Source organism: Gymnodraco acuticeps, unplaced genomic scaffold, assembly GCF_902827175.1.
Source record: "Gymnodraco acuticeps unplaced genomic scaffold, fGymAcu1.1, whole genome shotgun sequence".
In the NCBI taxonomy this organism is placed as follows: domain Eukaryota; kingdom Metazoa; phylum Chordata; class Actinopteri; order Perciformes; family Bathydraconidae; genus Gymnodraco; species Gymnodraco acuticeps.
Window position 1 is genome coordinate 2,434 of NW_022990722.1, and position 121,386 is coordinate 123,819.

The 121,386-nt window shown below is 40.7% G+C and overlaps 9 protein-coding genes and 4 non-coding genes across 18 annotated transcripts; 9 read left to right on the forward strand and 4 right to left on the reverse strand.

The window, feature by feature from the left end:
- Window positions 1–834: 834 nt before the first annotated feature.
- On the reverse strand, window positions 835–24,784 carry stac (SH3 and cysteine rich domain; the record flags this gene model as incomplete). Of its 2 annotated transcripts, XM_034231693.1 has the most annotated exon segments (7): window positions 835–904; window positions 1,839–1,945; window positions 6,677–6,758; window positions 14,535–14,668; window positions 21,168–21,495; window positions 23,032–23,064; window positions 24,327–24,784. In XM_034231693.1, coding segments are annotated over 7 exon segments (868 nt in total), but the record flags the coding sequence as incomplete, so codon positions are not given.
- A 13,900-nt stretch (window positions 24,785–38,684) lies between these two features.
- mtfr1l (mitochondrial fission regulator 1-like) lies at window positions 38,685–45,470 on the reverse strand. 3 transcript variants are annotated; one of them, XM_034231769.1, is made up of 8 exons: window positions 45,353–45,470; window positions 44,122–44,256; window positions 43,878–43,985; window positions 43,642–43,751; window positions 42,341–42,552; window positions 41,235–41,607; window positions 40,639–40,800; window positions 38,685–40,466 (listed from the first exon to the last, which is right to left on the reverse strand). In XM_034231769.1, the coding sequence occupies exons 2-7, from the start codon at window positions 44,134–44,136 to the stop codon at window positions 40,683–40,685; spliced, it is 936 nt and encodes a 311-aa protein (XP_034087660.1). In that variant the 5' UTR covers window positions 44,137–44,256; window positions 45,353–45,470; the 3' UTR covers window positions 38,685–40,466; window positions 40,639–40,682. The 3 variants fall into 3 exon arrangements, with proteins under 3 accessions (XP_034087660.1, XP_034087659.1, XP_034087661.1); XM_034231768.1 differs by having other exon boundaries at window positions 45,335–45,461; XM_034231770.1 differs by having other exon boundaries at window positions 44,122–44,230; window positions 45,335–45,456.
- A 549-nt stretch (window positions 45,471–46,019) lies between these two features.
- si:ch211-15d5.11 (nuclear receptor coactivator 7) lies at window positions 46,020–58,636 on the forward strand. Of its 2 annotated transcripts, none has more exons than XM_034231721.1 (16): window positions 46,020–46,171; window positions 46,806–47,064; window positions 48,341–48,537; window positions 48,781–48,860; window positions 50,073–50,204; window positions 50,654–50,827; window positions 51,916–52,047; window positions 52,137–52,321; window positions 52,412–52,782; window positions 54,138–54,288; window positions 55,249–55,435; window positions 55,639–55,755; window positions 56,650–56,802; window positions 56,911–57,006; window positions 57,188–57,261; window positions 57,367–58,636. In XM_034231721.1, the coding sequence occupies exons 2-16, from the start codon at window positions 46,964–46,966 to the stop codon at window positions 57,500–57,502; spliced, it is 2,286 nt and encodes a 761-aa protein (XP_034087612.1). In that variant the 5' UTR covers window positions 46,020–46,171; window positions 46,806–46,963; the 3' UTR covers window positions 57,503–58,636. The 2 variants fall into 2 exon arrangements, with proteins under 2 accessions (XP_034087612.1, XP_034087613.1); XM_034231722.1 differs by having other exon boundaries at window positions 50,657–50,827.
- On the reverse strand, window positions 58,431–65,082 carry selenon (selenoprotein N). Of its 2 annotated transcripts, XM_034231725.1 has the most exons (13): window positions 64,627–65,082; window positions 63,746–63,863; window positions 63,518–63,648; window positions 62,984–63,196; window positions 62,775–62,899; window positions 62,184–62,321; window positions 62,030–62,111; window positions 61,304–61,492; window positions 61,102–61,207; window positions 60,388–60,500; window positions 60,193–60,294; window positions 59,741–59,899; window positions 58,431–59,707 (listed from the first exon to the last, which is right to left on the reverse strand). In XM_034231725.1, the coding sequence occupies exons 1-13, from the start codon at window positions 64,813–64,815 to the stop codon at window positions 59,666–59,668; spliced, it is 1,707 nt and encodes a 568-aa protein (XP_034087616.1). In that variant the 5' UTR covers window positions 64,816–65,082; the 3' UTR covers window positions 58,431–59,665. The 2 variants fall into 2 exon arrangements, with proteins under 2 accessions (XP_034087616.1, XP_034087617.1); XM_034231726.1 differs by having other exon boundaries at window positions 58,431–59,899; window positions 64,627–65,081.
- A 1,132-nt stretch (window positions 65,083–66,214) lies between these two features.
- On the reverse strand, window positions 66,215–69,287 carry znf593 (zinc finger protein 593). Its single transcript, XM_034231728.1, has 4 exons — window positions 69,171–69,287; window positions 68,780–68,987; window positions 66,720–66,782; window positions 66,215–66,599 (listed from the first exon to the last, which is right to left on the reverse strand). The coding sequence occupies exons 2-4, from the start codon at window positions 68,977–68,979 to the stop codon at window positions 66,473–66,475; spliced, it is 390 nt and encodes a 129-aa protein (XP_034087619.1). The 5' UTR covers window positions 68,980–68,987; window positions 69,171–69,287; the 3' UTR covers window positions 66,215–66,472.
- rlf (RLF zinc finger) lies at window positions 68,960–84,241 on the forward strand. Its single transcript, XM_034231720.1, has 9 exons — window positions 68,960–69,072; window positions 70,298–70,560; window positions 72,543–72,697; window positions 74,773–74,854; window positions 75,677–75,812; window positions 75,929–76,131; window positions 77,096–77,232; window positions 77,407–77,548; window positions 78,957–84,241. The coding sequence occupies exons 2-9, from the start codon at window positions 70,384–70,386 to the stop codon at window positions 83,721–83,723; spliced, it is 5,799 nt and encodes a 1,932-aa protein (XP_034087611.1). The 5' UTR covers window positions 68,960–69,072; window positions 70,298–70,383; the 3' UTR covers window positions 83,724–84,241.
- A 1,538-nt stretch (window positions 84,242–85,779) lies between these two features.
- On the forward strand, window positions 85,780–90,541 carry zmpste24 (zinc metallopeptidase, STE24 homolog). Its single transcript, XM_034231727.1, has 9 exons — window positions 85,780–86,215; window positions 86,899–87,045; window positions 87,359–87,562; window positions 87,664–87,816; window positions 88,012–88,153; window positions 88,288–88,463; window positions 88,613–88,717; window positions 88,846–88,989; window positions 89,099–90,541. The coding sequence occupies exons 1-9, from the start codon at window positions 86,108–86,110 to the stop codon at window positions 89,321–89,323; spliced, it is 1,404 nt and encodes a 467-aa protein (XP_034087618.1). The 5' UTR covers window positions 85,780–86,107; the 3' UTR covers window positions 89,324–90,541.
- Window positions 90,542–91,285: 744 nt separating this feature from the next.
- On the forward strand, window positions 91,286–92,736 carry atp5if1b (ATP synthase inhibitory factor subunit 1b). Its single transcript, XM_034231741.1, has 3 exons — window positions 91,286–91,443; window positions 92,044–92,156; window positions 92,305–92,736. The coding sequence occupies exons 1-3, from the start codon at window positions 91,375–91,377 to the stop codon at window positions 92,444–92,446; spliced, it is 324 nt and encodes a 107-aa protein (XP_034087632.1). The 5' UTR covers window positions 91,286–91,374; the 3' UTR covers window positions 92,447–92,736.
- Window positions 92,737–95,366: 2,630 nt separating this feature from the next.
- LOC117556443 (60S ribosomal protein L13a) lies at window positions 95,367–98,550 on the forward strand. The gene is made up of 7 exons (XM_034231771.1): window positions 95,367–95,459; window positions 96,152–96,224; window positions 96,559–96,624; window positions 96,853–96,954; window positions 97,558–97,643; window positions 97,831–97,890; window positions 98,294–98,550. The coding sequence occupies exons 1-7, from the start codon at window positions 95,439–95,441 to the stop codon at window positions 98,501–98,503; spliced, it is 618 nt and encodes a 205-aa protein (XP_034087662.1). The 5' UTR covers window positions 95,367–95,438; the 3' UTR covers window positions 98,504–98,550.
- Window positions 96,409–96,490, forward strand: LOC117556448. Its single transcript, XR_004570566.1, has one exon. It is a non-coding gene; the product is annotated as a small nucleolar RNA Z195/SNORD33/SNORD32 family (small nucleolar RNA).
- Window positions 96,680–96,760, forward strand: LOC117556459. The gene has a single exon (XR_004570577.1). It is a non-coding gene; the product is annotated as a small nucleolar RNA Z195/SNORD33/SNORD32 family (small nucleolar RNA).
- Window positions 97,398–97,470, forward strand: LOC117556450. Its single transcript, XR_004570568.1, has one exon. It is a non-coding gene; the product is annotated as a small nucleolar RNA SNORD50 (small nucleolar RNA).
- LOC117556456 lies at window positions 98,038–98,110 on the forward strand. Its single transcript, XR_004570573.1, has one exon. It is a non-coding gene; the product is annotated as a small nucleolar RNA SNORD50 (small nucleolar RNA).
- Window positions 98,551–121,386: the final 22,836 nt, after the last annotated feature.

Below are 121,386 nucleotides of genomic sequence, written 5' to 3' on the forward strand. Positions count from 1 at the left end.
TGGCTGGAGGTAATGCTCATTTCCGTTCTCGATTACTGTGAAAACTGTATACAAAAATAAAGACTAAATGAAATCAAATGAATCCAAGAAGTTAGATTGAATTCTACAATAGTAGCTAGTAAAGGCTGCAATGTCTAAAAGATGATATGTTGGACACCAAAAAGACACACTAGGAATAGTTTAAAACCTTACCAGAAACATGGAAGATATTATACATTAAGTTTAATTATGAGAAATTGTGACTGTGTCTGCCTTGTGTTTTCTTCTGTGGTTCACACATTTTCAAACTATCTATTTAAAGATAGTTTATAGTTTTATTTTTCAATGAACTAAAGCACGTTCAAGAAAGCAGAGCAGTGTCATGGCCCAAAGGTGACCCTGGCTCAGAACATAAGGTATTCTTTAGTAGGGTCAGGTGGTAATCTCTAAAGGAAAGGGCCAGGTAGGTACTACCTTGGTTGGCTTGAGCATTTACCTTGTCGTCTTTTCCTTCCCTGCCTAGTGAACGCTCCAGATTGTAACGGGTCAGTGCCTTGACCTTCACTGCATAGACTATTGTGCAGCTTTTAAATAAAGAGCTACACCACAATGCATACCAAGAAAAAGAGAGGTCCTAATGTTTTTCTACAGGATACTCTATAGCCGGGTCAGAGTTAGGAAAACACAACAAAAGGAGCAAAGAAAAGCTTATTTAATGGTTCAACGGAGGACAATTGATGTCGCAACCTTCTCAGACTCTCTTGGTGGTGAGCGTGTGTTTACCCTGTGTCACTGCATGGCTGTAATTCAGATGTAATCAATGTACCGCAACAGATACTCACCATCATCGCTGTGGTTTTCTCGACAGCTCCTGCCTGCTGCTGTGAGCCACCACTTCCTCTGGAACATTATCCAAGTCATTGGTCTGCAGAAAGAAAAGATAAAACAGATTAGAGATAGGGAGATATAGTAACAGAAGACTCTGAGGAGAAAACTAGCTAAAAATGAATCCACTTTCACTGTGTAACCCGCTAACTGCGAGAAAACTGTTTCTAGTCCGCATTGTGGAAACTATTATCATAACCCCTGTGGAGATCACATTGGTCTCTGAGAGCCACACACACACACACACACACACACACACACACACACACACACACACACACACACACACACACACACACACACACACACACACACACACTACACACACACACACACACACACACACACACCACACACACACACACACACACACACACACACACACACACACACTACACACACACACACACACACACACACACACACACACACACACACACACACACACACACACACCACACACACACACACACACACACACACACACACACACACTAACAGCTGCAGTGGACAGGACAGGATGGCCAACAGCTTTCAGATGTCATCTTACGGAGGCACGTATCCAGACATGTTAGCTTACACTAAAAAGTGATAAGCAATGAAAAACAGAGTTCCTTGTGTATTACAGAGATGAGAGGAGGCTGGAGAGTGTAGCCGTACACTACAATCATCCCGGCCATCTTCAGAGCTGTAACATGAGCCTTTGCACCCACATCTCCCTTCATCAGTGCCTGGACCAGAATGCCTTTATTGGTAGTGTTTACAGCCCTGCAGGGGCAGTATCTATTCAGACAATCAGTAACAGTATGTCTGTCGCAGTGAGAAGAAAATATATAGAAAGATACATTACCTTAACTGAACTGTATGTACATTGGGTTTTAACTTAAATAAAAATGGAAGTGTTAGTGATCTGTATTGTTTGTTTGACACCGTTAAGAAAATACACTAACATGATGAATGATCCTTTTTCTTACCGAGTTTCTTTGAGGAGACTCAGAGCCACTGGGCCTCTTGGCTTTTTGTGCCAGCGACGTGCCAAACCTCAAGGCCTCGTACACAGGGTCCACTTTGTTCCCACAGGCTTTAGAAAATAATAAGACAACATTTGAGCAAATGGCAAACATATGTTAAGCTTTCTGATTAGCTATGAGGTGCACTAAAAAACTGAAACGTTGTGTATAATGTCAACAAATGTTACATTACTGTATTGAGTTAGTTGAAACCAAACATATTAAGTTAAGGTTAGTTTATTTATATAGCACATTTCAGACACAAGACGAGCCTAATATTTTATATATTATTACATTACATTACATTACATTTAGCTGACGCTTTTGTCCAAAGCGACTTACAATAAGTACATTCGACCAGGAAGACACAACCTTGAAGAAAACAGAATCATATAAGTATATCAGGTTTCATAGAGCCAAACATTTCAAGTGCTACTCAACTGGCTTTAGGTAATCCAGTCCTTTATTGGTATAAAAGTGCTTCGTTAATCGTTCTAACGCTCGAAGTGGAGTCGAAAGAGATGAGTTTTCAGTTTGCGCCGGAAGATGTGCAAGCTATCTGCCGTCCTGATGTCAATGGGGAGCTCATTCCACCATCTTGGAGCCAGGATAGCAAACCCACGTGTTTTCGCCGATGGGAACTTGGGTCCCCCTCGCAGCGAGGGCGCAACGAGTCGTTTGGCTGATGCAGAGCGTAGTGCACGCGCTGGGGTGTACGGTTTAACCATGTCCTGGATGTAGGAAGGGCCAGATCCATTCGCAGCACGGTAAGCAAGTACCAGTGTCTTGAAGTGGATTCTAGCAGTTACCGGAAGCCAGTGAAGGGAGCGGAGGAGCGGAGTGGTGTGGGAGAATTTAGGAAGGTTGAAAACCAGACGAGCCGCTGCATTCTGGATGAGCTGCAGAGGTCGGATGGCACATGCAGGTAGACCAGCCAGGAGGGAGTTGCAGTAGTCTAGGCGTGAGATGACGAGAGCCTGGACCAGAACCTGAGTCGCTTTCTGAGTCAGCTGGGGACGTATCTTCCTGATGTTGTAAAGCGTGTATCTGCAGCAGCGGGTTTGTAGCAGCGATGTTTGCAGTGAAGGACAGGTTGTTATCTAGGGTCACACCCAGATTCCTTGCAGTCTGAGTCGGGGAAACAACTGAGGTGCCGATGTTGATTGTTAGGTCAAGAGTTGGACAATCTTTTCCCGGGAGGAAGAGCAGCTCAGTCTTGTCAAGGTTGAGCTTGAGGTGGTGAGCAGACATCCACTGAGAGATGTCAGCTAGACAAGCAGAGATGCGTGCGACGACCTGGGTCTCTGAGCGGGGAAAGGACAGAATTAATTGGGTGTCGTCAGCGTAGCAGTGGTAAAAAAAACCATGCGGGCTAATGACTGATCCGAGCGAGTTTGTGTACAAGGAGAAGAGGAGGGGACCAAGAACAGAGCCCTGAGGGACCCCCGTAGTTAATTGACAAGGGTCGGACTCAGACCCTCTCCAAGTCACCCTGTAGGTACGGTCTTTCAGGTATGAGGTGAGGAGGGAAAGTGCAGAGCCAGAAACTCCAAGTTTTTGGAGAGTGCGAAGGAGGATCTGATGATTCACCGTGTCGAATGCAGCAGACAGGTCCAACAGGATGATGACAGAGGAGAGGGATGCAGTTTTGGCAGTGTGCAGTTCCTCCGTGACAGCAATGAGAGCAGTTTCTGTGGAGTGACCTGCCTTGAAACCAGACTGGTGCGGATCCAGAAGGTTGTTCTGATTGAGATAACAGGAGAGTTGTTTAAAGACAGCGCGTTCAAGTGATTTAGACAGGAACGGGAGGAGAGAGACAGGCCTGTAGTTTATAACATCAGACGGGTTGAGAGTGGGTTTCTTTAGGAGAGGGTTTACTCTTGCCTCCTTGAGACTGTTTGGAAAGTGACCAGAAGTTAGAGAAGTGTTGATGAAATGGGTGAGAAACGGTAGAATATCAGGAGCGATAGTCTGAAGGAGGTTTGAAGGGATAGGGTCCAGAGGACAGGTGGTAGGGCGGGCAGAGGTAATGAGGGTAAGAACCTCACTTGGAGAGAGAGGGGAAAAGGAGGTTAGTGTGTTGGTGGAAGGAAGGTCTGGTGACCCAGCGGTGAGTAAGGTGAGTCAGAAAAAGAAGAGCGAATATCATTAACCTTTTTTTCAAAGTGGGTAACAAAGTCGCTTGACAGAAGTGAGGAGGGGGGAGGAGCTTTTGGAGGGTCCAAGAGGGTGGAGAAGATGGAAAATAGTTTTTTTAGGATTGGAATAGGAAGATTGGATCTTATCTTGAAAGAAAGTGCTTTTTGCCTGAGAGATCGAAGCAGAGAAAGAGGAGAGGAGAGCTTGATAGGTTAGGAGGTCGTCACGGTGTTTGGATTTCCACCATTTCCGCTCTGCTGCCCTAAGGACGGTTCTATTAGCACGCAGTGCATCATTTAGCCAGGGAGCCGGAGGGGACTGACGAGCCTGCCGAGATGTCAGAGGACAGAGCGAGTCCAGAGTGGATGAGAGAGTAGAGAGGAGAGTTTCTGCAGCAGAGTTTGGAGGCAGTAGTTGGAACGAATCAGAGGAAGGGAGGGCTGAGAGCACCGACGAGGCAAAGGTAGAGGGAGAGAGGGAGCGAAGGTTACGGCGGACAAGTGTAGGATGGGAAGAGATGAGTTTGTTATGTTTGGAAAGGGATAGAGAGAATGAAATGAAGAAGTGATCGGATGTGTGGAGCGGGTTTACAGAGAGGTTAGAAGTAGCGCAGTTCCTTGAGAATATGAGATCAAGGACATTGCCAGCTTTATGAGTCGGTGGGGACGGAGAGAGTGAGAAAGCAAAGGCGGTTAACAGAGATGTTAGTTCGTCTATCTTCCCCATCTGGAGGTTGAAGTCTCCGAGAAGTACAGCGGGAGGGCCAGTTTCAGGGATGTGTGAGAGGAGATGATCTAATTCCTCCAAGAAGTCCCCCAAGGCGCCTGGTGGACGGTAGAGAAACAACAATGGTTAACTGTATAGGATGGGTTACTGTGACGGCATGGAACTCAAAGGTGGAAGGAGTAAAGTTAGGTAGCTTGAAGAGGGAAAAGCTCCATTTGGGAGAGAGCAGGAGACCAGTGCCACCTCCTCTGCCAGTGGGTCTGGGTGTATGGGAGAAGGAATATGCAGTGGAGAGAGCTGCTGGGGTGGCATGTGTTGGATGGAGTAATCCAGGTCTCAGTGAGAGCAAGGAAATCCAGAGACTGCAGGGAGGTGTAGCCAGAGATGAAGTCAGCCTTAGGAACAGCTGACTGGCAGTTCCACAGGCCACCTGAAACTAGATGATGGATCTCAGTGGAGCACGTGGGATAGACGAGAGCAGGCCGGTTATATCGATTAGGAGATACACGGGGCCAGTGATAATTGCGAGAAGACACATGAACAGGAATGGAGAAAATACACATGATTATAGCATGAGGGGCTAAACAACAAAAGTAAAAATTAAAAACGCCAACGATACTTAGCTCAATCAAAGTAGGATTTGCCTCCTCTTTGCCTCCCTCGTGACTCCCGTAGGACTCTAATGTCTTTGTCAGTCTTACTCCCGTAGGACTCTAATGTCTTTGTCAGTCTTAGCCTGTCTGCCGCTGAAGCTGCCGCTCCAGGAAAGAGCTACCCGAAATGGACGCCTGATTGCTCAGTTCTCACAGCTGAAGTTAATTAGTTAACTATCTACAGCTGATGGGTGACAATAGACTGGCCCTGCCTATGTTAATAATGCAGGCTTGAGTGCTGAGAGCTGTAAAGCAGGTTTCGCCTGAGCAGATCTGAGATTTAAAATCTCTCAAAAGCGATTTAGCCGTTTTAGCTACAGTAACAATTATACAGAGTCGAATAAATGAAACCGAGAAGTCTAATTAAACAAGAATATAACTTACAGTGGTTGCTGCGTCAATAGGTAATGTTGTCACCGGGTTCCAGATGCCACACTGAGTTCATCAGTTTCTAAATGCGGTATTTAAATGCTTTTTGAGCTAAAGGATGACTGAGTCACGCAGTTCTACTTCACGCAATCAATAGACTGGCCCTGCCTATGTTAATAATGCAGGCTTGAGTGCTGAGAGCTGTTAAAGCAGGTTTCGCCTGAGCAGATCTGAGATTTAAAATCTCTCAAAAGCGATTTAGCCGTTTTAGCTACAGTAACAATTATACAGAGTCGAATAAATGAAACCGAGAAGTCTAATTAAACAAGAATATAACTTACAGTGGTTGCTGCGTCAATAGGTAATGTTGTCACCGGGTCCAGATGCACACTGAGTTCATCAGTTTCTAAATGCGGTATTTAAATGCTTTTTGAGCTAAAGGATGACTGAGTCACGCAGTTCTACTTCACGCAATCAATAGACTGGCCCTGCCTATGTTAATAATGCAGGCTTGAGTGCTGAGAGCTGTAAAGCAGGTTTCGCCTGAGCAGATCTGAGATTTAAAATCTCTCAAAAGCGATTTAGCCGTTTTAGCTACAGTAACAATTATACAGAGTCGAATAAATGAAACCGAGAAGTCTAATTAAACAAGAATATAACTTACAGTGGTTGCTGCGTCAATAGGTAATGTTGTCACCGGGTCCAGATTATTTCAACTCACTTTCAACTACTCTAATACAGTTATGTGAAATGTGTTAACATAATACATTTAATTGATTGTTGTGATTTACAATTCTATCAAAACAAGTTAGAAAATCTTTAAAACAGCAAGTGCAAAAATGGCACCAAAAGAGTTGAGAAAAGTATTTTGGCTTTACAGCATGTGAATTTATCATGGAGATTTAAGCTGCTCACCGATGGGCATGACTTCTTTGATGCAGCCATACTGTTCCTGGATCAGTAATGGAGAGCTGTAGTAACGCCGAAAGCCTTTTGGCTGAAACACAGAAATGGAAAAAGGAGAGAGACAGGCGACAGACATTAGAGACAAATCAATATGCAGCTCCGCAGGCCGCTCAGCGGCCTGACACTGAAATACTGCACGTAACTCTGCTGTCGTTTGTGAGAAAATCTGACGGAGATAAAGCTCTGCCGCACTGAATGTCAGACGTCACTGTAGAGATGAGTCAAAGCAACTGTTTTTCACTGCAGACTGAGAAACAATCAATACCTAAAATATCTCTTTAAAGAAATACTAATATAAAATAACAATTTGATGCAAGTCATTAAATAATGCTGACTTAATCCACAGGAATGTATAATGACTAATTCATTCATAAATCCATGAATGTTTAGGATCAGTAGGTAGGTTACTGAAATAAAATATGTATTGAGTAATTTAATGTATATTTCTAAACTGTTTTCAATGATTAGAAGAGAATGTATAATTGAATAATATAATTATACAGCATTTTGAACACTTATGAACCAATTTTGATAACAAACAGACAGTCGTTTAAATGATTATTGCATTACTTTTCATATCAGTAAAAAACATTGCACCAATAGCATGGTGTCTCTAGCAGCCTGTGAACACAACTTGAGAATTACATCCATCTGCAAAACCTTGAATTTAAGTTTTTGTTACGATTATTGTGTTATGTCACGTTTTCTATGTCTTGGTTTGGGTGTGTTGCTGTTCTCCCTGTCATGTTTTCCTCTGGGTATATTGTCGGGTCCTTTTCCCTGTGTTTTTCCTCCCGTCGTTAGTTTCCCTGGTGTGTCTAGTTGTCTGATTGTTTTCACCTGTGGCCCTTGTGTTTCTCCTCCCCTGCCCGGCTGTTTCTCGTCTTGTGATTACCCCTCCCTGTATTTAGTCTTGTCTCTTCCTGTGTTCAGTGTCGGTTCGTCTTGTGTCATGACTAGTTCGTCGGTGAGTGTTCTGTTTTGTCTTTGTTTATCACCTAGCTTTGAAATAAAGGAATTTTCACTTTGATCTGCATTTGGGTCCTGCCTGCTTCACACACCGTAACATTACGAACCGACCTAACAAATGGACCCAGCAGATGATCCATGGGAGGTAGAATTACAGCATTTTACCTTCTATCTGGCTTGCTGCTTCGATTGGTGGAAGGGAGCGTCCAGTGTTCGGCAGAAGAGGGCTGCTCTGGTAGAGGCGCACCGGTTGGCAGCAGAGAAACTATGTTTTGTGGAGTTCTTACCTGACTGGATTTTGGACTTCCTTGAAACATGTGATTCCCGGCCTGCTAGCCCCAGGCATGCTAACTCCATGTCTCCCAATTCCCAACCTGGCACCATACGCCTTGGTGGGTTCCGCCTGAAGTCAACCCGTGCTTCTGCCCCAGTTCCTGCTCCTGTCCAGGAGTTGTATTCCGGAACTTGTCTGGCTTATGGAGGTCCACGGAGTATTCAGGCGGCTGCTAAGAGGAGTCGTCGCAAGGCCAGGCTAGCAGCCCGAGCAGCCATGGTTCCGGCTTCAGAACCGGACCTTACAGCCATGATTCTGGCATCAATTCCGGCTCCAGAGCCGGCCCATTCAGCCATGTTTCCGGCTCCAGAACCGGAACTTACAGCCATGTTTCCGGCTCCAGAACCGGACCTTACAGCCATGTTTCCGGCTCCAGAACCGGACCATACAGCCATGATTCTGGCTTCAATTCCGGCCCCCGCAGCCATGGTTCCAGACCCAGCTCTGGCCCCATCTCGAGTCCCCTCTCGAGTCCCCTCTCGAGTTCCCTCCTCTAGTCCCTCCTTTAGTCCCTCCTCTAGTCCCTCCTTTAGTCCCTTCTCTAGTTCTCCTCGCGAGTTCCCTCCTCTAGTCCCTCCTCTAGTCTCTCCTCGAGTCCCCTCTCGAGTCTCCTCTTGAGTCCCCTCTCGAGTTCCCCCTTGGTTCCCCTCTCGAGTCTCCTCTCGAGTCCCCTCTCAAGTCCCTACCCTATGTCCTGGTCCGTTGGAGGTTCCGCTGGGGGTCCTGCCAACTCTATGTCCTGTCCCGTTGGAGGCCCCGTCGACTATTCCTCTGCCGGGGGTCCTACCAATCGTATGTCTGTCCCGTTGGAGGTTCCGCCGTCTACTCTCCTGCCGGGGGTCCTGCCAGCTCTTTGTCCTGTCTCGTTGGAGGTCCCGCCGACTACTCTCCTGCCGGGGGTCCTGCCAACCCTTTGTCCTGTCCCGTTGGAGGTCCCGCCGTCTACTCTCCTGCCGGGGGTCCTGCCAACCCTTTGTCCTGTCCCGTTGGAGGTCCCGCCGTCTACTCTCCTGCCGGGGGTCCTGCCAACCCTTTGTCCTGTCTCGGTGGAGGTCCTGCCGTCTACTCTCCTGCCGGGGGTCCTGCCAATCCTGTGTCCTGTCCCGTTGGAGGTCCCGCCGACTGCCCTCCTGCCGGGGGTCCTGCCAATCCCGTGTCCTGGTCCTCTTCCGTGGGGGATCCTGCCGAGGTCTGTCCCACCAGCTCCGGTTCCTGTCCGGCCGACACCGGGTCCTGCCTGGCCTCCGGCACTGTCCCGTCAGCGCCTTCCTGCCCGGCCTCCGGAGCTGTCTAGTCTTCGACCTCGAGCCCGGCCCCCTGACTTTCCCGGCCACGGTCCTCGCCCTCATGCTCGGCCCCCTGAGTTCGCCCGCGGTGGCCTTCGCCCCTCCATAACCCCCACCTTGGACTCTGTCTTGCCCCCGGGCCGTCCGCCCGAGTCCCCCTTCTCGGCTTCTGCCTTGCCCCCGGGCCGTCCGCCCGAGATCCCTTCCGGATCCTCCGCGTTGCTCCTGGGTTGTCAGCCCAAACCCGTCCTCCGGTCCCCCTCCACCCACCCTGGTGGCCCTAGTTTTATGTCCCTCCTCCGGTCCCCCTCCACCCACCCTGCTGGACATTGTTTTTTTGGACGTTTATGGGACTGTTTTGGTGTTTTAGGGACGTCTGGAATCCGTCCCTTGAGGGGGGGGGTTCTGTTACGATTATTGTGTTATGTCACGTTTTCTATGTCTTGGTTTGGGTGTGTTGCTGTTCTCCCTGTCATGTTTTCCTCTGGGTATATTGTCGGGTCCTTTTCCCTGTGTTTTTCCTCCCGTCGTTAGTTTCCCTGGTGTGTCTAGTTGTCTGATTGTTTTAACCTGTGGCCCTTGTGTTTCTCGTCTTGTGATTGCCCCTCCCTGTATTTAGTCTTGTCTCTTCCTGTGGTCAGTGTCGGTTCGTCTTGTGTCATGACTAGTTCGTCGGTGAGTGTTCTGTTTTGTCTTTGTTTATCACCTAGCCTTGAAATAAAGGAATTTTCACTTTAACCTGTTAAACCCTGAGCCTGTTTTTCAGGTTTCAGGCTCGAAAATGACATTCCCAGAACAAATGACCATATCTTCCCTTCTAAAAGGGTTAAATTAATAATCTTTTTTCTCAAAGTAATGATAAACCTGTGAGTTGGATGTAGAAAAGTCAGATTCAATATAGATGTTTTTTATTTTAAAGAAAATTCAGATTGAACATGGTAAATTATAGTGTCCGTCCAAAAAATATTTTGTACTTATAGTGAAAACTAACCTTGGATGATGGGTTAGTAGACTAAAAGCTTTAGGAATCCAAAGTACAACATATAATAAGTACCCTGTATCAAGATTGATGCAAAACAAGTGATATTTGACCTTTTTAGACAGATTTAGCAAAAAAACCCTCTTCTGGGGCCATTTGGGTGGATTTTCCATATCTCTGGCCCCCCCTTGCTCGATTTTGACATGTGACATCTCTTTCTGACAGTCAGAGCCAATGGAATCGAGGGGAACTCCCACATAGTCCTTATTTGGTCATGTGTATGTGTGAGACTGCTGCATCGCCGAGACCGGAAGCAGCAGCTAGCTGTGGTGGCTACCATTAGCAGCTAGCATTTACTCTCCGATATTTACATAAAAATGGAATTATGGATTATAAATTCAATCAGTTTTTTATACATGGACGTTAAGAACCTATGGATTAACAGATTCAGCCGCGTTTTTTCTCATTTTAATGCCATTGAACACGTACTTTGATCAGATTGACAGCTACTTGTGAGACGATCTCCCTAGAAGCTTCGTAAAGGTACGTGTTGTGATGACTGTATTTGCTTCCCCTGTCGCGAGTCCGGATCACTCAGTGATGATACTATATACCTACATAATCTATGGAGTCTCAGCTTTAATCGGATATATTGTATGTGCAGCTATGATAAGTAATAAGGGTACTTTTATCTTGAGTTCTGTGCCAATGTCCGTTAGCATTTTTCGCTCAGGGGTAATTTAGATGCTTCTTGTGAGACTTGTGTTTTGTTTTGGTAAACATGGTTTGTATCGGCAGTTAGCTGAGATTATTTCCGTTAATCTGGTATAACACATTAATAGGTTCTTAAATATTAAGATCCCCTGAGACACAGTATCGTGAAAAAAAGACCCAGGGTCCCCGCCGGCGGGGACCTTCGGGCTTAACAGGTTAATCTGCATTTGGGTCCTGCCTGCTTCACACACCGTAACAGTTTTAGTTAGACAACCAGAGTTGAAAATGCAAGAGAAGACCCTGGCCCTTTCTCATCTCCTCGACTCCTCAGTCCTCCGGTAGTGACCCGGAAATGAATTTCAGCGCGCCATGTTGAAGGAAATCTAATTTCTCTAAATGCACTTCGAAGACCGAGCGTCGAGGAGGTTCTCTGGAGGAGCTATAACCGAGGATACACTGATGGGTCCTCCACGGCTCCTTCGTGGATGCATTTCCGGGAACAGATGTTTCGATAGAGGTTTCTCAATACTCAAATTTCCCCTCCTCGACTCCTATCCTCGAGACTTAGTCCCGCCCACAGGAGATGCGAGCAGAGGACTGAGGAGGGGAACCGAGGAGAGAGGAGGGGAAGCAGCAGGCGGTTAGAGAAATGAGAATTCCTCTCCTCTGAGCGGTCATTTTAAAGAGACGTCCATTAATGATGACGGGAGGCACAGCAGCCCTCTGTCTGATGGACAGATGTGTTCATGACGCCTTATATATTTACATTTAATTCATTGACAGTGCGGTATAATGAGACAATAACAGGCTACAGATGCGGACATATACACACACACATATATTTATATAAATATATCCAATTTCAGAATCAAACAAGAGCACAGAGGGCTGCTGTGCCTCCTGTCATCATTAATGGACGTCTCTTTAAAATGACCGCTCAGAGGAGAGGAGTTCTCATTTCTCTAACCGCCTGCTGCTTCCCCTCCTCTCTCCTCGGCTCCCCTCCTCGGCTCCTCCGCTCGCATCTCCTGTGGGCGGGACTAAGTCTCGAGGATAGGAGTCGAGGAGGGGAGTTAGAGAAATGATAAAGGGCCTATGTGTCATATGTCAAGTTGTCCACCGAAATTAACCTGACTAGAAAAACATATCAGAAATTCATGGTCAGCATTTATCTGCCTGTCACGTCCTCATCCAATCTCCAAAGGCACTCAAACATTTATCATTTATATATCCATTATCCATCCAGTAAATACTACCCAACGGTTTTAAATCCTTGGTAGATAAAGAAGAAAGACAATGGAAATCTTCTCGTTCCATAAGATCTGAGCACACTGGGTAATGATTCATGTATATATATTCAGGGTTTTTTTCTCTTTGTGATTTCATTTTCATCCATTTATTCTTGAGTGGATGTGAGCATTAGTGTTGGACACCTACATCTCACAGGACTGCCTTTTTTCAGTTCGTTTACATTTTATGTATTCAAGTGGCAGGCGGTAATTCATTGCTAATCATCAGTTGTCATGAATTATTCTTTTGACACTTCTGATGTGAAACACATAAAAAAGCCAGCCTTGAGCTTTAAAGCCCATCTCGAAAACTGATTCTAGGGAGATCTTGAAAAAAGTCATAGACGCCTGTCTTATTAGAAAAGAACCTGTATACACAACAATAAAAACAGGGGGAGATTATGAGTTTGACGAAGCTGAAGGTGAAGTTCAGGAAGGTTGCGTTACCAAATTGTTGACAAACAAGTGCTGTTGAATACTACATTTATTTTAAAACTACATTTGATATGAATGAATTGTGACTGTATCAGTAAGGAAATCCATGAAAGAAAAGCGACACACTGGTTTCATGGTTAATAAAGATTCAGAGCATGAGGTAACTTGACTTCTTTGCTAAACTATTCTCAAGCCAAGAGAAACAAGCATGGCTGCTGAAGTGTCCAAGTTTAGAATAAGTCGAAATTAGAGCCGTGCTCCACTGGGAAAACTTCCTTTTTTATGCTTGATCTCTCGACCTCATTTTCCACTCCTGAGAGTCGATCATATCTAAATGCCTCATCCCTTAAGCATCTAGTGGAAACAACAGGAAGGGAAAAAGACTGCCTGTACTGCGACTATTTCCTCTATATAATTTCCATATGACGTACTTTATTCTTGCTGATTGACATTTGCTTATTCCAAATCGCCTCAAATGATTCCAGTTCAATTGTAGGAGTATGAAATCACACTTAATTTGATCTGACAGTGTTACACTCCCTTTCTTCTCAGTGTGGGATGAGTGCGGATGACTAAAGAGTCCCAGTCCACTCCTCACTGCCAGTTTGCTCCACGGCAATGGAAGTGAAAGCAATGATTTTTTTTTTGGTGCTTTGGCTTATGCTGGTGTAACTGAGTACTCTCCAGTAAAAAAAAATCTCACAGACCAACGCCTGGTTCGCCTTTTAATGCAGGTTCACAGATGAGTGATCACATTAGAGCATTAAATCACTCATATAATTACATATCACTTAATTATAATAAATTATAACTATGCTGGTACGAGTGTGTGGTTTTACAGCTGTGAGGTTATTACAGTACAGGGTCAATGCCTCTGACTTGTGATGTAACAGCACTGAAAAGCTGAAAAGACGTATTGACTGTACTAACTATTAAATAAAATATTTCATGAGGCAGTTTTGCTCTAGTTCTTTATGTCAACAAGTAGGCACATTTAAATTCAACCTATAAGCTCTATCCAAACAGTTTGCCTCTGTTTTTGTTCACGTGTATTGCTCATTAACAGAGTAATTAATATCAAACAACTCAGGGAAGTAAATTGCTGGAATTATATCAGCGTAGAAGCATTTTATTAGATAACATTGCAGGAAAGGTGAATGATGTTCACCTTTTCTCTTATCAGCTTTTCAGGGACAAATCAAAGGCAGCTTTCAGTATGTTTGAAACCAATCACTGATAAATACCGCCAACTTCCACATTGTTGTGATATTGAACTAGAATCTCATTGTGTCTTATAGAAAATGTAAAGGCTCAAGTTGAATAAATGATGGGATAAATATTCCAAATATTATTTTACATATTGACTTACATATTAAAAAAGACATCAAGGCAAAGGTGAGATTGTGAAATGTGAAACATATCATAAAACTGTTACGTGTGAACTCTTCAATAGCTGTTATAAAACTGCTTTTGGGTGATTGATCCTGTTTTAATGCTCTAATGCTGACAGCAGAACTTAACGGACCTCAGCAGTTATTTTGCTTCGTTGATATTATCTAAGACTCAGAGTGATGATATAACGATGATCAGCGAAGAGGATGGACAGATGTACCAGCAAGCTCACACAAAGTGTGATTTCTGAATAAGCACATTCTGGTGGGAAAGACACACGGCCAATTATAATATGTCTGTTTTGGTTTCAGTAACTAAAAGCTCAATCTCCCAAACTGTTGACAGTAAAGTGGCAAAAGTGGTACATTGTGACCTGGTGTCTTTTACTTTTCTGTGTCATGCATCTCACCAGTTTGCCCATGCAGCGCTGCTGTCCCACTCCGTTTTCACACTTGTGGTGGAGGCTCATCTTGCAGGCTTTGCAGCGGAGGCCGTGCTTTGCTGTGTTTCCCGCCAGGAACACCACATGCTTGGCTGTTGTACCTGATACACACACAAAAGGTTTAAGAGGTTAAGACAGGATCTGTCAGGAGCTGGACTCGAATGGGGCTCCTAAGTGAACAGTAAATCCCACACAGAAAGGCAGAGGCATGGAAAATGTTGTTCAGAAGTCCTTCACATTCATTTATTCATCGTCACACTTGTTGCAAGCTTAGAATTTTTCCCGGGGTGCACTAGGGGGAAACTGGGAAGAGACATGTGGAATATTTTAACAGTGATACTTTTAGCAAACGTGATGTGCAATTTTAGCAAAACCATTTTAACAAAACAGACTGTGACTGAGCCAGTGGTATCTGCCCCATGAGAACACTTTTTAAATTGCTGCCTGTGTGCAGTTTACCCTCTCTTATTAATACCTGACTCACAGTCGCTACAATAAATGAAGATTAATCTGACTTTACTGCAAAAATATTTGTGTGTGTGCATTTGTGCAGAGGTGTGTGAATGAGTAACAAATGAATATGCAGAGAGAGAAAAATAAAGTAATACTAATGAGAAAGATAGTCTTGTTCAGAGTGGAGATTGTAGAGAAAGGTGAAGGCATAGAATAAAGTAAATCACATGTCAACATCATCAGATGGTATCAAAGTTGTCTTTAAAAGGGATCACAGGGCTGGGGCTCTGTTATTGTGTGTGTTTGTGAGAAAGACATACAACAAAAGAGAAAGAGCTGCATACAGTAGGTAGGTATGTGTAAGTTGGCATATTTGACGAGTGAAAGTGAAGTGCAATGTCATCGCAGGGAATCAAACTTTCACTGTTCATCTTACAGATTTAATTAAAATACGTTTGTCACCAGAATTAAAAGTCACGTAGCTCAAGTTTATTCTTTAAAAAGGTATTGGCAGTTTAAATGACACATGGGCTCACTAAAACATTGTGAAACTACAGTTTTGACCATGAAACATTGAAGACTATATCCCTGCTCAGGTCCATTCAAAAATAATGATGATTGGGGTTGGCTGTACAAAAAAAAGATAATCATATCATTTCATAATCCAAAGCATCCAGGTTTACGACACACATATAAAAACTGTCAAATTATACATCCCCACAAAATCATATAAGGAGAGTGGGGTTACTAAAAAAGCTAATTATCATAGACTATGTATATTTATGTTACACGATTATAGGACAAAAAATACCAGTTGTAGCAGTTTATCGTTTGATGGTCGTTGGCAGGAGAAGACAGTGTTACTACTGTACAGTACTGAGAGTCCCAGTGCAGTTATTAGTTACAGTCCGGCAGCTATGCACCTCCAGCTCTGTATTGATCAATCAATGAGCCCTGCTCTGGTATACTGTCTGCATGCGTGTATACAAAAATATGGATATAAGGATTAATTGATCTCATTCAGTGTCCGTGAGAGTGCAGGGAGAATATACGTTTCATCACTGAAAGGTTGTCAACTTTGTCCATGATGTGAGTGAATGGGTATTGAAGCAAGAAAATACTTTCTCAGTTTGACGAGCAGGGTTAAGAGGGTCATTGAGCAAGAACACTGTAAAGATGTAACCGAGCAGAAAACACAACAGACTGTCCAGGCAACCTAAGGTACAAAGCCCCTTGTGTAGTTTACTGAGCCAACACAGAGGAAAATAAATCTGTGCTGTTATGTGAACTGGTGTCACAGCTAGTATCTGGAGCTGGTTAGCAGTGACAAGAGCTCAGTAATGGGTGGAAAACTCTATCTGTATTCTCCATTTAAATCTCTGGTGTCGCCCGGGTGAGCCTCCCTGCTGCAGAGCTGCCGGAGTTAGTTAACCTGAGACAGAAACCGCGAGAAATGTGATCCCAGACTGAACCTCACATGGGTCAGCTGCATATCACCACAACAACAACAAAACAAAAACAGTACGAGCAATAAGTACAACCTGCACCAATTTTCCGGTCACACTATTAAAGGTCAACTGATGATGTTTAACGAACACTTGGAGTTTCATTCTCCCTCATGTCTGTAAAATGTTCTCTCTGGCATCTTTAGGAAACCCTGGATTGACTTCCTGTCCGTCTTTCTGGATGCTCAGGGACAGGAAGCAAATGAAGAAGCTCTTGACAAGGAGTTGTTGATTGGCTTGTTTGGGCTGAGTCGTTCCAACATGGAGGAATAATGAGACGCCTCCATGTTAACTCATAACAGCTAATAAGTTAACAAACCACAGTGTTTCACAAGTTGCTGACATTGTCCACCTTCAGTAATGGCTGGGTAATGACGTAGGTGTGTGTGTTTAGTTACGTTTTCCTCCAGGCTCAGAGAGGGTCCTTAAAGCATTGCAGCTGCAGAGAAATAGAGTCACAGCGCTGCTCTCTCTGGCATTTGCTCTTACTTGGCTACTCTGCTTTTAAAGCCCATACTTCATTTATGCTGCAGAGGTCCTGCCAGATTGTACATACATTCTCCATCTTGTTTCCATTTTTTTTCCCCCACACAGTCTTTCCCCCCCTCAATTGCCCACTCTTCCTCCCCACAGCGTCTCTCTCACTGCACACCCTCCTTACAATAGCCCAACATTGATCCATTAAGCCACTGTTGTTACTTCACGCCTCCTGATTTCCTTCATCGTGACAATAACTCCTCCACCTCCTGACCTTCATAAGCTCTGCGAAAACACTGACCGGGGCAACTTTCTTTGGTTTATTTGCAGATTTAATTAGTTTCTCAAACAGTCATTGGAAAAGCTGTCGACACTGAATAAAAACAATTTCCTCATCTTAAAACTAAATCTGTCTAGAATGTTGAATACTAGTACACACTTCTTACACAGCATAGTGTGTGTGTCTGATATGTGTTAATGCAGGGAGAAGAAGTAAAGCCTCACTTAACATCACATTCATATCTGTCTACAACCCAATCTCTGACCACTAATTTCTCTGCAGTCAAACGAACCTGTCATCTCAGGGATTTCACGTTATTCAAGTGAGATTACTGTCCTTCATGGTAGATATCAACTCGTTTTATTCATTAATCCAGGAATTTAGATGCCTTGCTTTGAGGCATTTGAAGCATCTTGTAAGTATATTACTGCCTAACCCCTTAAAGTGTATGAAGTAGGTGATTTTTTGTAATTTAAAAATATCAGAGATTTCGAAGGACAAAATGTATATGTTCAGAGTTCTGGCATTAATAGCCAATAAAAGAATTACAATAAACTGGCTTAAACCCTACCTTGGACCAATGGACACAACGACTTGTACACTGTATGGAAAATATAAAAGTGAAACTACAACTCAAGATGGAAGTGTATTTCGAGAAATGGTCACCTTTTATAAGGTATTTAGCCAAGTAAACATATTGTAAACATTTAATTGGACTCTCTGTATGTCTTTTACTTTTGTACTGATAATTACTTTTTTATGTTGTATTTCTTGATTATATAATACATTTATTTATATATAACTGTATTATATTGTAACTGTACCATGTTGTGTGAGACTCACTGTCAAGGAACTTGTTTTAATAAATGTTGAAAAATAATATCCGAAGTGTTCATCTGCGTATTACTCTCAGACAGTATGTACTTTTAGAAAGTTCACGGCACATGTATTGTTCAACCAGCTCCTTGTTTGGAATGTGTTACGACTTTATAACCTAAAATCTATAAATATATTGTTTAAGCCTTCGCAGTAAATTATTTTGACGCTCCATCAGGCACAAGTAACTATCCCGTTCCCGTTAGACATTGATTTAATAAGCATTTTTCTGCAAAGATCTGCAATCAATATCTCAGCATAAGGCTGTACTCGATCAGAGCAGTTTGATATACCAGTGGACCTAACTCATTGTGAGCCTAAAAACAAAACGCTAGCTTAGACAAAAGGCTGCACGCTGAACATAGCATTTAACCCGTGTAATGACTAGGAAAACTACATTGGATGAGACACAAAAATAGCGAGGTCACCTTGGAATAAATACAGGAAGAAGTGGTAGAGCATGCAAACCAAAGACACTTCTTTGTTACTGAAACTGCATTTTTTAAAACAAGTCTTCTCTGAGCTTGCCTAAAAACAAATCTAAAGACACAAACTATTTACCTGTGAGTTTATCTTACCATACTATATTTAGCCTTTCGACACAAGTAATCCAATATGCACTAAGTCTACATTAAGTATGATATGCTTTATTTAAAATATTTAAAATCTTTGTTGGTATTTATGAACTCAACATCATAGATGTGCAGATCAGTGCAGTGCAACAAATATCTAAAATAGTGGATATTTAGCACCATTTAACAACATTTTTGTGTTTTTCTGATTCTATAAACATGATATAAGTCTATATTTCATGTGATGGCAAAATGTAAAAGTTGTACAGTAACATACTTCTCCATATCAGATTTCTGAACAATCTTTTCAACAATTTTCTCCTAATTATATCACATTAAGGGCACATCTGGGTTTAAGTGGGCCCACCCACAAAGGTGTTTTCCATAAACCTGGCTGATTAGACTAGAAATTAAGCTAATTATAAAGATAACAGCGTGGATGTTCCGCCCCTTACAGATGTAACACATCTAACAGGAGGAAGAGAGGGAGATGTCAATCAAGCACGAGATCTATTCAAACTGAAAACACCTGTGTGATGGACTGTGGGTGTATACTGGCTGTACCTCTCTTCTTTATACTGGTTTTGAGTACATTTCTAGATACACAAAAGGGGACTCCTCTTGTGACAAAGCAGAGTCACTGACAGTGATTCTCTTCTTAATCATAACATTAAGATTATCCCTATAAATTCTTTATTTTCCTAATGTTGAATAGCAATTGTTCAACTGAACTGTATGAGCTAGTCTCTCTACAAAGGGGTTTCAAAACAAAGATGAACGCCTACCAGAAAAATGGTAATATGTTTTTGCTCTATTAAAGATTTACTAATCTAGCTTGGCTCTATTTCATCTAGTAAACCTTATAAATGAGTCAGTGAGCACTATAATATGATTCAGCCATTTCTATTATGGATGACGTGTTTAATTTGCGCAGGCTTTCATAATAAGGGATCCTCCTTCAGGAAACAAAAGGTGGGTGTTTAATGTACCAGGCTATCTTTTGCATATTACCATTATGCTATCAATCTACATATGTGGCTGTATATAGGGTGTATTATAAATATTGAAACAGTAACATTGATGAAGATTAAACCTTGAGTTAAAATAAGTGTTAATCCATTTAAGGATCAACATGTCCTTTCCATTTCCAATGATATACTATATTATTTAAGTTTAAGGTGGTGAATATGTAAGTTATTTTGTGTTTTTATCATTAAACTGACAAATTAACACATTTATATTTATTCCTATATTTATATTTAGTCTGCTGTACACTTATATCCATTGAATTACAAGAAGCATTTCACTTCGGAGAACCTTATCCACATCTATGAATCATCGATAATTATAATACACTTGTACTTCTTCAACTCCATAAGCTTTCTCATGAATTGCCATTAGGATGAATTCATCACAGTTTGCTTGTACAGTTTAAGTATCTTTTAACACAACTATGTGTCTCTCTGTCTCCTGTGAGCCGCCCTTGATTCTGGATGTCAAGAGTCGGACTATGACAGCACCATGAACACACACATGCAAGATAGTATGTTAAAATGAAAACAGGACAAATTAAGAAGAAGGCCTCATCTTCCTTCATGATTGGACCAGAGGGATCAGCACCTTTCACAGGACCTTACATCATCCTTTCACTATCATTATCCATTCAAGGCCTCAGCCACTGGAAACCCCACACAGGCAACACTCCATTAGTCTGACAAAAACTAGATTGTTTCAATTATGCAACGAAAAGCAAAGACTGTTGGCACACTGATATATATTCATTTATTTGTTTAACCTGCCCACATTGTCACTGGTCTGTCGTCCTTTATCTGCTGTGGTATCAGGGGCTAGTTGGGCAGATGGTTCGGGGAGCAGCTATCATTATCAATCAGCAGATGCCCTGAGACACAAAGTCCTAGTGGTCCCTCTGAACCGATAGTTAACAAGGAGGGGGGGCAGCCAGAGAAAACAGAACATCTGGCAGGGGGAGAACAGGTAGAGCAGCTGGCTATCTGACACCTCGGCCGACAGATGGAGGAACCTGGCTCAGCGTGCCAAAAAGAAAAGGATGGAGATACTATGGTCCCAAGTCTGTTGGTCGAGATGGATGCTCTGTATCAGGTGCCTTAATTAGTGTTTTTATGAATATGGCTTCTGTGTTCAAAATGTTTTAAGGATGATAAAAAACCAAGGTTGGCGTCCAAACCGTATGTGCATATTATTGCATATTTATAACTCTCTAATTGTTATTCTGATGTTGGAGCCTTTTTATGTATAACTTCATCAGGTTATCTGATGAAGGCCTCATTAAGAAAAGGTTATTCTCAATGCTTTGATTGCAAAGTTCATCTGATGATGTGCAGGATTTTTTTTCTCCTACGATCTTAGTTAGATACTCTGCTTCCACTAATGAAGGAGGGAGGCGGTGTAACCATACCTACGATCATGTGGTTGCAGACGTCACAGAACGTGGGCTTCTTGAAGATGTGCTCCATGAAGCAGTGTCCTGCCGAGTCTACCTGCAGCGGGTTGCGTATCTGGGACCGTGAGTTGGGGGGAGGAGCAGAGGGGATGGCTGGAGGGACGGGGGGGATGGGCAGGTGGGTGGTGTGCGGCGGGGCCATGTTGCAGAGATGTCCCGTGCTGCTGCTCACGTCTGAGAGCAGCTCCGTCTTGTTGTCGTTGCTGTTTCGGAAGAAGTTGTCCGCGCTCTTGCTGCGCATGGTCTTGGTCTTGAAGGACAAGGAGCGTTTTAGTCTCTGCAGCTGAAAAAAAGAGAAAACATGTCAATGCAAATGGAGCGAGGAAGAGAAAAAGACAGAGTATAAATGAGGAGAGAGAAGAATTCAGCAGAACTGAGTGAAGCAAATCAATTTCTATAACAACCCTAATAGATTACAAGCTGAGTCTGTAAAACCTCCAGGCACATTTCTCAGAGTCTGATGGCTGATAAAATACTATTGCGACGGGCAACTTATCACTTCTGAGTGGAAAACCTTCAATGTTTCCTACCTGGAAGGTAATGTGATATTCTGGTTAGAGCAATGCATCATATCAACACTTTTCCTCTCACACTGTGCTTTCATATCTGGCAGCAGCCTTCATTATTCTCCTTAGGGCCCTTTATGACAGTAACGCAATTCATAACACTCCACACTGACAACTCCTCATTTAACCTCCCAGTGTGATCTTCCTCCTCTGTGAAACCCATTTCATTCTGGGCTTAAAAACGCAATAAAGAATCTTTGAGCTCCTCTAATGAGATGTTATGGTTATGATTTCTGGATGGTGCGGCTGCAAGTCTCTCATTGCGGAAACATGTTATTTAAGCACATCATACCCTAGCACACAGAACAGGCCTGAATGTATAACTAAACAGATAAACAGGTGAGGTTTCTCTGCGGTGTGCAGAAGGATTAAACCGTTTGTTTTCAAGTATTAGCTTTGCACACAGACAGTTTACATCAACTGATTCTGAGCCGAGATGACTCATATTCCATCGCAGACTTTAACTGCAATACAATTAATTGAAAACTGCCATTGTTATTGCATTATTGTTGACTTACAAGCCTGAACACATTGTTTAGAGAGCTTCCCATTGCACCGTTGGTGTGGTGAAGATCAATAATTCAACGGGTCAGGAAACAATCAATTTAGAGCCTTTCTCTACCATTACCGCCCACACAGGAATGCACATCAGACATGAACATAGAGCACACACACTGTAACCTCTCTCACATGGCTTTCACACACCCTGAAAAGGAAAACTGTGGTCAGGCATAAATTAAATTGTTCATCACCTTTCCTGAGGTTGGAATTCTGCGTACATTGTAGTTTTTTAGAAAAGATGTGATGGAAAAGATCGTTCCTTACATGAAGATGTAAAAAATAAAAGATCTCTAAATCAGAAAAGTGAACATGCATCAAGGAGCTCATGCTGTGATTGATGTCCTCAAATCTATAAGAGCTGTGATTTATCAAAAAGCAGGAATGGTTAATAAGGGCTGGAATGGGTTATGAAAAATAATATAGATAGAAATGTTTTAAATAATAATAAAAACAATAACATTCCAGTTATGGCTTAAGATAATTTAAAAATAAACTCATTAACTGATGCAGCCTATAAACAAACATTGCCCTCTATGGTGAACTAATTTGTATGTGGCATTAACGTCACTAAGTGATCCTTCTTATAAAGCAGGAAAAGTTGTAACGCAAAACAACTTTTATCTTTATGTACATGCAGATATGATTGACTAAATCAGCAGATCGCTACAGTTTACACAAGAGTGGAGGCTCACCTTGCGCTTCTGATGTTCAGGCCTCACAGTATTCTTTAAGGAAGAATAAAAACACAAACAAAGCTTCACTTAAAAAGGTAGAAAACGTTGTCAGCTTATAGTGGAACTCGTTCTACTTGTACTGCATGTAAGGAAGACTCAACATTTTCCTCTCTCACTTTTGTTTGTCTTTCTGATGTTCTACTACCGTTGGATGTTAGAAGAAGTGTTATGGTTAGGCAGAGGCTTTATGTGCAATGTCAGCCAGGAAGAAGAACTCTTTTAAAATGTGACCAGCTGTGCCAAAAAAAGAGCTCACATGCACACGCTTCAAGAGAGACAATAGTCAAAGAGGAAAGCATGTCTATGATTCCGGAAAAACACCACCAAAAAACAGTTTCCGTTCACAAACTGATGGAAAATAATGAAGAGACTTATACATCTCATCTGTCCTGTGCAGGGACAGCAGAGGGGAGCTGATAGCCATCCACTAACATGATGACTAGTCCAATATTGTAATGCTAATTGTAGTAGTCTGGGCTTCATGTGACCCAAATAGATGGCAAAACGCCTGAGGCAGCTGTGGATATCTATCACACAGCCTACTTTCCTAAATCAGCCACAAGTAGAAGGAACAAACCCAAATGGCCCTTACTGTACAGTGTACACATAATACTATTGCATTGCTTCTTTTACCACAACACAATTCACCTATGTTTAGGCTGACATGGGGCTTTAAATAGCCTTACCATCATCAATTATCTAGCAACAATGAATGTTAATACCATAATCCCATTAGTTATAGGTTATAGAATCTAAACTGGGGATAAACTCTATTTATGTAAGTCATATGTGTTTATAAAGTAGTCTAATATAGATCTAAAGTTGTTTTTTTAAATGATTGTACAACATCATGATCGTATTTGAATGATGCTGTAACACCCTGAGGAGGTCTGTTTACCTCATAATGAGTCTGTGGTGACTCTTCGTGCCACTTTAAATGTGTTTGCTGTCCTATTTGTGCAGCTGCTGACTATTTTTGAAGTCATCGGTATGGTATCCTCTTTAAATTTAAACAGTTAAGGCTGTTGGATGTGTTTTAAAAGGCAGATCGGCGTGCCAGTTAGTGATCAAAAGTAACAAGCATGTTGAGGTTTGTGTTAGCTGCCTGTTGAGTCCGTGTTATTGTCCTGTTGAAAGAAGTTTGTTTGCCCTGCTCTATTAATAAGACTTGGACTGATGCTGATCCCACAGTATATCTGTCTATCCCGGGGGATGGTGGTTATAGTAAATAATAAGAGGACAGACAGTCTTACCTTGGTTTCCTGCTGGCTGGAGTCCGTTGTCGGGGCTTTTGGTGTCTCAATCTGGTCATGATCTTCCTCGTTGCCCCCACTTTCGTCCTGAATCATGTTGGCCGGTGGGATCATCCTCTCTTTTTGGGATCACTGGAAATAACTGTTGCTCTGCGGAGTTGTTTCCTTCCCAAACTGTTTACATCGTTTCCAATCCACTACAGTCACAGTGGCCCGAGGACACGAGGAGGAAAGTCATCCAGACCCAATACTGCTGCAGTTGTTAAAGGGGGATCCGAGTTTCATCCGCCGGGAGGAAAATATCAGAAAGACGTGATGAGGAGCCTGGAAATAAAGGGCTTTCCGAGACAAAAGTTAAGACTTAGTCCGGTTACGCATTGAAAGTGTCCTGTCCTTCTAACGGAGGCTCTAGCGTGTATCGTGTCGTCGTGCGTAATGCTGCCGAGACATCTCCAAGTGTGTCCACGCTGCGCGGAACACACTGCCTGTACTCAGAGGGGCGGAGAGCAAGCAGAGGGAGGGAAGGATCGGGAAGGAAGAGGGAAAGTACACAAGCACTGACTGCATCATGCCAAAATGTAGACGGAAGACACAGTCAGAGGGAAAAAGAGAAACAACCATATGGTCAAAATGAATCACTGCAAAATAAAAAAGATAAGGAACAGGGTAGCTTAATTGTTTCACGCGTTTCAAGGGGAAATCCACTTCATATGGATGTTACTGAGACAAATGATAGTTTTTTGAAAGGGCAAGGGATTTTCACTCCATCCAAGTATTAAGAATCACAATTAAGAACAAAAAAAAATTTCAACAAATTATACTGAATTGTAAAAGGAATTATATGATGATGTTGGAAGATATCAATTTTAGTAAGTAAAAAAGCTACTGGTAATTGTTTGTCATAACATATCAATCTTCTCTAACGTTGCAGAGAAAGTCAATCATTATTTTTTTTCCAAATATCTAGCTTTTCTTTTGAATTTCAAACATTTTAGTTTGTTAACAGTCTTACCTTTCCTCTCAGAACGTTACATTCCTTCATATTTTGTGTTTCTTTTTCTTGATTCTTGAACAACTATGTATCTTTGGATGACTATTTGGTAGATAGAACATGAGTAATATATCCTAGTGTGGCCTTAAAATTAAGTAAACCATGCCATTTAGGCTGCCATATGCTTTAAAAGACTTCTACACGCTTGTAAACCACCGAATGCATCCTGTGCCCTTTTTTAATATGTTTGCCTATGCCCCTCAGAAAGCCTGGTACGCCCCTGCTGGAAAGTGTCCCTTTGAAATTCACTTAAAGAGAATACATTCAAGACTCAGCCAAGAAAATAACAACACTGTTAAACTATTATCACATCAATGAGCCATTCTTTGGGAAGTAAACAACATTATGACACTTAAGCTTCTACACTGAAATATGAGGCGTCCTATAGCTGCTTCAGATGGGATAGGTGTCAAGCTCACTGTAGTGATACATCACGCTGCTTCCATCCTGGCTCCCCTGTGATGTGATGTCCTTGAAGTTATGGGACGAAAGGAGGTAGGCGCCAGACTGCAGCCTCCTCACTCTGACAGGAAAGCAAACACCAACACATCCCAGGTGCTGAGGCTTCATATCCAGCTCACTTTCTGCTGGAGTTTAGAGGGGATTCCTTCATCAAAATGTCAGCTACATCCCCTGATGATGCTCTTTTGTTTTATGAGGCTAGTTATCACGTTGTCAGATTAGTTTGCCAAAAATGTGGTTGTGTCCTTTAAAAACACTGTTCAGCCACTTGTTATTAACAAGCTCTCTACAATTTATCATCAAAAAGCACCATCTAAATGACAAGGTTTCAGGGACAGACGATGCATCTAGTGTTTTAGAGCCAGGCATCAGAGAAACTGTGCATAATGACTGTTAATACCTGGCTGGCAGAAACACCATGTAGTGGATCTTTATTGTGGATCTATTCTCCAACCTACTGAGCAGTTATGCTTACCTGTTGAAAATGTTGTCCAATTTATTTTAGCCACTTTGCGTGACTTTCAGACAGAAGGATATATTTGTTGTTTCTTCAGTGTAGTGTAGGAAGGATGGTGTTAAGATGACAACAGATTTGAGACCAGACACAAGATGAAGTGGTCTGCTTTCGCTGATAGCTCACCAACACATAACCAGGAGATTGCACAACGGTCCCCCGGTTGAGTCAGACAATCAGAAGATGAGTCAATGTTGTATTTGAGCGTGTGTGTCCATGTGGTGTCTGTGGTTTCTGTGAATCATGTCAGCACAAATAGCCAAATGCATGACCACCAGTTGCGCCAGTAAGCCAGATGGGCCAATTGTTCCGGACCATGGTAGAGGAAGGGTGGCGTGAAGAGATGGGAGGAAGACTGAGCGATAGGGGTTTAACAGGGTTTCAGCGATGAAATGTTAAGTCATGCAATTTCATTGCACTGGTTATTTAACAATTTATGAGATTTCCTGTTAAGACTAGTTATTAAAGACATCAGAGTAACTTCCTTTGTTCTGACCTTGAGGCATTTCCCTCTGTTTACCTGCTGCCACCAGAGGACAGCTTGTAAAATACACATGAAATGTTTAGTAGATTATATCAGAAAGTACATTCCATCCCAGCAGACATTTCCGCTCAGAGGATCACAGTCAAACTTTCCAAAAACTGTTTTTTAGATTTGTTTTTATAACCTGCTCTTGTAATTTTCATGCATTTCTAAAAACTGTATTCACTCTCCTCAGGGAATATGATGATTCCACATGTACGTAAACTCTGCAGGTCTGTTTTGATGTCTGGTCATTATGTCCGCCCAGTCCAAATTCAGCTCCAACAAAAGCAAAGGACAACATTCAAACAAACAGATCCCAGTTAGCTTTAATTACCTTGTGAACAGGGGCAAAATACAAAAGCAAAACAGTAGGTATAAGTGAGACTGAAGTGAGTCAAACTATAAAGCAACAGCAAAGCAAAGGCTAAAAGCTAACCGAAGCTAAAGTTAAACAAAATTACTCCAAGCAAATCCATTATACACTACAGAAAACAAAAACCATAAGCGAAAACAGCAGCAGGTGAACCTACAAAAACGGATAAAACAGGTAAAAATGAGAATAAACCATTCATTTAGATGTTGTGGTCCACTCACCACAGCAGGTCTGGGGTTTAACCAATCACTGGTATACAGTTGGAATAACATAGCAGACACTAAGGAGACCAATTTATCCATTTTAAAATAAACTGCCTACCGCTACCTGTACCACCGTCTATGACAGATAGAGCCAAACAGAACCACAAAGGCCAACAGGTGCATTTTATACCTGCCCTAATGAGGGGGGTGGTTGGGGGAGGAGTCAGGCCCTGTGCTGCATTCAAGAGCACTGCACTTTTTTGAGTATTGAGTATTACCCACTACATTTGCATACTTATGCAAAAGCTGAATTAATGATCCATCACCATACTTTTTAAATGTATATATGTAACAAATAAAGAAACCAAACCACAATGTAATTTGCGCAATAAACCGTGACTTTGTCAGAATCACACTTCAATGTGTGTATTGAAGACCCGTTGATATGTATTTTTAAATGTGCTGAATGTGTGCAATTGATTCTCCGCAGATGCTTCAAGCTGTTGGCAGGTTGATTCCACAGAGTTGTAAGTGGTTGTTGGCGTTCCTCGCTGCATATGTAATGATTTCACACATGAATGTGTTGCATTGGTTACAAAAACACGTCACTGCAGCTAAATTCTGCCTTTGGAGGATTACAAGGATCCCAAGCTGTCTGAGTTTATGCTGGTTGGACTGAAACTGGATACAGCATCTTCCATCTTCCACTGCTAGCTATTTGTTAGAGTGTATGAGCACTATGAAGGGATATTGCAAGAAACTGCAAAACATTGGCTGATTAGTACTTAACACAAAGTAAAGGTTGATGGGAATGTCGTTTGGTACGTGATCATAAAACAGTATGGGACTATTGACTGTTTACCCATATGGTGGCATTAGAATGAAAATTCAGGGGATTACCAAAGTCAGTAAAAGTCATAATTTGGAAATCTTAAATCTCTGTACAATATGTAATCATAATCAATTATAAAGTTGTTACTGTATTTCAGTCTGGACCAAATAATCAAAAACGCAGATCAATCAAAAAAACTGATCCTCATTGATTTATTGCAGATTTTATTTTTGCAGATTATCTGACTGGAACTCTTTAAGTGTCAGTGATAAGGCAGGCAGTTGGACCCAAATGGGAAGGCAGTTTAAATAACAAAAGGCGTGCTTTAATAGAGGTAAAGCTCAACTATAATGCTGTTCTATATATTATATGACACCTTATTTTTGAAAAAACAAACAAACAGGGGTGAGAAATAAAGGAAGCATGATTGTTAAATCATAGTTGGTGTCTCTGACAGCACTTGCAAGATTCAAAGCATTATTCCACGAGGTTGATGTGTGATGAAGATATCCCAGTAATTAAATCCCAACAGTTGGGTTGGAAGAGGTTACTTTTTGTTGTAAACACTGCCTGATTCATCCATGCCATATCAGCTCATCTATGTCTCATGAGGCTATGAACCCCCCCTCAAGCTTTGTCTCACTCCAAACTCCACATATTTGCCTCTTTCTGGTTTGTTCTAAACTACTCTGGGAGACTCAACATGGCAGCCAGCTATTGGTGTGAAGTTTTCTGCACACGCACATGGTGTTCGTGTCAGTTTCCAAGAAAACATGATGTGTTTGAAACAACATTATCCCAGTCATGGCAGGAGTCGAGCTAACGTATGATTGTAGTCATCATAATAATGATCATTTTTAGCCGTTAGCCCCTTTTTAGACTCATTATTTCTCTTCTTTTAGCTAAACCATACTTTAAAGTTTGCAGCAGATATAGGATAATTAATATGGATCATAAGGCATTGCAAAACATGTTTTGCAAAGGTTTATCAATAGAACAATTTCAGAGCAAATATGTGAAGCAAAATAATGTAAACTCTAATTTGATTGTATTTACTGAAAATGAATGGAGGCATATAGAGAATAAGGCCACGTTTACACGGAGACGAAACGGAGACGAAAACGAAAACGAACCTTAGTCGATATCAGAAAAGTCTTCCGTCCACACGGAATCGGCTCAAGAAATGTGTCCGTCCGCATGAGACCGCTCGACCCGCTGGAGACGCTGTAGTACATATGCCGGACCTGTAAGTGGCGCTGTACTTCCGCCACAAAATACACCAAAAGCAGCGAAGAAGACCCCCCGAGCATGGTTGCCATGGTTGCTTGGTTGCCCTTCCTGCTTGTTCTGCCACCGCGTCCCCCCCTCCCCCACCCCGTCCCCAGAACTACACATGCTGTCTATTCTGTTTCGCAACATGTTCTCTATCTATGGCACGTCTCTACTGGGAGTTGTAGTTTTAAAAGACGTTTTCGTATTTCCCATAATAAGAAGTTGCCAGTATTAAACTGTGTACATCCCTGGAGGTTTAGGGGATAGGAAACACTCACATTTAAAACATATAATTAATAAATGGGTGAAAATTGCTTGTGCCCATAATGGGCAGCATTAATATATATATACACACATGCCAGCTAAGGTCAGAAGAGCTTTATTTAACAGCTGGTCTTATGTTTGTGACCCCTGTTGTTAATTGATAACATTACATTACATTAATTGATAAGCCTGAAACATGCACTTGTCAAGGTTCAGAGGCACATTTTGCAAATATGGCAGTAGCCATCGATCAGCTTAAGATAAGATATACTTTATTGATCCCAAGTTGGAACATTTGCGTTACATCAGCATGTGTAACAGTTAAATATGCAGTGGTGTTCATTTGTAAATCATTTAGTATAATCACACAAATTCTGTGTTTTATATTCAACAATTCTGTGTTCTTTATTTATTGATTGTTCAATACCTGACAAGGCCGGAGATGAAATATCTACATACATCTTATAAGAGTATAATACATTATGTATAATATCAGTTAAAATAAGTGCTTCAACATAGTTAACATTGCTGGAGGTATGCACAAATATTGATAGATGTCTTGTAATGCACTATTGAGGAACCTGCGACCCAAGTTTTTCATTCAATGCATAACTACACCATAGTTGTGTAGGCCTATATGATATGTCAATAAACCTTAGAAAATCTTGAAAGGGATGTGCAAAATAGTCATTATATACAGTCTTTAATTAACTATTAGTAGAGAATAACGAGTAATGAATATACTTTATAGAGATCCTATTAATATCTAATAATAAAAATAATGAAATTCAATAACATGCTTTAACCACTAGGTGTCCCTTTATATCTGCTGTGCACCTTTATGGTGTAAATACAGCATATCTACCAATTGGATCAAATATAAAAGTCAGCCGAATTAGTGTTGATACTGCAACGAGACGTATTGTGTGAAAAGAAATGTAAGATGTTGTTTAACTGCTGATATATTTATGATCCACGTCACGTTTTCAGTTCCTCATGTTTGTCTAGAAGTCTTCTCATCAGGGCTCTATAAATACAGAACTACGGCAGATATGTAATATTTAATGCAGCCGAACCGTGTATTACAATGCCGTTATGTGATGACTTTCAAAGAGAAAAGCAAGCACACTCGGAATAAAGTATTATTTTTTTTATTTTTTTTAAATCGGTCTGTTTCCGGTATTTGTTAATGACGATGTGCTCTGAGATGTGAGACTGGAATTGCACAGGGGAAAATAACGTATCTTTAGATGCGGAGTTTGTTAAACTAATACGTTTGCGCTGTGGACCAACACTATACATTGACGGGGAAGGGGGTAGCAATAAAGATAACACCATTAAACAGTTACACAACATAACAGAATTCATATCGATAGCAGCGTCCCTAGCAACCACCTTGGTAACAATGAAAACTTCCTGAAGTAATCTTCGTAATAACTAGCAAACTAAAGATCATGTACATCCACTGCACACATAATCTGAAATAACAACTCATATTTCTCGCATCAAATGACATCAAAACGCATTTTAATGGCCAAACTAACTTTAAAATAGGCATTTTACACCGAGAATAAAACGAAGTTCGGCCATGTTTTTTTTTCTGCAGGGAGACATTTGAAGATCACGTGACGTCAAACAGAGCACATGGTGTAGTCCAAACAATAGCTGGGGATTCTGGGTAGTGTAGTGTCTTCTGCCATCCTTTACTCCGAAAAAATATTTGTATTCTCCGAATCGAAGGGGAAAAATACAAAAGCATTGCACACAATTTAAACCAATCAATGTTGTGTAATTAACAAGGATAATCTGGTGTTTTTTAGTCGATGAGTAGTGCAGATATCACTGTAAACTCAATCGACAGTAAGGGGAATACTTACTTCCGGGTGTACAATTCTCCGTTATCCAATGAGAATGGACGCTCACATTGCCTTTAAGGGCAGCCGACACAAACGAATGCCGTGCTTCCATGAGCGTCCATAGAAGCATATGGACATCCCGGAAAGCTGAAAATGGACGCTAAGGGCCCCCCTCTTGCGTTGAAAATGGACGCTAAGGCCCCCCCCCCTTGCGTTGGAAAAAGCCGACACAGGACTTGACATAACGTCAACATAGGCCGACCTGGGAGTGAGGATGTGTTGATTTAGAAAAGAATAACAAATTAGAAGAAAAAAAAGATTTTAAAAAATACAGATTTCAGTATCCTGAGGCTCTGAGCCCCATTTCTTTTCCTCACAGATGACAAAAAAAGTCAGACATTATATGATTTAAAATAAAAACAATAATCGTGGCTTGATATTGAGTAAGAACATGTTTTTATGAACCCCACAGCTTCCGGTCTTCCAAGACCCGAACGGACAAAAAGACATGCTGCAGGCACGAAACATACTACCAATAGAAATACATTGCTTTTAAAATCGTTCTGTGTGACACGAAAAAAAAGGGGGAAATCGTGTTGGTGAACACGATTTTCCAATCGTAATCAATAGATTAAATGTCGTGACTATAACACGAAATGCCGTGAGACTCGGTTGCAAGCAAACCTGAAAATGTTAGCAATTACCAGTGACAGAGCCTGACATTAAACACACACACACGTCCTATTCTATTCTTACAGTAATGGGCAAATTGATTCCCTAGGAACCAAAGCTAATTAGCTCATTTTATTATGAGACATCCTAGAAATAGTCTCTGCAGGGAGCACGACAAGTAATGAGAGAGTATACATATGGCTGTGTGTGTGTGTGTGTGTGTGTGTGTGTGTGTGTGTGTGTGTGTGTGTGTGTGTGTGTGTGTGTGTGTGTGTGTGTGTGTGTGTGTGTGTGCGTGCGTGCGTGCGTGCGTGCGTGCGTGCGTGCGAGAGAGAGAGAGAGAGAGAGAGAGAGAGAGAGAGAGAGAGAGAGAGAGAGAGAGAGAGAGAGAGAGAGAGAGACATATTATGGCGTATCCATTTTTTGCGTGCTCATTTGCACGGTGAGATGTAATTAAAAGCCAAAACAGCCAAAATATAATCGTGGAAAATGTTTTTTAAATGATCTGATTTTCTTTTATTCCAAAAGTTCAACAAATCCTTTAAATAAACCATTTCCACTGATGTTGCATTTGTTCGATTAACAATAGCATCACCACATTGTAAAGATTGTTCACATTGATCAACACTACCCTCGTGTTTGTCTGTGATGATCATCTCATCAAACCCTCGGAACGAACGTAGATATGAGTGGCAGGTTGATATTAACACTAAAGGCTTTTAAACAAACTTTTTCTCAGCATGTCTTTATTGATTTATTAGCACTTTAAAGGTGTGAACTGAAACGTTAAGCATTTCCCTCACATGACACTTATTAAATCGAGTGTTCAGATTGGTGGATCGTACCATCATTAGTGTATTTGCTCTGGATGCTGCAGTGCTGACCCCCCATGTGTGACTGGTCTCCAGCTGTTCACAGCAAATGAGACAGCAGAGGCTAAAAACAGCACAGCTGATCCTCCTCCTCATGAGAGCATCACATCCTCTGCAGGTTGACCTTATGTCAGAGCTACAGAGGGTTTGCCTTTCTATGTTTTATTCTTGAACATGTTTTCTATATATGTTAAAAACTGTAAATTGAGATAATTGGCAACTGTGGGCTCAACATGTTTTTCTAAAGTGCCTTCAAGAATCAAGATCAGTGAGTTATTTGGATGACACAATAGGAATTTGCTTCATGAATCATTGTCTCACGTAAGTCCTGTGTCGTTATTAGCTAACATTTTGTCTCGATGAATCAATTAGTTAACAAATCAAAAAATGTATGCCCGAGAAACAACACTGTTTATCTGTATTTCTAAAAATGTATGGCAGTCAATGTGCTTCATAACACTTTAAATCATTGCCACCATTTTAGAGGAGAGGGCTGACATAACTCTGGCTTTTTTTTATTGTTATCAAGTCCCATAAAAGGAAGACAAATAAGTTGTAAGACCGTCTTTCTGATGTGAGTTTCCTGTCTGGGGTTCTCAGCCTGTTTATTTCTGAAGATGTAAATCTGTAAGCAGTTCACAAACAGTTTTATTAAGAAAAATACTTTAAAAAATACTACACAAACAGTAGTAAATGTAATAAGGACTTGTGTCCCCATCCCATTGGCTTTAATGCTGTGGATCTGCATTGTGTAACATTGATGTGCATTAAAGCTTTTGGAACAATGGAGGTCTTTTGCACAGAGTAATAAATTACACAAGATTAGTTCTTGTTTTCGAGAATATTGGATCAAAAGCTGACTGTTGTAATTTAACTAAAGTTTGATCAATGGCTTCACACTTCATCACACATGCAATTCATGCAGAACCACCAGTCTTTTCTTCACATGGTTTGCCTGAAGTGAGATGTTTTATTTATACCACGGGTCGGTTCAGCCAAACAATCTGATTTAATGAAGACGGGATCCAACCGTGCTGTTAATCCCCATAAAACGTGGCTAGCCAGGCTGCTATGCCAACTCCTGTGGTAACAAGGGAACTAGTTAGCAGCCTGTTTCTCAGCTGCCTTTGATTCATACGTATTTACACTTTTCTGGAGATACTCATCATGTGCCTGAAGACATCTCTATTTCAGTGCTGCCAATCAGATGCAATAGGGAGGCAATACCCATAACCAGTCCTTAAATTGAAATGCGCTAATGATGACATACTGTTTTTGATATTCTGGTTTTCCCTTTAACCATATCTGTTTAATCACATATCTTGAACCAGTTGTTTGATTTCTGGTTGCTGCCTTTTAAGCACCACCTTCCATACCATAACATTTAGAAAGGCTTTTTTTTTTAAGGCAAAGAGGGCATCGGCCCTAAAGGCCTCATGATGTCTTCTAGCAATTATGTTTATTTAAATCAACAGATTTGGATGTTAATATTTAAAGCATAATAAACTGAAATGTTGTGTGTTTCACAAAAGAAGGTAATTCTTCCTTTGGGCCCTCCAGCAGGTTCATCTTTCCCTGGAGACATTTTGCTCATGGCTCTCAAGATCTTTGGTCATATTTGTGTTAATTGGCCGTAAACGTTCAAATGTTTATATAAACTATGAATTATCAGCTTGTGTAGTTGTTTATTCAATCTCCTGGGAAAGTGAAAAATACTATAAATGGCTTAATAGTGTTTCACAAATGTATGTAGAGTAGTTGGAGAGTATTTTGGCCTTTGTCATTGAATTTTCTCCAACACAAACGGCATCATTTATGAATAGCCACCACACAGGCCATAATACTAGGCTACCATCTGGACTCACAATTAGGCTCTTATCAATTTAATATCAAAAGTGAGAAGAGAAAAAGAAGAGAAAAGGAGAAAGGGAATCTTTGCTATGTGTCGCTTTCCCTGGGAACCTACGATCACTTTTCTTTCCCTCAATTTACCGTATATTAAAAAAGAAGCTGGCAGTCTGAAACAAGGCCATGACGATGACTTGCTCCAATTAACAGAATGAAATGATGGATTTTAACACAGCCCAGATACTCCGGTGCTGTTGAGTCCTAATGAAGATCCCATCAGGTTAATCTGTAATCCCTCGTCATAATTGACATCTTAATGACTTCCTTTATACAATTACTACTTCTCCTATCCTACTTGCAGAAAATACTGTATTTTGACATTTCAGAGCAAAATTGTTGGCCACTTTCACACCGATGGTTAGATGAGAAGATACCACTCTTGTGTTTCCTGCCATCAAGTGCCCTCAACACTTCCACTTATCGACGCAATTTACTTTGCATCACAAAGCAATCATGGGGAGAGGGCAACCCACTTATAGACAGAAACACTACAAAGGCCCAGAAATAGAAACAACCCGGTGGAGCTGCAGCCGCTCTTGTGTAGCTGTTCCTGTTGTGAGTCATAAGTGTTAGTTTTGTGTCTCTGTGACGCGGGAGGATGCGTGGGTGACACTGGGGGAGGGTCAGTGGAAGCAGCAGATGCATCGCTTGTCTTCCCCCAGACCCTTGTCATCCACTCCTTTAGCTAGTTGTTGCTACGATACAACATGGGAGATGACACTAAAACTCAACACGCAGACAAACACACAAAAAAGCTGTTTATACGTTCTAGAAATTGTCACGCTATTTCGGAAACAATTGATGTGTTTTGTGCTTGTGGAGAGACACAGGCCCATTTAGCTGTGAACACTAAACATATTGCAGCAGTCTACATATCTACTGTTTGGTAAACATTGTTTTTTTCTGTCGAATAAAGAGGAGGTATTTGACAGTATTTGGGTGAACGGGTAGCTCGTGGCTTTCATGAGGATAATGAGGAAGACAGACTTGTGTTTTAAAGATCATGATGCAGTGTACTCTGCCTCTGGTATTTCCACTGCTTTTTCCGAAGTTGAAGGCCATTCACTTTAAAACTGCATGCAGAACAATTTTACAACTTCATAACCACACAAAGGAAACTATTTGCTAAACTCCTGTGTTAAAAATTAACCCTGAAAGCTAAATGTGTTAGGTAAACATTGTGATACGGTCAGAGTGGATGTACATAAGGTTGAAAAATCCACATGTCACAGATTGTTGAATAAAACATATTTTTATTTTAAAATGTTTCATGCGTTTATTAATAGATATTGTCACAGTGCAATGCTGCCAAGTTTCCAGCCAAGTAAAACCATTTCAGGGATGTGTATGGACATGTTTATTTTAAATAAAGCACTCCTTCACTGGGACCCATGCTACTTGTTTGATTAATTAGCAGTAAGTCATATTTGGAAGGTAATGGCAAATATAATTCAAACAAATACAAATAAAAGTCAGATTTTCAAAGGCAAGTTAATTAGCGTAACATTCAATACATACCCACTCAAATGAAATCCCTTTTAGATGATGGGTGAATCAGCATTCATCATTGTCATTGTTATGAAACAACATTGAATCCTTAAAAGGCCTTCAAATTGTTTTCTTTCTCAGGCGTTAGGGTAAGGGTTAGAATTCTGTCTGACAATATTTCACTGGTGATTCAATTGCTTTCTGCTATCTAAAAAGTGTAATGTTGGGAAAACACATTTGTATTTCCAAGATAACACTTTGTCCATTTCCCTGCACTTCCAACATTATTAAACTGGGACTGCAGCACTTTGAAATGTTAACCGCGTGAATGAAGGCATTTCCTGTCACTCCCAGAAGGATGATCATAAATAATACCCACTGTGACAAGTTTTCTGTAACACCTGCTCTATGACTGACATATTGATCTGTGCTCCCCTATAACCCCCCCTGCTGCAGCGGTGCTCGACGGGATGGTCCGACAGATTAATCAAACCAATGTTTCTGTTGAAGGTAACATTTCAAAAACCTCTCAAGAGTGGGAAAACAAAAAGCAATTTGTCTGATTGTATTGTCCCTGAAAGTGATAAATGGGCTTGAAACCTATTCGCCTCTTGGCCACTTTGGAAAACATCAAGGATAATGGAGGGAATGTTCTGTGTCCAGAAACGGTTCTACTTATGAAGAGCTTGCAGCAACATAAGGAGACATTGATAACAAGCTCTGAGGCTCAGGGAGATGGAGGAGGACCCACGCTGACCAGTCAGTATGACTGATACTCCACCTGTTGGCGTGTTAGCTGCTTCACTGCCACTTATCACTGAGTCAGTGGGAACTTGGCTGGAGCTCTCTCCTCATGTGGTGGGTGTGAAGCTGGACAGACTACGGGAGACAAATGGAGACACACATCTGCAGGTAGGACAAAGTGGATGACTTGAAAGTCCCAAAGTTAATCTCAAATACTTGTGAGAAAAGAAATCAAGTTCAAGCATAAAGTTAGTGTTTTTAGTCCTAAATAAGCCTATTAAATTGTGTTTCCATTTGAATTGTTCACACAGAGATACAACCAGAGAAAGGATGAATGTTTGAGCAACATGCTTACATTGTAGCTCTACGGATAGTAACACAACTTTAGTCCCGATCTATTTTATATTCTATGGTCCAGACCAAAACAAAGTCATCCTTTTTTCCATGTTCACATTATTCACAGAAAACTAATAGTCATGCTGTTGTGAAAGGCAATTCTAAAGCTCCAGGGAAACTTCAGTAACTGTCCATTCACGTGTCCTACTAACCTGCTTTAAAATTGTTTTCAAAAGACATGCAGTGAGGAAAATGTGCCAATGTCACTTATAAATAAAGGCCTGTATTTATAGGAGCCTAATTCTGACTGAGCCCTATTAAATGAGCTCTCTACAGACATCTCCCTGTGTTCAAATAGGTAGAAAGTCCATTATTGAAGGTAAAGCGGGACAAAGTAGGCCAAGGACTGTAACAGAAAATAGACTGACTCGCTGAGGGGCCGGATCATCTCGGGATTGAACAGGAAGTGGAGATGGAAATGTGGGTTAACAATAATCCTCGAAATTACAGACACACAAGCGCAGGCCCCCGTGGTTTGACCAAGTGAAAATGTACTTCATGTTGTCGCTGAGGTTTCATACAGCAGTTGTTCAATTTCCAGGCACATTAACATCCATAAAAAGGATAAAAGTCAAAGGTTTAGTGATGGAAGTGCATTATCATTGTTATTCATTTAGTATTTTCATTGTGATTGTTTTTACTCTGTTTTAAATAACCTCTAGTAGTTATTTTACACATTCTGATTTTATTACATATATATATGTAATTCTCATTAATATATACATTAATTGATCCACCAGTGTTGAAATCAGCTCCATCTGTATAGAAGTGTGTGTGATACATTTCAAAAGTCTTAGGGTGTAAATCTAAAAATTGCTCAGTCATAAAACTAACAAGTCTTACTTTGTTCACATGCGCTGCCCCCATGTGGTGATACTTGACACTGCAAGACCAAGTGGACTGTTCACAGATCAAATAAAAACAGTTAGTTTCAAAACATCAGCCAATCTTTATTTACAAGTCCTAACATGACAAAAGATAAACATAAACACGTCGGTGGTGGGCTCAACCCTACATAGAGGTACAATGGTTAGAAACCCTTGACAAACAAGAGAAACAAAGTCAATAAATTCCCTTTGGAAAATCCTCATTAACTAAATTCTCTGTTAACTGATTACCAGGACAAGTGAAGCGTTTGGCAGACTAAGCTGTGTAAGGTTCAACATCTTAAGTACAGACACACGATATATTTAAACTAGCATATCTCCATTTTCTCAGCTAGATGTTCAACAGTTTGTCAAATGAGGAAATTAAAAAAGGATCAAAGATGAAGGCCAAGCAAGACAATATACTTTGACTCCATTGCATACAGCGACACACATATGGGCACATTCTTGTTTCAATCTTTACAAAGCTCAATTTTTCAAACTTCAAAGCTACACTAAAGGACTCCCAAGTAAATAGGCATAAATGTGAAAGAAAACAGAGTCGGAGTGACGTGAGGAGGTAAACAGACATAACAGCACGTCATTTCTTGTGAGGGGTTATTTTTAAACAAACATCATTCCGCATAACCACACAACTGGTATGTTTGCAATATTAAAAACACACAAGTTGGAAAGAAGAGGATGGGGAGGGGGGGGGGGCACATTCAGGAAATAGCAGGCAATGAGTGATGGGCTGAGAAAAGCAAACCCATGGCACTTTGACTAATATGGGAATAAAAGCAAGCTTCGGAAAAAAAGGCAATAGATGTGTGTTAAAGAGTCAACCAGAATATTCATCATCATGACCCACACAAGCATTTTAGCCATGGCTTTTTCCAACTGCATACAGAATTATGTAGAAGCCCTCTTACTATAGCTTGTTTGTCTTTGCCCAAACTCAGATCACCTCTTTAATGTTGCATCATTATAAGGGGTTTTAGTTAGTATACAAAAACACCGGGGGAAATGTGTCTAAAAAGTCCTGAACATGCTTGCACCTCAGTGACCGTATTTGAAACCCAAACAATGAAAGGTTCACATTTCACTGTCACTATAATTTTACACCACAAAGTTCAACCGATATGATCAGCTATCCTGTCATTTTGGGTTTTAAAATCAGTGTTGTGGGATTCAGTGACTATCAATCCAAATGTAAATCACAAACAAGAAGATACAAGGCTCAGTGGAACACACTGTTTATGCTGTGCACTGTTGTGAAAATGTGAACAGCAAAGATCTGGAGTTGTATTTTCCACACACACACACTGTGATAAGATACAGTACATATCTGCATGTACAATAGATCAGCTTGGTTTGTGCATTAAGTATTTTCAAGTATGTTAAAGGACTTCTTGACACAACTGAAATGAAACCATTTTCTTGCATTTCTTCTGTAGAAAACACAAAAGGAACCAAGGATTCTTTTTAGCGGGTTGGACCATGAGCTATAGCGTAATAAAAGCAAGAAAGAAACTAAAATCAATACAGCCTGAACACAGAGAAAGTTTCCAGGCAGCAGCCTGTTGGAAAATAAATGTAAAAGCCAATTTATTCAGAGAGAAATAAACTGGAGGCAATTATGCAGCGCAGTGCTGAAACCGATTACTACTAACAAGAGTGTTTTAGATACCCCTTACACTACGGCAGCACTGTGAGGCTCACATTTGGTTTTCAATGTCTGGGACCAAGTGTCAGTTTTGTTCTAGCTCTGGCAGACAGCTATTGCCTTGGGTCTGAGGAGAGGTTGTGGATCCATTGGTACATATTCCACAGGCAAAGGCCTACAAATAACAAGGGAGAGAAAACAAAAAACACAAACTAAGAACCCACAAGTGAGCTTAAACATTTTGCCACTGAATACATAACCAATGATAACCTCACATCACATGACTTCAAGGTCTCATTGGACAAAATATAAAAAACAAATTACTCCACAATCCTATTCTGACTTACATGGAGCAGCAGGATCGGGTATTGACGATAAACATGTGATCAGACTACTTCCGTTTCAAAGCGTTGGTATCTTCTTCTTTTAGGACAAACTTTTTCCTCAGAGCTTCTGAAATAAGAGAGGCCGAGTTCTCCTCCCTGAGGGACGTACAGCCTCTGTTGTACCTGCACACCCAACAGAATAGAAACACGTATGAGAGGTTACACTGTTATTTCACGTCATGTAGAAATATTAGCATATCAATAGGTTTAGAAGTACAGTTCAGCATTTTAGTAAATATGGCTTCCAAACAGTTAGATGGGAAAATTGATACCAGTTTAATATATGTTTGGTAAAAATGACTTAGTGTAGGTCTATTAGTCTTTCCTATGACTTATAAGACACATGAAAAATAAAAGGGTTGAACAATTAATCAATATTTTATAACAATCCCTTAATTGATTAGTACATTGTTTAAGTTACAGTGGATGCAATATTTGTTAAAGCAAGTTTGAGCTAATTGTCTTTTGTTGTCCACAGCCATGGATACATCAGATGCTCTGACAACAAAATCCCCAAAGGTGTTATCGGGGCTGGTAAGGGGTCCGTCAACTCTTACCTTTCTTTGCTCATCTTCATGCGGTTCATGTCCTTCAGGATGTCCATAACATCAGCAAAGCTGGTGGACTTTGAAAGCGACACTGTATCCTCCTCTGCCTCCCGGAAATCCATGCTCGGTCTGTCCAGGTCAAAGGTCGCTGATGCCGTCATGGAAACAGGCGGCAGAGGGTCGGGGACAAGCTCTGACACTACAGAGATCACATCTTCCTCTTCCTCATCTTCCTCTTCATCCTCCTCTGTGACATCACTGATCACAAAGGAAGCGGCAGCCGCGGCGGCCGGCTGGTAGGGCGCCGCCTCGAAAGGCGCCATGGAGAAGCTCATACTGGTGTCGTCTGGGGAGAGCAGGTCGGGGGTCAGGGGGTTGGAGCCTGTTAACAAAAGAAGAGGAAGTTTGACTATGATAAATAACAGGGCAACTTGTACCACTTTTCACTTGATTTGAATGTTGTATATAAGTATGCTAGAGTTGTTTTCAGTGGCTCTACTCCAAATTACAATCAATCAATTCCGTTCCCCAAGCAGTGTTATCATTTCTTACGAGGAAAGCGTTCATTGTTGTAACCCTTCCCCGGATGCTTCTAGTATCACTCTACCAACCTCACAGCTTAACAATATCATTGTTGGGAAACCCATGACACTTTCACTGAGCATAAAGACATGGACTATCTGAGTAAAATATTAACAGAATTAAGAAAGCTGGCTAAACAATAGTTTTTTTCAAGTACGCTTCAAATATGTGAATATGTGACACTTTCTCTTGATAACCCAGGTAAAGGGTTAAACGAGTGACACACAATAGCCACTGACCTACAAACTGATGCCAAGATATCTTAGCATCAAAGAGCTTAAGGAGACTCGGGCCAGCTGACTTGGCAACAAAGGGATCAGCGTCACATGGAGACAGTACATCAGTGACACACAAAGCAATCTGATCAGTCCCCAATGTTCTGGGCAGCGTTATAAATCCTTGTCTGTAGAAACTAAGGATTGTCAAGTGTAACCAGTTGTCTCCATCAATGTTTATATAATATTGAAATCATAAGTCCAAACTCTACACTGGTGTATATTCTGTACACTTTCATTTTGACTTTGGTAACCTACCAGAGTCACTTGACACAATCTTGGCGATCTGTGAGCGGAGTCTGCTGAGCTCGTCCTGCAGGGCGGTCGTACGGTTCATCGCCGTCACCCCAGGCTTCCTGAGCCCCTCCAACCTCTTACCCTCGCGGCGGAAGTTAGGTACGGATGAGTTCCTGTGGAGCACCAGGAGAGGCGTGGGCCGCCATTCGTGTTTCAGAGGACGAGAGTCACTCCTGAAAAGAGAAGAGTGGGCGATCATTGTTACTGGAAAGTGATATTTATTTTATTGAGTGTGCTGGATGACATCTGATGTTTCTCTGTGCCTGCCAGTTTAACCATAGGGCTGAATCAACACCTGTCGATGGGCTTAGATTTGTCTCTTGAATATTTGTGTGAACATAAAGATAATTTGTGTGTAAATATGTGATTTGTAAATGTAAAACACCATCCACAAATGCATTTAAAAGATTTCCAAACTCACAAATAAATGTGCAAATGTAAGTCACAAATAAAAAAAAAGATCTGTGAATACTATAATTAATTTACAAATAAACAAAAGGAATTTGTGAATATCTCTTTAACATTGACAACTTTCGATCAGGCAAGGTGAATCCATTTTGTATTTGTCGACCAAAAATGCGCTTGTGGATCTCAAATCTCTGCTTGTGGATCGTCTTTTTACACACACAGAGTTTTGAGACAAACTTTCCGCCGGTCTCGACCGAAATCTGCTCGTGTCACTCGGTTATACTCGGAAACCACGTGATGGCCTGCCGATGACAACATTTCCGCATTTGAATGATTTTACAACATTGAATGTAGCCTTACTGTGAAGGCTGACCTAAATACGGTGCTTTTCTACAGATTACCTTACCACTGCACTGGTAAGGTAAAACTAGGCCGATTAATAAAATGTGAAGTGCTTAGTAACTTTGACCCGCTTGAATGAATACACAACAAATATGAAGAAAGAGTTATCTCTGAGCTGCTCATGGGGCTGCTTCAACATCAATGCATACAAATGTATGTGCTCGATATAGGCTGTATTGAACAAATAAACTAACTGTATCACTATAACATGATGGTGATAAAGAATGCACCTAACGTACCGCTGTTCATTATAGTAATACAAAAACGGCGCAATAACCTGAGTGTTAAAAAAAAAGAAGCCATTATGACATTGAATCTCGTTCTTTCTTTGGGCTGCTTTTGTGCACATGATGGAAGCACAGAGAGTGCATGATAATGCAGTTATACATGAGTAGCTTGGCACAACTCCATAACCTTAGTGGTTGTCTCTTAGGGTGGGACAGGATATTTACCGCACTCTGGCATAAGTCTCTTCTTCATCTGCGGCAATCCAGGCTATGTCTGCCAAGGTAGGAACCATCGGGCCTCGAATAGGCCGAAGAGGCGGCAGACCCGGGAGTTCCTAAAGCACAAGGACATAAGCTAATGTTATATATTAAAACATTTATATTGCAATGAATAGAGGACCATACATTACATACTAAAGAGATATATAATTACATACAGAGTGAAAGGATCATATATTTACCTGGAAACATGCCCTTTGTGGAGGCCTGAGTGGAAGAGTGGAGCCTATTTTTCTCACAAAACTGCGGGCGGATCCATGAGGCTTATTCTGCCAGATAGGAATAACTTCCTGTGGAGGATATCATAGAAAAACCCTGTTATTATACTTGTCTGACTTGTTTGCACCTGTGCACAGTGATGAAAGAGAAATGCAGTGTTAAGTCCAATGGCGTTTAATAAAGAAATAAGCGAGGATGTAAACTTACTGTGTCTGTTTCCATGGTGATGGTGGTTGCACACCAATGGTTGGTGCTCGCAGTGGCCGAAGACAGAGCAGTTTAGTGGACAGATGCCATGTCAGTGTAGCCACCAACTCTTGGAATATAAATGAGGGAATACTTCTGTTAAGAGACAAGCAGAAGAACAACACTGCATTAATACTCCCACCAACACAAAGATAAAGTGGCACAAAAGTTATATAATTGTTGTGATTGATTCTCTGGACAAGAAACGTTTCCATAGCCTTTAGTCAAATGAATGAGGTGGGCACAGTTCAGACTTTTTTGTATACAATTGTAATCTGTATTATTGGGTGATTATTTAAATACTTTTTGGCACAACTAACAATGTATAATTCAATACATATGTTTTAAAGGGTAGTTTTGCTGATATCATTATGTTTAAAGCAGGAATAGGGTAGGGTATTCATACTAGAAAAATACATATGTAACGTTAAGCTACACAACAGGCAAACAAGACCAAATAAAAAAAGAATGGCAAACATTTATCTTTAAAAGGTCAGATCTCAGCTGGGGGAAAAGGTACATATCCAAACAGGGGGCATAAACACTGAACTGTTTTATTATAGTGTAGATTGTCCCCGTTCAGGCACTGTTCTCTTCAAATGGAAATAAATATTGAACTGTCAAAACATTTAAAGAAAAATCGGTTTTTATTATGGTATAATTACGTACGAACACTCCGCAATTGTCACAAACAAATAAATGATATATAAACGCATATTGAAGGGTTTGGCGGTAAAAGGCTAGATAATGCTTGTACGACTTAATAATGTTACCGTGATGACATCAACACAAGAAGGAGCAGAGTTACTATCATCAGTGCTAATATATCTAGCCGTTAGCTAACTAACAGCTGACATTTTAGACAGCTAGGCTAGGTTTGCTACACAGTGTTGATTATGTGGTTACAGTTTGCTATATCCGTCACCGTTTATGAAACACAGTGGAAGACAGAAATATTATTTTAAAGTGATTTGTAAAGCTTGGTTCAGTTCATAATTGGCCAGGGAGCAAAACCTATACATCCATGAGCAAAACAGACAGTGACCGTCAGTTAGCTTTAGCATCTCCAATAACGGCCCCCTGGTTGACCCTCAACGGTAGAGTAACACCGCCATATTTCACTATTTCTCTTTTCCTTACAAAATGCAATTAACAGAGCAAGTGCAAAACTCACGGTAGATGATGACTGTACCTCGGAAAGCGGCGCAGTTGAATTATTTACGAGCAGCAGCTTCTCCTCTTCGTCTTTCAGACCTGAGTTGTTTTCGCGTATTAGGCCGGAAACCTGTGCCTCCCTTTCCTGTAATTTGATTGGCTTGAGCACCGGGAGCTTCCTTGTAAGCTTCCTTGTACAAGAGCGCCCTCTTGAGGTGGAGGCAAGCAGTGCAGAGTACAGAGTACTACCTCAGACATCATGATAAACTTAATCAGTGAATCAATATTCTCTGATTCCAGCATAATCATTAATGAACATAATTGGTATGCAGCTTTAATATATAAGGGGACAATGTACAAGTGTGATCCTCTTGCTATGTTTTTTTATGCTAATCCTCAGCGACAATTAGCCTGTAAAATGCTTCAGAAAATATGGAAACTCTAAAGAAATGTTGGGTTCTGCATGCAGATGAATAACTTTAAATCACCATGTGCTATATAAAATATACAATTGTTTGCAGATAAAATGGGACAAGACAAACATTTAAACAATTACACAGAAAAAACGAGACAGACAATATCAGTTCTTCTTGATCCCTAAGGAGATCTGTATCTGTTTGAAAACACAAGATGAATCAGTCCCTTTACTTTCGCATTCGCTGCTCTCAGCTAATACATCCCTGCTCTCAGCCGGCGGGAGGATTACTGTCTTGACAATCGTCGCGACGGCCTGTAAGCAGTGGGCGAGGCTTGAATAATTAACTAGTCACTGTTGTCTGCAGTGATATCATAACACTGCAATGAGGGCGCGCGCTCACATGACCGCCACCCGTCCCCATCCCTGGGATAGACACAGGTCAGTAAATATACTTTTCACATGATGCTGCCATCTCTTTTGAGCTGCTGCTGTTCTCTACCATAGCAGCAGTCTCGGTCATCCTGTAATGTCGACTCCAATGCTTACTTCCTCCACAGTGGTTATTTCACGCCTAGCATTTACAGGAAGCACATTGTGATCATTGTTTTTGATCGATGACATGGCCATAGGGATCATATTAGGATGCCTTAAATAGGCTAATCTCATTGTAATGCCGACTGAGTCCCCGAATTAAGTTTTGCAGGAATGTACTAAGATGCATTCCTATGTGTTGATATTATCATTGCGTTACTCATGCCTGAATGCAGCTTTGCAGAGTAAATACTAAAATGCAGAACCTGCATCATATTGATGTTTGATCATATAATACATTACATGATTATAGAATGATTAAGATATTGTGGGAGTGCAAACTGTACCCCATCTGATTCTGATCTGACACATTGGAGCATGAAACAGACACATTGGTTGTTTACATACACACTTATATGTATGTATATTGATTCATTTGCATCCTGACTTCATTACTCCGCAAATATCTAGCTCTCTTCCTTATGGTGTCATGTTGGTGCATGTAGAAGTTTAACCGTTGCTTCTCTCTCCCTCTGCCTAGATGTTTGTAAAATCAGCCCAGATCATATGACGTCCTGTCTTGTGTAGGTGTAACTGGGGCAAATGGTAGGCAAGGGGAATAAAAGGAGGAGGAAGGATGACAGCTGATCCGCTCATCCCTCTGCTACCACTGCCAGCCTCATACTAAAGAAGAAGAAAATGGCTCAGTCTGTAAGGAGGCCTGAGACTCTGGGAACCATGGACCGCGAGCCCCAGAGGGACAAGACCAGGACCAGCTACTTTGGCAACGTCAAGACCAGGTCAGGCCTGTAAACATGTGGATTACTGGAAGGAGAAGAAAAAAAGGGAAAACACTTGAGTAGACATGTGACGTGTTTGGCTGGATTGTGCTTCTTAGATTCAAGCACATTACAATTCTGATCTTCATTATTTGAATAAGAGGGAGAATATGTCCAGATTAACACTAAGCATGTGTCATGTCAGACTACAATGCAAACAGGAATGCTTTGTTAGCAAAGAATCCACATTCCCATAAACTGGTTTCATCCACTGTCACTGAAGGAATCCACGCTCAATCAAAAACCATCATGTGGGTGAGAGCTACGACAGCAACAAGCCATCATGCAGACAACTCCCACTCCCCTTATAAATAACTCTGATCAGACTGTGAACGCTGCCCTATACAGTTATTCACACTACACATACTCTAACTGACTAATCCTTGTAGCCCTGCTGTCAAAGGGAAAATACAACTTGAAATGGAGTTAATTTTTAAGAATAAGCATTCATTCCTAATGAGCAGTTTATGCACGGAAGTAATCTCTCCAATAGTTTATCTAAGCATTTGAATGAAGACTGTGAGATGTGTTTGATATGGATTATGTTGCCTATCAAAATGTGTGCATTTTGATGTTTTTTCTCTGTTTTGATACTAAATGTTTTGGGTTTTCACTGTTTGTTAGACAAAACAAGCAATTGCTATTGTGTTAAAAAAGTTTTCACCAATAAAAAGAATGTTTTATTTTATAGACCAACCAATAATTGATGAATTGATGTAATACTCAACCAGTTCATCACTAAAATAATGTATAATAAACATCCCCTTGTGATTTTGAACCTGTAGCAAAGACTGCGGAGATGATGTAATTAATGAAGAAATCTTATTTCTCCTTTATAGATAGTGAATAAATGCGTAAATCATACCATATTACTGCCATGGGATTAAAAAGAAATCATATGGGGATTTTAATGGAATGAAATAAATGTTATGGTTCACAACTGTGCTAGAAATACATTAGTTGGTCACTAATTCAGTTCGATTTCACTACAAAATATCACCTGATGACCTCATTAACTGAGAGTGCATAAGTAAATGAGTAGAGTTTATATTTTCGTCACAAATAAATCAAGACTCACTTATGGGACTTTTAAAATATATACTGTCAAACAGAACACTCTTAGTAATGACAAGTCCTCATTGTTTTTTAGTATACATTCCAGCTGTGTGTGTGTGTAAATGCGTAACCTACCTAAATATAGCTTGATTTTATCAGTTTTTCCTCTGCTTTCTTTCAGGCTGGGTTCCAAGCTTCCTCCTGGCGTCTCTCAGCCTCCACAGTTCGCTAAGCGTCCCTGGGAGAATCAGCCTCAGGCCCGTGTGATGCAGGAGCCTGCGGCCAGCAGCCAGCGTCCGCTCCAGCCCACTGTGGGCCGGCCTCTCAACCACACCCCCCACATCAGAAACCCCAAACTGCGGCAGTACTACCTGCAAGGTGCAGAGTTTGATATGCTAGACAGGGAGCAGGCAGTTTGCATTAAGTAGATGCAAACTGTGTAGTGGGATTTACATTTTAGAATTCTCATGCTGAGTTCGTTGGCATGTTTTTGCATAGTTATTTTCATACAGAGTAGAAAGGCAGACATGTGAGTTATGGTGTAATAAACCTGTAAAGAAATGGTGTTGATAAGCATCATTTTGTAATGGAGCATGACAGAATTGTATTTTTCTCTCGCAGGGACTGCATGGGACCTTAACAATACTGCAGTGAAGCAAGAGCATATGAGCGGACCATCAGGTGACAGCACAAGCAGCAGGGTGAGTCACTTGTTTTTTACTTTTTAAACTTAATTTTAGAAACTGAGCTTTTCGGAACAAGTAAGAGAAGAAGTTGGGAAGTGAGAGAAAGATATAGGATTTATTGCTGCATCTTTTCTCTGATTAGGTATGTTAGAGCCAGCATTTTGCAGTCGGTAATTGGTTTCATAGTCATAAAAGAGTTGGATAAAGAGCGTCCAAGGTTCATATGTGAGTGTGGGAGCTGTCAGAGCTGTTCACGGACGCCATGGGGAAACAAGGTCTTTTTCAGAGCCTCTACAACAAATACAGCCAGAGGAATGTATCTTCGGATTTTTATTCAAAGGTATTTGTACGCTAGTTGTTTTTATTTTGCTGCTGACATTTTAAATATGAAAACAAGTGTTGATTTTCTTCTGTGTAAGTCTCTGTATTATCATGAATCTGGAAAGGGGGCGTCAGTACTTATTACTAAGTTATCCAGTCTGATTTGCTATGATAATGTCATGATGGTCTTTTTCTTTTCCTTTCTTTTGAAGCTTATTTTCTAGGTTTTGTTGAGATGATTTTATTGAGGTTCTTATATTTTGTGTTTAGTGCATGTTGAAATTGAGAGCAGAGCTTTTTGCTGCACATCCTGCTTTTTTAAAACTATTGAACACTCGTGTTTGTTTGTGGTCGAGGAATACATTTTTTGTAAAGGATCATTAGTACATGGAGTAACACTCACACACACAGTTTATGCCTAGAAAAGCACACACAGAGCTCCAGACACATACTGTACGCACAGCCACATAAAGACGATGTTTCTGTGGTCACATAATCTGTCATGCGAGAGTGATCTAATTTAGGTCAATGGATCCATCTGTCAGTGGATGATAGTTGTGGATCTGATGCTTCACTCCTACTGTTTAAACTCTTCAACTCTTCCACTTTTAGATATTGATTCATAAGTTCCCGTCCAAACCTTGGATGGGAGTTGATTTAGAGTGAATACACTGAGTATGATCAGCACAATAAATAGCAGTGGGTCCATAATTATATTAAAGTAGAAGTTAGAAGAGATCTTCAATGTAATGTGCTTCTGCACACCTGAAAGATGTATTACTGAGGCTACTTATTGCATGAAGATGGACGCAAAACCATCTTATGTAAGAATAAACAACTTAATTAGATTGGATGTTTGATCAGATTTTAACCCCTACTGAACACTTTATTGCTTTTGTGTTTCAGGGTCTCCCTGGGGACACGGTGTTCAGCATCTCGTCACAGTTCAACTGTAAAAAATCCTCCTCAGCAGAAGAGGGAAAAATGGACAAATCTTCAAATGTACCCTCTTCCTCTGCTACGCTCATCACTAGAGAGGTAAGAGTAAACTGTTGGCCCCTGAAGGTGTCATTTCCATCCCTCTCAATGCATAATATGAACACTTGATGAGTGTGTTGCTTGCTTCCCCATTTTTTTTTTAATGATGTTGACAATATTTGCAAAACACAATATTTCCCTTGTCTGCCTGATGACTTTAGCTGCAAGTTTGGCTTTAGACAAGAAGTGTGTTGCTCTATCTTTAACCCTTCTCAGGCTTAAATACCTCCCCACCAATACTAACCTTTAAGCAAACGGAAAATGCCAATAAAATGCCTTCAGCGCTTCACCCACAACCCTTGAGTCATGTGTGACATGGAGCTTAGATGCGACTACAAACAGACAAATATGGAAATACAGGCCTGTAGAAAGAGGAAGTAGTCACTGGGTTAGCAGGTTGTATCCATTTCAATGACAGAGCTATTCTTATCATGGCGTCCATTCTGAAGCAGCTTGTCGTACCGGCGGGAAAAAACACTTCCACCGGTCAAGGATCCTCTCAACCAGAACTGGACTCTGATCCTAAACTGAAGCGGGAGGAAGAGGCTGATCTGGTCTCTTTGGAAACACTCGCTGCTCTACCCCAGCCCCCCTCCCCAGAGGCTGAATATGACAAACTACTGGTAGGAAAAAAACTTCCTTTACTGCATGTTTTGGAATATTTTTATAATATTTAATTACACATATTTTACTGTAGGTTAAAATCTGTGTTGGAAAAGCACTAGTACATTTAACTCAAGTACTGTACATTTAAGCTAATAATGATAAGATGGACGGTTCTTTTAAATAACTGAATGACTATGGTTTAATTTAAACCTCATCCTTTGGTCCACAAGCTTTCTTTCCTTTTTTGTTACTGTTTTTGTTACTGTAACATGTGTGTTATACATTTGTTCCATGCCACAATCAAATAAACAACAGAAAGCTGGTTCAGAAGGTGTGTGCATTAAGTCGCTGAACTCATGCATGACTCACTTCAACTACATTTCAGAGGAATATATTGTAGTTTTGACTCTGCTGAATTTACTTAACAGCTGCAGTTGCTATTTATTTGTATTTAATAAAAAGAGAGTCATCAATAGCAGTGAAAACAGATTCACATTTGTAGTTAACAGATTGTATGACATTAATGGGATCATTATGTATTCTTTTCCAGTTATCATTCAGTCAGTAGCGATGACAAAGAAAAAATGAGCCGAGGAGACTTTATTATGGATAAAATAAAAAGAACATGTTACCATGGAAACAAGTAACAAAACAAAACACAGTCATGAAAACAATGCAGCGCTGAGCGAAGACTGAATTTGATTCAGAAAATTACAGCAGCGAGCAAGCTTGAAACTCTAAAACTTGAAAATGGTATGTTTAGCAATACAATTACAGAATTACAATAAAGTTGAGTTAAGCTTTAGTTTTCTATATTCTTTTAAATTAATTTATAATATGCTGCTTCACAATTTCCCAGGTTAATTTATTTAAATTTAAATTGCCGACCAACAGTCTACAACTTATATTCAGCCTATTACAATAAAAAGCAAAAAATAATTGTGAATATCTACATTTGTTAATGCTTGATCCGGTAAATATTCACAATTTCATCTTAAACATTTCTGAAATGCTTACTTAATTTCTAAATTGTTGCAGATTAATCATTCTGCCTCCATGAATTACATTTTGTTGTCGATGCTGATAACATGTGTGATGCTGACAGGATGTGGAGGCGGTGCCGATGCCTGACGGACAGCTCTGCTTATTGGCTCTGCCTCCAGAGTGTTGCCAGGCGGAGGGACCGGAGACCATGAGGTACCTCAAACTGTTCTGCCGCCACATCACAGACCGTAAGGTGGGTGTGAACAACACTTCACTCTGATCTCTGTTCTCTACACCTGTAGACATCTGTGGGCTAACATCAGCACCTTCTCTCTCTGTCAGGGTGTGGTGTCAGGTATCCTGCTGGTGACAGCTAATAAAATCTTCTTTGACCCGTGTAAGACACACGCTCTGGTGAAGGAACACGGCTGTGAGGAATACCTTCTGTCCTGCTCTGTTGACAATCTGGCATCTGTCTCCTTTTTCTCGGACATCTCTCATGTTCACTTCAGTACGTCCCAGCAGAGGTCAGCAATGATTCAGTCGTCCTACACCCACTGACTCACATTACATAAAAAAGTCAATCAAAGCATTTTTTATTTGTATTTTTTCAATAGGAGAAAAGGAAAGAAAATGTTCCAGAAATTGAAAACCACTAAAGTCCCAGCAGGCGGCTTCCCAAACCCAAAGGGGGAGTCTCTGGTGTCTTTGGCTCCATCAGATTTGTCCAGTCTGGCTCTGAGCCTGACCAAAGAGGTTTCTGGGGAGGAGGAGGCGGAGAGCAGAGACATGAAGAAGGTGGAGGGGGAGCTTGATAGCAGCCCTCCAGAGTTGCTGTGTGAGTCGTCTGATGGAGGTCTGGGAGTGTCCGTCCTGAGCAGTACTGCCACCTTCTGCTGCGGAGCTCCAGAGGCAGCCAGTAAAGTGAGGACGGGGCTGCTGCTGAACAATGAAACGGGCAAGACCTCTGTGAAGAGTCAGACTGCAGGTGGGACGTCAATCATTATCTGTCTAAAACAGGGGTGTCCAAACTTTTTTCACCGAGGGCCACATACAGAAAAATATACGAAGGACTGGGACACTCACTAGAGGTGAGGTATATTGCCTCATAAGTTAAGTTATAAGTCAGCAAAATCAATCAAATGTAGGTAAATTATGCTTAATACTTGAATAACCTTTAAGAAAAACAACAGCCTACATCACAGCTCTCAAAAGGGGTTTTAAATTACATGTTACTTGTTAGATGCTTTTATCCAAAGTGACTTACATACTCAATACTGTGGGAAATCCCCACAGGAGGAATTTGGGGTGAAGTGTCTTGCCCAGGAACACAACGACATGCTGACTGCAGTGGGGTTTGAACCTGTGCTCCCCTGATCCGAGCACCAACGCCCTATCCACTGCGCCACGTGCCTTTATTTATTTTGTTAGCAGTTCATTCCTTAAAACAGAAGCCTCAGATTGCTAATTGTTAGGGAATAATTTGCTTAGGTATTCAACCTTCGACACAGTTCATCATTTTCTCCTCTCACTGTCTCTTTTCCCATGGCATAGGTCTACGGCCTTGGGTATTGCTGCTATCTCTTTTAAGGAGGAGCAGCTTGGGCGCATTGTTGTTGCCAGTCTATGACAGAGCACAAGCCGCCATGAGGTAGTTTACTGCTCAGGGACGTAGGTTCCCTGGCGCACATTCTTTTATATGGACGAGAGCTCTAGTTAGATTCAGGGTCCATAGTTTAGTCTCACTGATGAAGAATGTTGATTATTACACTCAGAACTAGTTAAAACATCGAGCTGCAGAAAGAGTTCTTCAGAATTGGTTTGGCAACCGCTGTGTCAACTCGTGAGAGTCGTGACACACCCCCTGTCTTGTCAATTCTCCAGCCGTAACTCCAAATAAACCATCAGTGTTTGCCATCAAAGCTCCAGCTCTCCTCGTGTCTCTCTGAGTCCTGACTCTCCATTGCTACAGAAGTTTCCCCCACACTTATCATAAGAGAAAATAGGAAGGGTTTATTTCAAGCGTGTTTTGAAAATAAGTTATTACTTAGATTTGTTAGAAAATGTTTTCAACTTTAATTGACTGAATTTGTTTGAAGATTAACACATGAACACTGTGTAATATCTGTTTTCATCTATATTTAATAAGTACAATACAAGACGAGCACAAGTTTCATTTTTGGGCCATAGTCCATTATACTTTTTTAATTTGCTGAGGGCCGATTCAGAACGCGGGCTGCATTTGGCCCCCGGGCCGTTGTTTGGATACTCCTGGTCTAAAACATGTTTTTAGTTTTTTTCTCGTTTTCATTTTCTGCACCGTTGTTCTCTGTTTACTTCCAGTGCCTCAGCGGTCCTCAGCAGGGAGTCCTGGGAGCCTGATGTTCGTGCGGATGCGGGTTCAGCCGTCTGCAGGAAAGAAGAACGGCGCCGGAGGCCTTCAGCTGGGCTCGACTAAAAAAAGGGATGCTTGGCTTGCACTTTCACAAGAGAGGTACAGTAACTAACGGCAGGGAAATGTGGATGAACAGATTAAAAGGGGAACTCTATCGATTAAGAATTACAGTTGAGAGACACAGTAGAACTCACAGTACTTTACTTGACTATTCTTTATATATTCAAACTTAATACTTGATTATTTCATATTTATATTTTTTATGATACTGAATATTAGTACAACATACTATTCCACAAATGTTTTGATGGATTCAGTCAGACTTTTAAGATGAGATATTCTTTAGCAATCCCAAATTGGGAAAGTTTTCATTGTAGCAGCATGCAAAACAAGTATTGCACATTATTAGAATTAAAACAGAATAGGAACTAAATAATTGTACAAAACGTCTCAAAATAGAAGATAAAATAGTTTTAAAAGAGCGAAAATATAAAAGTTGACTGTGAAGAAATAATATTAAACTATCTGACAACACAATATAAAAGTGGGATATTATTTACATTTAGTGTGCAATGACATATTAAATTAGATAAAAATGTAGAATGTACTGTGAGAAGTTTTTATATTGGGAAATATTCCTCAATGTCATCAATTTACTAAAAAGTATGCATTTCGATAAATGAAACGCCCCACCAGTATTAAGCTATTAAAATAAGCTCCACCTTGACCAGCTACAACATTAAATGACTGCATTTATGTTGGTTCATCAATAATATTGGTAAATGTTATTGTCAATAATACTATACTTTACTAAATGCAGGACTTCTGTAATGGAGCATTTTTATTATCTTGTATTGCTATATACAGTACTGTATTTACTTAAGCTGATGAGTACAACACAATCACAACTCTACCTCAGTGGAAAGTCAATTACTCATCTGTGAATACATTCATAAAAGTACATGTAAAGCTCCTCCTCTCTTGTGTCCATGTTGATGCAGCTGTCAGGTTTGTTTGTCTTTAAACATGTCTGAGTGACGACTTTGTTTCCCCCTGCAGCTCCGACGAGCTGCGCGCATACCTGACTCACTCTCGACCAGACCTGTGCATACTGGAGGGAGGGGAGGAAGAGGCGGACCGCGACGAAGAGGAGTTTGTACTCATTGAGGACAGAGAGGAAGAAGAGGAGGAAGGGGACGAGGAAGATGTGTTCCAGAGGCACCGCAGCTCAGGGGACGACTGGGAGGTAATCAGACTCATTTCAGTCTCACAGGAGAGATCTTTTACTTAACTGGTGTAAATTATGGAAATGGACAGGTGTGTTTGTTTGTGGAAACACTTGCCTCACGGTGGGTCACTCCAGGCTCAAAGGAAGAAAAAATGCCTCTTGATGTTCTAGGACAAAATGGCTTCTTCTTTTTTCTAATGTATTTATGTTTTTTTGTGTAGATGGTGTTGATGGAGGAGAGCGGGGAAAAGCCAACCCTGGTCATGGACAAGGAGCCCGACGGACTCAATGATATTGTAGCGAGCAGCAACATTTTAGAAGCTTCACATGTCAAAGAGGTGGGCGACACACACATAGTATACTCACACTCTTCACACAGTTTGTTTCTATTTAACTACTAGCTTTTTCAATAAAGTCATTTTCTAAATCATGTTGCCCCATCAAAACCTGTGGAGTAAAAAATGTAACATTTATTTATTTTCGAAATATTTTTCACATTCAAAAGGGTTGATTACAATTGAACTTTGAGACTTCAGTTATGTGTAAATTGGTTGCTAGGAAACGTCTGTAGTGCAATCTAAATAAATCAACTATGTAAACAGGAAGTCCCTGTAATTTAATCTGGCTGTAACCATTAAGGGGGCCATATAAAAAAATATAAATGTATATATATTTTATTTTGAGGTTTCAGGAATGAATGCAGTTTAAGAAATGAAAGTAAATGCCAAATCCGTCTGAGGTGATAGTATATTGTGTTGTTTTATGATTTCCAAATTAAATATTTCCAATTTCTTTAGTATTCTAGGCATATTTAAATCAAATAATAATCTGTGGGGTTTTTTCTACACTGTTTTTATTGTAGATAAAGAGTGAAGCCTGTCCCTATGACATGACCCTTCACTTAATACATAGATCAGCAAGCTTGTTTTTTTAAGTTAGTTCAGTCAGCCATTCAGTTAACACTTAGCTACAGCTGGGAGTTAGGAGTTGTGAATATATAACAAATCATATCTGTGTGAGAGCTAGTTGGTGTGGTGCATCTTGTTTAACGTTCACAGAGATCTATAGATAAGTCTTCTTTTAGTAAATACTTGCCCCCTACAACAAAGTTAAATTCAGAACTGATTGCTGCAAAGATTTAGACGTCAGTATCTGGCCCTGTTCATGTTAAAACTCCTTCCTCCCCCTCCTTTGTTGATTAAAAACCTTCTCCCTCTTTGAATGTCTCTCAGCTGTGTCAGGAGCTCCCCCCGAGGACAGTGGGCTACAGCTGGCACCTGACTTACAGTACGTCCCGTCATGGCGCCAGCCTCAAGTCCCTCTACAGGAAACTCAGCAAACTGGACTCCCCTGTGCTGATTGTCATCAAGGATGCTCTCGATGAGGTAACACACACTATACATAACCTCTTGTATTAATTAAGGATTTTGTAATGTCCTTCAATGTTAGTAATTGTGTGTGTGTTGCTGTCTTTGGGGACTTTTCTTCATCAGATATTCGGGGCCTTCCTCTCTCACCCTCTGAGGCCGAGTGAGACGTTCTACGGCACAGGAGAAACTTTCCTTTTCATGTTGCATCCTCGCTTCAAGGTGAGCCCCCTAACAACCAATGTTTATGTCTTTAGTTCAGCCAATTTGTAAAATATCAGCTAAATATAGCAAATTATGCATTTCTGTGTAAGGTCAAAATGCTAAAAAGGGTGTTCTTTTCTGACTTTATGCTTGAGAAGTGGCACTAAAACAGTTTTGTGGTGATTGACTCTGCCTGCAGTGTTTTAGATGGACTGGAGAGAACTCCTTCTTTATTAAAGGAGACTTGGACTCCTTTGCTATTGGGGGAGGCAGGTAATGTGTTCACTCTCTTTTATCTGGAATCTATTAACAAAAACTCTATAGACATTTGAGTAATGTATTATCTTTGACTACTGTCTATCTATCTATTTCCTGCAGTGGTCACTTTGGTCTGTGGGTGGATGAGAATCTGTACCTGGGTCGCAGCAGCCCCTGCTACACTTTCAACAACTGCTGCCTCGCAGAAACCGACGACTTCCGAGTGATGGAGCTGGAGGTGTGGACGTTCAGCTGAAGAGGCCATTTCTCTTAGATTTGCCACATCTCCGCTGATCAGCATTCATCACTGAGCAAATAACCAATACAGCCGCTCATCCATTTCATGGTAGCATCCATGTAAAGAAATCTACCACAAACTGCTGGATTTATCCCTGTGAATAAGGGCTGTGGATTTTAGCGAACTTAATGAACTGAACAAATCTTGAGCAGTGCGATGGAGTGGGGGTTTCGTGGTGGACTCATTCCTGAGGGTTTGGCAGCAAAGCTGTGAACTGTAGAGCTGAACTGGATTCTCAGAGTCCTTGTTTTTGAATGGAATAGGTTACAAGTCTCAGAGACTGCACTCTGCTCTTAATGTGAATCACTTACTTTATGATATACCATAATTTGATCTTGTGAACATAATGGCTCAGCTGTATTTGAAGCTAAAGCATGTCCCTGCTTCCATATAACTGTGTTTAGTTAATGCTGGAAGTTTTCCAAACACACTTAGATTAGATTTCCTTATAAAAGACCAAACTGCACCGACAGATCATAAATCTCACAAATAAAGGCTCCCGTCATCAGACAATAATCCTTTTTATGGGTTTTTATCAATTAGAAATTGATAAATAATCAATAATATTGGAAATAATCTTCAGCAAACACTTTGCGCTCCACTTCGAGAAAAGCTTCTTGATTCTTGATTGATTCAATGGAGGACTATACACTGTGCTTTCTGTGTGTGACAGAAAAAGCTTTGAATTAATGCAATTTTGTCTAAATTCAACTGGTTACGTAAAATGCTCCCTGAATCTACTTTTCTTACATTGTACGGTATTGTAGATTAGTTAATAACATAACAGCACAATTGAACATTTAAACTCTATAAACATTTGTATGGTGTATTGTTGAACTGTGCAGTTCATGGTACTGCAGATGTTGCCAATAAGCACAAAAATCAGTTTGTAGCAAAAATGTTTTTATTATGTCAGGCTTTGAAAAATGGCCCCGGTAGTGATTTCCCCTTAAAGACTCCAATCATTCAGATGTTTCACATGGAGGGGAGCTTGTATGACCTTGAGTGCAATACTTTCACAAAGTCACATTCCAGGTTAATGTTACCACATTTATCAAATTTCACTGCAACTATATAAACTAGTGTTCTTGATCCCTGTGTTCTTTAATTGTATAGTAAAATAAGACGGACCTGAAGAGGAAAACATTTTTTTGTATGACTGAAAAATATAAGAATTATACGTATTGTAAAAACAGACTTAAGTCTTTCAACAGCCATTAGCCTAATGGTAGGTCCCAATAGTCATGTTGTTACTCTTAAACATCAATGATTTCCTCTTGTCACGCTTAAGACAAGAGCAAATACATTGCTTTTACTAGATCGTGAAAGAGGAAAACAACATAACAAGGTATCACGTGTCTGTCATTTAAACAATCAAACATAAGTCCTTTTGGTTCCATTGAGTTACATAAATATGAACTTCAACAGCTGTACATAATAAAAAAATCAATCTTCTTTAGTGTGGTCACACATTCCACAAGAACAGAAAATTGGCAAAATATTCTAAATTTGGTTTCAAACAAAAAAACAACTAAATGAACAATTGTATATACCACAGCCCAATGTTTCCTGCTGCTTCAGTCCCCTGAGTCAGAGAGGGTGTTCCCTGCAGCCGCCTCAGCAAAAACATCAGGCGCCGCCCGGCCCACAGAGGGCTTTCAGACAACATCTTCACAAACTGCTGAGACACAACTGAAGGCAACACAGGCCCCGTCTCTGGGTTCGCTCAGCAGCAGGAAATCACACTCAGTCGATTCATATTGCACCTGCGACACAGGGATATGAAAGCAGGGTGTTTCGTTGAGCTACGATGGGCCTCTGTCTATATTTATCAACTTAAATCAGCAGCTACAAGTAAAGAGCAGATGTAAATGTGTTTACATGTCTGTTACTGTATCTCATTAGAATGCAAATATACTATACTGAGAGTAACATAAGGCTTGAGAATATGTCCCTGTACTGTTTGTCACAATGTCAATATTGTGTTTAAAACTAACTAAAAAGGAGATGACTAAATAAATAGCAACAAAAAGGACAGAGGATGAAAACGTTTATCAGCTGCCACATGGATGAGAAAGCTTCTCTACATAATTGTTGGAGGCTTTTCCTTATCTCGCATCATTACCCAGAGGAATTATGATTATTTCCTCCTTTTTTGAGTTTCTCAGTCTCTATCGCACACTCTAATTACTGTGCCAGGTACTGCTTGGCTTTCTCCAACCCCTCCTTCAGGAAGCTGAGATAAGTGGCTGTGGAGGGGTCCTCGAACGCAGCAGAGAAGCTGAACATTGCTTCTTCCTCCTCTGGTTTCATAGCCGTCTGGTCCAGGAAGAAGTTGGCGTTGATGTGGTGGACCTAAAGTCATACAGGAAGAAGATAGCTTTAGGTTAGCTTTTCCATGCAAATGTTGATATAAAACATAGACAGAGAATACATTAACTTTTTTTTTATTAAAGATTAAGAACATCAATAAATATCACACTTCATAAAAGTGGGACTACAAATACACAAAAAAAACTAAGCAAGTAAATGTTCTGACTTAAAACCGATATCAAAGGAAGTTTTTCTACACGTGTTTGTTTAAAACTGAGTCCTCGATGTTTCATAAATTGAAGGCTGATAAAAAGAGAAAGGAGAAAAATATTTACAATCGTTCCATTGGGCAGTGCCACCATCATCTCCACGGGGAAGTTGTAATTCTCCAGGTGTAATTTGGCCTTTTCACTCAGCACAGGGTTCTGCTCATCAGCCTGTTTATCAGAAGAAGATTGTTAAAAGGTAACAGAGTATGAAACATTTCAAAAAAATCACTGTTTGGATTTCTTGAGGTTGCACTGCCCCACCTGCATGTTCTCCAGCTCTCTGACCAGAGACCAGCTGCTTATGAAGCTCTGGTTGAGCAGGGCCATGACGGGCGAACTTTCCAGGACGGTCTCCCGGAGAGTTCGCCCCGAACCTGCAGAGGTGAGAAGGAGAGATGGGAGAGTTGTTGAAAAAGTAAAGCCTTTACATCTCAAGTGAACTCAAAATGTATTTGACACAAGCAAAATTGAAGAAGAGTTCCAAAATGCAGCAAAGTAAGTCAGAAATGTTCATTATACAGCAACCTTTACCAAAACATTAGCTACCATTAGCCACCACAGGCTACTTGGTGTCTTCAACTAACCAAGAGGAATTGTTTATGAATTCTTAAAAAGGGATAATATGTTAAGACTACTTTTAAAAGTTATAAAGTATGGTATTTATGCTACATATTGACACAAGAAGAAGAAGAACTTATTTGAATACTATTTTTCACTCATAATAAATGTTTATAGAATTTATTTGAAATGCTGCTAAGTAAAAAGGAGATTTTTATACTGACAAAAGACAATATTAAGTATCTATTTCTCACCAGGCTACAATGCTGTGGAAATTCCTGAATGGGCAAATGCATCTCTTATATTTACCAGTTTGTATGTCATTGTTTAGATGTAGTCCATATTTAGGCCTTTGATTTAAACACTAAGTCAAATCTCAATCAGCATGCTGTGTATTCAACACATTCATGATCTCACCTCAGCAGGATTGATCGTCCAATGCTCCCCAAAGCAGAATGGAGTGCACCAGTTTATTCTCTGCTGCCGCTCGCTCAAAGGCTTCTGAGAAGGGCAGGTAGGACACCTGGGAGGAAGAACAATGGTGACAATGTAAAAGCTGTGAACCCACAACAACATTTAAGACAACAGTGGTTGAAATAAAAGATTGGTAGATGGTTACCTTCTTGAAGGGGTAGAGGGTGACCTCCAGCCGTCGAGTGGCTTCCTCCTCACTGATCTCCGAGGTCCAGTGGATGTCCTCAAAGATGAACTGGATCGGCTCGCTGTTGCCATCTTGGCTGTCGATGATGTTACCCTCCTCATCCATGATGATGGATGGAGTGGACGGGCCCGTGGCCTGCAGCTCTAACTGTGGACACGTTCACAACTTTTTATACAAGGCAGTTCCAGATTTTTTTTTAAACATGATATACTTAAATCTGTGTCATTTTCTGAGGATTTATTTTTATTTTGGGAGACACTAGTGAAATAGTGACTAGGGAAATGTTATTGGTTTTAGGCAGAAGTCCATACAGAAAGCTAACAAATGGCTCAATAAGGTTTTTTTAAATAATTAATGCCTGAAAAGCTTTAGTATATTTTAAATACATAAAGCAATTATTGAATTTAAAAAGGGAATAGGGCCAATGCTCTCTAAAAGGTTTAATAACCGACAAAAAAAGGAAATTAAATTAATTCTAGGAGCACCCAAACATTAGGACACTCAAAAACAGTGACAGGACACATTTAAAAAGACAACAATCCTGACAACCAATATGGAGATGTAATGAATGAACTTAATTGTATGACTCAATGATAGAGAACTAAATCAGGAAGAGCTGGAAAACCACACTAGTACAGAAATAGAGACATCTTATGAAGGGTCAATGCATGCGTGCAGCTCTACCTGCGGCAGGTATCCGATGTCCACCTCCATGTTGCTGCTCTCACTGGCCCCGTACAGCCACTCCATGTCCACATTCAGAGACCTGACACACGTGAAAACACTGAGTGGGGACTGCATGCACAAAGGTGACTGAAAGTGTGTTTAAAGGATTTACCTGTCATTGGGGACGTAGAGATGAAAGTGGCGGACATGAGATGCATCTTTAGAGAGCACAATGTTTCCAATGAACTTCCCCGGGGTGAACCAGAAGGGAAAGTCTGGAACATCATTCAGCTGGAATTCTGCATGAATCCTGAAGAGGTTAACAGAACAAGGAGTTGATTACGTACCGCAAGATGTGTTCTGTCAAGAAGTTACTGGAAAATGTATTGTAGCCTTTTGTTTATATAATGTTAAAAGTAGTATGGATCTGGCAGTTTCTTTCATTAAAAAAGTTGCTTTCCAAGAGCTGACTGAAATCTCACAATTGTGTTTCCACTCCAACGACATATATATTTTTCAAAACAGGTAGTAAAGAACTGGAAACTGCATTAACACGTGTTAATAACTCTCTATGGACAACAAAGTAAAACAGTCTCAGGCTCCGCATGATGATGAAACCAATGGCTGCCTGCCAGGGAGGATATTATAATGTATAGTACGTTCTGAATATTATGCAGCACTAATATAAAGTATACATAATGCTGTAGTTAATGGGCTGAGCACTGCTATGGTATTTTATGTCGCTTCCCTAATGGCTCCTTACCTGAACACAATGTCGTAATAAAAGTCGTTGCTGGCACGAATGCAGGCGACTGCGCCCTGGGGGGCAAAGCGGGATTTGATGAAGGGACGCGGGTGGAACATACTCAACAAGGAGTGGATGAGAACCTGCAGCAGGATAGGAACATATCAGTATACAGTCTATTTATCACATGCCTTTAAACATGAAATATGAATGAGTTTTAAGGATACCTCTTTGCCCTTTGGTGAGGGAGGGTGGTAGCGATTGTTGGGCAGGTATCCAGTGAAGATGTTGAGTTCGCTGGGAATCACCCACCATGTGTCTCCCACTTCATCTTTGTTCTTTGGGGGCAAGAAGGCCCTGAACTGGCTGGCAGAGAAAGAGGAGGCGGGGACTGCTGGGCCCTTCCATGAGCGCAGCCCACTCAGAGAGCTGTGAGACACCTGAGAGAGCAGGAGGTTTTTGGTTATGATTCCATTCTTGGTTGCTTTCACATTTTGATAGAACTGCATGGACAAAGTGGTGAAAAAATGTATTGCAAAGTTTATAAATAATAATTCATTAATTTCAATAATCTCCAGTATCTCTCTCTGATGTTTATTTTCTAAAAAAATTAAGTTTGTTCAAACTTTCATAAAAACTACAGTTATTGTGTGACTATCCTTAAAACCTGTTGATGTAGGCTCAACTGTTATTACTATGCAGTAGTCAAGATAAAGAGAACATTAAAACAATAAACTTCCTCTTGTTAGGTCTCGTCTTACCCCGAGGAAACCATCCTTGCTTTTTGTCATGGAGTCCATCAGCAGAGGCTGCATTTGGGCCTCCAACGTCAAAGTCTCTCCATTGGGGTCATGGGCCACATCCTCCTCAAAATCCACCGGGGGTGTAATTCCTGTGAGGAAGTTGTAGATATGAGAGTCAATGTGAGGTGAGGCGGAGGTTTTTGTTACTGAGAAAAGGCAAGATATTCAATAAAAGGGACACTGTACCTGTGAGTTTCTCTGCAATGGGTTTAAACTCCTCCGGGCTGAGATAAAGGTCATGGTCAGTATCTAAAGAGGAGAAGAGAAAAAGCCCCTCTGCACCCAGGGTTCGAATACTCTCCTCCTATTGGAGGGGCACATACAGTTACAGTCTGACCCTTATTGTCAATTCACATGCTTCAGGGATTTTAAATAAAGCATCAAAACTAGGACAGTGAGCCGCCTCATCAAACAAAACACAAATATTTGGGAAGATTAAAAAAAGCACTGTTTTAGCTGCATGTTCATACTTTAGGGAGCACTTTTACTTTTAAATATATTAATGTCTCTATAGTAATGGGTCCCTATAGCATTCACTCAGCCTTAGCAGTCCTGTCTGGATAGAGGTCAGCCCAGAGGCCACAGATTCCTTGCATGTGTTTCCCAGACAGATGCTGCTTGTACGATGCAGGGAGAGGGGGAGGGAAGTATAAGAACAAATTGGAGTCCCTGAGTAGCCAAACAAGAGGCAATATAACACATGAGGTTGAGTTTTACCAGCTGTGACACAGATTCACCTCCCCTTAAAAAAAACACCATGAGGTGGAAAAACTGCAGATGTGGTGTTTGGTGGCGACTGATGTCTGACAATGAATTACTCTGAAGACTGATCAAAGCTTTTTGTAACAGTTAACTACTATTTAAAAATGGACAGTAACCTTACAGTAATAATAAGTCCGAGAAGGTCAATGCAAACTTTCTATTAATACATAACATATAGTTAATTGGCATTTTTTTAGCATTATATGGATACATATTTGATTTTATTATAAGTTATTTTCTAAAGTGAATAAAACGGGTAAATTATGAGGCGTTTGTAACATTAGTATTACAGATGTGGATCTCACATGACGTTTGTGGAGATGGGCATCTTGGTAATACTTGATCCCGAAGGCGAGAAGAGGGACAGCACCGATTAGAAGCAGAGTCCAGATACCCCGGCAGATCCAGGACCCAGTAGCGGGACTCTGGTTCCCTTTCTGCGGCGACATTTTGCGCTCATCATCGGGGATTGTCTGATCCACGTCTGCGGCCATCCTCGACAACAACCACAGCTATTTAAACAAGGACATGGCCGTCGGATAAGGTCAACAAAAAAGTACCCATTAGTATAAACTTATCTTTCTTAAAGTGTTTGGAGCCTAGCGACGGTTTTGTTATCCTGTAGCCGGAGACCACTCGTCTTTTCCGGCCGTTACAATCCCACAACAGCTGTGGATGGAGCGTTAGCTAGCAGCACAAATTTCTTATTTCCCACATCTGAACCACAGCCATATGGATGTGGTTTGAAATGCGTCAAGGGAACACATGACAGCCACGAGGAAACCGGATGTTTGGCCTGTCTGGGTTCAAAATAAAAGCATTCGTAGCTAGCTAGTCGTGTGTACTCAGCAGTTATCTTACCCGGTATCAATATCAACCAGTAGTTGCTTGTTAATTGAAATGTATATTGTGATTTATCTTGTTTTTTTTGTCTGTGAAGATTAATACATCGTTTTCTTCCTGCTTTTAATGCCGTAATCTTCTTTGTCGTGACATTGGAAATAATACAACTGATTAAGTTGGTTTCGGCCTGGGCATGATCCTAAACGTTACACAGACAAAGGATAGATGCAATCTGCTTCAGTATGTGTAAAAAAAAAAAAAATCTCAATTTGACCATTTAGTGCTTTATTTTGAAACTGACGACCGGAAGTTTACGTTTTCTCTCACTTTACTAAAGTTAGGTGTTGGCACAGTAGCAACATTTAAAGTGGCAGTGTTGCGTTGCTCATCCCAGGAATGTCTGCTGAAACGCTTCAATTATACATTTCTTTGCCAAAGCACACTGTTATTAGTATGTTTTGAAGCTTTGTATGTACCAGTGGAAGGCTTTGTTTTTGCTGGACTAACCTTTGGAATACCAAGATGTCAACAATGGGGCCAGTGCAGTTTTCATTCTGTATAGAGGAAATGTTGGCAGAAATAAAAGGGGCTGCTATACAGTAAAGATACCCAGCTTGAGAGAGATTGCTGGCATTATCTGCCATGTGTCATACCATTACAAGAGTAATAACTAAAGCAATATCTCCGTTAATTTGATGTTGCACATACCAAGACATGAACACAAGCCTTACTTCTAGAACTCAAGTGTGATCTCTCTTTGAACATATGATCATCGTGTATAGGAGTTGTGTGCGTTCAACCAAAGAGTGTGAAATCCTTCCTAGATTATTTTATTTAAAATAGGCTAGTTCAAAACCTCTCAATCCTTGTCAACATGTACAGTTTCCTCCAAATAAATACTGATGTAGAAAGGAAATGAAAATCCCTCCACCAATATTATTTTAAACATCTTGTCCTGGGAATTGTTGTGGGTTGGTTACCCTCCGGATTTAGGAAATACTGCAATAACCACAGTGCGTGGTCTCATTCAAAACCCATATGAAAGCAATCTGCAATCTCCATCTACCTCATGTTTATTAGCATTCCACACAGTGCTAAACATACTCAATATTTGCATAGGTACATGTTGTATTACATTACCTAGTATAAAAGGTAAAGCCTTTTCTGATTCTGTTGAAGTGTGTCACAAAAAAAGCATTTAACATTGCACTCAAAATGTGTGGGTCAACAAGGAATAACCGAAGCATTATCCCTTTTGTAAATGCTTCGGTTATTGGGGTGATCAGTCCATGGCTTAAAGTGGGTGGCTCAGTCCATGTCCTCTTCCACAGTCTGTGTCTTCACTTCAACTGTTTTTGCGGGGATGTATGAGCCCATACCTGCCGCTCTCTCTGCCTCTGCCTGGGTGTAGGGCTCCTCTCTGAGCTTTTTCAGCCTGGAAGGAAAAAGAAGAAGAGGTAAGCTCTGAAAATCACAGAGATACTTGGCCGTTTCAGTTGCAGGGGAAATAAAGTAGGTCGATGTGAAAATATACTGTTGAGATATGGTGCCTTACCGTCTTTTGTGCACTTTGGTTTTGAAGTGCTCTTTCATTGATCTCATGTCCACAAAATATCTCCTGGAAGACATGAAGGAACACAGTGTTAAAGGCTAACTGCATAATACCATGTTATTATTACCTTGTCTAAGATCTCTTTTGTAAGAGAGACTTTCATAGCAAAACAAATCAAATCGATATAAAACCAATACAAAACATTATAACCAGTCACAATAGAAACTATCACATATATTTTTTTTTAAAAGAAGAAGAAGGTCCAGAGTTAAAGGTTGATGGTCATCCAGTAAGCTGAGACTCTTAGGACCTGCTTAACATTCTGTCAGTATCAGCGTACATTAGATATCTGCTGCTTGTTATAACACAGTATGTGGAATTTAACATAGTACATTTGCTGTACTTAGTCAACATTTTGGGTTGCTTGCAATTCACTTGAGTATTCACATATAAATGCTACTTTTGTACTTTTACAGCAGTATACTTCTGTGGGAAATATTGTACGCTTCACTGCAATACATTTGACAGCTTTAGATACTTAATATTTTGAAATGTGCCAATGATTAATGAACAATGTAGAATAAATCATGATGTATTATTACTAGGGCTGTCAAGTTAACGCGTTAATAACGCAAAAAAAAATGAACGCCACTAATTATTTTAACGCGATTAACGCATGTGTATTTTTTTTCCTCGGCCGCCCCGTAGTTTCAGAGCGCATCGAGTTTAAAATACCATCTACAAGCTGATGCTGACAGCCCCGCTCCTGCCGCCCGCTTGTGGCAGACCACACTTCCACGCTCACCGGCAGGCACCGACTGGCTATTGGGAGGACCGGGAGGGTGTTTGTATGTGTGGCACGAGCAAGCGAGAGAGAGACCTTACGTGCATTGTTGTTGTTAGCATCTGGTGCTAGCTAGCTGCGCTAACGGATATAAGGAGCTGTTTAAATGAAAACAGAGGAGCGACAACTGCGCCGAGCACTTGACTTTATGCAGGAAGCCAGACAGTGGGACATTGTACGAAAAGTCAGCACACTCAGCACGGATAGTGCAACATGATTGCAGCGTCCAGGCAGCTCCCGTTCGAGCATGCATTGAGTTGCACATAGCTCCAACACACACACACACACACACACACACACACACACACACACACACACACACACACACACACACACACACACACACACACACACACACACACACACACACACACACACACACCACACACACACACACACACACACACACACACACACACACACACACACACACACACACACACACACACACACACACACACACACACACACACACACACACACACACACACACACACACACACACACACACACACACACACACACACACACACACACACACACACACACACACACACACACACACACACACACACACACCATTTGTATTGTACTATTGTATGAGAGAGGTTCCAGGTTGAATTGAGGCGAATATTTGTAATGCTCAGAGGTTGTTGTGTTTAATATTCATGAGAATATTTGTCATTGTTCAAATGATAATAAACATTAGCATAAAGCATATTTGTCCACTCATATGTTGATAAGAGTATTAAAAACTTGAAAAATATTCCTCTAAGGTACATTTAGAACAGATCAAAAATGTGCGATTAATTTGCGATTAATCGCGATTAACTATTTTAATCGACTGACAGCCCTCATTATTACGCATATATTAATCTACCTATTTAAACATTAACATTAGAATGGCTTACATAGTATTGCACATCAATCCCATTGTATTCTGAATTTGCCAATCTGCATAATGAGTACTATTACTCATGGTAATTTAAGTATATTTCTATTTTGATATGTTCATTTACTTTTAAGAGTACCTTTGCACTGATATACCATATAATTCCACCATTAGCCAACTCAGCTCATCTTCAATTGGTAAACAAACTTTTTAAATGGTCACAAAAAGGACATATCCGTCATAGATAAGAATTAGTGCAATTGTTTGAATAGCAAATAACAAATGGTAAGCCTTATGAACATTGGAAATCAACAGGGGTGAACTTACGCGCAGTGTAAACAGTAGTGTTGTGCACACCCCGTCACGTCGACGTCCACCTCCTGGTTCAGCAGCTTGGCCGCTGCCTCAGTCTTCATGTCCGAGTGGATCTCGTCCATGTCTTTGGTCCTGCGCTTTGTCTTCCATGTCTTTGCAATGTGCTTCTTCGCGTCACTTTTGTGATTTCCCGTTTGTTTGGACTTTCCCATGGTTGATCCTGGTGAGCAAAAAACAGAATACAGTTATCAGCCATCGAAGCTCACAAACTAGCTATTTCACTCGACCAAATCAGATCCTGTGGAGTAAGTATGTATGTCCATTAGAAACATTCAGCTCAACGAACAGCAATGCAAGGTATTAGATCAACAAATCTTCACATATGTATCTTAGCTGTGCTTACCGTTTACACGTGTGACCGAAAGGAATGTATTTTCTTCCGGGTCAAGAAAAGCCACAAAAGAAACACCCACTAACCTGTAGGGGGCGCTAAACACCAGTATTTGGAAAATATTGAAAACCAAAGTAATACCAAACCAAAGTAACACTACAATAATGAAACTACGGATAGGACATACTAATAAAATAAAAAAAGTAAAATGTACATTAAAAACTGTTCACATTTGGATCAATTAATTGTTTACTTATGCTAATAAACAGAAAAAATACTGCAATGCTGTCACTAAGCTTTGGATGGAGTTTTTGTCAGTTCACATCATGGTTCACATGTGCATTTTTCTAAAAAATAATATGCAACTGTTAGACTGCCAGAGCAACAGCAGCAGTTTTTCATCCACTTCCTGTGCATGATTTTCAATGTTTGTGATAAACTGAAGTATGAAGTGTTCATTTTTTTATGATATATTTTTGAAATGGTTAGGTTAACCGTATCTGCAAAAAGCATTTTCTTCCCGAATCTGAAAAAATGCTGTTTGCTCAGAATCTCACTAGAAGTTGACTTTTTAAAGATACGTAGTTCCCACTGCCACAGGGTATTCAGACACATTTGATGATCTTTTGGAATTTGATTAAACACGTAGTTATGCTGATAGATTGTGCTTTCCTCTGTTTTATATCATATTTAAGTCAATATCTTTTGGTTTTTGACTGACAAAACAATTGATTTAAAATCATGTCATTGTATTCTTAGAAAACTGGGATGGACATTTCAGAGATTTTATAAAGCAAAAGATAATCAAGAAAAAAAATATTTATTTATTATCACTTATCTGACATTAAAATAAAACACCATACACTTTGTTATGCACATCAAAATAAAACATCCTGATAGGAAAAATGCAAAGCCTGTAATATGTTAACACTAATGGTTAGTTTGCTTGGTGTCCACATTAATTAACGCACCAAGGGTTGCTGAAATGAAAATAAAAAGGTTCTTTAACATTCCAGGAAATAACAACAACCAACAAATAATCATACCAATAAACCTGACGTCACATTTCTACCAGTCGCCCCCTTATATATACAGTCTATAGTCGCCCCCCTCTCCCATGATGTCTTCGGGTCCTGCAGGTGAAGTTCACCACACGTAAATATTCCGACAGCCCGTGAAGGCGGCGTCAGACTGCACTGCATACGCGCCGTGTGGAGGAGCGAAGATGGCGGAGAGTGTGGAGCCGGAGCAGGACTGGATGGACCGGGCCCTGGACACGGCTGACGACACCCTGGTTGCAATGGAAACCCTACTGGCTACACTTAGAGCATTTGAAGACGTGCTCAGGCAACAAGAACTATCCATAGCATCTTCCACGGAGTACTGCGACAACTTCTGTCAGGTAATGTGTACATGCAAACATTGATGCCAGCGTTAGCTTCACGTTAGCTCGCCCTGGGTTGTTTTTCTCGTTTCCTGCAGGCTACAGCTAACGTACCACAGCTGCTGGCCCGCTAGCTACCTGCTCAAGTTTAGGGCTGGTCCATAACAAGAGAGCTATTGCACACTCTGTATTTGTATTTATATTAACACATGCATATCATGCACGCTTAAACATTGTAGCTAATAGTATTGGCCTTGGGATGTAGGCTGTTGGCAGATGAGTGATGTACTGTGTGTTGTCTCAAGTTCTTACAGTAAGCTGACTGATGTTCTCGTTTTAGTCAAAACATACTGGCAAGGATCTAACATAATGCACTGGACATTTGCACAACATTTATTGTTTGGGGCGGGGCGGCATCGCGTTATGTTTATCCACATTTTCTCGCTAGTTGCAGCGTTAAGCCACTGGGAAATTGCATTTTGATCATTCTGAGAAGTTGTAAGAATCCAAAACTGCATTTACATAACGTTAGTGTTTGTAAAGATTGATAATGGGCTGGCCAGGTTGAGGATTTGCCACTACCATGTTATATTTTTATTTTTATTTTATTTACAATGATTATGCACTCTTATTTAAATGACCCTTATTCTCAAACTCATAGTGTGTAAGTACAAATGCAAAAACAAATATTATTAATTGTATTTTGGTAAAAATGTTTCAACTTTGCCAGTAAGGGAACCTGATACATGAAAAATGTATTTTATTTTCACTGCTTGGTGAAAATGGTTAGAATATAATATCATATACAGTAGCATATACAATAATTATCATTACTGTCCACCAGAAGAACAACAACATAAAACACAGACAGCCTTTAGGTAAACAACCACAATAACACAGTGATATATCACATTAAACAGTTCAAGTCTCTTTAAAGTGTGTTTGCTGAACTGCATTGGAAAGATACCAACACAAACTAGGAAAATGAAACAGAAAAGTAGACAACATTTGAAGATAGCAAAAGGATTTGTGTCAAGTCTCTTTTGGTCTGATGATATTTCCTTATATCAAAAGATGGCATATGTTCTCATGTTGAATAACTGTTTGGTAATTCCCTGAGCATTTAAGTTTTCACACTTTGTAAATGCAATGTTTTTGGGTTGATTTCAAACAAAAAGTGTGTGTTTATTGTGTATTTATTTTCTGTTGAAGTCGGAAGTAGTCTGGGTTTAATTAGTACACTGCTAAGGGTCTCCAGGGTTGAGCCCTTATGTGTGGCTTCCTTTGAGATGGCACTATATATTTAGACTGATGGGAATTAATTTAGTGCCTCTCTGTGGACACAAGCAGCAACCAGCTAGGGTCCTACTGTCTGGCAAATGGGACTCCTGGGATCTTGATAGTGATGATGATTTAATGTGTGAACATATAGGTGACACTGGTTTACACACACAGATGTGACTGAGGACAGTTAAGACAATATTGACTGCAAACAATAATGTGCCCTCTGGTAAAGGTAAAGAGTCAATAAGAGAACATAACCATTTTATTTTACTTTATCACTTCTTGTTAACTTAATTTGAATAGTTTTCATATCCATATAATACAGTTGTGTTGACCAAAGGAAGGAAATCACTATTGCATTCATTACAAAACACATCCAGGTAGCTGTAAAATGTTATAAGTAAAAGCTTGAAAAATATGGTAATTAACATGTCCCCCTCATCTGTAAGTTGTTGTTTTTTAGCATGTCAACTCACTAGGGGTTCAGGTTTGTCATATGCTGTACAGTGAAATCCCATCAGGCCTAATCAGAAGTGTCTCACACATCAGACAGTGTCAGCTGGGATCAACTGGTATCTCCCCCAGGTGGAAACCCACTGTTTATCAGACAAATGTCTCCTCTATGATGTCTTTTTATCACTGTTTTTGAAAGTATTTTAGTTCTCTGTTTATCTCCATTTTTGACACTTTATGATGTTTTTGTGTTTTGTTTATAGGCACTCATGCACTATGCTGGGAGCAGGAACTCTATGGAGCATGGTCTGCCTCTTCTGGAGGTCTACTGTCTGTCCATTAGCTGTTTCGCTGCAGCCCGATCCCACCTCACTCCAGACTCCGACAGAGTGGCCCTTGTTTTGAAGAGACTTGCTTTGTGAGTATTGAAAAAGGTCCAAGGCGTATTTTGCTCCCGTCACATTTTACCCACTGGCATCATTTTTCATAGTACATAAATATTGCACCGTTACAGTACAATCACAAAGGAGTGATTCTTCAAAAATGGTGGCTTCAACTAATATATTTTCCTCTACTCTGCCTGCATTTTACAGAATTTAAACCTAAATGAAACTTGTAGAATAAACAGATTTAGATTAAATGTCACTATTTTAGATTTGTTTGGTAATCCAGTGTTTCCCACAGATCTGAAATATACTTGGGGGGGTGGTGGTAGCGGGGGGGGGGGGGTTGAGGTGACGTGCAACAACATTAACATTGACCTTTCTGTTGGTCGCTTGTTAGCAGACCCTTCACGCGATGGCAGAGCGAACAGGTACAGGCAGGGCCTATAATGATAGCCCTATAGTTTAAATCTACTACCCACACATGAACATATGGAAATGGATTACTATTTAAAAAAATAAATGTATTTATAAATGTATTTAGGAACCTATCCATGTGATTTTTAGTGGGGGTCGACCTCAAATCCTCTAGGGGGGTCCAGGGGCATGCCCCCCCGGTAAGATTTTATTTTGGAGTTAAATGCATCAATCTGGTGCATTTTGAGGGGAAAATAAAGAGACTAGATCTATGGAAACACCTATATTAAACAGAACTGTATACATTTCAATAATCATAAAATCATGGCCATAACCAATAACATACCATTTCCAATATGAAAAAAACGCTGAAACTTGTTTATTAATTAATTTTTGGTTCATTTATAGTTGTGAGTGTGTCTGTGCTCCTGAATCAGCCTCTCCTGTCTCCCTCCTCTCCCCCTGCTCCTCTTTGAGGCAGCAGCAAAGACTAGTTTTCTCTCAACAAGTTTTAAAAGTGTATCTTACCTTTTTTTACCTAGTTAACTTTTTATTTATTTATTCATGCATATTTTACTAATCACATTACATTTCATTTAGCTGACACTTTTATCCAAAGCGACCTATAATGACCGATTACAGGGACATTCTCCCTGGAGTAACTAAGGGCTAAGTGCCTTACTCAAGGGCACACTAGTGGTGGTGTTCCTGGCGGGATTTGAACTCACAGCCTTCCGATCTTCAGCCCACCTCACTATCCATTAGACCAATCACTACCCTCTTAAATGGAAATATGTGGTGACCACACCGTTTGAGAACCACTGAGAACTTAGACTAAGTTAACTATCTAAACACTCAGAGAGTCCTTTACCTCACCTGAGCTGAGGTTATCCCGAGCTTGAATGACACACAGACCAATCAAGGGCTTTGATTTATGATCTGTATGACAGTGGCCATGTCGGCAGGCCACATCATGTGGACAGCCAGTCACCCTGTGTGAGGCAGGCCACTTAACAGGCCAGAAGGAGGCGAGATCAGAGCAAGGGAGCGAGGGATCATTGTCCACAAGTTAATCGATCACAGATGGCGTCGTGGTCACGGACGAATAAAAAAAAAATATATATTATATTAAAAAAAAAAAACTAAATGCTAAATGGGTCGCGAAATATACTTGGGCGGCCGTTAATATACCTGGGCGGCCCGCTCAAGTATAGTCTATGTGTGGGAAACCCTGTAATCTTTCCAGACTGAAGAATAAATCTCATACAATTTGAGAATCTGGCACAAATTTCTGTTTTTACAGTTTCTGATGATGACAAATATTGTAATTTTGCAATCTTTTAAAGAGGATATGCCTTTTCAAGCCTATTTTGCTACTAAGAGGCTGCTTTGATTGGCAACATTTCTTGCATTGGGGATAGAGGTTGTTTCATTGCTTTGAGCTCAATTCAAAGTCTTGCATGAAGGATCTTATATTGGTAACCTTGTAATAACCTTGTGTATGTGAAGCCACCTCAAAACATGTCAGCACTGTTCATTCCATTTTCAAATGATCCTTTTTGACATGTTTAATGTATGGATATGAAGAAAGCTTTTTCTTGACGTTTGTATTATGACAGACTGTATTTAAAAAATAGTATGACCAGACTTCATTCCTGCGAAATCATTCTCAAATTGTTATTATTTCTTTCAGGAGCTGTTTTGAACTATTGCTGTCAGTGCCTGAGAATGAAATCCCGTATGAAGCCTGGGTTCAATTCCACCACTCTGTTCAGGTAGAGAAAGTTGTTTCGAAACATTGTTTGCTGATGTGCTGCAGACTTAAATCCTTGATACAAATAAAATGGTCTAAAGACAAATGCCGTTCTGTTTGCTCATGCCTTAGCAGGCGTTATCAGAAGCCTTCTGATAGGCTAGTGAAGCCTGATGTCCCCAGCTGTTGTAGATAGGAGTATTTTATTTCGGATTGACCTTGTTGAGACTAAATCCACAGTGTTTTATAACCCCTAACTCATATATTGGTAGACAGTCATTTGTGATAAATGCTTGCTGAAGGAAAAACTATACTGATATACAACAATGAGTAATGGGAGCTCATTACCACACAAACATACAGTAAAACTAATTAATTTATGTTCATTAAGTAGATATTTTCTTTGCTGTTGCTGTTGGATCGTTCCCAGCTAAGTGGCTGTAACAAATACAGCACAGTGCATAATATGTCCTAGATTAATCACAAGAATTATGTTGTTTGATGTCCTTTTCTAATTAGAAAAATGAACACTTGTCTGCAGAGTTGACAACAGAGGGAAAGCAATTTAAAAACTGGGCAGCAGGCGCTGAGCTGTGTTCAAGTTTTATTTTCAGACCTGAAAAGTGGGGTTAAAAAAATATTTAGTTTTTTAGAATAAATATATTTGGCCTAAAAATTAAGTTATAGTAAAAGTGAATGAGTAGCCTTTCCTTAGCAAAAGTCCATATTTCACATAATTTATATTACAATAACCTTCTGTGTAGGTGTTCTCAAGAACAAACAGAAAAAATGGTGGTTTTAAAAAAAACATTTAAGATATAATGTTTTTGCAACTTTATTGCAGATTGCTCATGATACCTTGCTACAGTATGGAAGCACAGACCTCCAAGCTTTACTCCAGATCACAGGAGAGGGAGGCGCGTGGAGCAACACTGTCCTCACCTCTCTCCTCACCGGCCAGCCAACAAACCCAGAAGAAGGTACGGATCTAGTTAACTCAACTATGCTATTTCTTTTAGACATGAAAGTACTTATCGTCAGGTTGACCCTGTTGAGGTAGTTTTCTAATCAGATCTTCTTTGCATCCTGTCACTAGTTAATGCATACATCAGCTTGGAGGGCGAGGGCTTCATGGAGATGCGCGTGAAGCACCTGGAGAAGATGGGCGAAATGGCTAAAGCTGTGGTGCTGGCCAAAGCCTGCACTGAATGCAGCTTCATCTCCAACCAAGCTACCTTCCGTCAAACCTTTGTCTTCCTGCTCTGTCACCTGCTGCCCAATGAAGAGGCCATCATGGAGGTATTGCAGCGCTATGACCCTAATTTAACATAGTCATTGATAGGTGAGTTAGGTGTAAAACCTACAAGTTGCGATGGGTAGAAGAATGCAGGAAACTAGTTGGCTTGCAAGCAGAGGTCTAAATAAAAGTGATAACTAAATGTTTGAAATGCTCAGCCTGTGCTCAACTTGCTGTTGCTGTAAGAGGAGACATCTGGTTTTGGCAGGATGTGTTCAGGGCTCACAGCAGGTGGTCTGATATCTCAGTTTGACTCCAGATGAAGCGTCACCTATGCTGAGCAGTCAGTCACACACAGGAATAACACATTTCTCCCTCCTGATATTATAACATTTTTATTTATTCAACGATGAATAAAAATGTGGACATATTCAAACATTTTTATAGTTATAAATATTAAAAATATGTCTATTTATAGTGGGTACCAGCTAGTCAGTTGGAAGACTCAGAAAACCTGTTAAAAAGGCTTTAGAGGGCCTTTTAGCACACATAATAGCTGTGGTATCTTCCTGTCTTCGTATTCACAGACCGGTTTCTTTAACCCTTTGTCCTACATCTGTTGTGCTATCAACTCCTGCACCTTTTACTGGTATGCAGTCAGTTGAAACCTTGTACATCCAGCTATTAACTTGTCATGCTGTTGAAGGATGACACATTGGAATAATTAACTTTTAGTAGACTTTTGCCACTATTTTGTAGCGCACAATATTCAAAGGATTCAAAGGCTTTATTGTCAGCACAATATTCTAACATTTCCTTACTTGGAATGCAATCAAATCAATACGACATCATCTTTACATATCCCTTAAGGGCATGGTAACTTCTGAATAATTTCTTACTGAGTATGGATGAATAAGATATTATTGGTATACACTGGATTTATTAGATTTGAAACAGTGCCTGGAGGATGATTTGTCTATCATGTTGTTTTCTAAGCAGTCAGCATTGTATTTACTCCCTGAACAGATATCAAGACTTGACTGTAAGCACGTATTGGAGATCACATGTACTTTGGAGTCTGAGGGGGAGGAGAACCACGCCTTCATCTTGTGCACAACTTTCCTGACACAGCAGCTTCAGCAGCAGAACCTGTACTGTTCCTGGTGAGTGCTTCCTGTCTGGAGCCAAGATGTTGGGTTGACTGCATGTATTGTACATTTTGACTCCCTGATAAGATGAGTTGTTTCTCTTTATTGTTGTGGACATCACAGTTTGTCAAATTTGAATATCTTTGAGAAAAATAAATATAACTTAGATTTCTTGTGTTTTATCCAAAGGGAGTTGACTCTGTTGTGGAGTAAGCTTCAGAGGAGGATCGACCCCTCGTTGATGTCCCTTGTGGAACGATGCCTTCAGCTAGGTGCCATTGCCAAAACGGTCCTGCATTTGCTTTGCCTCGTCCGTATCATTCAGACAGAGGTGAGCCCAATAGGCTGCTTTCCATTTCTATGCTGGGTTTTAGCTGGTCCATTTGGTTGTAAAAATATCCTGTTGGACATTTTCGCACATGAGTAAACCCCAATAGACTCTCGGATGTTTTATAAAATAGACAACGAGTTAAAGAGAGGTCTTAAAACATCCAGCCTTCAAAAGAGTAGTCAGGAGGTGGAAACTGCAGTAAACTTAACAAAAATGTCATCCCACTATTTATGTATTACTTAAAATAGCAATTTTAATTTCAATGACCTTTTAGTGTCAGAATGTAATGCATGTCAATCAATCAATGTGTATTTATATAGCCCAATATCACAAATGTTACATTTGTCTCAGTGGACTTCACAGTTTGTACAGAATATCAGTATGACAATACGACACCCTCTGTCCTTGGACCCTCACATCGTACAAGGAAAAATTTCCGGAGAAAACCCACAGTTTAAAGGGAAAATGGGAGAAACCACAGGTAGAGCAACAGAGGAGGGATCACTCTAACCAGGACGGACAGATGTGCAATAGATGCCGTGTGTAAATCGAGGAGATAAAACATTTTACAGCATAGGTAGTCCAAATGTTTGGAAATGCATGTGTCTATAATAAGAAGATGAATCCACAAGGATGTCAACAATCCTGTGGGAGTCATCAGGGAAGTAGTATTTTGAGAGTCAGGCAGGACCACAGAGACAGGTTCAGCCACGACTCGAAGTCCAGGACTCAAATCCAGAACTCAGGATAGAGGATCCAGGACACAGGACCACAGCAACAGGATTAGCCTCGACTCAGGATCCCGGCGTATATATGGACACAAAAAAGAGATTTGGGGGAAGCTGGGTTATTCTGAACATGAGAGTACACAGGTACAGACAGAGAGAAGGAGTCAGGTGTCCCCCGACAGTCTAAGCCTATAGCAGCTAAACTAACGTGTGTACATACATGCACTCCCTTAGGATAGGTTGAGGGAAAGAAGTAAGGAACAGAGGTGGAGAGGCACCTCTGTTCCACAACGTGTCTATGCACTCCCTTAGGATAGGGTGAGGGAAAAGAGTAGGAACTAAGATGTATGCGCCACAACTATACCATGAGCGCATTGCTCCAAAGAGTGTTTCTGGCACTGACACCAATCATCAGTTGTGCGTCGACTCGGCAGGGATCAAGGCACGTATATGCCACGCCCTGCTTCCACCGTCTACACACACAACCAAATGACATACCATCAGTAAGGAAAGAGAGTAAGAACTAAAAGGTATAGGTGAAGAGGCACAACGTGTCTACGTCAATGCACTCTTATTAGATTATTTTATCAACTATAAACTTTATAGCATGTAAAACAGTATGCGGTTTTATTTGAAAAAATTGTGAACTAAGGCTAATAATATATCACTTTTATTTTCAGACGCAGGAAATGGGGATACCTGCCTCAGTAGAACTTTGTGTCAAAGCACTTCAACTTCCAAAGCAAGATGACTCAGAAACCAGGATCTCTGTCTGTAAGAGCGTGTCCTGCCTTCTTCCAGGAGACCTTGAAGTGTTGCGTGCCTGCCTTCTCACAGAATTCATTCTTTGCCCAAGCCCGGAGGTCTTTGGGTCCTTGAAGGAGCTTTACTTGCGCCCCGACCAAAAAAATGACCAGGAAAGCGAGGTAATTCCCAACTCACTACGCTGCGAGTTGCTATTAACTCTGAAGGCATACTGGCCGTTTGACCCTGAATTCTGGGACTGGAAAACTCTGAAATATCACTGCATCTCCCTTCTGGGGTTGAGGCCGGAGTCAGAGGGGGAAGAGGAGGAGGCAACAGACAATCGAGATAAAAGTACACAACCTGAGTCTCAGGGAGTCGCAGTGAAAGTAGAATCTGAGCATCAAAAGATGATTAATGGAAGTGTTGATGGTGATAATGAGCAGAAGGATGAGGTTCCACAGGTTTCTAACTCACCAGAAATCAAAGGAGAATCTGAGTCAAAGAAACACAAGTTCTGTTGTAAGATTTGTAAGAGGTCGGTCAGTGACACCCAAATCATTCACCACTCCAAGAGGCACGGAGAGGGCAACAAACACCCCTGTCCCGTGTGCTTGGAAAAGTTTAAGAGCAGAAAGGTTCTTGTTCCTCACCTAAAACAACACGTGCAGAGTAAAACTAATCTCAACATAAAAAAAGAAGATGAGCAGAAACAGGTGGATGAAGAGGATGATGTTATTGAACCAGGGGAGATCACGGTTGACCCTTCCCTAATGCAGTACTACAAATCCACACATGATCCAGAGGTGCTGCAACACATCGTGCAACAAGCCAAAACGGTGAAAGAGAAGAATTTAGATGAGGAAGAGTATGTAACGTTTGAGTACATTGACCAACACTTCAACCTGCAGAATCGGGACGAGTATCCATGTCCAGGAACCGGCTGCACTCGGATTTTTAAACATTCCAAGTACTTGTATGTTCATTTAAAGTCAGAGCACAGAGGTGATGACAATGTAAAACATTTTCAGCAGATGCGAGACAAGCGTGAGAAGTGTGTTTTTTGTAGACGCCATTTATCCTCCGCACACCATCACCGCAAACATCGAAGAGTCCACTATGGAGATCGGCCTTACATGTGTGTGATTATGGATTGTGGTGCTAAATTTAAGACTTCCATCGAGCTTGTCACGCACAAACAGACCCACGGGTTCCACCTCAACTACCAGTGTGAGCTCAAAGGCTGCTACGTCATCTGCTCCGACTTGGGACAAATCTACCACCATGAAGCACAGCATTTCAGAGATGCAGCCTTTACATGCCCAAGCGCTGACTGTAGTAAATACTATCTATCCAAAAAAGAATTCATAAACCATTTATCCACACACAACATCACCTTCTCTGAAAAAGACTTTGAGGCCCAGAGGAAGGCGAGGCGGAAACTTCTTAAGACGCTTACTACTGAAGTGTCAAACCGCCTTAATAAGTCAAGTGATGCAGCAGAGACTGAAAATGGAGATGTCCTAAACTCTTCCTCAACAAGTTGTGCCTCCTCTTTGCAATCACCTGATGGTAAGGAGCCCAAAACAGCAATGACCCTGGTGGCTGTGTGTTTTGATGGAAGCAAGTTTACTTGTGGTTTTGAGAAATGTGGCATGACTTTCTCCAGAGCCAGAGATGTCCAGAGGCATCTTAAGTGTGCCCACCCAGAACACCTCAAACTGGAGAACAAAGAACACAAACATGACAAAGACAGGGGCTCAAAGTCCAAAGGGATGAAGACTGAAACTGAGCCTGACTGTGAGGAAGAGGGAAAAGGGGAGCTCTTAACTCCATTTCAACCCATGAAGGCAGACGAAGAAAGAAAAGAAGATACTGAACCCCAAATCAACGAAACAAACTCTCCAAGCTTTCAAACTAAAACTGATGATCTGAGTGAAGTCCTTATTGGGCTCAGTAAACTGAACCTGAATTCATTATCTCCTCACAGTGTGCCAATTGAGCCCCCTGAGTCCAACCTAGAGTCAAAAGAATCCAACACATCTCTCCATCAGGCCATCATAGCAAAGCCTCCTGTTGTGCTGCTTCGGAAGAGGGCCCTACAAGTGCCAGATGAAAAGGTAGAAGTCAAAACTGAAAACGTATCAGATGATGTTAAAGAAGGTGATGTTAAAGAAGGTGATGTTAAAGAAGGTGATGTTAAAGAAGGTGATGTTAAAGAAGGTGAGGCCGAAGGTGACGCCGAAGGTGACGCCGAAGGTGAGGCCGAAGGTGAGGCCGAAGGTGACGACGAATCATTGGCCAGTGCTAAGCCCTACGTCTGTGAGATGAAAGGTTGTGACTTCAAGACCGCTCGGAGTTACAGCTTAAAGCGACACTATAACAACTTACATGGCCGCACTGTTGAACAGGCAAGAAGGTTGACTTCTCTGAAAACAACATCGTTTAAACCTTACATCTGCCAGCTTTGCTCCCAAAGTCACAGAGAAAAACGCGGGTTGAGGTTCCACTATATTCAGATGCACAACCTGAATCCCACTTTGCTCAACAAAATAAGCTACATACGGCACGAGGGGAAAAAAAACACTTCAATGCGTGCATCTCTCAACCTGAAGAAGCATGGTCTTAACGTATGGAAAAAAGAGATCCCCAAGCTGCAACGCCAACCAGAGGAAAAAAACTCAACGGTGGTAAGCGAAACTAAACTAAACATTGGCAATCACTCACCATCTGAAGAGGGAGGAGAGGGTAAAGCTGAGAGTAAAGAGGAAGACAAAGCACAGAAGGGAGAAAGAGGGGACAGGACAACACAACAGGTCAGGACTACAAGACGATTGGTAACCAAAGGTAATCTCTGCTATATGCTGGATAAATTCAGTAAACCCTTTCATTGTGTAGCAAAACATTGTGATGCTGCTTTTTCCACCCAGGGGGGCCTCGTGCGCCACCTACAGTTGATACATCATTACAATCGCTCTCAACTCCTTTTGGAAAAAGATTTTGAGACGCATCACAGACCAGAAGCCAGAAAAGAGCCCACCAAGAAAAGGCCTCATCCAAACTTAGATGAACCTCAGCCCCAATACAAGTGTAACTTTGCCAACTGTCATTCTTCCTACCACCTTAAAAGCAGCCTAGTGCGTCATACTCGGGATGCTCACTCACAACCTTCAGAGCCGATAAGGTGCAAGTTTGAAGGCTGCACAAGAGTGTTCACCCATGATGATGCACTTAAAAAACATGCGCTTTATAGTCACTGTGAGTACTACGATTCACTGGTGGTACGTCTGCAGAGCACTCACAAAAAGTCAATTACTGGATGCCAAAAAAAGCTAATTGTTGCACCACATAGTCCTCAGAAAGAAGAATCTGGATCAACCGCCGCACAGGCTGAGGGATCCAGTTCAGAGCCTGATGGGACCACCCAGTCACAGGAAACGGGTGAGGAAGCTGTTGATGACATGAAAAACAGAGAAAAAAGGCAACCGAGGTATTGTTTCAGCCGTTATGTCTTCAGATCTCACGAAGAAGCTTTACAGATGTGCCAAGACCGTGGTTTGCGCAAGGCCTACCCATGCATGATGCAGGACTGTGATTCTGTCGTCACGTACTTGAATAGCTTGCACCGTCACTACACGAGGACTCACAGCATGCGTCGGGAGGATATCCGTAAACATAGAGATAAGCTGGTTAATACTGCTGAGCAGCTGGAGGAACTGATTCAGAGGAAGTCAGCCAGGACAACTGTTACGGGAGCATGTTCCCCTAATGGGGTTCGCAAAATGGAGTATCAGGCAGAGCCAGAAAACACGGGGGGGCAGCCTGCGGCCATGAGCTTACACTCCATCAAGGCAGACACACAGGAGGAGGATAATGACAATCCAATGGGGTTCCCAGAGGAGGAAGAGGAGGAGCCGCCACCTGTTGAGAGAAATGGTGTCCTTGTTGGTGCAGATGAGGTGCTTTACGGTGAGCCGAGCACCGGAGGTCACACTGAAGGCTCTGCTGCTGCAGCAGCAGCACAGAACAGCCAGAAGCAGGAAGAGAGATTAAGCTTGGATCAAATCAAACCTCTTCTTCGTTCCCTCACTGTTGACCTCTCGCCACCCTGCTCACTGTGCATAACTGCTGTGGAGGGCCTTCAAGACTCGTCAGGCAGCAAGGATGGGGGTAAACTGGTGAACGGGGCAGCTCCGTTGCCCACCCCTCCTGTTCGCCAGCCACTAAAACGAAAAAATGAATTGTCTGAACCACCCTTAAACTTGAAAGAGACTCAACCTTGTAGCCCTTCTCCTCTCCCATTTGACATCACAGCTTATAAGCCTATAGGCTTTGAGTCTTCCTTCCTGAGGTTCATACAAGACACGACGCCGAAAGACAAAAATGTGCCGGCAGCGAAACGGCGAGAGTCTTTCAGACGTGGTTGTTCAGTAAAAGAGAACAACCAGCTGAGAATCTCTCGCAACCGTAGACACAGTCATTCCCCACTGCTGAAGCCCCACGCTATGACTCGAGACTTTACATCTGTCCAAAACTTGAAGTACATCTTGGACAAAGCCTTGGCGGGGTGTGGGGACCTGGCTATTAAGCAGCTCCAGTATCTGAGACCTGTGGTGGTGCTGGAGAGGCCGGTGTGCAGCACAACCCTGCCGGACATCTTCCCATCAGACACCAACAATTGCGAACTGCTGCTTGGAAGTTAGTTCAACTTAGCACCTTTTAACATAGCTATGGAAAATTATTTTTTACTTTCACAAGTTGATCAGTATTTAGTTTTTCTCTCAATTATAGTATTATGTTTTTGCTGTTTGTTTTTTTATTTGCCAAACTGAAGAATCGTATACAAATTAGCATTGCAATGAAAAACAAGTGTAAATAGCTCAATTCATTTTAGACATGAAAGCATTCAGATGGCACCTAATAAGTTAACTCGTTATCACAAATGTATATACTGTGGTCCTCCAGGATGAATGTTCAGATTGTTAGAAATGGTCAGTAGTGTATTGCAATACCTTCTCAGTTGTGTGAACTTGTGACTGAAAGAAAACAATTCTTTACTACAAAGATTTTGAGGAATATGTTTGGTTATTTTCACCTCAGTTTATAATAAATAAGTGTTGGGATGCAGTGTACAGATGTTGGCAGCCATGTATGTATGTATGTATGTAACACATTTTTAAATAAATAAATGTGGAAACAAATATAAAGCCTTTAACTTTCAGAATTGTGTAAGTGACTCTTTTTATATATACGAAGTCACGAGATAGGTTATCATAGCTGCTGTTTGCAAACCTGAAAAATAACTAATTTAAAATCATCTCTTGTGTTCTATGTATTTCCACTGCCTGGAATATAGTGTTTAAGTGTAATGGTACACGATGAGGTACTATTACCAAAAGGGATGTGTATCAGAAGTGTCTCTGTTCTCTTATAGCTATGACAACATCCTTTTGAAGTAACAATTACTTTTATTAGTGAAGTATTTTTTATTTGATATCACTATTTGAAACATCAGGATTTTATCCAAAGAATTCGGCATTTTACTGGATGATTTACTGGGCAAAGCTAGTGTCGACCTAAAGTCCTGCACCCCATAAACTGTGTAACAGTTAGTTTGTGCAAAAAATATTAACTTTAATTTAGTTTGGGTTTATTTACAACTTAAACAACAGGAGGTTGCTCTTTGAAGATGTAGGTTTTAATACCATCATTATTTTAAGACTACACATTTGTTAACTGTTACTTTGAACTACCACACATAAACACAGGAGCCAGTCAGAAATGGCATAATAGAGAGGATAGTGGGAAAAACCAGTGGCTAATTTATGTCCCCTGAACATTATCATTTGGCAATGACTGAAGTTAGATCCTGGGGTTAGATTATTTCAAATGTGGTGTTTCGCCTAATGTAATAACAAGTGATAGACTGAGATAAATCAGGGTTATTAATCTCATGTTTATATATATTTAAATATATAAGAATTACTTTCCATATACACCATACACTGAATAAACTTTAGCACACAAGTTCACTGTTTGCATGACAAGTATTCTGCACAATTGAGGTGTGGCACAGCTTCTCTAGAGGAGGACTCTAGCGTTTAAAACATTATCTTTGTATCTTTGTATCTGATCCATGGATGTATGATCATAGCAAGGTTGTTTGATGAACAAAATAAGCTATACTCCACATGAGGGTTCAGAGAAAGAGGAAGATGATTTAAAATAAATGTACTTGTAATTTGATAGTGAAGCACTGACACAGCGCTCTACAAAGTGCGGCGAGTGGATAGACCGATTCACGGACTTTCCACATGGTAAAAGTGGGGGGGTCTAAACTAATCATTTCAAAAAGTGGGGGGGACTTGTCCCACCCTGATATAATGGCTGCGACGCCCGTGCTTTGTAATAATATATAATTACATTTATATTGTTCAAAGAGTTAACTTAACAGTTTCATAGTATAATAATGTTTTATATAATGTCTAATAATAATTTTAGTTTGAGAACAAAATACATTACAGATTCAGTATGCAGGGGATTGTATACAAATAAAAATAATATCAGGGGGTTATCGCAGTAAACAATGGATTATAATATCATATACATACAGACGAATTAGAAAGTAGTTTCACATATTGCTGAACTCTTTAATAATCACAGTTGAGTTACTGAAAAGGCCAGCATTAATAAGATAAAAGCTTTCTTAGGATAGTTTTAAGACGTGTTTTATTGAGTTCCTCACAACTGCAACAAATCAGCAGCGGAACCAAACGTATAGTAGTCTTTGTTTCCACAGGGATAGAATTTGTTGCCACACCTCACATATATGGAAAGATATTAGATGTAAAAGCCTTGATTTAGGAATGGAAACTGGATGCACAGTTAGTCGGTATTTGTCGATTTAACGTGGGAACCGTGTTCCCTTTAGTTAACCTCAAATAGTTGTGTGTGTTTGTGTGTAGAGTGAAAGCTAAGTAGCTGCTAAGCTAAAACTACCCGTCAGGCTAGGAAACGGTAACATTAGCGTTAGCCTGAGCTAGCCTGAGAGCCTGCTCCAACAACACAGAACTAAAACCCTGCAAAGATGGTTGAAAGTATATTTGACCTCCCAGTGGAGAAGCTGATATTTTATGCTGTTTTGGGATTTTCGTGGACGGTGTATCTCTGGGAGGCATACCTTTCTTACAGACAGGTAAATTAATAATTTGTCAGTCAAAGTTCCTCCTTTGTAGCTAAATGTGTTTGTCGAGGGGGAAAGGACCCCAAACCAAATAGTGCAGTGAACGTTAATTTACAAAAAATGTGTGATTGTTTTATATTCTATAAGTTAATTTAAAAATGGTTTGGTTTGACAGAATTTATATAACAGTAATGTTTACTCAAGGACCTGCACATGTGTACACACGTTTATGTAGTTTCCCTTTGTGAAACTATGACAACTGGATTACATTTCAAGTATTTGAAGAAAATGTTTAGTTATAATTCAGAAGATTGTCAGCATGAGGTTGACAGATGTTGGCAGACATGTATAATTTTTAAAACAGTAAACGCAGAAACAAATATGAATACCTACATATTATGATTCCTGTTTCTGGCGTCTTTTGTTTGGTAAGACAGAATGAAATGGCATTTTCGGAGCTTTTTGCTGAGTTGGGTGTACTTCCCCTTAAAACAGGATGTTAACAACTTTGTATATGACAGAACAGAGGAGCAGGATAATTGTAGTTTTATAAGTCCAAATATATGCACTTAGAAATATTTCAATAGCAAGAATTAGAGGGATATAAACCCATGTTCGTCTGAAATTGAAGCATAGGCTACTAATACAAATTGACTTGTGTATAACATCAGTGCTGATCTCTTTCCCTTTCACAGAGGAGCATTTACAGATCAACCACACATGTGCCACAGGAACTTGGGAAGATCATGGATTCGGAAACATTCGAGAAGTCGCGTCTCTATCAGCTGGATAAAAGCAACTTCAGCTTCTGGTCTGGACTCTATTCTGAGACTGAAGGGACGGTAAGACAACCAGGAAATGAAAAGCAATAGATGTCTCAGCAAAAAAGCTGTACTTTCACAATCAGTCTTATTATTAAGGATGTCTTGAAGTGGGCCCTGTGTGTCAAGTCTGTGTCATAAGTCTGTATACTTTTGTCACTTCAAATGTACATGGAATAAGAGAGAGAACTCGGATGTAAAATATAATATTAAAGTGTGATTGATTATTTCCATGAATATTGAGTTTAACATGATTTTAAACTCAATATTATTTATTATCATATGTATGTTATTTTATATTTAAAAGGCTAACGTTATGTACCCAACTTTTCAGTTGATCCTGCTCCTGGGTGGAATCCCATTAATGTGGGAGCTCGCTGGTTCTGTGACGGCTCGCATAGGATTTGGTTCAGAGTACGAGATCACCCAGTCGCTTGTGTTTCTGACGCTTGCCACCCTATTCAGTGCCTTTACTGGACTTCCCTGGAGTGTGTACAACACATTTGTCATTGAGGAGAAGCATGGCTTTAACCAGCAGGTACATTCAATTAGCAAAAAAAGGGGTTTGGCTTTTTGTTGGCAAAACAACTGTTTCTATCATCCAGGATGATTTTTCATATGTTTTTGTCATCCTTTCAGACGTTTGGGTTCTTCCTTAAGGATGCTGTGAAGAAGTTCATTGTGACCCAGTGTATCCTGCTCCCTGTCACCTCCCTGCTCCTGTACATCATCAAGATTGGTGGAGACTACTTTTTCATCTACGCCTGGCTCTTCACCCTGGCTGTTTCTCTGGTCAGTGCTGCATTCACCTTGTGTTGAAACAAACAAAGAATGCACTTCTTAGAAAAGGGATTAATCGTGTTTCAAAGGAATGTGTAGTTTTTTTGGAAATTACAGAGTAGCTCTAAAATAACACAAAAACACTCAGTAGTTACACTTTGGCTGGTTGTTTATCACAATACATCTCCTCTTCTCCTTTGTTCTCAGGTACTCGTAACGATCTATGCTGACTACATTGCTCCCCTGTTTGACAAGTTCACACCTTTGCCAGAAGGAGAGCTGAAGACAGACATTGAGGATATGGCCAAGAGTATAAGCTTCCCCCTCACCAAGGTGTATGTAGTTGAAGGTACAGTAATACAAAGAGGCATCATCCAGATTGCATGTTTTTGTCAAGTTGAAGAGATCATTTTTAAATGGTTCTACAGCTTGGTTTAGGATACGGCAGTCTTAAATTGTCTTGAATGTTTTCCATAATTCCAGGTTCTAAGCGTTCTTCACACAGCAACGCCTACTTCTATGGGTTCTTCAAGAACAAACGCATTGTGCTGTTTGACACACTGCTGGAAGACTACTCACCTCTCAACAAGTCCGGAGAGCCCCAGCCCGAGCAGGCAGAGAGAGAGGATACATCGAGCGAATCCAAAGCCAAGCCCAAGGTTACAAAGCCATAAACTGCATTCAGAAAATGTCCTATTGCTATTTTAAAAACTAGGGTTCTTTACATTACTAGGAAATGTTCAAACCAGCTGTTGTAGGGATCCCTGTGACCTGAATGTCTTGTGTTCTCTTACAATTAACATTGCAGAACAAGAAACAAGGATGCAACAACTCAGAGATCCTTGCAGTCCTTGGTCATGAGCTTGGCCACTGGAAGCTTGGCCACACTGTCAAGAATATCGTCATCAGTCAGGTGGACACATGTTCTCCTAATGTCTGCATTTAAACAAAACCACAACTTGATTACTCACAATCAAATAAAGACATTCAAATGTAAGTTTATATGCAATTAACATCTTCTGACTCTGTTCTTTTTTCCAGATGAATTCCTTCCTGTGCTTCTCCCTGTTTGCTGTTCTGATTGGACGTAAGGAGCTATTTGTAGCTTTTGGCTTCAATGTCAGCCAACCCACATTGATAGGCTTGATGATTATCTTCCAGTTCATCTTCTCCCCGTACAATGAGGTGGGTGTGCTTCGATAAATAGGGTTTCCATCAATTTTTGATCTATTTTTTTGTATTATACCTCAGATTTCGTCACAAATTCAGTTGTTTGTATATGTTGTGGTTGCAGCTCCTGTCCTTCTGTCTGACGGTCCTGAGTCGCAGGTTTGAGTTCCAGGCTGATGCTTTTGCACGTGGCATGGGCAAAGCCTCCGAGCTCTACTCTGCCCTCATCAAGCTCAACAAGGACAACCTGGGCTTCCCCGTGGCTGACTGGTTGTTCTCCATGTGGCACTACTCCCACCCTCCCCTCCTGGAGCGCCTCAGAGCGCTGGGCAGCATCAAGCAGGACTGACGGGGCTGGGAGGGGGGGGCGCGCTCGCCGCCTCCTCCAAAGGGCCTCCGCAGACCGCTGCTGGGCCTGTGATGTACCCTGGTCCTTTTCTACCTATCCCCACCCCCCATATTGTTTTATCTTGTTTTAGTTATTTCCTCTCTTGCCATACTTTTAATTTTGTGCCCTTTATAACCTTTTTTAAACAAAACCAAAACATATCAGCACAAGCCAGCATTAAAAAAAGAACTTTCGGTAGACAGGCAAAATATTCACTTGTTGAGAGCAATACATCTAGGCAATGTGTGTTTAGCAAAAGCTGTTGTCAAAGTAAGTTTCACATTTTGCAGATTGACCCTAAGCCTTAGTTTTTTATATTACTTTATTTCGGGAAGAGTTGTATTATTCTTTTAAACATTTATAAAGACAAAACCTGAAATTGTATTTACAGAAATAAGTGTTTCTGTTTTGATGTGTACATGACATCTAACTGTAAAATCTAATGAGTATATTTTTAAGCTTTATGAAGTGGTTAATCCTAAAAATATACCAAGTTTTATTTATTGTGAATGTAAAAAAAAAGAGGAAAGAAACACATAATTAGCAACTACATACATAATCATGGCATGGCTTTTTGCAGATACACAGGCCAGAATGAAATGTGTCTCTCAAGTGCAACTGTTGCTTCTTTAGAAATATCTCGGTAAAGCTCAAGGGTAAAATAATTAATGAATCAACTCAAATTCTCAGTTTTGCCAGGAAAACTAAGTAGAAACTGTCACACAGAAGAAATATGGGGGCCTCTTAATGTCTGTTATGTTCAGATAATGAACAGGAGCGGTGCAGAAAAATATAATTTGTATTAAGCTTAGTCTTTTCATTTTTTTACATAAATGGGGATCTTGTTTTTCTGTTTTTTTTTTAAAGCACTTGCTTGCCGACAAGGTTCCAACCACACTTGTACATATGTAACTTTAATTAGTCGAGTAATGGCGTATGATATGAATTGTGAAACATTTTGAATGTGGTTTGACATTTTAAGTTGATTAGGTGTTTCCTAGTTTTTTTTGGTTTTTGGACTGAGTGAGCTCAGAGCTGCCTGGCAAGCAAAGTATTTATAGGGGACCTGGGGAAGGGTGTCTGAGAGGTTCCTTTCACCACATGAGCCAGTATTTGGATTGATCTGTGAGGAAACTGTGTACTTTCTTTGCTGCATTGAATAAAATCCTTCAAAGCATTTCTTATGGTTGATTTTATTTTTATTTTGTAGATGCTTAAATTAAACCAAAATGTTAGCTTGTGTTTCTAGTCATTACAGATCAAAGTTCATCCTTTATTTTGGTCTAACTGAGAAAACTTTAACTAATTTGCTATGATGAGTTTTATGTTTAAATGAAAAGATACCACTTTTCTACATGGCATAATTTCTAGAGGCTTCCTTAACACTCCTTTACAACTCAACATGGACTTAAATCTTAATGAATGATTAATGATGAAATCACTGTTGCTTTCAAATATGTAACATTTCTTGCGACACATGTTTAGGATTTTAGATTTTCTGTTAAGGGTTTTGTTTTTTTCTCCCACAACTTTATTTGAAACTTGAGGACAAAAGCGCATTAAAAATTCCAAAGGTTGGGGGCAAAGTAGTACTTGAAAGCTAAGGGATATCCTTGATAGATTAATTAAAGGGACATATTGTATATACGTTAAAATACATTTTATAAAACAAGATATTCACAAGTTTTGGCATGTCAGCAGAAACGTAAAAAACGTGCGTTGTCACGCTGCCCACTCTCAGGACCATACCACTTTGGAAAAAAAGTCACGGCGCATTTCCTCAAACTATATTTAACAACTCCTTATTCAAAAATAAAATTGGTTGCAGAGGAGTGTATGTTAAAATATGATTTGTTATTACCTCGGTTTTACATTAGACGAACCTGACCGTGATGAAGGATGTCGTTACCTCTGTCTGAGTAATAATGGTGTGTTCCTGTGGCGTATTTTGAGGACAAGGGCAAGCTCTTCTTCTGGAAACTCAGTGTTGTTTTCACACGTGAGAGACAGAAATGGCGAGGTTTTTGAGGCCCAACATCAGGACTTTTGTCACATCACAGCTTAGAATGTCCTCCGACCAGGTAAAATACATCCTTGCAATAAAACACTTGGTTGCTATGTGTGAATCATACATGAATTAGCCTAATTAGCTGAACGTTTGTTGACAATTGGACAAATAACTGTTCGTGGCATGTGATTGTAGGTCAGAGGGATTTTCTTGTAAATCAATTTCTGGGACAGATTTACAACAATTACCTTGACTACAAATTATTTATTTGAATCACATTATGTTTTATTGGCTCAATTGAAAGAAAAAACAGTAGTTTCCTGGCTACCTGCTTTATTCAGGAAATACATCACTTCTATGGTTGTGTTTTTTTCTCTGTGGTTTTGGTTGCATCGTTCTCCACAAACAGTTTCTGGTCTGTTCCAAGTTACATTACCTCTATTATCAGCTTTCTAACAAAGAGTCATGTTTGACTCCTGAAACAAACTGTTGACCTTGTAGATTCAGTCATTGTGGCCTGAATCTACCTTCATAGCATAGACAACAAATAACTACCCTTGAAATTGTGAAATATGAAGACACTGTTTCTTTAAATATTGTCTATTGAGCAAAGACCTAAGGCTCTCTTTTGTCTCTGAATGTATTTACCTAACATTTCCCCGCCCTGCCTCAGTTGGGTGAGCTGGGTAAAGGTGCAGGAAAAGGTGGTGGTGCTGGAGGGTCCATCAGAGAGGCAGGTGGATCCATGGGGAAGAAACAGGCTGCTGAGGAGGAGATGTACTTCAAGTATGCATTTATTTCTTTTACAGAAACCACATGTTGTTACATCTGTCTTTAAAAATCATGGACCTTAACTTTCACAAGTTTTTTCTTTATTCTCTTCCTGTCCTTATTTCTCTGTGTTGTGTCTGTTATCTGTCCCTCTGCACATTAGGCGTAAGGAGCAGGAACAGCTGGCTGCGTTGAAGCAGCATCACCAGGAGGAAATTGAACACCACAAAAAGGAGATTGAACGTATGCAGCGCGAGATTGACCGCCACAAGGGAAAGATCAGGAAGCTTAAGCACGACGACTGAGTGTAACCTACCAAATAAAAAAGTTCCAGTTCTCTCACCGACACAGCCAAACACCTTCACTATTTACTCAGATTGCTGCATGCACTGTCATCGGGCCAGTCATGAATGTGTGGTTGATTGTACTGTAAATGCATGATGTTATTAAAACTGTTTAATAAAAGATTATTGTTTCCATTGCATGTTGTGAGACAAGTTGTACAAATGTTTTCGAGAAACTTAAGAATCTCCAATGGGTACATCAACCTATTTTCTTGTGTGATGTATAAATAAATGCATATTGTAAAGGCAAATTGAATCACCTCTATCTTTTTAGTGCTGTAAAAATGATATACAGATATTCAATTTATTTATTTAAAACAAGGGACAGTGTACATTAATCAATATATTAAAAACGTGTAAAAGTACTCGAATTAGCCAAAAGGCTAGTTTTCACCGATAGTCCCTTTGTCAGATGGTGATAGGCATCCTAAAAGCAAGAATTAAAATACCACAACATTGTTATACCAACATTTTTATAAATAGACGACATCACTGAATACAGATAAGAGCAAGTCATGATAATAAATAAAACATTCACAATACGCACTCATACTAACACCTACACCCACACATCAGTGCTGACACTTGATTATTAATGAGCCACTTTTTAACACTGCTTGAATGTGTAGTAGGATGAGGATTCTCTTATTGGTTGTGATATTGAATTCCATTGATGGGATGCGTGGAATGAAAAGATAGCCTGACTAAATGCACTTTTCCTAAATGGGATGGTGCAGTCTCGCTATATAGCCGCAGCCCTGGTTGAGGTGGACTTTAGGCTGATAAAGCCAGCTAGAGGAGGAGGAGCCAACCCACGAGTGATCTTATAAACTAAGCAGACATTTTTGTAAACTATGAACCAGCTGAACAGATTATACTTTTTAACAATGTGACAATGATGATACCGGAATGGCTTTTTGTCCAGTGTTTTGAGTGATTCCAGTGGTTTTAGAGCTGTAGAGTGTGCATTAGACCAGCTTATCAGACAGTAGTTGATGTGGGAGAGGACCATTGAGTGAAGGTAGCTTAGCTGCTGCAGTTGATAGGAAGTTGCTATATCTGAAATTTGACAGATTGAACTTCACTTTATTGCAGACCTTTTTGATATGGGTTTTGAAACTGAGGTTTGTGTCAATGTGTACTCCTAGTACTTATACTCCGAGACAACCTGTAGTCTCCTTCCAGAAAAGAAAATATATTGTTCTGTGATAATGCTGTGGCCCTTGGAGAAGAACATAACACTGTCTTTGAAATATTTGGTTGCAAATAATTGTTGTTAAGCCAGGATGTAATATTCACCAAGACATCAGTGACCTTGGTTGCAGCCTCTTCTGCGGTTTTGCCATGAGTAAAAACAACTTTAGCATCAGCATACATTAATACATCACATTGTCCACACACAGAAGGCAGATCATTGATGTACATGCTAAACAGTTATTGGCCCAATACAGAGCCCTGCGGTACTCCAGTTGACAGACATAGCGCACTAGACTTATGGTTCTCAATTTTAACACATTGGGAGCGGGATGAAAGATACGATTTAAAAAGGTTGGTGAATTCTATAGAACATTTTAAGTTGAGCATTTTTTGCAATACGATGTTATGATTAACAGTGTCAAAAGCTTTCTGTAAATCAAGGAACACGGCCCCCACAACCCCACCCCTGTCCATTGATGCCTTAACTTTCTCTACGAAGAAGCATGTCGCTGTTTCTGTTAAATGATTATCCCTGAATCCAAATTGCATTGGATGCAGTGGAAAGGAGCTGTTGTTGAGATGATTGATGATTGGTTTGGCAATCAGTTTTTCAAATACCTTGGATACTATGGGCAAGATACTGATGGGCCTATAGTTGGATGTCATGAGAGATTTAATATCATTAAGGTTTCAATATGATGACATTAGTTTCAACCATTAAATCCTTAATATGTCAATGTTAAACTATTACCTAAATGATTTTGTCACTAGCTTGACATGCATCATTGTAAAATATACATAGCCTATGCAATCACAGACCTTGGCCATATTTACGAAAATGCACTGTGTCGTTTCTGACCCAGCCCTGCAAGGTTTAAATGCATATTGTGAAGATGTGATTTGCATCAATTTGCTCTTTAAGGTAACATGTATATGGGCCACTGAAGGGGCTGGGTTGCTCATGTTCCTTAATTGGCAATCCTTGAAGCATCGAGGTCACATCCACTGGATTTTCAAACCAAATAAATCGGATGATATTACCACTCAGCTGTACATTATCTTTTAATATTTGAACCAAGATACCCATGACATGCTTCACAATAACATAGAATGCCTTCAATTCAATATAAAACCATTTTAAGTAAAAATCTATTAGAAATTAAATATGATAAGAGGCAGCATACAGCAGCATGGCACACTTAGTTTGACATTTAACCAGGGTTGGGTCGGATTACTTAGAAATGTAATTTATTACTGAACTAAAAGTTAGATGGCAATTGTTGTAAATTATAATGTTATCCATTGGATTTTCAAACACAAATGTATCAGAATATTTTAAATGATGATAATATTACTCATAGACTGAGAAAGGTATTACAAAATCAAATATTGATGATTCTCAATAAAGACAAATGTTTTATCTGAGGGAAAAATCACTGAAAAATGTATAGAAAATAGCAAGTTGGTGCATTAAGTTAACACATATCAGTGAGCAGAACACTGTGCTCCAACTGACACTTTTGACAAAATTGCAAACACTCTAAAATATAAATACATAATTGGAAATAGTAAAGAATACATCTATTAGATACTAAACGTTTTTTTGGGAAAATAACTTCTCCCTCCACACACCGGCAGTGATGCAACATTTGTGTACATGCTTACCTTCCCACGAGAAAGAAGTAAAACGTCGTCACTTCCGTCTGCCCCTGCCTTTTAGAACGGGCAGCCCCGTACGTCTTTCTTTTCGCACATCATGGCGGACCGGTTCAATAAGGTAAACTGCAGCGGCCCAATTATAATCATCATTTTTGCTATTTAGGGGTTGTTAAATCTGGTACTTTATAGTTAACCTGCAAGCCGTAACCACAGGGCTCCTTGCCGTTACTTATTTTTTGGTCGGTGTTACTCTTAAGACCTTATTTTGGAACTTGTTTGAGACGCCTAGTCGTGCCTGAGTGGACATGCCTTCAACATGGCAGCTTCCCTAACGAGTCAACGCCGTTAGCCTGCTAGCTTAAACTTGGGGCATGAGAATGTGAACGTCTGGATAACAGCGTAAATGTAGTAATTTTAAGATGCACATCCTTCACTGTTTAAAGGGCGTTATGCTTATATACTCGCCCACCATTTTATTTTTGTTGTCTAAAATGCATTCAGCGTGCTTTGATGCTAAGTGACGTTGATGCTAAGCTAACGATATGCTCGTCGGTAGGTTCCATGTGGCATTTATTACAAAGCTCAAAGTTCTCTAACGTTTCTAATTGGCAATATTTGATTAAAATGGCGTGTGAGTTTACTATGTATAACACGTGACTAGCAACATAAATATATTCAATCAATTTCTGAAGCGTGTGTCTGATTTTATGTTAAATATGTAAAGCAAGCTTGTAGAATGGCCAATGTTTTTCCGTATTTTCAGCTCAGAATTATTATGCCAGTATTAATTTCTCACTTTCCAACCTGCAGGTTCTGCTGCTTGATGGCAGGGGCCATTTACTCGGTCGGCTTGCTGCCCTGGTGGCTAAACAGGTCCTTTTGGGTAAGTTTATTTCTTTTTAAGTAAACCCATATGTAATATAATGCTGGAAAACCATTTCCTCTAAAGTCATTTATAGCTAGAATGAACCCTTGATTAAAAATACCCAGCAGTGAATGGAGTGAGACCCTGCTCTCTTGATAAATAATAAGATTACCAAAGGGGAGATTAAGCTGCTTTGCCTCAGTCTGTCAATGATGATCACCTTACAGCTTTGCTTGAGTTTAACGACCATGAGAAAACTCACATGCACTACCATCTGAGACAGTATGCAGGCGATGGTTAATCTGAGCACAATTTATTGTTCTCCAAATGCTAAACTACGGTTTTCTTTTAGGACACAAAGTAGTGGTGGTGAGATGTGAAGGCATCAACATCTCAGGAAACTTCTACCGTAACAAGCGTAAGTAGAGTTTATGTATACTCGACAAAACACTTTTCCATTGTGCCTTATGCCTGTTGTCAGTGATGATTCCCTACTATATTGTTCGAGTTTAATTGACCATGAGACCACTACATGCACTACCATCTGAGACATCAGCATTTAATACTGCCATAATGGCTGCCCCTGCTTGGTGTCTTGAAGTATTTGTGACTCAGTTCAGTGTTTATATTTTGTTCCCCTTTACAGTGAAGTACCTGGCTTTCCTGCGTAAGAGGATGAACACCAACCCCTCTCGTGGACCTTTCCACTTCAGAGCCCCCAGCAGGATCTTCTGGAGGACTGTCAGAGGTGAGCATGAAACTAAGTGTAAAGTTGGGAAGAGGCAACTCCCAACACCTGAAATGTAATGCTGAAATATTCTTGTAGTGGGAATATCACAGCATTTACTGTGAAATAAATTGCCTTTCAGTGTCAAAGCTATTGAACAATGCTATTACCGTTTTGAATAAACAGATTACACTCAAACAAGTTGTTCAGTTCAAATGCAGTAAATGCACTTTATCTGTGGACTGCACATTGGACAGGCATTATTTACTTTGACAGAGATATTTATTCCTCTACCATGACATGTGGCTGATACACTAAGTCTAGTTGCAAGGCCTAAACCTTTTAATCATAAGAACCAACAAAGATCCAGTGTTGGCTAAAATATAATTGTGTGTAATCTAGGTTAATATTTGGTAATACAGGATCTTGGCATTTATTTGACCCAGCACAAGTTGTTCCTTGATTGACAGTGATGAACACTATACCGAAACTGATCATCCATTGATGAGACAACTTTTCGGATCTGATTGCTGAGTTGAGATGAGGACATTCGTGTGTGCTTTTGACTCAGGTTTAATTAATTGGCTATTTGAAACTGAACTAACGAGTATTCTCTGTTTACAGGCATGTTGCCCCACAAAACCAAGAGAGGACAGGCCGCTCTGGACAGGATGAAGGTGTTTGACGGTATCCCCCCACCCTATGACAAGGTGATTATTTCAATTGAAAAACAAAGGGCGGCCCTGACATCTCTGCTGTCTGTGATGTTAACATTTATACTTACTTACCTTGTTTGAGTTATGACTCTGAAAACAAACTCTCTCTGAGACATGCAAGCCTATCAATGCAAAGACATTTTGTTTTCTTCTTTTACTGATTTTGGCTTTGTTTCCACAGAGGAAGCGCATGGTTGTTCCAGCTGCTCTTAAGATTGTGCGCCTGAAGCCCACTCGCAAGGTGAGCATCCAATATCTCTCAAGAACAGACTAAATGGGATTTTGGCCACACTTAAGATTACATTTTTAGTTCTTACATGGCTTTCATATTAGCCAACATGCAGAAATACCAGTTGAATTGGTTCAACCTGCCACAACGGTTCCTACTCTACAGTGATGAACACTATACCGAAACTGATCATCCCTTGATGAGACAACTTTTCGGATCTGATTGCTGAGTTGAGAAGGGACGTTGTGCCTTTTTTATATATGAAACTTTAAACAAAGTTTATAGGTGCACTATCAAAGAACATGTGCAAGTTTGTTTTAGTTGGGAGTTTCTATTGCCTAAACTTAAGAAGGTTAATTTAGAAAATATATGATTCACTTTGAAAGTTACTGACTTTGACTTTTCTGTCTCTCAGTTTGCTCTTCTTGGGCGTCTGGCTCATGAGGTTGGCTGGAAGTACGCGGCCATCACAGCCACCCTGGAGGAGAAGAGAAAGGAGAAGGCTAAGCTGCGCTACGGCAAGAAGAAGTGTACGATCAAGCTGACCAAGGTGGCAGAAAAGAACGTTGAGAGCAAGATTGCAAAATACACGGACGTTCTGAAACAATATGGAGTCCTTGTCTGATCTAGTTGTCTCCGGCCAATAAAGAAAATAAATGTTTATAGAAAGCGTATTGACTGTTTCATTCCGCTTTGCTGAAAGTTGCACTTATATTTAAATAAAGTTAATAATTCCAATTGTATATATTGGATCTGGCCAGTGTTTGCAGATTTGACTAAATGTTTAATGCTTAAGGGACATGGCCAACCAGAAGCCTGACTAACATTAAATGTGTGGGAGGAGAGATTAGTGTTAATGACTTTCAGGCATGGGAATAAATACAGGCTTCAGGTTTTAATAATATGGTAAATTCTGAAGTTTACAAGTACTAAGGAAATCAGTGTGGACTGTTTCATTTATGAAATAGGACTGGATGTCCTAAATGTGAGTGATCTGGGATTCAAAGGACTAACTGGGAAGTATCACTGGTTTGAAATGAAAGGCTTCAACGCTGTCCCCACAAACTAATGAATTAAGACATGCATAAAAGTAAGAATATTTGCTTCGTCTGTTCACAATATGTCCACCTTTCTCCTTATCTAAACGATTATGGCGAGTTCCATTTAAGCATACCAATGTTTCCACTCTTTAGTAGTATAAAGACAAGTGTTCAGAGAGCTAGATGGTTTTTATCTATTGCATTGAAGTTTGCATATTTAATTTACTGATCATAATTTGCAAGAAAGTTAAAATATGGTTGATGTCACCGTTGTGGCTGGCATTCATTCATTTACTTTTGTCACAGTTGGTAAAAAAAGAAAATGGTAGATGTATCAATCCTGAGTCACAGCGACCACTGTGGATCAGCTTCTCTACCAGCAGAGAGCAGTGCCTCATTGATTTGGGATCAATTCTCTTCCAAGTCATCTGATAAAAAACAAAAAACGTTATTTTCTCTTGCACCAATAAATTAAGGCAAAAATATATGATTCATCTTACTGACTTACCCTTGTCATAAAAAGTGGACATTTTTCAAATCCGTATACATGTCAAATATGATGCGATCTGTCAAGAACCTGTATGCAAATAAATGGGTTAAGTAAAAAACACAATCCTAAAGAAGTGGACTTTATAAGTGTTAACTTTAAGTCTTAAAAGAGTACCCTCCAAAAAATAAAGACACATCCAGCTAATTCTTACAGAATAATTTATTGTATCTTTTTTCAACAACTATTTATTCAGGTTGGTCCAAAATGATCACAGAAATGTAGCTGCACTTTACTGGTAAAACTACTGGATCTCCTGGGAAGGAATGGACAGCCTTTAGTTCCTCCTCTTAATATGACAAACTTTGAGGTCATACAAAACAAGCAATTCCCTCTTTTACTAGTGCTCCAAAATAAGCTTTTGAGAGATGATTGGAAAGTTAATCAGTCAAAATCAGATCCACTACTGATTTTCCCCAGCCTTTCTGCCTTTTTATCACCGTGTTTTTTTCTTTCCTGTTTAATTTGAAAGATTTGTAGTTCTTAAGATGTCAAAGGAAAATCCAGTTTACATAAAGAAAGTATAATTTCAAAAGTAAAAAGTGGAACCTATTAATCATCTTGTGAATTATCTTTGGGCCATGTGAGAGGTCCCAACTTTGGTCAAGACACGTTGGTTGTGTCCTGTTTTTGAGCTTATTTATTAATGAATATTAATTTAGCTTTTAACTAAATTGGATTTTATTCTTCTTTTATTCCTTTGTATTATGTGTATGTGTACACATTATATATGCGTACATATTTAAATATGTATATAGGCCTATTTCTTTATTTTGTCTCACAGATCTATGTGTTACACTCAGTATTGACCGGGAAGAGGGGTATTGTTTTTATTTGTGAATTGTCTATAGAGGTTTCTCAATACTCAAATTTCGACTCCTCGGTCCTCCGGTAGTGACCCGGAAATGAATTTCAGCGCGCCATTTTGAAGGACATCTAATTTCTCTCAATGCACATCGAGGACCGAGGATCTCTGGAGGAGCTATAACCGAGGATACACTAGAGCAGGGGTAGGCACGTAAGTTTGGCCGTGGGCCAATTTTTTGCTGAGCCGCAAGATGGCGGGCCAGAACATAATCAAAGCCTAATTCAAGGAATTGATTTTGGTAAGAGAGCGCAGCGCCCCTGTTCCCCGGTTCAGAAAAAACTCTGATATCGCTGATAAACCTCCCCATCAACACTCTGATGCGCAGTCATATCCGCTGATTGGTTCACTGATGATATAGGCGCCCAATCCAGAGCCTCTGGCTAGACCCACCCAGGCTCGTCCTCTCTAGCCCCATTTCAGTCCCAAAGCCAGGGCTATTATCTGTATTTTAACAGAATTATCTTTTAAATTGAGGTGTATTTATTGTTCTCTTCAAAGTTTATTTTTCTCTGCAATTGTAGGGACGATGGTCCTCCCTTTCCTCAATGGACGAGCCACCACTGAGTAAAGTAGAGTTATTAACTAGGTAGCAGTGTTATTTAACATTTTATTCTGATAAGTATTGTCAAGTTCTCTGGGTTTTTGGCATTTATTTGAGTGTTTGCCCACATTTGAGAGGCTTGAGGGACAACTGGAATCCTTGTTCCTTTTCTTTATTTCAACTTTTCAAGGACACATTAGGATTCTTTCAGGTTGAAAACCTTTAAAAAATACCAAAGGACAAAATAAATCAATTACAGCAGTTTTGCTTTGCAATTTAATATATTATAACCTAAATTAATCAGTAACCAAGTATTTTACTCAAACTCAATGTATTTAATAGTTAAATAAGTACTTTAATTGACCTGGTTCCCCCCAACCACACATTTGCCATATGTGACCCGCTCTATCGAAATCAGTCGAAAGTCGCAACGGCTCATTTAAAAATAAACGTGGATTTGCGTAAAAAAATAGTTTTTCGGGGATCGGGTGTTTTGTTTGATTTTAAATAAACAAAGTCTTGGCTTTCAGAATATGACATTTTTATTTCCAAAATCACACGATAAATACATGCTCGATGATGAGTGTCTGTGTTTTCCTTATATTTACAGTCTATGGTGTTTTAATGCTAAAGCATTACGGTTGTTGTTATTGTTAAGAATTACTTTGTGATGGTGACCTTTACTCCATGTATGAAGGTGCATTACTATGACATCCCCACGCTGTGTACGTAAATGTATGCGCTCACAGTGTTGCTCCTGTGGTCTTCAGTATGTAATTTGACACTCCCCCTCTCTCTCTCCTCCCCCCCTCTCTCTGTCCCCCCTCTCTCTCTCCTCCCTCTCTCTGTCCCCCCCCCCTCTCTCTCGCTCCCCCGACCTCTTTCTGCCCCCCCACTTTTGTACACCTAGAAACGCCACTGCCTAGGCCTATTTATATATAGGCTACATATATATATATATATATATATATATATATATATATATATATATATATATATATATATATGTGTGTGTGTGTGTGTCCGCATCTGTAGCCTGTTATTGTCAACCTGATTAGTGATGTGTCGGTCGCGAACGAGCCGGCTCTTTTAAGTGAACGACGGGAGCCGGCTCTCGCCCGCGAACGAGCCATTTTTGCGGAGGGATTTAGATCGGCATGAAGGCACATTATGCAATGTGCACATTATCCCGCTTATTACACGGCCACATTCTCAACAAAGTAACGACATGACTCCCAATAGTAATGGAAATGCTTTTATGGATTTAGAAAATGATTTTATTGATTTAAAAAATAGTTTTATGTAATGATTTAAATTGACATGCATCCGCTAAGAAAAGTAGTCCGTTGTTACTGTTTGAACTAACGTAGCCAGGGGCGTTGCCTGGACCTGGAAACATTCGGGGCTTAGCCCACAGTGGCGGCGCTACAGTCGAATTTTCTACTGCAAGACTCCCCACACGCACATACACAATTGCGCCATCTGGTGTCACAAACGTGTGTCTGCATTAGCTTTGTTACGGCAATGGATTGTGGGAGATTCTCATAGCACGTGAGGATTTCTTGAGGGTAACGGTGTGTCCACACAGCAGCTTTGACCAAACCTTGAAAATCCTGGAGCTGGGCGTGTCTGACAGCTTGGGGATTTCGCGACCAACAACCAATCACATGAATATCACATGAATATCCCGCCCCCGACATACAAAGCAAAAAAACCCGGTTCTTCTACACTATTGTCAAATAGGAAGGGCTATGATGAACATTTTTTTTTTTAACATTTTGAACATTTATGAGATTAATGTTTATGGTGCTATTTTATACTACATTCCATGCTGGCTAATGATACTGTCTATGCTTGCTAGCAACGAAGTAAACTAGCAACGAAGTAAACTAGATATAAAATCCCCAAACAAGCGAAAACCTACCAGTTTCACCCACTGTCTCTGCCACCTCCCTCCATGCCTGGTTCCTCCGGTTTGTATCCCGGTAAGTAAATAGGGACTGGTCATAAAGAACCGGGTGATTTGCTACCGCAATAACTAACTTCTCCTCCATTTTTGTGGAATATAGAAATTAACTGCGGGTCTGGTTCTCCCAGCTTGCACGCGGTTTGATTGGCTAGCGCTTGAACTGTCAGATTTGCATAAACGGATCTGATTGGCTGTCGCTTCCAGCTCAGCCTCAAAAGTTGAACATTGTTCAACTTTGGAATCCTGAACATCCTGAAAATCCTGGAAATCTTCGCCTCGCCCCCCCACAATGCAGTTCGGCGACAAGCGAGGGAAAGTGACGTCATCCCCATTCAAAGTCAATGGGCGGAGACGCGCTGGAAGCGGTGGACAAATCGCCAAAAGCTGCTGTGTGTACGGGCCGTAAGGTGCCTGTATTATCTCGGTGGACAAAATGTATGTTTTTATTTTATAAGGACAATAATGTACTGTTGTGTTTGTTTAGTTTAATGTTAATTGTTTAATGCTCACAGTCACAGCAACATGTTTTTGTGTGATTGGTTTTATATGATTTATCAACGTGATCATCAATAGCTAATCTGAGCACCAGAACCCAGCTCAGCTTATGCTGTCCATTGAAATGCAGGAAAGTAATCACCAGCTCTGAGTGATCTGTTGCCGAGGGAACACTACACCGGAGTTACATAAGCAGAGATAAAGTGCTATTTTGAGGGAACTCACCTCCTCTGGGGTCCCCCAGGAAGAATTTTTTTAAATGTTGAAGTTAAAAGCATCAATCTTGTGCACTTTGAGAGCAACATTAAGAGATATGGATACATCTCTCAACACCCATATGTCAACAAAAATCAAAGAATCAGAATCAGAAACGGGTTTATTATTTAAAAACACTTTATTTTCCAATTAAATCATAAACTATGTCAAATTATTAGAAGTTGTTAGTAATCAGATTAAACAGAAAAAATGGATGGAAGGAGGAAATAATAATCTCTCATCACTTGCTGTTTGCGGTTGAAATGATCTCTTTTGCTGGCCAAACATGCTGGATGGAAAGCAGTGATGTCTCACTTGCCTTGGCCCTCTATCTGCTGTCCCTAAATCAGTCATGTTACCCATTGACTCTTGTCTGTTCTGGTGTTCCTGTTCATTGTTGTCTCCATTGTCATTCTTGTCTGTTGTTTCTCCTTCTTGTGTGTCCCTTTCTCCTGTTCTCCTTTCTTCATCCTCTACTCTGTTTGGCTCATCTGTGATGACTGTGTAGGTAACACAAACAAGTATGTAAGTCAATCAGTTTCCAGCTCTGTCAAATAAATGAATTTCAAGATACACAAATGTGTCTTCATTAAAATGAGTGTCACCACACTGTCACAAAATGTAATACTAACCAATTGAAAATAGTTAAATGTACATCTCTTGTAGATATCACTGTTAGAGTAGTTATCTGCCAATAGGACATAATCATTCCTATACAAATGCAGTTTGAGTAATTCACTTAATATATTCACTTCATACTTTAATATAGTCATTTTCACTTAATATTCTAATATAGTCATCTTTCTGCATTCAAAACTAAGGAAAGCTGTACAATTTGACATGATAATGAGGAAAAAAGGCCTCCGACAATGCAGATCATTTTGTGATCATATCAATTTTAAGATGGGGGTCAAGGCTTAATATTTGGGAGCATAGTGTCCCTTGCCCCCTTTCAGGAGCCCCACTGGATTAGCTTTGATCTGAAAGCTTGTTAGCTGGCTGTCCATCTCATAATGTACACATAGAAACTAGCTGTCAATAGGAATATCAATCAGAAGAATTATAATTTCATGCAAAAATCTGTCACAAAAAGAGGTTGCACATTTAAATTCAGGTGTTGTTATGGCAACGTCAGTGGCCAAACAGCCACATTTACTGCTGCAAATACGTTCAAACATGCTGTTGACACGTAAAGCAGTGGCAACTATGCCACCATTTCAGCTGACTTTTCCTCAGAAATACCGTCACATAACATCCATATATTTCAGTGCTAGGTTGATGCTTAGCTAAGCTAACTATGAAACACTTTAACTGACAGGACTCCGGATCAACCAGGCCCGGACTGGCCATCGGGAGGACCGGGAGGTTTCCCGATGGCCTGGCCTGTTAAGTGGCCTGCTGGCCTGAGGAATTTTTTGTATGTATTGTGAACGCAACGCTGCGCAAATGTGGGTCTGACTCTGCCTCACAGAGGGTGACTGGCTGTCTACATGATGTGGCCTGGCGACATGGCCGCTTTCATACAGATCATAAACTAATGCCCTCGATTGGTCTCGTGTCATTCAAGCTCGGGAGGGTGTGTATGTGTGGCGCGAGCAAGCGAGAGAGAAAGCGCGTGCACTGGTTACGTGTATTGTTATTGTTAGCATCCGGTGCTAGCTAGCGGCGCTAACGGAATGAGCTGTCAACAAGGTGGAGGAGAGTCCTCTCCTGTCAGACTGAGAGACTGATAACTACAGCTCAGGTGAGGTAAAGGACTTTAGAGTGTTTAGATAGTTAACTTAGTCTAAGTTCACTGTGGGTCTCAAACGGTTTGGTCACCATTTATGGGTATTAAACATGTCATTTTTACTTTTGAATACTTCAGTACAAAGGATGTATTGAATAATTTAAGTGATATATGTGTACAAATATAAATCATTAGTCAAAACAGGGCTACATTTGATTGAATTAAAAGGTATAATATGTGGTAAACTGAAGAGCCGTTTGGGAGCCGGCTCTTCTTGGTGAGCCGAGCCAAATGATCCGGCTCACCAAGAAGAGCCGGAATTCCCATCACTAAATCTGATCTCACCAGAATGCGTGACTCCACCACGACTCCTTAACATCACAATGCGTGGTGGAGTCACGAACTTTGTTACATTTACGCGTCGGTACCACGCAAACAACCCCTATGTAAAGTGAATGAGGCTCCTTTGTCGTGGTGCACACACGCATTTCTACAATGTCCCGCAGTGAGCTTTTATTCTATAAGACGTTTTTTAAATCTACTTTATAGCTTGTAGTAACTCACGGGAGGCTTCTTTTATTTTATTTGTATTCATAATTAGGGCCCGAGCACGAAGCGCTAGGACCCAACGGCGTCCTAGCACGAAGTGCAAGGATACCTATTGTTATTCGTGGAATTATTATTATTAGGGCCCGAGCACGAGAGTGCTAGGACCCAACGGCGTCCTAGCACGAAGTGCAAGGATACCTATTGTTATTCGTGGAATTATTCTTATTTTTCTGCTGGCGTTTCCTGTTTTTGAGGCCTTTAGGATGCTCAAAAAGTTGTATAATTTTGCACAGATTCCAGAATCGGTGAAAAATACAATATTCTGGACTCAATTTTTTCACATTGTTCAACATGCTCTCTAGCGCCACCTATGGCCATTTCCGTTTTTGGAAAGATGTACAAAGTTGCACCGTAACTCCAAATGACCTGAAATTTTTCACACTTACTCGGGTGGACCTGCTCTACATATAAGGTCCAAGTACCCGTAAGCTCCGCCTACTTTATTTTTTTTTAAATTAGCATAATTTGAAAAACAGTTAAATATTCACTTAAATTTCAAATTTTGGTTTTTCAACACCAAACTCAGTATACAGTATCGCCGGAGGGTCAGACACATTATCGTAGGAAATGAGCATGTTCAGTTGATAAATGTGGTCGTCATTACTCTAAATGTCTTCGCAAAAAGGCGGGGCTTAGATAGAAATGCTCATAACTCATCAACAATGTACCAAAAAAACACACATTTTGGTGGTAAGGTTCAGTCTGTATTGGGGAAGAAGCACAAAAAGTAATTTCCATTTTGGACTATAGGGGGCGCCAAAAACATGACAAATGTCTAACTCATGAACTGATGGACGAAATATTTTTCTTTTTTTGTAGACATACTCTGGGGATGAGTATGGACTTATATTCAAAGTGTCACAACGAATGACAAATGTGGGCGTGGCCTGTACTTTTTTTTTTATGACGATGAGCTAAAATGGTTTTCGTTACGCAAAAATTGGTACACGAGTCACAGCCCACGACCTTTTCCATAATGTAAAAAAAAAACGTACATTTTCAAAAAAACTGCTCACTAGCGCCCCCTATTGTGTGGTAGTCGCATATAGTTTCTCAGAACTTCACGAATGTTGGCACAGATATTCCTCATGGAATTGCGGACATATTTGTACATACATTCCATTAGCCCCGCCCCCCAAAAAGTCGGCCATTTTGAAATATGTGCGTTTTTTATGCATTTTAAGCACATTCGTGCGGATTCCTCCTAGGGGAATGATCGGAAAAATTCCAATCCAGGACACGTTCAGCCCCTATCCAATATGATACTTAATGGAGAAGAACATTTTTGATAGCTCAATCGTGGAGGTCGTAAGCTAACAGCGAATACACCATTGTTGACGATTTACATGTCGCAAATTACTCCAAATTACTCGGATATAGTTAATCCGATATTCACGAAACGCTGTATACATATTGCTATTATGATTGCACACATATTTCAAATTGCCTTCCATTAGCCCCGCCCCCCAGAAAGTCGGCCATCTTTTAAAATGTGCGGTTTTCAGCCATTTTACGCACGTTCTTGCGAACTCCTCCTAGGGGAATGATCGGAAAAAATCCAATCCAGGACAAGTTCAGCCCATTTCCAATGTGATGCTAAATTGCGAAGGAATAGTTGATCGCTCAAACGACGACTTCGTAAGCGAACGGAGAACTTTCCATTTTTGACGATTTACATGTCACAAATTACTCCAAATACTCGCGTATACTTTTTCCAATATTCAGGAAACGCTGTATACATATTACTATTATGATTGCACACATATTTCAAATTGCCTTCCATTAGCCCCGCCCCCCAGAAAGTCGGCCATTTTGAAAAATGTGCGTTTTTCAGCCATTTTACGCACGTTCTTGCAAACTCCTCCTAGGGGAATGATCAGAAAAATTCCAATGCAGGACAGGTTTAGCCCCTATCCAATAGGATACTTAATTCAGGAGCACATTTTTGAAAAATTACTCGTGGAGGTCGTAGGCTAACAGCGAATACACCATTTTTGACTATTCACATGGCGCAAATTGCTCCAAACTGGTCGCATATAGTTTTTCCGATATTCACGAAACGCTGTATACATATTGCTATTATGATTGCACACATATTTCAAATTGCCTTCCATTAGCCCCGCCCACCAGAAAGTCGGCCATTTTGAAAATTGGCCGTTTTTCATGCATTTTAAGGACATTTCTGTAAACTCCTCATAGGGGAATGATCGGAACAATTCCAATCCAGGACAACTTCAGCGCATATCCAATGTCATGCTACATTGAGAAGGAATAGTCCTTCGCTCAAACGGGGAGCTCGTAGGCTAACGGAGAATGTACCATTTTTGACCAATTATATGTCAGATAAGCTACTGAGGCCTGCCTGTTTGCCTGGCACATCAACTCTCACACACACACACACACACACACACACACACACACACACACACACACACACACACACACACACACACACACACACACACACACCTACTGTTAGTCCAACAACGCCCTTTGCTGGCGGCATATTCATTACAAAAGACACTCGCTAACCCTAACCCTAACCCTAACCCTAATGTTTATTTGTAGATATCTCCTAAAGCCTACAAATAAAGTGTGACATGTAGGCCTGTTACATTTGTTATTTAGCGATATATATTATACACTGTTCTGCTTTCTGCACTGACCTCAGCAGCTGTTCTCACTGTAACATCACCTAACATCCAGGGGACATGTGATTAGTGAGTAAACAAACGGTAAAGGGCAGAAAGTCTGATGCACATTTGATCATCTCAAATAACTTATAATCACAACGGGAACAGTTTGCAGAGCTGTGCTTCGTTTGACAGAAGTCCAGCCATGCGTCACGCCTCTTTTAAACATCACTGTTGGCTGAAATCGTCTCAGGAGAATACTTCAGTGTACCCTCGGTTATAGCTCCTCCAGAGACACTCCTCTCTCCTCTAAATCAGTGTATCCTCGGTTACGGCTCCTCCAGACAGCCTCCTCGATAATCGATCCTCGACGACCCTTTAGAGAAATTTGTTTTCCTTCGACATCCGTTTCCGGGTCGCTGCCGGAGCACCTGGGAGTCTGGGACGCGAAAATTAGAGAAATGACAAACGGCTCATTTCCCAGGACTCGCGCACGTCTGCTTGACGCCGGGACGACCTGCCGCCCTCCCCGACAGGCGCACGGACGCGAGGGCCCGCTCATCACTGCGCGCACAAGTGCGACCGCAGTTTTAATTAGGGCCCGAGCACGAGAGTGCTAGGACCCAACGGCGTCCTAGCACGAAGTGCAAGGATACCTATTGTTATTCGTGGAATTATTCTTATTTTTCTGCTGGCGTTTCCTGTTTTTGAGGCCTTTAGGATGCTCAAAAAGTTGTATAATTTTGCACAGATTCCAGAATCGGTGAAAAATACAATATTCTGGACTCCATTTTTTCACATTGTTCAACATGCTCTCTAGCGCCACCTATGGCCATTTCCGTTTTTGGAAAGATGTACAAAGTTGCACCGTAACTCCAAATGACCTGAAATTTTTCACACTTACTCGGGTGGACCTGCTCTACATATAAGGTCCAAGTACCCGTAAGCTCCGCCTACTTTATTTTTTTTTAAATTAGCATAATTTGAAAAACAGTTAAATATTCACTTAAATTTCAAATTTTGGTTTTTCAACACCAAACTCAGTATACAGTATCGCCTGAGGGTCAGACACATTATCGTAGGAAATGAGCATGTTCAGTTGATAAATGTGGTCGTCATTACTCTAAATGTCTTCGCAAAAAGGCGGGGCTTAGATAGAAATGCTCATAACTCATCAACAATGTACCAAAAAAACACACATTTTGGTGGTAAGGTTCAGTCTGTATTGGGGAAGAAGCACAAAAAGTAATTTCCATTTTGGACTATAGGGGGCGCCAAAAACATGACAAATGTCTAACTCATGAACTGATGGACGAAATATTTTTCTTTTTTTGTAGACATACTCTGGGGATGAGTATGGACTTATATTTAAAGTGTCACAACGAATGACAAATGTGGGCGTGGCCTGTACTTTTTTTTTTATGACGATGAGCTAAAATGGTTTTCGTTACGCAAAAATTGGTACACGAGTCACAGCCCACGACCTTTTCCATAATGTAAAAAAAAAACGTACATTTTCAAAAAAACTGCTCACTAGCGCCCCCTATTGTGTGGTAGTCGCATATAGTTTCTCAGAACTTCACGAATGTTGGCACAGATATTCCTCATGGAATTGCGGACATATTTGTACATACATTCCATTAGCCCCGCCCCCCAAAAAGTCGGCCATTTTGAAATATGTGCGTTTTTTATGCATTTTAAGCACATTCGTGCGGATTCCTCCTAGGGGAATGATCGGAAAAATTCCAATCCAGGACACGTTCAGCCCCTATCCAATATGATACTTAATGGAGAAGAACATTTTTGATAGCTCAATCGTGGAGGTCGTAAGCTAACAGCGAATACACCATTGTTGACGATTTACATGTCGCAAATTACTCCAAATTACTCGGATATAGTTAATCCGATATTCACGAAACGCTGTATACATATTGCTATTATGATTGCACACATATTTCAAATTGCCTTCCATTAGCCCCGCCCCCCAGAAAGTCGGCCATCTTTTAAAATGTGCGGTTTTCAGCCATTTTACGCACGTTCTTGCGAACTCCTCCTAGGGGAATGATCGGAAAAAATCCAATCCAGGACAAGTTCAGCCCATTTTCAATGTGATGCTAAATTGCGAAGGAATAGTCGATCGTTCAAACGACGACTTCGTAAGCGAACGGAGAACTTTCCATTTTTGACGATTTACATGTCCCAAATTACTCCAAATGACTCCAAACTACTCGCGTATACTTTTTCCAATATTCAGGAAACGCTGTATACATATTGCTATTATAATTGCACACATATTTCAAATTGCCTTCCATTAGCCCCGCCCCCCAGGAAGTCGGCCATTTAGAAAAATGTGCGTTTTTCATGCATTTTAAGCACATTCTTGCAAACTGCTCCTAGGGGAATGATCGGAAACATTCAAATCCAGCACAAGTTCAGCCCCTATCCAATATGATGCTAAATTGAGAAGAACATTTTTTAAAGCTCAATCGTGGAGGTCGTAAGCTAACAGCGAATACACCATTTATTACGATTTACATGTCACAAATTACTCCAAATTACTCCAAACTACTCGCGTATACTTTTTCCAATATTCACGAAACGCTGTATACATATTGCTATTATGATTGCACACATATTTCAAATTGCCTTTCATTTTAAGGACATTTCTGCAAACTCCTCATAGGGGAATGATCGGAACAATTACAATCCAGGACAACTTCAGCGCATATCCAATGTCATGCTACATTGAGAAGGAATAGTCCTTCGCTCAAACGGGGAGCTCATAGGCTAACGGAGAATGTACCATTTTTGACCAATTATATGTCAGATAAGCTACTGAGGCCTGCCTGTTTGCCTGGCACATCAACTCTCACACACACACACACACACACACACACACATACACACACACACACACACACACACACACACACACACACACACACACACACACACACACACACACACACACACACACACACACACACACACACACACACACCTACTGTTAGTCCAACAACGCCCTTTGCTGGCGGCATGTTCATTACAAAAGACACTCGCTAACCCTAACCCTAACCCTAACCCTAATGTTTATTTGTAGATATCTCCTAAAGCCTACAAATAAAGTGTGACATGTAGGCCTGTTACATTTGTTATTGAGCGATATATATTATACACACTGTTCTGCTTTCTGCACTGACCTCAGCAGCTGTTCTCACTGTAACATCACCTAACATCCAGGGGACATGTGATTAGTGAGTAAACAAACGGTAAAGGGCAGAAAGTCTGATGCACATTTGATCATCTCAAATAACTTATAATCACAACGGGAACAGTTTGCAGAGCTGTGCTTCATTTGACAGAAGTCCAGCCATGCGTCACGCCTCTTTTAAACATCACTGTTGGCTGAAATCGTCTCAGGAGAATACTTCAGTGTACCCTCGGTTATAGCTCCTCCAGAGACACTCCTCTCTCCTCTAAATCAGTGTATCCTCGGTTACGGCTCCTCCAGACAGCCTCCTCGATAATCGATCCTCGACGACCCTTTAGAGAAATTTGTTTTCCTTCGACATCCGTTTCCGGGTCGCTGCCGGAGCACCTGGGAGTCTGGGACGCGAAAATTAGAGAAATGACAAACGGCTCATTTCCCAGGACTCGCGCACGTCTGCTTGACGCCGGGACGACCTGCCGCCCTCCCCGACAGGCGCACGGACGCGAGGGCCCGCTCATCACTGCGCGCACAAGTGCGACCGCAGTTTTAATTAGGGCCCGAGCACGACAGTGCTAGGACCCAACGGCGTCCTAGCACGAAGTGCAAGGATACCTATTGTTATTCGTGGTATTATTATTATTATTCCATATTTCAATGCTTATTTTCAGGCCTTTAGGATGCTGAGAAAGTTGTATAATTTTGCACAGATTCCAGAATCGGTGAAAAATTTGATATTCTGGAGTCTAATGTGTTCAAATTGTCCAACATGCTCTCTAGCGCCACCTATGGCCATTTCCGTTTTTGGAAAGATGTACAAAGTCGCACCGTAACTCCAAATGACCTGAAATTTTCACACTTACTCGGGTGGACCTGCTCTACATATAAGGTCCAAGTACCCGTAAGCTCCGCCTACTTTATTTTTTTTTAAATTAGCATAATTTGAAAAACAGTTAAATATTCACTTAAATTTCAAATTTTGGTTTTTCAACACCAAACTCAGTATACAGTATCGCCGGAGGGTCAGACACATTATCGTAGGAAATGAGCATGTTCAGTTGATAAATGTGGTCGTCATTACTCTAAATGTCTTCGCAAAAAGGCGGGGCTTAGATAGAAATGCTCATAACTCATCAACAATGTACCAAAAAAACACACATTTTGGTGGTAAGGTTCAGTCTGTATTGGGGAAGAAGCACAAAAAGTAATTTCCATTTTGGACTATAGGGGGCGCCAAAAACATGACAAATGTCTAACTCATGAACTGATGGACGAAATATTTTTCTTTTTTTGTAGACATACTCTGGGGATGAGTATGGACTTATATTTAAAGTGTCACAACGAATGACAAATGTGGGCGTGGCCTGTACTTTTTTTTTTATGACGATGAGCTAAAATGGTTTTCGTTACGCAAAAATTGGTACACGAGTCACAGCCCACGACTTTTTCCATAATGTAAAAAAAAAACGTACATTTTCAAAAAAACTGCTCACTAGCGCCCCCTATTGTGTGGTAGTCGCATATAGTTTCTCAGAACTTCACGAATGTTGGCACAGATATTCCTCATGGAATTGCGGACATATTTGTACATACATTCCATTAGCCCCGCCCCCCAAAAAGTCGGCCATTTTGAAATATGTGCGTTTTTTATGCATTTTAAGCACATTCGTGCGGATTCCTCCTAGGGGAATGATCGGAAAAATTCCAATCCAGGACACGTTCAGCCCCTATCCAATATGATACTTAATGGAGAAGAACATTTTTGATAGCTCAATCGTGGAGGTCGTAAGCTAACAGCGAATACACCATTGTTGACGATTTACATGTCGCAAATTACTCCAAATTACTCGGATATAGTTAATCCGATATTCACGAAACGCTGTATACATATTGCTATTAAGATTGCACACATATTTCAAATTGCCTTCCATTAGCCCCGCCCCCCAGAAAGTCGGCCATCTTTTAAAATGTGCGGTTTTCAGCCATTTTACGCACGTTCTTGCGAACTCCTCCTAGGGGAATGATCGGAAAAAATCCAATCCAGGACAAGTTCAGCCCATTTCCAATGTGATGCTAAATTGCGAAGGAATAGTCGATCGCTCAAACGACGACTTCGTAAGCGAACGGAGAACTTTCCATTTTTGACGATTTACATGTCCCAAATTACTCCAAATACTCGCGTATACTTTTTCCAATATTCAGGAAACGCTGTATACATATTACTATTATGATTGCACACATATTTCAAATTGCCTTCCATTAGCCCCGCCCCCCAGAAAGTCGGCCATTTTGAAAAATGTGCGTTTTTCAGCCATTTTACGCACGTTCTTGCAAACTCCTCCTAGGGGAATGATCGGAAAAATTCCAATGCAGGACAGGTTAGCCCCTATCCAATATGATACTTAATTGAGGAAGCACATTTTTGAAAAGCTCAATCGTGGAGGTCGTAAGCTAACAGCGAATACACCATTTATTGACGATTTACATGTCACAAATGACTCCAAATACTCCAAACTACTCGCGTATACTTTTTCCAATATTCACGAAACGCTGTATACATATTGCTATTATGATTGCACACATATTTCAAATTGCCTTCCATTAGCCCCGCCCACCAGAAAGTCGGCCATTTTGAAAAATGGCCGTTTTTCATGCATTTTAAGGACATTCTTGCAAACTCCTCATAGGGGAATGATCGGAACAATTCCAATCCAGGACAACTTCAGCGCATATCCAATGTCATGCTACATTGAGAAGGAATAGTCCTTCGCTCAAACGGGGAGCTCGTAGGCTAACGGAGAATGTACCATTTTTGACCAATTATATGTCAGATAAGCTACTGAGGCCTGCCTGTTTGCCTGGCACATCAACTCTCAAACACACACACACGCACACACACACCTACTGTTAGTCCAACAACGCCCTTTGCTGGCGGCATATTCATTACAAAAGACACTCGCTAACCCTAACCCTAACCCTAACCCTAACCCTAACCCTAACCCTAATGTTTATTTGTAGATATCTCCTAAAGCCTACAAATAAAGTGTGACATGTAGGCCTGTTACATTTGTTATTTAGCGATATATATTATACACTGTTCTGCTTTCTGCACTGACCTCAGCAGCTGTTCTCACTGTAACATCACCTAACATCCAGGGGACATGTGATTAGTGAGTAAACAAACGGTAAAGGGCAGAAAGTCTGATGCACATTTGATCATCTCAAATAACTTATAATCACAACGGGAACAGTTTGCAGAGCTGTGCTTTGTTGACAGAAGTCCAGCCATGCGTCACGCCTCTTTTAAACATCACTGTTGGCTGAAATCGTCTCAGGAGAATACTTCAGTGTACCCTCGGTTATAGCTCCTCCAGAGACACTCCTCTCTCCTCTAAATCAGTGTATCCTCGGTTACGGCTCCTCCAGACAGCCTGACTCGATAATCGATCCTCGACGACCCTTTAGAGAAATTTGTTTTCCTTCGACATCCGTTTCCGGGTCGCTGCCGGAGCACCTGGGAGTCTGGGACGCGAAAATTAGAGAAATGACAAACGGCTCATTTCCCAGGACTCGCGCACGTCTGCTTGACGCCGGGACGACCTGCCGCCCTCCCCGACAGGCGCACGGACGCGAGGGCCCGCTCATCACTGCGCGCACAAGTGCGACCGCAGTTTTAATTATTATTATAGTGCTGGCGTATCCTGTTTTTGAGGCCTTTAGGACGCTGAAAAAGTTGTATAATTTTGCACGGACAACAGGACCGGTAAAAAATTCAATATTCTGGAGTCAATGGGTTAAATATTCCAACCTGCTCACTAGCGCCACCTATCCAAATCCCATTTCGCACAAAATTAATTAAGTCGCACCGTAACTCAGAATGACCTGAAATTTTGCACACATATCCGGGAATACCTGTTCTACAAATAAGTCCATGGGAACCCTAAGCTCCGCCTACATTTTTTTTTTTAAATTGGCTAATTTACATAAACAGTTAAATATTCACTTAAATTTCAATTTTCAGTTTTTCAACACCAAACTTCGTATATAGCATCGGTGGAGGGTCAGACACATTACCCTAGGAGATGAGCATGTTCAAACGATAAATATTTCCGCCATTAATTAAAACGTACTCGCAAAAAGGCGGGGCTTATAAAGAAATGCTCATAACTCATCAACAATGTATCCATTCACCACAGATTTTGGTGGAAAGGTTCAATCTGTCTTGGGAAATAGGCACACCAAATAATTTACATTTAAGACTATAGGGGGCGCCAAAAACACCACCCATTTATAACTCAAGAGCGGATGGACGAATTATTATTATTTTTTTTTACACATACTCTCGGGGTGACTACGAACTCAGATTTAAAGTGTCGCAACAAATTCAGAATGTGGGCGTGGCCTATACATTTTTTTTTAATTGACGATGAGCATAAAATGAGCTTCGGACGCAAAACTTGGGACACACGTCAGAGCCCACGACCTTTTCGATAATGTAAAAAAAAAACGTACATTTTCTAAAAAACTGCTCACTAGCGCCCCCTATTGTGTGGTAGTCGCATATAGTTTCTCAGAACTTCACGAATTTTGGCACAGACTATTCCTCATGGAATTGCGGACATATTTGTATATACATTCCATTAGCCCCGCCCCCCAAAAAGTCGGCCATTTTGAAATATGTGCGTTTTTTATGCATTTTAAGCACATTCGTGCCGATTCCTCCTAGGGGAATGATCGGAAAAATTCCAATCCAGGACACGTTCAGCCCCTATCCAATATGATACTTAATTGAGAAGAACATTTTTGATAGCTCAATCGTGGAGGTCGTAAGCTAACAGCGAATACACCATTGTTGACGATTTACATGTCGCAAATTACTCCAAATTACTCGGATATAGTTAATCCGATATTCACGAAACGCTGTATACATATTGCTATTATGATTGCACACATATTTCAAATTGCCTTCCATTAGCCCCGCCCCCCAGAAAGTCGGCCATCTTTTAAAATGTGCGGTTTTCAGCCATTTTACGCACGTTCTTGCGAACTCCTCCTAGGGGAATGATCGGAAAAAATCCAATCCAGGACAAGTTCAGCCCATTTCCAATGTGATGCTAAATTGCGAAGGAATAGTCGATCGCTCAAACGACGACTTCGTAAGCGAACGGAGAACTTTCCATTTTTGACGATTTACATGTCCCAAATTACTCCAAATACTCGCGTATACTTTTTCCAATATTCAGGAAACGCTGTATACATATTACTATTATGATTGCACACATATTTCAAATTGCCTTCCATTAGCCCCGCCCCCCAGAAAGTCGGCCATTTTGAAAAATGTGCGTTTTTCAGCCATTTTACGCACGTTCTTGCCAACTCCTCCTAGGGGAATGATCGGAAAAATTCCAATGCAGGACAGGTTTAGCCCCTATCCAATATGATACTTAATTGAGGAGCACATCTTTGAAAAATTACTCGTGGAGGTCGTAAGCTAACAGCGAATACACCATTTTTGACGATTTACATGTCACAAATTACTCCAAACTACTCGGATATAGTTATTCCGATATTCACGAAACGCTGTATACATATTGCTATTATGATTGCACACATATTTCAAATTGCCTTCCATTAGCCCCGCCCCCCAGGAAGTCGGCCATTTTGAGAAATGTGCATTTTTCATGCATTTTCAGCACATTCTTGCGAACTCCTCCTAGGGGAATGATCGGAAAAATTCCAATCCAGGACAACTTCAGCGCATATCCAATGTCATGCTACATTGAGAAGGAATAGTCCTTCGCTCAAACGGGGAGCTCGTAGGCTAACGGAGAATGTACCATTTTTTACCAATTATATGTCAGATAAGCTACTGAGGCCTGCCTGTTTGCCTGGCACATCAACTCTCACACACACACACACACACACACACCTACTGTTTGTCCAACAACACCCTTTGCTGGCGGCATATTCATTACAACAGACACCTATACACTCGCTAACCCTAACCCTAACCCTAACCCTAACCCTAACCCTAACCCACACACACACACACACACACACACACACACACACACACACACACACACACACACACACTGTTAGTCCAACAACGCCCTTTGCTGGCAGCATATTCATTACAAAAGACACTCGCTAACCCTAACCCTAACCCTAACCCTAACCCTAACCCTAATGTTTATTTGTAGATATCTCCTAAAGTCTACAAATAAAGTGTGACATGTAGGCCTGTTACATTTGTTATTGAGCGATATATATTATACACACTGTTCTGCTTTCTGCACTGACCTCAGCAGCTGTTCTCACTGTAACATCATCTAACATCCAGGGCACATGTGATTAGTGAGTAAACAAACGGTAAAGGGCAGAAAGTCTGATGCACATTTGATCATCTCAAATAACTTATAATCACAACGGGAACAGTTTGCAGAGCTGTGCTTCGTTTGACAGAAGTCCAGCCATGCGTCACGCCTCTTTTAAACATCACTGTTGGCTGAAATCGTCTCAGGAGAATACTTCAGTGTACCCTCGGTTATAGCTCCTCCAGAGACACTCCTCTCTCCTCTAAATCAGTGTATCCTCGGTTACGGCTCCTCCAGACAGCCTCCTCGATAATCGATCCTCGACGACCCTTTAGAGAAATTTGTTTTCCTTCGACATCCGTTTCCGGGTCGCTGCCGGAGCACCTGGGAGTCTGGGACGCGAAAATTAGAGAAATGACAAACGGCTCATTTCCCAGGACTCGCGCACGTCTGCTTGACGCCGGGACGACCTGCCGCCCTCCCCGACAGGCGCACGGACGCGAGGGCCCGCTCATCACTGCGCGCACAAGTGCGACCGCAGTTTTAATTAGGGCCCGAGCACGAGAGTGCTAGGACCCAACGGCGTCCTAGCACGAAGTGCAAGGATACCTATTGTTATTCGTGGTATTATTATTATTATTCCATATTTCAATGCTTATTTTCAGGCCTTTAGGATGCTGAGAAAGTTGTATAATTTTGCACAGATTCCAGAATCGGTGAAAAATTTGATATTCTGGAGTCAATGTGTTCAAATTGTCCAACATGCTCTCTAGCGCCACCTATGGCCATTTCCGTTTTTGGAAAGATGTACAAAGTCGCACCGTAACTCCAAATGACCTGAAATTTTTCACACTTACTCGGGTGGACCTGCTCTACATATAAGGTCCAAGTACCCGTAAGCTCCGCCTACTTTATTTTTTTTTAAATTAGCATAATTTGAAAAACAGTTAAATATTCACTTAAATTTCAAATTTTGGTTTTTCAACACCAAACTCAGTATACAGTATCGCCGGAGGGTCAGACACATTATCGTAGGAAATGAGCATGTTCAGTTGATAAATGTGGTCGTCATTACTCTAAATGTCTTCGCAAAAAGGCGGGGCTTAGATAGAAATGCTCATAACTCATCAACAATGTACCAAAAAAACACACATTTTGGTGGTAAGGTTCAGTCTGTATTGGGGAAGAAGCACAAAAAGTAATTTCCATTTTGGACTATAGGGGGCGCCAAAAACATGACAAATGTCTAACTCATGAACTGATGGACGAAATATTTTTCTTTTTTTGTAGACATACTCTGGGGATGAGTATGGACTTATATTTAAAGTGTCACAACGAATGACAAATGTGGGCGTGGCCTGTACTTTTTTTTTTATGACGATGAGCTAAAATGGTTTTCGTTACGCAAAAATTGGTACACGAGTCACAGCCCACGACCTTTTCCATAATGTAAAAAAAAAACGTACATTTTCAAAAAAACTGCTCACTAGCGCCCCCTATTGTGTGGTAGTCGCATATAGTTTCTCAGAACTTCACGAATGTTGGCACAGATATTCCTCATGGAATTGCGGACATATTTGTACATACATTCCATTAGCCCCGCCCCCGAAAAAGTTGGCCATTTTGAAATATGTGCGTTTTTTATGCATTTTAAGCACATTCGTGCGGATTCCTCCTAGGGGAATGATCGGAAAAATTCCAATCCAGGACACGTTCAGCCCCTATCCAATATGATACTTAATGGAGAAGAACATTTTTGATAGCTCAATCGTGGAGGTCGTAAGCTAACAGCGAATACACCATTGTTGACGATTTACATGTCGCAAATTACTCCAAATTACTCGGATATAGTTAATCCAATATTCACGAAACGCTGTATACATATTGCTATTATGATTGCACACATATTTCAAATTGCCTTCCATTAGCCCCGCCCCCCAGAAAGTCGGCCATCTTTTAAAATGTGCGGTTTTCAGCCATTTTACGCACGTTCTTGCGAACTCCTCCTAGGGGAATGATCGGAAAAAATCCAATCCAGGACAAGTTCAGCCCATTTCCAATGTGATGCTAAATTGCGAAGGAATAGTTGATCGCTCAAACGACGACTTCGTAAGCGAACGGAGAACTTTCCATTTTTGACGATTTACATGTCCCAAATTACTCCAAATACTCGCGTATACTTTTTCCAATATTCAGGAAACGCTGTATACATATTACTATTATGATTGCACACATATTTCAAATTGCCTTCCATTAGCCCCGCCCCCCAGAAAGTCGGCCATTTTGAAAAATGTGCGTTTTTCAGCCATTTTACGCACGTTCTTGCAAACTCCTCCTAGGGGAATGATCAGAAAAATTCCAATGCAGGACAGGTTTAGCCCCTATCCAATAGGATACTTAATTCAGGAGCACATTTTTGAAAAATTACTCGTGGAGGTCGTAGGCTAACAGCGAATACACCATTTTTGACTATTCACATGGCGCAAATTGCTCCAAACTGGTCGCATATAGTTTTTCCGATATTCACGAAACGCTGTATACATATTGCTATTATGATTGCACACATATTTCAAATTGCCTTCCATTAGCCCCGCCCACCAGAAAGTCGGCCAATTTTCAAAATGGCCGTTTTTCATGCATTTTAAGGACATTTCTGCAAACTCCTCATAGGGGAATGATCGGAACAATTCCAATCCAGGACAACTTCAGCGCATATCCAATGTCATGCTACATTGAGAAGTAATAGTCCTTCGCTCAAACGGGGAGCTCGTAGGCTAACGGAGAATGTACCATTTTTGACCAATTATATGTCAGATAAGCTACTGAGGCCTGCCTGTTTGCCTGGCACATCAACTCTCACACACACACACACACACACACACCACACCCAACACACACACCTACTGTTAGTCCAACAACGCCCTTTGCTGGCGGCATATTCATTACAAAAGACACTCGCTAACCCTAACCCTAACCCTAACCCTAATGTTTATTTGTAGATATCTCCTAAAGCCTACAAATAAAGTGTGACATGTAGGCCTGTTACATTTGTTATTGAGCGATATATATTATACACACTGTTCTGCTTTCTGCACTGACCTCAGCAGCTGTTCTCACTGTAACATCACCTAACATCCAGGGGACATGTGATTAGTGAGTAAACAAACGGTAAAGGGCAGAAAGTCTGATGCACATTTGATCATCTCAAATAACTTATAATCACAACGGGAACAGTTTGCAGAGCTGTGCTTCGTTTGACAGAAGTCCAGCCATGCGTCACGCCTCTTTTAAACATCA

Excerpts from the sequence above, each read along its gene's own strand:
- atp5if1b (XM_034231741.1), top strand. The coding sequence starts at position 91,375 with ATGGCGAGGTTTTTGAGGCCCAACATCAGGACTTTTGTCACATCACAG. Across the intron at positions 91,444-92,043 it reads TTAGAATGTCCTCCGACCAG|TTGGGTGAGCTGGGTAAAGG; the intron begins GTAAAATACATC and ends GCCCTGCCTCAG. Across the intron at positions 92,157-92,304 it reads GAGGAGGAGATGTACTTCAA|GCGTAAGGAGCAGGAACAGC; the intron begins GTATGCATTTAT and ends TCTGCACATTAG.
- mtfr1l (XM_034231769.1), bottom strand. Across the intron at positions 42,553-43,641 it reads GAGACTTATGCCAGAGTGCG|GAGTGACTCTCGTCCTCTGA; the intron begins GTAAATATCCTG and ends TTCTCTTTTCAG. Across the intron at positions 40,801-41,234 it reads ATGAAGATGAGCAAAGAAAG|GTACAACAGAGGCTGTACGT; the intron begins GTAAGAGTTGAC and ends TTGGGTGTGCAG.
- LOC117556443 (XM_034231771.1), top strand. The coding sequence starts at position 95,439 with ATGGCGGACCGGTTCAATAAG. Across the intron at positions 96,225-96,558 it reads GGCTAAACAGGTCCTTTTGG|GACACAAAGTAGTGGTGGTG; the intron begins GTAAGTTTATTT and ends GTTTTCTTTTAG. Across the intron at positions 96,625-96,852 it reads AAACTTCTACCGTAACAAGC|TGAAGTACCTGGCTTTCCTG; the intron begins GTAAGTAGAGTT and ends TCCCCTTTACAG.
- rlf (XM_034231720.1), top strand. The coding sequence starts at position 70,384 with ATGGCGGAGAGTGTGGAGCCGGAGCAGGACTGGATGGACCGGGCCCTG. Across the intron at positions 70,561-72,542 it reads ACTGCGACAACTTCTGTCAG|GCACTCATGCACTATGCTGG; the intron begins GTAATGTGTACA and ends TTTTGTTTATAG. Across the intron at positions 72,698-74,772 it reads GTTTTGAAGAGACTTGCTTT|GAGCTGTTTTGAACTATTGC; the intron begins GTGAGTATTGAA and ends TATTTCTTTCAG.
- si:ch211-15d5.11 (XM_034231721.1), top strand. The coding sequence starts at position 46,964 with ATGGCTCAGTCTGTAAGGAGGCCTGAGACTCTGGGAACCATGGACCGC. Across the intron at positions 52,048-52,136 it reads GCCACATCACAGACCGTAAG|GGTGTGGTGTCAGGTATCCT; the intron begins GTGGGTGTGAAC and ends TCTCTCTGTCAG. Across the intron at positions 52,322-52,411 it reads TTCAGTACGTCCCAGCAGAG|GAGAAAAGGAAAGAAAATGT; the intron begins GTCAGCAATGAT and ends TTTTTTCAATAG.
- zmpste24 (XM_034231727.1), top strand. The coding sequence starts at position 86,108 with ATGGTTGAAAGTATATTTGACCTCCCAGTGGAGAAGCTGATATTTTAT. Across the intron at positions 87,563-87,663 it reads AGCATGGCTTTAACCAGCAG|ACGTTTGGGTTCTTCCTTAA; the intron begins GTACATTCAATT and ends TCATCCTTTCAG. Across the intron at positions 88,718-88,845 it reads AGAATATCGTCATCAGTCAG|ATGAATTCCTTCCTGTGCTT; the intron begins GTGGACACATGT and ends TCTTTTTTCCAG.
- znf593 (XM_034231728.1), bottom strand. The coding sequence starts at position 68,979 with ATGGGAAAGTCCAAACAAACGGGAAATCACAAAAGTGACGCGAAGAAG. Across the intron at positions 66,783-68,779 it reads CACTACTGTTTACACTGCGC|GAGATATTTTGTGGACATGA; the intron begins GTAAGTTCACCC and ends CATGTCTTCCAG. Across the intron at positions 66,600-66,719 it reads ACCAAAGTGCACAAAAGACG|GCTGAAAAAGCTCAGAGAGG; the intron begins GTAAGGCACCAT and ends TTTTCCTTCCAG.